The following is a 139,954-nucleotide window of genomic DNA, read 5'->3' as shown; positions in this document are numbered from 1 at the left end:
TCCTTAATTATTTTTTGCTCTTGCTCTTGCTCTTCTCTTTCTGGCACCCCTATGATTCGAATGTTGGTGTGTTTAAAGTTGTCCCAGATTTCCTAAGCCTCTCCTCATTTTTTTCAATTTTTGTTTTCTCATTCTTTAGTGGTTTACTGTTTTTTTCTTCCTTATGTTCCAAATCATTGATTTGAATCCTTGTTTCCTTCCCTTCACCATTGGTTTTGTGTGGATTTTCCTTCATTTCATTTAGCATAGTCTTCACTTCTTCTCTTATGTGTTTGCCATACTTAAGTATATCTGTCAAGCCTGTGAGCATCTTTATCACCAGTGTTTTGAACTCTACATCTTTTAGGTTGGCTATCTCTTCATCTGTTAGGTTGGCTATCTACTCGTTGCTTAGTTCTCCCTCTGGAACCTGTATCCATTCCTTCTTTTGGGCCATATCTCTCTCTTTCCTCATCTTGAAAGGCTCCTGTGCTTGTTTGCCTTTGTGTCTTAGGTAGAGCTGTCACACCTGTTATGTTGTAAGGGGCAGAGCCTAAGGTATTGGTGAGTACAGGGTGACCTGTTTCACCACGTTGTAGCGCTGTGGGTTGTGGGAGGGGTCTGAGGGGGAACAACGATGCTTGCCTAGCACTCGCCTTTTTTCCAGGTACTTCTCCTGCTTCCCATGTGGGACTGGTGCCTCTCTAGCTGTTACTCTGGTCGTCGTTCCCAGAATGGGTGGGTCTATGGATGTTGTAGGACCAGGGGGGCCCTTTGAACAAGTGGACTCTGCTGAGAGATCAACATTTTCTTCTTCTACTCCAACTCCCACTGTTTTGCACAGTCAGAAGCAATGAGGCTTGATTTTCCCCAGCGCTGGAAACATGAGCTGTGTGGTCTGAACTGGTGCTGGGAGTGCTCCCCAGGTGTCCCTCTCTACTTTTTAAAACATGTGACTGCGCTTTCCGCCGGCCTGCTGCCACCACTGCAGGCAGCACCACTGCCGCAACCATCACACCATGTCCTCTCTGCCCCAGCTCCACCCCTCCTACCTGTCCAGATGAGTATCTCTTCTTTATATCTTTGTTTGTTGGACTTCCATGCAGTTTGATTTTCTAGAACTTCTGGTTGTCTCTAGTTTTGAGGTAGTTGTATTCCTTTTTAGTTGTGGAGGGAGACACAGTGTGTTTGTCCCATTTTTTACTTCTTTATCAAAACTCCCATGTACCATAGCGGGGAGAATCTCAAAAGAATATCTTTGTGAAAATCTTAAAAAATAAATGAATAATCAGGACTGGAAAGTTTTCTGCTGGCTCCCCATACTGACATTTCAAACACCCCTAGCCATATTGGTCTTTTCTTTATTTGCTCTCCTGGATATTACATTTACACACCCCTAATATTGAGTTCCTCATTTATATATAATGTCAGGAGTCAATACATTCTGGTTACCATTCAATCACAGAGTTAAGTAGTTAACCAAGTAGACTTTATCTTTCCTTTTCTAACATACAGTATTTAAGTCTATAATTGATCCTAGATTTGCCATGTGGATGCCAGTAGATGAGGAGGACTTAGTTCAGTCTGAAAATATCCTTAATTTTAACCTGCCTAGAGAGCTTGGATCCATATGAGCACACTTCACTGCTAATGGATAGACACTTTATTCCAGGTGCAAGTAGCTCACGAAAGAAAAACAAAGTTCATACACAAATTCAACTATACATGTATATATAAAAACTGCCAAAGGCAAAGATCTCTAAATTGGGTGATACTCTCTGTACCTGTCTTGATATGTTTGTTACTTATTATGGAGGAGCAGTTGTGGATGGAAAGTTGAAAGGGCTAATAAAATTGTAGTGTTGCGAAGAAGGCTGATAACCTATAAAAACCATGGCATGTTACTTTCCTTAGAGCTCATCTTGAGAGCACACAATAATAAGAAAATGCTTCAAAGAATCTCTGAGTCATATGCTTTGCCCTCCGTATATTATTCCTAGGATCCCAGAGACTCAAACTCCTAAAGGAATATCAATCTACCATCAATAACATAAAGTGGTACTATTAAAAAATCCATATGCTCTAACGTTATTGGAATCTGAAAGTAGACAACAAGCCCTCCTCCATATGTTTTATCAGCTCTTCCTTCCTTTCCCCACAGCTGTTTCAAATTCCTCAGGACCTCTACTTACCATATCCCCTCTTAGTCTTTCACGTTCAAATGCACTGTTTTTCCATCTGTCTGTCACTAATGTTGACTCATTAGTCATGAAATCAGTTTAATGGTTACAAGCTGCAGTATTCTCTTTAAGAAAATTGAATAAAGTATCAGAGGGCATTTCTAGAAATTCCTTAGCAACTGTCACATATACGGTGCCAAAATGTGGGGAGTGTTTGTGTGTGTGTGTGTGTGTGTGTGTATGTGTGTGTGTAGCCACTGGGGCACAATATAAAATGGATTTCTTACTCTGGAACATAGTAAAAGAAATTTATATCTATAGTGAATCCAAATTCAAAGACAAAATGGCTTCTAGGATTATCACCAGTACAAACTAACCTGAATCCATGTAAATTTCTACTTCTCCTCTACCCGACTCCACATCCCAGTCTCACAGGAAAAGTGATCCTCCCACAGAGTCAGGTAGGAGCCCCTCATCTTCTGTTACAAGATAATATCTCCTACATACTTGAGGACTGATCCTGTCAATTTTCTCTATTTCAACTCTTTTTTTTTCTCCTATTTTACTTATTGTTAACTGGCAATTAGGGTAAGCAATTCATTCTCATTTGCCCTGGCCTCTCTTGGTTCCTGGTTTTTGAACTGTAAGTCCCATATCCCAGCAACCCCTTCAGTCCTACGTAAACTGGAAAGGTTAGTCACCCTACGCACAACGCCTTACCCCACCCATGCTTAAGGCTCTCCCATCTTTAAAAATAAAACAAAACAAAATTAAACTTCATATCTTCCAACATAATATTCTGGCTACCAGCTTGTACATAGAGTCAAACTTGATAAGTGACTTACTAACAGAGGAGCCAGTAGTTCTCATGGCCTTTTCTTTCTAGATGGTTTGTGCTACACTTATGAATGAACAAAGATCGGTAGTCGAGACCTCACATAAAAAAAGGGAACATATTCCATCCCTTTCGTTTCTCAGGGGACCAAGTTCTAGATTTAGCTGCTTAGCAACAAGGATCTGTTACACCCCCAGAAACAAAAACTGGCTCTCAAAGGTATCTTGCCCTGGCTCCACCATTTCTATGCAAATTTATATCTTAACTTCAACATAATTGAAATTGAGTAGCCTCCTCAACACCATTCTACATCCTCCTACTGTGTAGATACATTTCTTCTTCATAACTGTTATTCGCTTTGGACTGAGTTATAATAATTTCCCAGGTCAGCATCAGATTCTATATCCAGCATCAAATCTTTTCTAAATAATCAAGATAACATTGATATCTTCAATTCCCATTTTATTTAACATGTTCAACACATTTTTAATTGTACAATTTATAACCTTGTTTTTTATTTTATATACAAGTTTTTTAAGTTGCATCTCCTATTAAACTATGATGTTTTTGAGAAAAATATGCTCAAAATGGTTTGGGAGACAATTTATGGTATAGTACTTGGCAAAACATATCATTTATAAGATTTCAACCATATAAACATTGCATAGAATAAAAACTAATCCATAAAATATGAACTCTAACACTGGGGAGATTCTGTTTTAAAGGGACATAAAATCATGATTTTAGTTCAGTTCCTGGAACAAAGCCAATTTTCAGATACAGAGTCTGTTGACTAAAGAGATCAGTGGGTTCCTAGGAGGAAGGACACACCAACGTTAAGACAAATCTATAATGTAACAATCATCCCAGTCCTTTTTCTAAGAAGCCTATAGCCTTTTTCTTGGGAGTCTCTATGCCAGAGAGATAAATATTGAGAGTTAAGAGGATTATTGGATACAGTGTATGTACTGAAATGCATACCCAGAGCTCCAAACAGTGGCAGGTTTTGGACATCAATCAATAAGTGGAGTCCTAGTTGACTCAGAGATTACAGGGGTTCAGTGGTCTTCAGGCAACCCAGGTACATAATTGGGATTGACATCTTCAGCAGTTATAATAACATCCTCATAGGGTCCTTGGTGTCATCATTACACTACAGGTAGAAGCTCTTAAATGTCCCTTTACCCCTGGCCAGCACAGTAAATCAAAGGCAATATTGTGTTCTGGGTGGAAAGGTGCCACCATTAAAGACTAAAGAGGTAGCAGTGGTTGTTTCTATTAGATCCCACTCAAACCACCAATTTGGCCCCTACAGAAAATGTGTTGATCATGAAGAATGACTTTAGATTATATCACACCCTGTACAGTAGAATCTCTTACTGTAGGTGCTGGGTTGGCTGTGCTGTCATTGCTAGAGCAGATTAACATGGCCTCAGGTGCATTCAGCCATTAATTTAGTAAATATGTTCATTTCTATTCTGATCAGAAAACAGCATCATAAAGAACTAGGATGCATGTGACATGGACAAACATACTTATTTATAATTTTGTCCCCAAAGACATATTCACTCATCCCCCTTACCTTTGTCCTATAACTCTAGGCTGTAATGACTCTGCCTCAAATATCGGGCACCAATTAAAAACCACTTTTAAGGAATACACGTGTTAGGCCTTAACATGACACAGCCACCTTTTTAGAAGTTATGGCCTATAACCTGCATTATTAACACTAGGAACATAAAATGGACTGTCAGACCACACCCATCTTCAGGTTCAAACACTTATTTCACAACTGTGGAGAGAGCATGATAACCAAGGACAAAATCACACACACTCAAACTTATAATACTACAAATTAAACAGCTTGACGAAAACAAAAGTCCCCTCACAAACGTCAAGCAGATCAATTGCAGATATTGGAAAAATGGCGATACAGAGAGGCAACAGGTTACAGGGCCTACAGTTTTCAGGCTTTGGCAAATGGACTGCTCGAATCTAAACAAACAACTCCCCTTCTAGGAAGGAAGATTCTCTCTGCTTTCAGCAATCGCCTTTGAAGTAGAAAGAAATAACTGTTTAGCAACTGGCCATCCAACCTTGATTTTAGTAGATTGCGGTGCCAGGTGTAAATGCAATAACACGTTTGACAAGGGCAGAGTAAACAGGAACTCAGACCTGTCATTGATGACGATCCAGGTCACACAACCAGTTTCGCCAGCTGAACAAGAAGTGCTGGCCATGAGAACTCTATAAAAGATGGACAAATGACAATGTCACACACTGGTGATCCTTTTGATTCTCTACCGCTGCATCCTTCCTCCAACATTTGGTGGCTGCCCTCATCTGGACTCTCTATATTCAGAAAGAGATTTGATCTGAGGCCTGAGACATGTAAACAGCACAAATAAACACCACTTATTAGACTCTGTTCTAGTGTGCACTTTCTATTTCTGAAGTGATTACTTCCTGGTTTTTTTTTTTACCTAAATTTTTGTCTCTCTATATGTATCAGTCTGTTCCACCCTGCACTTTATAGACAAGCTGTACTTAGGCATTTCCTAAAATTTTAAGTATGAGAAAGATACTATGATATTAACGACTAGAGGGCTTAAGAAGCAGTAATATATCAATGATGACTCAATCCTTATGTGATGGTTTTACAATAAAGGTGCATTGTGAAAATCATAATATTTTGAATATTATGTTTAAAATGACCCAACAGAATAATGAGAATGATAAGGTCAACATGTATATGAGGGAGATCCAAAAAGAACCATAATTATCTTCTGCAGAACAGGTCCCTTTTAGTACAGGTTTCCCCTATTAGATAAGTGTTCTAGGAACCCATCTGTATCAGTGTACCACCTGGTGCTGTTGTAAGAGGCTGTGTTTGGCTTCAGTGAATTTTTAAATTTTTTTAAAAATGTTATTTATTTTTAGAGATAGAGAAAGAGATGGAGAAAAACAGATATCAGTTGCCTCTCGCACACACTCAAACAGGGATCTGCTTGCCACACTGGCATGTGCCACGATGGGGAATTGAACCAGTGAACTTTTGGTTCACCGGCCAATACTCAATTCACTGAGGCACACCAGCCAGGGCAAATTTTTATTGAAGACTATTTCAACACAGTTGCCTATTTCATGATGGGTGATTTACAAGCACACCTGCATACACCTTGCTTGAGTGTCCAGCAGTTTTTGACCAAAAATAGCATGACCCCAAATACCACCCTCCCTATTGACCATATCTCACCCCAGTAAACATTTTTTAGTTTCCCTGTATGAAAAAAATCCTCAAAGGGAAATGTTTTGCTGATGTGGAAGAGGTGAAACAAAAACAGCAGAAGCACTAAACAGCATCAAATGAACGAGCTGAAATACTGTTTTGAGCAGTGGGAAAAAATGTCTTAATAGATGTATTGCATCAAATGAAGAGTACTTTGAAGGTGACTGAGGTTTAAACATGTAAGAATACATTAATATTTTTTATACATAAATTCCTGGATTTTGGAGGTTCCCACTTGTAAAGTACCAAATGTGTGCCAGACACTTTTTAGGTGTTTTCTTTTGATCAGGACAAAAGGCTGGAAGAATACATTTCATCGCTCACTATGTTATGCAACCTGTAACCTTGAATCTCTGAAGACCTAAGACTTTGTCAAAGATCACATGCATAGCAGGTGGTCAAACTACTGTTGACATTCACATGCCTACGAACCAGAATGTTTGATCTTCATACTGTATCTCTCAAGGTTCTATTTTAATGCTTATTTAACACTGGAAAAGAAATAAACAAATAACAGAAACCTAGTACATAACTAGTTAATGGAAAGTCCATTAAATTGTTAAATTAGTGCATACCAGTGCAAACATAATTTGCAAAAGGCTCATGTATGAAACATGAGAATCCACACCTTAAATATGTACAGATCCTCTTGCTTGTGAATCTAAGGGTTCTCACTATCCTCCTTAGGAATGGTGAGAATATGAACAACACCCACACAGTGTTAAATGAATTTAAGCACATAGATCCTTTTTAAATTGCCAAGTCATTTTATTTCAAGATGACAACCTTAAAATTGCTGTAGAATGATGTTATTATCAGAGTGACTATTGACCATTTATTTCTCCCAGTAAGGGCTAGTGTGATTTTCTCCATTTTGTACATTCCAATTAGGATTTATTGGGTGTAGACTGATTTTTTGTTGCATAATTCTTTTCTTCTGTATTCTCTTTTGTAATTTTGTGCACTAATGTAAAGACACCAGCAACCAATGAAAGGAATAAAAGGATGGAACGTAGAAACAGTAGAGCTAGTGCCATGTTCATACTAAGTATTACTCTGGCACGAAAAGATGGAACTCTGTCAGGTGGAGGGCCACTATTTACACTTCCACCTACTCCTATCACATCACATGCTGGCGGTTTCCATCCTCGCTGACAGTGACATTCTCCCATATTGTTGCACACCCCTCTGAAATTGCATTTACTGATATTACAATCATAATTAAATTTTTCATAGAAAGTACAGTTCTGGTTATGACAGTATTTTCCTGGCCCACATGAAGCACCATCCACTACAAGCCCGAATTCTGGCACTTGTGACCCATAGTGTACTTCAAATCCAAAGCATTGTTCCTCTTGAACATCTTGTACTATTATATTACGAAATGTAGTGTGCTCACCTCCACCAGGAATTTGGTCAACACCACGGCAGTGCAGCAATCCACAAAAAACATTTTCTGGTTCACATTTATAAGGTTGTCCTCCTCCTCGATGCACCGTCACCCCACAGTTTCCAAATCGGTCACCAATTACATTCAATTTTGCATAGCATGCTGGGGAAGCATCTTTTGCTTGCTGGCCAAAAAGGGATTGACACTGCAGATCCCGGTCAGTACAGTTTCCTACCCTACAAACGGCTAATGTTGAACATGGGGTTCCATCCTGCATATAAAAATCATTTGGACAAATATGAGTTTTCCCATCACAGTATTCCGGTAGGTCACAAATACCTCTCTCTTTTCTGCAGTTCCATCCGGGCTGAGCATATTTACAGTTTCTGCAGCAAAGCCCGACGCTGCAATCACTGCCAATGGAGAGGGCACAATGGATCTCACAACATTTGTCTTTAGCACATTCTTTAAAGGAGCCACAGTCACATTCTTCATACTGATCTATGTTCTTGTCACCACAACGAGGAGCTATATAAGGATAATTAGTGTATGGTGAATATTTCAAGCTCAAACAAGGATCCCACGAATGAACCCGTCGATGCAGCATATCATAAGAACAATTGCTCATCATGTCCAGAAGACCAGGCACCGGTGCCATGACACAGTTTTCTCTTCGAAAACAGTAACAGCCAGGTTTATCATGTTCAACGCCTAAGTTATGACTTAGTGAGTGTGCTGAAATAGTGGCAGCTAGAAATATGTGATAATCTGCTACATATACATATGCTACTCCCCAATTGGGGTTGCATACTCCATTATAATTAGAATAATAGGTGGACCCAGCAATTTTATGTCCTGTAAGAAGCAATGAAGTATCATGAGGAAATTCACTATACCATCCCCAATATTTCCACAAACCAAATTCATTTATAGCTGCTGAAGCAGAGCTCCAGGTATCCAATCTAATCCTGTCAAAACCATCCCATATACACAGCATGCGTATAAAAACATCTATATGACTATGTTTAAAAATGGAATGCAGTATGTTGTTTATAATTACTACATTATCTACTATAATTGTCTCGTTAGTGTTTTTAACAACTAATGTGTTTGAAATTGTGTAGTGAAGTTTTAACTGTTTCGTATGTGGCCACCACAAATACACGGGTCCTGCTCTAGGAATTTCAGCAAGTATTGCTTCTTCATATGCTAGATTTGCATCTTCGCCTTCTATCTTACACCTCTCGGGCTCTGAGGATCGTTCTGACACAAGCAGAGAAACCACATGTTCAAATTTGGAAGAAGCCTTCAGGGGTTTGATTTCATAAGTGGAGTCATCCACCTGTAGCATGCCACGCAGACCCCCATAGCAAGTGTCCAGCGTGCCCATGGACCCGGGAACCCCTTCCAGGTAGCTGTAGTAGTAACAGTTTCGAGGCACATAGGGGTAGTCCTCCTGCATGGCGCCTTGGTCATTATCGGTGATGACAGGAAAATGCCTGGGCAGCAAGTTCTTCTTGACCTTCATGTGAACCACATGTCTGCGGCCCCTGAAGTGAATCTTGTAGGAGAGCTGGTCTTGTACCCCAGCTCCACTCACCTTGTGGGACACCTTCCTGGGGATCACAACTTCGGAGGAAGTGAAGCGCCATCCTGGTAGGGCATGGAAGCAGCAGATCTGGGACAGGAGCAGCCAGAGCAGAGGCAGCCAGAGGTCACCTGTCAGGGGAAGCCGGGCCCAGGCAGGCCCCATGAGTGAGGGAGCCTGTGGCCAAAGAAACTGCAGTCACGTGGGAGGAGGGCAAGGCTAATGTAGAAACAGCAACTTTTCCAGCAGTGTAGCCATGAGGAGAGCAGAGAGGGGCTGGTGGTTTGGCACCCCCAGAGAGGCTGAGGGAAGAGGGGGAAGCTATTACATAACAATAGTGCATTCATTAGGGGAGGCTGTGCTCAGTGTTCTGGGGATCCTGGGCTGAAAGGTCCCCAGTTCTCTTGGAAAAGATGCAGAGAAAGAATAAGTGGGTTTGGTGGCAAGTTTAAGACACTTGGTGGCTTTTCCCCTCCTGCCTAGAGGACATAATAGATCAACATGAAATTAAAATAGAGAATGGTGAGGAGAGTGGAACTTCTCCTAGTAAGAAATCTAAGGAAATAATTAGGTTCTCTCATACTTTATGAAAATTGAATTGGGGCTGAATGATGGAAAGAAAGTGTAAATAGATGTCTGTCATGAGTTAGAAAAATTAGGGTGTGTATTAATAATTTCTTGTAAAGTGAAACTAACACCTACCCTATGCTCCATATGATTCTAGTCCTAGGAAATTACCCACAAAGACTTGTACATGAATGTTCATGGCAGCACTATTCATGAATTTATCCCACCAACTAGAAACAAACAACCAGTACTTAATGGACAAATGGATAAACAAACTCGTGTATTTATCCAGTGGAATAATCCTCAGTAAATCAGGAGGAACTTCTGATACCTGTAAGAATATGGATGTGTCCCACAGACTTAATGATGATGATGATGATGATGATGATGATGAAAGAAATCAGACCAAAGGAACTTAATATATGATTTAATTTTTATGAAGTTGTAGAATAGCCCCAAATGAGTTGTGGGAATAGAATTTAAATCGATAGTTTTCTGATGTGGAAATGGAGGGACGGAGGGAACTCTCTCGGGTGATAGAAAACTTGGGTATCTTGACTGGGGTGTGTTATAGATTGACTGTGTCCTTCCCAAATTGGTCAATTGAAATCCTAACCCGTAGGGTATGGTATTAGGAGGTGAGTCCTTTGGGAAGTGATTAAATCAGGAGGACAGAGCCTTCATGAATGGGATCAGTGCCTTTAGAAAAGAGGCCTCAAAGGGATTTCTCACTCCTGCCATATACAGTTACAGGCAGAAGGTGCCATTTGTGAACCAGGAAGCAGTTTTCACCAGACCCTGCCTGAATCTGTGGACTTCCAGCCTTCAGAACTTTGAGAAATGACATTCTCTTGTTTAGAAGCCACCCTATCCATGGTATTTTTTATAGCAGGCCAAACAGACTAAGAGGTTGTGGTTACAAAACAAAACCCACCAATCTGTTACTGGAGCTTGGTTCTTTTCACCAATGCGGTAATGAGATACAAAACAGCAAGACAAAAGTGGATGAGTATAACTATTATTAGTACATCGTCAAAGGAGAGAACAGGCCTGTCAAGAGTGGCAAGAAAGGCTTAGCATAGAAGAAACAATAGGAGAGACGAGGTTGGGCTGCCTTAGCTTACTGGGAACTGAGAGAAAAGGGGTTTAGGGACCGGTTCAGGTGATAAGCCTGCAATAAACTGCCAGACGCCCATAGCCCTAGAGTTTTTTTTTTTCAGTATATTTTACTGATTATGCCATTGCAATTGTCCCAGTTTTTTACCCTTTTGCCCCCCTCCATCTGGTATCCTATTCCGTCTAGCAATGCCCCCCCCCCCATTTCATGTCCATGGGTCGCACATATACTCTTTGACTTCTCCGTAGCCTATGTTATTTTGAACTTCCCCCTGTCTATTTTACCTACCAACTGTGCTTCTTAATCCCTGTACTATTTCCCCATTCTCTGCCTTCCCCCTCCCAGCTGATAACCCTCTAAAATGATCTCAATATCTATGATTCTGTTCCTCTTCTAGGTGTTTGCTTAGTTTGTTTTTGATTTTTAGACTCAGTTGTTGATAGTTGTGAATTTGTTGTCTTTTTAATATTCATCGTTTTGATCTTCTTTTTCTTAAATAAGTCCCTTTAACATTTCATATAATAATGGGTTGGTGGTGATTAACTCCTTTAGTTTACCTTGACTGAGAAGCATTTTATCTGCCCTTCCATTCCAAATGATAGCTTTGCTGGATAGAGTAATCTAGTTTGTAGGTCCTTGCTTTTCATTACTTTGAATACTTCTTGCATCCAAAGTTTCTTTTGAGAAGTCTGCTGACTGTCATGGGATTTTCTCTGTAGGTAACTGTCTTCTCTTGCTGCTTTTAAGATTCTCACTTTAACCTTTGGTATTTTAATTATGTTTCTTGGTGTGGTCCTCTTTGGTTCCAACTTGTTTGGAACTGTCTATGCTTCCTGGGCTTGTATGTCTATTTCCTTCACCAAATTAAGGAAGTTTTCTTTCATTATTTTTTCAAGTAAGTTTTCATTTTCTTGTTCTTCCTCTTCTCCTTCTGGCACCCCTATAATTTGGATGTTGGCACTTTTGGAGACGTCCAAGAGTCTTCTTATTCTTTCCTCATTTTTATGGACTATTCTTTCTTCATTCTGTACTGGTTGACTGTTTATTTCTTCCTTATGTTTCAATTCACTGATCTGAACCCCAGCTTTCTTTCTTTACTATTGGTTTCCTGTGAATTTTTTTTTAAATTTTACTTAATGTAGCCTTTATTTCTTCCCTTATGCGTTTGCTGCACTCTGTGAGTTCTCTGAACATCCTTATCACCAGTGTTTTGAACTCTGTATCTTATAAGTTAGCTATCTCCATTTCACTCAGTTCTTTTTCTGGAGTTTTTCTCTGTTCTTTGATTTGGGCCATATATCTTTGTCTCCTCAACTTAGCAGCCTCCTTGTCTGTTTCTGTGGTAGATAGAGCTGCTTTTACTCCCTGTCTTAGTAGACGTTACCTCCAGGAAGAAAAGGCCATGGAAGGAGAGGGTAGGCTTGGGGTAAGGTTCTTGTTGTCCCAGTTTTGCCCCCTGCCAGGCACTGGGGACTTCTGCCCTGGTGATCATCTGCTCCTGGATCTAAACTGTGTTCTGCTATCTATCTTGTTTTTCATTCCACTTGTCAAGGAATTTTCCTGGGTTCTCACTATCCTGCCTCATTTCCCCCTCAGAGTTTACCATCTCTAAAATCTTTTAGGGGTATCGAGAGAGGAGGTTTTCTTTCTCTTTCTTGCTGACAAGGGTTGTGGTCCCTGCCTATGTTGATTATGGAAGTCTCTGCCTGTCTGATCTAAGGAGACAAGTGAATGAACTTGTGACTGAAACAGAGCCTGGTAGCTGATTCTTCCAAAGTAGTGATAGGCTGGTAATCCAAAGCATCATCATGTTGATATGAAAATGTTGTATCCAACTCAAACATCTAGTCCTGACAACAAGTCAACTCAGCCAAACTACCAAGTCTCATTTCAGGACGTGGCGATGCAAATGGGCTTCTAAAGTGTGGCCTATACTGTGTTAAAAGCAATCATGAAAACAAGGTCATAGTATATAATCTATGAAAACAGAAAGGCTACAAAGGTTAATAAACTCAACAAACCATAAACTAGCTTCTGTGTGTGCAAGACTATCAGTTGAGAAGATTTCCATATGCCAGTCATTTGCTGGAATTAAATCAAGTAGTGACATTGTGATACATCCTCCCTGTCTGCATTTTAAATAGCTCTGGTGATGTCACCAGGTGTTCAGGTAAATTCAGTATGGCTGATACTGCATCAGTAGTTTAATTCTCAATAATTTCAAGTCAAAGGATGAAAAAGAAAAATAAAACATTAGCTTTATGAAAACTACAAAAATTCAGGATCCAATTCAGTTAGTAGATGAAAAATAAAACTAACTAGAGTCCGTATATTTACAATTGGGCATTGTGATTTCCATTGAAACACAATTTCTCTCCCTACAATCATCCTCGTTTTATTGAAGAGATTGCATTAAGTCTAGTTTCAATTTGGTCTGATTATTTGCATAAACACAATGAGAATAGTAATTGATCCTACAGGCTTTTAAGTCTACTTCGCTGAAATTTCACAAGAAATCTTCATATTGAGCTTTAGGCAACCCTTCAGGACAAAGAAACCAAGCCACACAGTTGCCATGTGGCTTTGTCTATAATACCTATAGGTATGGGTGGGTTCCTCAAGTTCTTGAGGTCCCCAAAATGTCTTCAGGGTTCTTCCTTGCCATTTTCAGGAACATGACCTTTATTCCTTACCTGAAAAGAGTGCCGTGAACTACTTGACCAAGCAAGGTACCAGGTCATTTCTGCAGTGGGTTTTTATTTGTTTTGAAAGTCAATCTTAATTCCTTAAAGCTTTCTGGTAACATCCAGAGTTCAGGCATGACTCTTTTGATCATGACATTCTAGAAAAAGACTAGGTTAATAAAACCACACATGGGAACTGGTTCTATTACAAAGCAAACATATTCTTATTGATGTATGCAAATAAACATATTGCCATGAAAATAACACTCACTCATTAAGAGTTGTAAAATTCTGGAGGGATTAGGTAGGGAGAAAAATATAAATGCTTCAATATTGATTATGAGAGTATAATTTATCAAATGGCTTGAGGGGAAAGAAAAACAAGTTTCCTTATATCTGGGGGAAAATATTTAAAATAAACAATATTTTGAACAAAGTTATAAAAATAATTATCTTCAGTTCACCAAGTCCCATATAACAAATTTATGTTCATCTTGATTATTTGCCAGTCTTTCAATGAATCCAGTTATTCCTTAGGGTTCCATTAATCTTCATTTACTTCTAAGATGTGACATGCTTAGATACCTGTAATTTAGAGTAAGTCAGAATTCTTTTCATAAACTTATCCAAAGACATATTTGTAAATGTATTAGAGTACAACAATGACTGTTTATAAATGAGAAAGCTTAAAATGACATGGTTGTAAACATTATTATAATGCAATTGATAAAGAAGTTTACTACTTTGTCAGATACAACATTCTAAGATAACAATTTCTTGGTAAATAATAATTACTATGAAATGACATAAAAGAATAATACGAAGCCATATTTTAGATTTAACAGATAATTTCAATATGTAAGAAACTAATAATACATGAGATTTTAAAACACTGTACATGACTCATCAGAAGTGTATATTGAGCATTGGAAACAATTCATAAAGTCCCAATGGGTGGACTCCAAACACGGAGGTACCACTGTCAATGTCCCACAGAGAATCATCATTCTTGGCTTGTCTGGTGTCACTGACAGGACACCTGCTACCCCTGAGAGTTTCCTGTTTGATCTTGGCTTTATATTTTTGTAAATTACTCCCTGGGCAGACTGAAATTTCTAAAATATCTATTTTGATAAAAATATATGTATACAAATGGAACATAGTTATTATTATTCTGTTTGGCAAAGCTTCCCATGTAGTTTCAAACATATTAAATGTGCTTAATTAGGTCAAAAACTTCTCTTTTATAGGAAAAGAGGACAAATTCTTGAGGTAATCCAGAGGCCCATTGGGATAAAGTCATTTCTCAATCAAAAAGTCTCTTAAAACTTGAACTTTGGGTGGCTCAGTGGATTGAGCATGGGCCTGTGAACCAAGTGTCACTGGTTCGATTCCCAGTCAGGGCACATGACTAGGTTGCATGTCAGGTCCCCAGTCTGGGGTGCATGAGAGGCAACCGCACATTGATGTTTCGCTTCCTCTCTTTCTCCTTTCCCTTCTCTCTAAAAACAGATAAATAAAAATAAAATAAAGTAACCTTGTTAAAAAATAAATTTAAAAAAACAATAATGGGGAATGACAGAGAACTCAAGAGTTAAAGCATTTAGCCTTAGTTGATAGGCTTAAGTCACTAATGCATGTAGAAAGCTGTTACTCCAAAGTAGTTCTGCTTTTGAATAAAGACTCCTTTCCTTTTTCACCAAACCTCTGTCTCCATAATTTTGCCTAGAGGGTGGCAACTGGCAGCAGAAACTCATTTGCTGTTCAATAATAGTAATAACTCTTTAAAAAAATTAATCAAACTTAAAACTAGTTTTAATATCAAATAATTAGTCCAAACACAGGATCCTGCTTAATTTATATCACTATTTAATTTCTTTAGGCCAACAAAATATTAAACCCTAGTTATGCCACCTGGAGGTAGAAAATGTACCACATATAATACACAGACAAACATATATCACATAAAGACCTCGCCCAGCTCTGCAGACTCGTGAATAAAGGCCTCACTTTAGTGCTCAAAAAAAAAAAAAAGAAAGTCTTGGCTCCAAGGAACCTAGCAGTAGAAAAGAGCTTGGGCGAGGCTGCTTTGGCCCCCTGAAAGGGCAGAGACCTGGTGACAGAAGATAAATGCTCCACGTAGAGGACCAAGAGTTATAGTAATGAACACATCTCATGACCTTTAGAAACATAGGTTCCTCTACTGGCAAACACACTCTCACTTTCAAGAAACACACCTCTAACAAAGCACAAGACATTTATCAACAGCTCCAAATCCACTGTACAGCTGCAACAGAACCCCTGGGCTGCTCCGATTGAAACAGAACCCACAGGCCGTTTAGTTAGGGGCCCGAATGCCCACCACCAGTATTACAACTCTCAGTACCAGAGTTTAGTGAAAAGAAAAAGAAATGTTAATTTAACAGTTAAATAGATTTACATTATTTGTGGATTTCTGCTGTTGAGTCTTATGTTCTTTAAAACACCCACAAACACATAGTTCTGCCTCCCCCTACCAAACCAGGCCAGCCTTAGAAAAGTCGGAAACACCGTTTCCCTACTTCCTAGGCACAGTTCAGCTTTACCAGTAGCTGCCCATCACTCAAATCTGATTGGGGAGGTCCTTTCTGTGCCGTGGTGCCCTCCAGCTTTTAATGCAGTACTGCATGGATTCTCAGCCTCCTTGTAAACTGCCTTCTTCCTGCAAACCATGTGGATCTCCTCTCCTTCTCAAAACTGCATGGCGAGAGCCTCTTAAAGCAGCCTGGAGAGCCCTCTCAAAACCGCATGGAGAACTCAACTTCTTTAATCCCCATGGAGAAGACCCCTTCACCAAGCCCCATGGAGAGGGCGCGCAAGAGAGAGAGCGCGAGAGCGAGAGCGAGAGCAAAGGAGAGAGAGGGGGAGAGCGCGAGACCCCCAGAGAGGGAGAGAGCGTGAGACCCAGTGAGAGAGAGAAAGAGGGAGAGCGCAAGACTGAGAGAGCCAGAGAGAGCATGAGACCGAGAGCAAGCCAGAGAGAGAGGGGGAGAGCACGAGACCCAGCTAAAATGTCCACAGCTGCTTATATATCCCTGACTGCGTCCTCTGACACAGTGGGTGTTGCAACCAGTTCTGACCATTCACAGAACCCTACGCAGGCTCTGTAGGCTCCTTCCATACCATCCCACAGTTCAAGACTCCACCCATCTTCTTGGGCCTTGGAAGTATCAAAGCCATTTTGCATAACAAAGACACTAGCAACTAGCCCCAGGCATGCAAAGGTGTCTTAAAAGCTGCTTCCTTTTCCCATCCCCCAGCTGCAAACTCTGGGGTTTGTTTTTGGACACCTCTGTTTCTGTAACACAGCCTCTTTGTACTAAAAGGCCAAAAGCAGGTAAACCTAGACTTGTCCAGCAATCAATGTTTTAGTATTTCATGTTATTTAAAAATACCTATATATTCAATGACTTTCACCAGAACTTACTAATTAGGCAGGAATAGCTGAAATAAATTCAGTTGATTTGCTCAGACATAGCTAAGGTTTTTTCCCTTTTGATAAGATTTACCTTCCAAAATTTGTATTTCAAAAAATTGCCTAAATAAGATTTCTTGAAGACTAGGCATTTGCATTTCAAAATGTAGGCAAAGTGCCCTGGCTGGTGTGGCTCAGTGGATTGAGCACTGACCTGTGAACCAAACGATCACTGGTTTGATTCCCAGTCAGGGCATATGTCTGCGTTATTGTCCAGGTCCCCAGTTGAGGGCATGTGCAAGACGACCACACATTGATGTTTCTTTCCCTCTTTCTCCCCCCCTTTCCCTCTCTCTAAAAATAAATAAAATACAATCTTTTAAAAATGTAGGGGAAAAAAAGCAAGCTTTTCCTAGGACTTTTAATATGAACTGAGCAGGTTTTGGAAAGGTAAAAGTATTTGGTGGCCCCTGGCTGGTGTGGCTCAGTGGATTGAGCACAGGACTGCAAACCAAAAGGTCGCTGGTTCAATTCCCCTTTAGGGCACCTGCCTGGACTGTGAGCCAGGCTCGCTGTTGGGGGCGTGCAAGAAGCAACCACTCCACGCATCTCTCACACATGAGTGTTTCTCTCCCTCTTTCTCCCACCCTTCCCACCTCTCTAGAAATAAAGAAATAAAATATTTTTTAAAATTGTCCTAAGAAAAAAGCATTTGGTGGCTTTTAATGTTCTGGAGCCACACCTCTGGCCCTGTAAATGCTTCACTTGTAAAACAAAGACAGTTATTTTTAAGACCTGACTAAATGGGTCACCACTCAAATGTTTATAAAGGGCTTGGCCAGGAACCCCATTATCCCATACTGCTGGATCAAAGAGCCTAGCCAGTGGGGCGGGGAAGTCTGGCGTTAGAGGAAGGGGAAGCTGTTGGTTGGGCTGGGAGATGGTGGGGGACTGAGATGTTGGAAAATTTTAGTTTTGGGTAACAGCTAATAAGCTTAGTAATCAATGTATGTAAAAAGCTAGTGTTTCAGGAACTGGAGGTATGACCCACCTTGACTCCAGGAGATCATAAGCAGTGTAAGAAACAAGGACATAGTGACTCCCAAACCAGTAGAGAATCATTAGTAACAAAGGACAAATGTAATTAGAGGATCTAAAGGGACATTTTGAAGGGGGAAAGATAGTCATCACCAGACAAAGGGAAAATGGGAGGAGGGATTTGACAGTAGTAACATATTTACAAATCAAAATAGGGGCATTTAGATAATCGTGTTAGATTGTAACTCCAGAGTAACCAGTAATGGAGAAACGGGGGAGAAGGAGAGGGCAGGGGAAGCTAATCACATTACTATAAAACCAGTGTTCTTCATCTACTTTGCCCGCACATTCTCCTGGCTGAGGTTACGCCCGACTCTGCAGACTCGTGAATCGTCGTCGTCATCGGCAGCCGTCCGTCTCGAGAGACGATGGTGTAGCTTCTTAAGAGTCTATCTGCACCGCCGAGAATGGCTGTGCAGTCCGACTCGGGAGTGACACGGTATCTGTCTCCTCCCGTGTTGAATCGACATCTTGCGATGACGCTGGAGTGTCCTCTCCAGTGAAGCTGAAGCTACAGAGCCTGGGCAGGGTGATATGGAGGGTCTGCTGTTGCCCATGCAGCAGACCCCCCCTCTCTTCGCAGCTGAAGGGTCCAAGGGAAAGACGGAGTCAATACAGCTTGGCTTCAGGTGCGCCGCAGGAGTTGCCGGTGTTGACTACAACGTCAAACCGCCTTAGGGACTCCGGCTCCGGATTTTCTGTCGGGGTTTACTCCCTTAGCCTTTCCCCTGAAGAGGTATGCCGCAAGGCAGCGGAGGTTTTTTGGAGTCAGAGTTTTCCTTCTCTGATGTGCCCTGACTGGAAGATCGAACCAGCGACACTTAGCTCGCAGGCCGACGCTCAATCCACTGAGCCAAACCAGCCAGGGTTAGACTCGTGAATATACGCCTCGCTTTACTGCTCAAGTCCTGTGTCCCAGTTTTTATTGTGAGCGTTTCTCACAATTTGGGGGCTTGTCCGGGATCCTCCGCCTGTGTGTGGGAAGGGGCTCTGAGCTGAGGCGGAAAGACACGTCCTACCCACTTTTGGGTACCTTGTTTGACCCAGGGCTCACCCACCTCACAGTGTCTGGAAACGACCCGAGACTTCTTGTTGGGACAGCAGTGGATCAACGTGGAGGGGTGGGGGGTGGGGTGGGGGGGACAAAAGCAACCTCGTGCATGGGCCAAGGTAAGAAAATTGGACTTAAGTATTGCCTTGGTGGTTGGGCATTTTGGGGAAGCTGATTGTGTGTGTGGCTGGGACATGTCTCAAGACATGAAGCGAGTGCGGAGTCCCAATCCACTGGGTCCGTTCTCCCATGAGGGAAACAGCTGGAGACAAACCAAGCATCTAGGTCTGTGTGCAAAACCTCTGTAAGAGGATTGAGCACACAGGACTGTATACAAGAAACTTCCAGTAAGGAAAGTTGAGTATACAGTGCATGGGTAGAGATTCTCCAGTAGAGGGGGATTGAGCTCACGGTTTCTGTGTTCAATAAATCTCTGGTAAAAGAGGTTGAGAACACAACCAGATTCAGCCACAGGAATCATCTGAGGATGGGAAATAGAAATTCTAGGCCCAGGGAAATTAAAAGGGGTAGGGCCAAGGAAGCCCCACAGACATTCCACCCAACAGTCCATTAGGGAGAATGTTAGAGCACTGGGGAGAGGATTCCTGGACCAAAAGTAAAGAAAAACAGACAATGGTAAAATACTGTTGTCTCCTTTGGCCAAAGGAACCCAATAAGGGGCAATCTGTTTTCTGGCCCCACTTTGGGTCTGATGAAACTTGAGTTTGTCAAGCCCTGGTCTTAGATGTGAGTGACAGACATCACCTTATAAGGAAAAGACGGAATATGCTCTCTGCTGGTTGCAACCTACCAGTAGGTCTACAGGTCTCTTCCCTGTAAACGGAAAAAAAAAAAAAAGATAAAGCCTGGGACCCTCTGTCCTGTCTCCTGCCACCTTATGGCCCTGGTCAGCTGGTGGCCAACTGGGCAGAGGCACCGTGGATAGACAGTACAGGTGAAAGAGGCCAGGAACACGTAACTGATACCCCACCAGTATCTGCCCCTGTGACACCTATGGCGCTGGTGGGAACTTATTCTAGATTAAGAAAGGAATTAAAACAATGTAAGCAAAACCTAAATAACTTCCCCATTCTCTCAGAGCAGCTGATGTTTCCCTTCAGAGAGGTCCCCATAATGGGTCCAGGGCAAATTGGATATGTCAGTGCTCCTTTAACTAGCACTGAAGTTAGAAATTTCAAGTGTGAGATAAAGTGCTTGATAGAGGACCCCTTGGACTGGTGGAACAGCTAGACTAGTTCCTTGGACCCTGCACATACACGTGGACAGAATTAATGTCTATTCTAGATATCCTTTTTAGTGCAGAAGTGAAGGGAATGATCAGACAGGCTGCTATGAGGATATGGGAAAGAGAACATCCACCTGGTCAGGGAATTGTCCCAGCCTAACAAAAGTTTCCCAGTAGAGACCCTGAATGGGATAACAGGCCAGAGGATAGGGCTCAGATGAGAGACCTTAGGAGCCTCATCATCAGGGGAATCAAGGAGTCCATTCCCCAAACACAGGATGTCTCCAAGGCATTTGAGATACAGCTCCACCAGCATTCCTACAGAAGTTCAGGGACCAGATAAGAAAATATTCTGGTCTAAATCCAGAGAATGCTGTAGGACAAGGACTCTTAAAAGTCACCGTTGTAACAGAAACTGGCCAGATATTTGTAAGAAATTGCAGAAGGTAGATGAATGGGCCAGATAGGGCAATTAAAAAACTCCTCAGGAAATCTCAGAAAGTGTATGTTAGAAGAGAAAAGGAGAAGCAGGAACTTCAAAAAGCTGCAGGATATCTCTGCAAATCTACAAATTTTTAGCTCCCAAATACTGAGTTTGAGTATAGTCCTTCACCGTGTGAAAAAAAAACAAAAATTGAAATCATGTTATGGTTAAATCTAAAAGAAGTAAAAAGTATTTAGAAAGTTTGCATATGTTGCATAAGGTCTGAGAAAATTTGTAATGATAAAAAGGAAAGCTATGAAAGTTTTAAACCTGGGAAAAGGAAACCTCAGCGGCTTGTGTTCCACTTTTATAAAAGCGTACCTTCATCTGTTCTGCTGTGGAATTCTCTGTATCTGTTTTTGACCAGTGAGACCCAGGAAAGGTTGTCTGTAATCCAGTTGGCAAAAATTCCTTTTGCCACCCAGGACCCAGAAAGGCTCATTCAGAGCTGCTGAGTGCTCCAGCCTGGGCAAGTGAACATGTCTCTGCCAAGGGCATGTCTCTCTAGGAGGCCAGTGGACGTACTGGAGAGAAAGGGCCTAGCTATCTGTGTTTTGAATTATTGTTCTGTTTATGCTGTGAAAGAAAAAATTGAGGTTTCATAGGGAAATTTAAAACTTCACATGAACGGAAGGGAACCAGGGAAAGTGTAAGACATGTAAATGAAAAGGTTTGTTAGAAGTTTACGAAGGTTTTGAAAAGAAATTGTATGGTTTTAGTAATGGCAGGTATAATGCATAGAAATGCAGTTTTGAAGGACAAGGATTTTCCTTCACGCCTTTATAATTTTCTCCTTACCTGAACCCTCCAGTATTTGGCATTCTAAAGAAGTAAGAAGTGACATAAAGTTCCTTTGCATAAAACTAATAAGACCAGTTGCTAATGGTGGGTTTGTGAGCTGAGGCTTTGACTGGGATGTCATACCTGAAGAAGGCATGCTTAGGCTCTGGTTGTTACCAGAAAGCCCTGAGGAATGGAAGTTGACTTTCAAGGCTAATGAAAGCCCATGAGGGAAAAGCCTGGCACCTTGGTTGGTTGTGTGGTTCATAGCAATCTTTCTAGGGAAGGAATGAAGGTTGATTTGCTGATAGATGGCCAGAAGGAACCTTAAGGCACAGTGGAAAACTTGAAGGACTTGTAAAAAGCATGGGTTTTACAGGAAAGGCCAGATGTCAGGTGTGTGGCTCAGCTTCGGTACCCAGAGGGCAGACTGAAGGTCAACCTGAAGGTCCTTTGTGTAAGTTCCAGCAACGCAGACTTAAAAGATTTATGTGATCAATTGCTGCTCTTGTTGTGTTTATACAAATGAGCAGGCTAAATTAAAACTGGACTTAATGCAGTCCCTTTAATAACAAGGAGGGTAATCTTAAGGAGAAAAATCATGATTTGAGGAAAATCACAAAGCTCAGTGGCAGACTATAAACTAGTGCAGCTAACTGTGTCTATAAAGTTTATTTTCATTAAAAGTTTGTTTTCATTTGAAAGTGAAACCAGGTCTGTGACATTATCAAAGATGCTTAATTTACAGGCAAGAAGAATGTCAAATGCCTTCCAACTGGATGTCTTCCCAATAAGAAAGTCTTGCAAATTGAGAGACTGGTTTGTGAATTGTGTTGTGTGAATTAACATGTGTGTTCTTCCTGTTTTCATAGGGCATAAGCCTATGATCTCATTACCTGAGTGATTGTCTGTACATATAGGCCTCACTTAAGAAGCCCGTCTGCATTGCCACCTCCTGAAACTCAACAGTTTGGCTGAACTAAGTGGTTGGGTTGGTGAAGTATGGGTTGGTCTGTGGGCTCACTTTAAAATGGGTCTCTCTTTTGCCTAAAATAACTTTAAGCAAAGGAGCTCCTCCCCCAAACTGCCAGCCTCTCCAGTGCAACCCTCTTCTTCTAACACTTAACCAACCACAGGCCTTAAGTCAGGAACCCCATGTGGCTACCAGAGTTTATGGCCTAGGAGCTGATGTATCTGGCATAAATCCAGTAGGGTGGCTAGGTCTTCACTTAGTGACAACTCTTCCTTCCCTAGAAAATCTAACTTCTCCCAGCCAGACCTCAGAAACACCTCAGAAAAGACCCCAGAATGATCCAGCCAAGGTAAAAGTTTTTAAGGTATTAAATCTCAGACAAACCTTAGAGATAGAGACTGGGTATGAGGATGCAAATGCCTGGGTAGAATGGGTCAAATTTACTGTTAAATTCCTGAATAAAAGCAACCGCTATGCTTGTACCACAGGGAGACCCCAGGCACAGGTCGTACCATTTCCACAAGGCTGGGACTCTGGCCCCTCGGGAATGGCCTGTATGCTCGCTCTCTACCACGATGAGAATGCATGGGGAAATGACACTTGCAGAAGCTTGTCTCTCCTCTTTCCCTCTAAAAGGAGTATGGGACTCAATCCCTCCTTTCATACTGAGTGGGGCCCATGAATTACTCTTTTTGCCTCTCTAGGTGGGAAGCAAATTCCGGTACCCCTGTGGGAGAACTCCTAACATGCACTCATACCTGAAATGCGAGCCACCTTCACAGTGGGGCAGGCAACTATATTCCTCTCTGAATTCCCAAAGCAGATGTCTGGTGGTATTGTGGGCAGAGGAGTCTCTGGAAAATCCTACCTGACAGGTGGAGTGGAACCTGTGCCCTGGTTCAATTAGCTATCCCATTGACCCTAGCATTTCCAAAACCGGTCCAGACTGCCCCTGCCAGGAAAAAGAGGTTAATGGTGCCTGGTGGATCCTTCGATCCTCATATCTATATTGATGCCATTGTGGTCCCTAGAGGAGTTCCAGATGAGTTTAAAGCTAGAAATCAGATAGCAGCAGGGTTTGAGTCAGTGCTCTTCTGGTGGTTGACCATTAATTAAAATGTTGATTGGATAAATTATATTTATTATAACCAGCAGAAGTTTATCAATTATACTAGAGATGCTATAGAAGGAATTGCTCAACAATTAGATGCCACCAGTCAAGTGGCTTGGGAGAACAAGATGGCACTGGATAAGAGGTTGGCATTAAAGGGAGGTGTATGTGCAATGCTCAGGGGACAGTGTTGCACCTTTATTCCTAATAATACAGCCCCTGATGGATCTATCACTAAGGCTCTGCAGGGACTAACTACCTTAGCAAATGAACTAGCGGAAAACTCAGGTATTGACAATCCCATAACAGGATGGTTAGAAAATTGGTTTGTCAACTAGAAAGGAATGATCTCATCAGCTCTCATATCCCTCGTAGTGATAGCGGGTGTCCTCACCGCTTTAGATTGCTGTATTCCATGCATCAGAGGTTTAGTTCAGAGACTAATTGAGACTGCACTAACTAAACAAAGGCCAGCAGCTTTCCATAATCTCCTCCTCCCAGAGGCCAAAGGGAATCCTATGAGGAAGAAAGTCGAGGAATCCTCCTTAGATTTGAAGGGATAAATAGAATGGTTTGAGTAGTCAATTTCCCAAGTGAAGACAGGGAGAATTGTAAGAAACAAGGACATAGTGACTCCCAAACCAGTAGAGAATCATTAGTAACAAAGGGCAAATGTAATTCAAGGGCCTTAAGGGACATCCTGAAGGGGGAAAGATAGTCATCACCAGACAAAGGGAAAATGGGAGAAGGGATTTGACAGTAGTAACATACTCACAAATCGCAATAGGGGCATTTAGGTAATTGCATTAGATTGTAACTCCAGAGTAACCAGTAATAAAGAAACAGGGGAGAAGAAGAGGGGAGGGGTGTTACAGAAACAAGGGTGTCCAAAAACACACCCCATAGTTTGCGGCTGGGGGATGGGAAAAGAAAGCAGCTTTTAAGACACCTTTGCATGCCTGGGGCTAGTTGCTAGTGTCTTTGTTATGCAAAATGGCTTTGATACTTCCAAGGCCCAAGAAGATGGGTGGAGTCTTGAACTGTGGGATGGTATGGAAGGAGCCTACAGAGCCTGCATAGGGTTCTGTGAATGGTCAGAACTGGTTGCAACACCCACTGTGTCAGAGGACGCAGTCAGGGATATATAAGCAGCTGTGGACATTTTAGCTGGGTCTCTCTCTCTCTCTCTCTCTCTCTCTCTCTCTCTCTCTCTCTCTCTCGCTTGCTCGCTCGCTCTCACCTGCTCTCTCGCTCTCGTGCTCTCCCTCCATGTGGTTTGGAGGAGGGGGCTCTCCATGTTGCTCTCTCTCTCATGCTCCTTCCATGTGGCTTGGTGAAGGGGCCTTCTCCATGTGGTTTTGAGAAGCTAGGTTCTCCACGTGGATTAAAAAAGCTGAGTTCTCCATGCAGTTTTGAGAAGGAGAGGAGATCCACGCAGTTTGCAGGAAGAAGGCAGTTTACAAGGAGGCTGAGAATCCATGCAGTACTGCATTAAAAGCTGGAGGGCACCACAGCACAGAAAGGACCTCCCCAATCAGATCTGAGTGATGGGCAGCTACTGGTAAAGCTGAACTGTGCCTAGGAAGTAGGGAAACAGTGTTTCCAACATTTCTAAGGCTGGCCTAGTTTGGTAGGGGGAGGCAGAACTATGTGTTTGTGGGTATTTTAAAGAACATAAGACTCAACAGCAGAAATCCGCAAATAATCTAAATCTATTTAACTGTTAAATAAACATTTCTTTTTCTTTTCACTAAACTCTGGTACTGAGAGTTGTAATTCTGGTGGCGGGCATTCGGGCCCCTATCTAAACGGCCTGTGGGTTCTGTTTCAATTGGAGCAGCCCAGGGGTTCTGTTACAGGGGGAGCTAATCGCATTACTATAAAACCAGATTTCTTTGTCTACTTGGGGCACACATTCTTCTGGCTGAGGGTGCGCCTGACTCTGCAGACTCATGAATAAACACCTCGCTTTGCTGCTCAAGTCCTGTGTCCCAGTTTTTATTGTGAGCGTTTCTCACAACAGTCACACCTTTGTGCCTCAGGAGGACTGCAGGCAATCAAGGTGGTACCTGAGCCATTGTGCTCTGGGGTGACCACCGCCCAAGGCACAGGGACCACTGCCTAGGACACAGGGACCGCCACCCAGGACACAAAGACCACCGACCAAGGCACAGGGACCACCGCCCAGGATACAGATGAAAGGACACTGCAGCTTTTATCCAATTAACCTTTTCCCTGAATTCTAAACTCCTTACCTACTCTTCTTATAAAAAGTACTAGGGATAAAGAAGCAAGCCAGTGTCTCTCAAACCAGCAGGAGATAATTAACAGATGAATCATGGAAAAGTGGCGAGGAAATGATATTCTGCAGCTCCTCAAACATATCTCTGGGATCAAAAGGAGGGAGAGCAAACACAGAGAAATGGGAAAATGTAGCTAGATAATTTTGCAAATAAGTTGGAGATAGACCTATAACTAGATTACCCTTAGTTAACCACACCCTGAGTTAAGTACCCTGTTTCCCTGAAAATAAGACATCCCCTGAAAATAAGACCTAGTAAAATTTTTTTCAAGTTTAGAAATATGAGGCCTCCCCTGAAAATAAGACCTAGAGGCAGTCATTGCTGTATCTCCCCCCAAATTCTTGATGGAATTCAGAGTCTGGCTGGTTATGCTGATGTTTGTGATGACATGACTACAATATATTAATAAATGTTGATTTTTTTGTTGTTGTTGTTCAACAATAAATGTGAATTCTTGTTCATGGAAAAATAAGACATCCCCTGAAAATAAGACCCAGCGCGTCTTTAGGAGCAAAAATTTATATAATACACTGTCTTATTTTCGGGGAAACACAGTAGTTAATCACGTTAGATTGTGAACCTGAATTAACCAGTAATGGAGAAATGGGGGAGAAGGAGAGGGGAGGGAGAAGTAATCGTGTTAGGGAGGGGGAGCTAATCGCTTTAGTATAAAACCGGTTTTCTTTGCCTACTTCGTGTGCACACGCTTCTGGCTGGTGGTGCACCTGACTCTGCAGACTCGTGAATAAACATTACTCTGGACGGTGAGAAACGCTCACAATAAAAGACCAGGACACAGGACTTGAGCAGCAAAGTGTGCTTATTCAGGAGTCTGTAGAGTCGGGTGCACCACCAGCCAGGGGCATGCGCTCTCGAAGTAGACAAAGTAAACTGGTATTATACTAATCTTTTTTTCCAAGATCATATCTCCTACGTACTTGAGGACTAATCCTGTTAATTTTTCCTACGTTCAACTCTTTTTTCTCCCTATTTTACTTGTTTTTACTGGATGACTGACTTCCTAGCAGAAGAAACAGTAGTTCCTATGGCCTTTTCTTTCTTGATGGTGTGTGCTACACTTCTCAATGAACAAAGATTAGTAACTGAGACCTCACCTCACCCCTTTAATCTCTGAAGGGACGGAGTTCTATATTTAGTTACTTGGCAACAAGGATATGTCACATTCCCAGAAACAACAACTGGCTCTCAAAGATATCTTGCTATAGCTCCACCATTTCTGTACAAATTTATGTCTTGACTTCAACATAATTGGAATTGGGTAGCCTCCTCAACTCCATTCTGTCCCCCTACTGTGTATATGCATTTCTGCTTCATAACTGTTGATCACTTTGGACTAAATTATAACTTTCTAGGCCAAGATGAGATTCTACATCCAGCATCAAGTCTTCTCTAAATAATAAGATAAAGCTGATATCTTCAATTCCCTTTTTAATTTCTATATTCAATATATTTTTAATTGTACAATATATAACCTTGCTATTTTGTTTTATATACAAGTTTTTAAAATTGCATCTCCTAATAAACTATGATTTTTAGTAAAAAATATGCTCTAAATGGTTTGGGGGACAATTTATAGTATAGTATTTGACAAAATATATAATCTATACAATTTCAACCATATAAATACTTCATAGAATAAAAACTAATCCATAAAATATGAACTCTAACACTCGGGAGATTCTGTTTTAAAGGGAGATAAAATCATGATTTTAGTTCAGTTCCTGGAACAAAGCCAATTTTCAGATACAGAGTCTGTTGACTAAAGAGATCAGTGGGTTCCTAGGAGGAAGGACACACCAACGTTAAGACAAATCTATAATGTAACAATCATCCCAGTCCTTTCCCTAAGAAGACTATAGCCATTTTCTTGAGTATGTATGCCAGAGAGATAAATATTGAGAGTTGAGAGGATTATTGGATATAGTGCCTGTATTGACATGGATACCCAGAGCTCCAAAACATCATCATGGACACCGTTATGGTGGCTGGTTTTGGATATCAGTCAATAAGTGGAGTCTTAGCTGCCTCAGAGATTACAGGAGTTCAGGGGTCTTCAGCCAATCCAGGCATATAATTGGGATTGACATCTTCAGCAATTAGAATAACATCCTCGTAGGGTCCTTGGTGTCATCATTACACTACAGGTAGAAGCTTTTAAATGTCCCTTTACCCCTGGCCAGCACAGTAAATCAAAGGCAATATTGTGTTCTGGGTGGAAAGGTGCCACCATTAAAGACTAAAAGAGGTCGCAGTGGTTGTCTCTATTAGATCCCACTCAAACCACTAATTTGGCCCCTACAGAAAATGTGTTGATCATGAAGAATGACTTTAGATTATATCACACCCTGCACAGTAGAATCTCTTACTGTAGGTGCTGGGTTGGCTGTGCTGTCATTGCTAGAGCAAATTAACATGGCCTCAGGTGCATTCAGCCATTAATTTAGTAAATATGTTCATTTCTATTCTGATCAGAAAACAGCATCATAAAGAACTAGGATGCATGTGACATGGACAAACATACTTATTTATAATTTTGTCCCCAAGGACTATATTCACTCATCCCCCTTATCTTGTCCTGTAACTCTAGGTTGTAATGACTCTGCCTCAAATATCGGGCACCAATTAGAAACCACTTTTAAGGAATACACGTGTTAGGCCTTAATATGACACAGCCACCTTTTTAGAAGTTATGGCCTATAACCTGCATTATTAACACTATTTAGGAACATAAAATGGACTGTCAGACCACACCCATCTTCAGGTTCAAACACTTATTTCACAACTGTGGAGAGAGCATGATAACCAAGGACAAAATCACACACACTCAAACTTATAATACTACAAATTAAACAGCTTGACGAAAACAAAAGTCCCCTCACAAATGCCAAGCAGATCAATTGCAGATATTGGAAAAATGGCGATACAGAGAGGCAACAGGTTACAGGGCCTACAGTTTTCAGGCTTTGGCAAATGGACTGCTCGAATCTAAACAAACAACTCCCCTTCTAGGAAGGAAGATTCTCTCTGCTTTCAGCAGTCGCCTTTGAAGTAGAAAGAAATAACTGTTTAGCAACTGGCCATCCAACCTTGATTTTAGTAGATTGCGGTGCCAGGTGTAAATGCAATAACACGTTTGACAAGGCCAGAGTAAACAGGAACTCAGACCTGTCATTGATGACGATCCAGGTCACACAACCAGATTCGCCAGCTGAACAAGAAGTGCTGGCCATGAGAACTCTATAAATGGACAAATGACAATGTCACACACTGGCGATCCTTTTGATTCTCTACTGCTGCATCCTTCCTCCAACTTTTGGTGGCTGCCCTCATCTGAACTCTGTATGTTCAGAAAGAGATTTGATCTGAGGCCTGAGGCATGTAAACAGCACAAATAAACACCACTTATTAGGCTCTGTTCCAGTGAGCTCCTTCTATTTCTGAAGCGATTACTTCCTGTATCCTTTTACCTAAATTTTTGTCTCTACATATGTGAGTCTGTTTCACACTGCACTTTATAGACAAGCTGTGCTTAGGCATTTCCTAAAATTTTATGTATGAGAAAGATACTATGATATCATGAACCAGAGGGCTTAAGAAGTAGTAATATATCAATGATGACTCGCTCCTTATGTGATGATTTTACAATAAAGGTGCAATGTCAAAGTCATAATATTTGGAATACCCCATGTTTAAAGCAACCCAACAGAATAATGACAGTGATGGAGTTAACATGTATATGAGGGAGATCCAAAAAAGAACCATAATTATTTTCAGGAGAGCAGGTTCCTTTTAGTGCAGATCTGTATCAGTGTACCACTCGGTGTTGTTTTGAGAGAATGTGTTTGGTTTTGATGAATTAAAAAAATTTTTTTAAAAATATTATTTATTTTTAGAGAGAGGAGAAGGGAAGGAGAGAAACATATATCAGGTGCCTCTCGCCTGCCCTCAACTTGGGATATGCCTGTCACACAGGCATGTGCTGTGATGGGGAGTCGAACCAGTGAACTTTTGGTTCGCCAGCCAATACTCAACCCACCGAGCCATACCAGCCAGGGAAAATTTTTACTGAAGACTATTTCAACACAGTTGCCTATTTCATCATGGGTGATTTACGAGTGCACATGTACACACCTCACTGAGGGTTCAGCAGTTTTTGGCCCAAAATAGCATTACCCCAAACTCCACCCTCCCTATTGACCCGATCTCCCCTCAGGCAACATTTTTTAGTTTCCCTGGATGAAAAAAGTCCTCAAAGGGAAATGTTTTGCTGATGTGGAAGAGGTGAAACATGAAACGGCAGAAGCACTAAACAGCATCAAATGAACGAGTTCAAATACTGTTTTGAGCAGTGTAAAAAATGTCTCAATGGGTGTGTTGCATCAAATAGAGAGTTCTTTGAGGGTGACTGAAGTTTAAACATTGTAAGAATACATCAATATTTTTTACAAATCAATTCCTGGGTTTTGGGGGACCCTACTTGTAAATGCCAAATTTGTACGAGACTCATGTTAGGTGCTTTCTTTTGATCATCAAAAAAGCCTGGAAGGATACATTTCATCTCTCACTATGTTATATAACCTGTAACCTTGAATCTCTGAAGGCCTAAGACTTTGTCAAAGATCACATACATAGCAGGTGGTCAAACTACTATTGACGTCCACATGCCTATGAACCGGAATGTTTGATCTTCATACTGTATCTCTCAAGGTTCTATTTTAATGCTTATTTAACACCGGAAAAGAAATGAACAAAAAACAAAAACCTAGTACATAACCAGTTGAGGGAAAGTCCATTAAACTGTTAAACTAGTGCATACCGGTGCAAATATGATTTGCTAAAGGCCCATGTATAAAACATGAGAATCCACATCTTGAATACACTATCCTCCTTAGGAATGGTGAGAATATGAACAACACCTATACAATGTTACATGAATTTAAGCACATCCTTTTTAAATTGCCAGGTCATTTTATTTCAAGATGACAACCTTGGAATTGCTGTAGGTTGATGCTGTTATCATAGTGACTATTTGACCATTTATTTCTCCCAGTAAGTGCCAATGTAATTTTCTCCATTTTGTACATTCCAATTAGTATTTAGTTGAATTAAAATGATTCTTCTTTTCCTTCAACTTTGTTTTCCCTTGTACTGGGTAAGAAAAGAACACCAGCAACCAATGAAAGCACTAAAAGAAAGAACCGAAGAAGCACTAGAACTAGTGCCTTGTTTATAGTAACTATTATTTTGTTACGAATTTTTCGTTCTATGTCAGGTGGAGGACCACTATATACACTACCACCTGCTCCTGGCTCATTACATTCTGGTGGTTTCCATCCTCGCTGACAGTGACATTCTCCCATAAAGTTGCACACTCCTCTGAAATTGCATTTACTGACATTACACCGGTATGTAAACTTGTCGTAATTAAGGCACTTGTTGGCATAACAGTATTTTCCAGGCCCACAACGTGCACCATCTGCTACAAGCCCAATTAGTGGCATTTCTGTCCCAAAGTGCGCATCGTATCCAAAGCATATTTCCTTTTTAATATCTTGTGCCACCGTTATATGGCGAAATGTATGGTGCTCACCTCCCCCAGGAATTTGGTCAACACCACGACAGTGCAGCAATCCACAGAAAATATTTTCTGGATCACATTTATAAGGTCCTCCTCCATTTGGATGCACCATCACCCCACAGTTCCCAAATCGGTCACCTCTTACATTCAATATCTTATAGCATATCGGTGAACCTTCTTTTGCCCGGTGGCCAAAAAGGGCTTTACACTGCAGATCACGGTCAGTACAGTTTCCTCCGCTACAAATGGCTAATGCTGAACATGGAGATCCGTCCATCATATGAAAGTCATATGGACATTTGTGTGTTATTCCATTACAGTATTCTGGCAGATCACAAGGACCTCTCACATGTCTACAAATCATTCCAGGTGGAGCATATTTACAGCTTCTGCAGCAAAGTCCTTCACTGCATTGACTACCGAAGGAGAGGGCACAATGTGTCTCACAACACTCATCTTCAGCACATTCTTTAAAGGAGCCACAGTCACATTCTTCCATTTTACTTACGATCTTGTCACCACAACGATCAGTGGTATAAGGAAAATTTCTATATCTTCGATATGTCTTACCCAAACAAGCATCAATCCCAAGAACCCGTTGATGCAGCGTATCATAAGAACAATTGCTCAGCATGTCTAGAAGACCAGGCACAGGCGCCATGACACAGTTTTCTCTTCGAAAACAGTAACAGCCAGGTTTATCATGTTCAATGCCTAAGTTATGACCTAGGGTGTGTGCTGCAACAGTAGCAGCTAGAAATATGTGATAATCTGCTACAAATACGTACGCTACTCCCCAAATGGAGCTACACACTCCATTCTGGTTAGCAAAATAGGTGGACCCAGCGATTTTGTGTCCCGTAAGAACCATTGAAGTATCATGAGGAAATTCAGTATACAATTCCCAATATTTCCACAAACCAAATTCCCACAGAGCGGCTGAGGCCTTGGGCCAGCCATACAGTTGCACCCTATCAGAACCATCCCATATACACACCATACGTATCCAAATATCTACATGACTCAGTTTATAAATGGAATGTGCTATGCTGTTTAGAGTCACTACATTCTCTAGTATACGTGACTGATTAGTATTTTTAAGAAATAATGATTTAGTAACTGTGTAGTGAATTTTTAACCATCTCCAATGTGGCCACCACAAATACACAGGCCCTGCTCTAGGAATTTCAGCAAGTATTGCTTCTTCATATGCTAGATTTGCATCTTCGCCTTCTATCTTACACCTCTCGGGCTCTGAGGATTGTTCTTCTGACACAAGCAGAGAAACCACATGTTCAAATTTGGAAGAAGCCTTCAGCGGTTTGATTTCATAAGTGGAGTCATCCACCTGTAGCATGCCACACAGACCTCCATAGCAAGTGTCCAGCGTGCCCATGGACCTGGGAACCCGTTCCAGGTAGCTGTAGTAGTAACAGTTTTGAGGCACATAGGGGTAGTCCTCCTGCATGGCGCCTTGGTCATTATTGGTGATGACAGGAAAATGCCTGGGCAGCAAGTTCTTCTTGACCTTCATGTGAACCACATGTCTGCGGCCCCTGAAGTGAATCTTTTAGGAGAGCTGGTCTTGTACCCCAGCTCCACTCACCCTGTGGGACACCTTCCTGGGGATCACAACTTCGGAGGAAGTGAAGCGCCATCCTGGTAGGGCATGGAAGCAGCAGATCTGGGACAGGAGTAGCCAGAGCAGAGGCAGCCAGAGGTCACCTGTCAGGGGAAGCCGGGCCCAGGCAGGCCCCATGAGTGAGGGAGCCTGTGGCCAAAGAAACTGCAGTCACGTGGGAGGAGGGCAAGGCTAATGTAGAAACAGCAACTTTTCCAGCAGTGTAGCCATGAGGAGAGCAGAGAGGGGCTGGTGGCTTGGCACCCCCAGAGAGGCTGAGGGAAGAGGGGGAAGCTATTACATAACAATGGTGCATTCATTAGGGGAGGCTGTGCTCAGTGTTCTGGGGATCCTGGGCTGAAAGGTCCCCAGTTCTCTTGGAAAAGATGCAGAGAAAGAATAAGTGGGTTTGGTGACAAGTTTAAGACACTTGGTGGCTTTTCCCCTCCTGCCTAGAGGACATAATAGATCAACATGAAATTAAAATAGAGAATGGTGAGGAGAGTGGAACTTCTCCTAGTAAGAAATCTAAGGAAATAATTAGGTTCTCTCATACTTTATGAAAATTGAATTGGGGCTGAATGATGGAAAGAAAGTGTAAATAGAGGTCATGAGTACAAAAATTAGGGTGTGTATTAATAATTTCTTGTAAAGTGAAACTAACACCCTGTGTTCTCATGATTCTAGTCCTAGGAAATTACCCACAAAGACTTGTACATGAATGTTCATAGCAGCACTATTCATGAATTTATCCCACCAACTAGAAACAAACAACCAGTACTTAATGGATAAACAAATTCATGTATTTGTCCAGTGGAATAATCCTCAGTAAATCAGGAGACACTTCTGATACCTATAAGAATATGGATGTGTCCCACAGACTGAATGATAATGATGATGATGATGATGACGACGAAAGAAACCAGAGCAAAGGAACTTAATATATGATTTAATTTTTATGAAGTTGTAGAATAGCCCCAAATGAGTTGTGGGAATAGAATTTAAATCGGTAGTTTTCTGGCGTTGCCGCCGCCTCCGCTGCTGCAGGATCATCCACCCGTGGGTGCAGACAAAAGAGCAAGTAGCCGTTGGACAGGAAAAGAATGGCATTAAAACAGATTTCCAGCAACAAATGCTTTGGGGGACTCCAGAAAGTTTCTGAACATGACAGTGTGGAGCCGAGCTGCAAAATGAAATTTGCTATCTACTTGCCACCAAAGGCAGAGACTGGGAAATGCCCCGCGCTTTACTGACTGTCTGGTTTAACTTTCACAGAACAGAACTTTATATCCAAATCCGGCTACCACCAGGCTGCCGCCGAACACGGCCTGGTGGTCGTCACGCTGGACACCAGCCCTCGTGGTTGCAACATCCAGGGAGAGGACGAGAGCTGGGACTTCGGCACCGGGGCCGGGTTTTACGTGGACGCCACCGAAGGGCCCTGGAAAATGAACTACCGGATGAACTCTTACGTGACGGAGGAGCTTCCCCAGCTCATCAACGCCAATTTCCCAGTGGACCCCCAAAGGATGTCTGTGTTTGGCCATTCCATGGGAGGCCACGGAGCTCTGGTCTGTGCTTTAAAGAATCCCAGAAAATACAAATCTGTGTCGGCATTTGCTCCAATTTGCAATCCAGTGCTTTGTCCTTGGGACAAAAAAGCCTTTAGTGGGTATCTGGGCACAGACCAAAGTAAATGGAAGGCTTATGATGCTACCCATCTTGTGAAGTCCTACCCAGGGTCCCAGCTGGACATACTCACTGATCAAGGGAAAGATGACCAGTTTCTTTCAGATGGACAGTTACCTCCCGATAACTTCATAGCCGCCTGCACAGAAAAGAAAATCCCCGTTGTTTTTAGATTACAAGAGGGTTACGATCACAGCTACTACTTCATTGCGACCTTCATTACCGATCACATCAGACATCATGCAAAATACCTGAATGCCTGAAAGACTTCCGATGAGAGACTCTCTTCAGGATTATAAAAATTGTAATAAACTATTGCTGGGAAACAAAGATTTCAAAACATCGTATTTCATAATGCAAAAAATGCTTCGTTGTAAAATCACCTTCTGAATAAATATGTGAAACCTGAAAAATAAATAAATAAATCGGTAGTTTTCTGATGTGGAAATGGAAGAATGGAGAGAACTATCTCAAGTGACAGAAAACTTGGGTATGTTACTGGGGTGTGCTATTGATTGAACGTGTTCCTCCCAAATTGGTAAATTGAAATCCTAACCCCTTGGGTATGGTATTAGGAAGTGAGTCCTTTGGGAAGTGATTAGATCAGGAGGACAGAGCCCTCATGAATGGGATCAATGCCTTTAGAAAAGAGGCCTCAAGACTTCCGGCCAAGATGGAGGCTTAGACGGACACGCTCGGTCTCCCTCTACAACTAGAGAGGAATACAACTACTTCAAAACAAAAGATAACTAGAAATTCCAGAAAACAAAACTACACGGAAGCCCAACGTATGAAGTTATAAACCAGCGGCGCCCTTTGGGCAGGTAGGAAGAGCGAAAGGGGGCGGAGCTGTTTGCGGTCGCACCAGGGACAGCGGCAGGGAGAACAATCCCAGCAGCAGGGAGAACAATCCCAGCGGCAGTGAGAACAATCCCGGCTGCAGTCAAACCCCGGCGGCTCGCGACCCCAACGCTGGGAGAAGCAGCCACCACATCACCTTGAACAGTGAGGCCCAGGACGCGGGAGGACGGATCCCGGTCTCCTAGCGGAATAACTGTGTGAATCCATCTTGGACCCCCGCCCCCACACAAACCTCCACAGGGCTGTGAAATAGGTTGCGGATCATCACTGGTCGCTGGGTTGTGACGAGTACACAGGCACTGCCCCCTATAGCTGGCCCAAGAAAGCAAAACGCATCTGTCAAAATGAGGCAGACAACTATAGAAATCCCGGTGGCGCAGCTCACCAGACAACAGATGAGGAATCTGACAGATGAACAAATAAGAAACCTGTCAGAGACTCAGTTCAGGGCCATTGTTATCAGGTGGCTTACAGAATTAACAAAAGATCTGGAAAAAGATGAGAAAGAATCGAAAATCACTCATACTGAAAGGAACAAAACCACATACAAGACAGATGGTGAGGAAATAAAATCCAGAGTTAAAATCAACAAACCAGAACATAGAGAAGGAACAAACGGTCAACCAGTGCAGAGAGAGGAAACGGGAAGCAAGAATGAAAGGATCAGAAACCTCTGGGACAGCTATAAAAGGCCCAACATAAGAATCATTGGTTTGCCAGAGGGCGAAGAAGATGAACTAGAAATTGAAAAATTATGTGAAAATATAATAAAGCAGAACGTCCCAAACTTGGGGAAGGAAATAGACTTACAGGTCCAGAAAGCACAGAGAGTTCCAAAAATACTGGACCCAGGGAGAACCACTCCAAGACACATTATAATCAAAATGTCAAAAGTTAAAGATAAAGAGAGAATCTTAAAAGCAGCAAGAGAGAAGAAAAGAATCATGTACAAAGGGGTCCCAATTAGACTATCAGCTGATTTCTCAAAGGGGACCCTGCAGGCAAGAAGGGACTGGCAAGAAATATTCAAAGTAATGAAAAGCAAAAACCTACAACCACAAATACTCTATCCAGCGAAATTGTCATTCAGAATAGAAGGGCAGAGAAAGTGTTTCCAGGACAAAATAAAACTGAAAGAGTTCATTAGATCCAAACCACTGTTATATGAGATGTTAAAGGGATTGGTTTAGAAAAAAGGAAGATCAAAACTACGAACACTAAAATGAAAACTGTATCACAAGAACCAACAACAGAAGCTAGGGAACTGAAACAAAGGCAAACTAAACAGGCAACGAGAGTGGAAAAAGAACTATAGGTATGGAGAGCATATTGGGGGGAGGTCAGCAGGGAGGGGGAAGGGGGAGAGGGAGGGAGATGATATAGGAATTAAGGAGCATGGTAGGAGGGAATGGAATAGACAGAGAGAGGTTGAGAAGAACTATATGCACAACTAATGGACATGGTCTAAAAGGGGGGGACAACTGGAGGGAGGGGGGCCACCGGGTGGAGGGGAGAAGAGGGAAGGGAAATTGGGACAAATGTAACATTATAATCAATAAAACACATTAAAAAAAAAAAAAAGAAAAGAGGCCTCAGAGGACCACCTTCTTACACCACAAAAAAAATAAATTCAAAATGGATTATAGACTTAAACATTAGACTCCAAAACCCTAAAGTCCTAGAAGAAAACAAAAGTAGTAAATATCAAACATAGCTCATAGCAATATTTTTTTCCTGCTATATCTCTTCAGGCAAGGAAGACCAAAGAAAAAATAAGCAAATGTGGACTATATCAAACAAAAGTTTTTACAGAGCAAGGGAATGCATTCACAAAATGAAAAGATAACCACTGAATAGGAGAACATATTTCCCGATACATCTGATAAGGGGTTAATACCCAAAATTTGTAAAGAACTTATAAAACTCAACACCCCCCCCCAAAAAAAATTCAATTAAAAATAGGGCAAAGGATCTAAACAGACACCTCTCTGAAGAGGGTATACAGATGGCCAATAGACATATGAAAAGATGTTTGATGTCACTAATCAATGTCACTAATCGATGCTAATGTCTCATCAGAGAAATGCAAATTAAAACCACAATGGAATATCATGTCACACCTGTCAGAATTACTATCATCAATAAGTCAACAAACAAGTGCTGGCAAGGGTGTTAAGAAAAAAGGACTCTTTTGCATTGTTGCTGTTGCTGTACTCTGGAAACGGAGACTCAGAGATAATCTCAGCAAGCAGAATGATTGGCCATCAACGGATGGGCGGAGGGCTGAAGCTCGCTCAGGCTGGCAGCGAAGACTAGCAGCCCAACAGCTCCTTTTATTAGGTAAATGAAGTGATTAATAATAGAATCAAAGGATCTTCATGTATTCAGTATACATTTTCTCAAGGATGTAAGAACAAACATAAGAGTATTCAAAACACATCTGTTATTTCTATTATGGCTACAAAACAAGGCTATAAATCTAAAGGGTATGTTTCACAAAAGACGTTATTGCTATGGGAGAGGAGACACGGCTCTCCGACTTCTTTGTTTACCAGGACCTTGAGACTTCAGCTGCCATAAAAAAGTTCTGCCTTGCAGACCTCTGGGCTGAGTCAGGACACCTGGGCCAGAAGGCTTGTCTTGCAAGCCTTCAGGCAGAAGTCTTAGGAGTTAACCCTTCAGTTGGTAAAAATGCAGATTGGTGCAGCCACTGTGGAAAACAGTATGGAGTTCCCTCAAAAAATTAAAAATGGATCTGTCTCATGACTCAGTGACTCTACTTCTGGGAATTTATCCAAAGAAAACTAAAACACTAATTTGAAAGAACATCATCCCTATGTTCATTGCAGCATTATTTACAATTGCCAAGATACAGAAGCAGATCAAGTGTCCATTAGTAGATGAGGCGATAAAACAACTCTGGGACATTTACACAATGGAAACTACTCAGCTGTAAAAAAGAAGAAAATTTTATCCTTTGCGACAGCATGCATTGACATGGAGAACATTCTGCAAAGTGAAATAAGCCAGGCAGAGAAAGATAGATATCATATTATTTCACTCACATGCGGAATTTAAGGAACAAACTGAACTAACAAGCAGAATAGAGACAGGCTTATAGATGGAGAGCAGGATGACAGCTCTGGTGGGTGTAGTTAGGGGGTGGAGAGATCAAGCAAAAAGAAAAAGGACTCATGGACATGGACAACAGTGAGGTGACTGCTGGGGGGAGGGAGTGTAATGGAGATAAATGGTAATGGAAAAATACAATAAAAAACTAAAAATAAATATAATGGTAGAACTCAGAGAAAAAATAAAGAGGCCTCAGAGGGATCCCTCACTCCTTCTACCATGTGCAGTCATAGGAAGTAGGGGCCCTCTGTGAACCAGGAAGCAGGTTTCACCAGACACTGAATCTGTGGTACCTGGAACGTGGACTTCCAGCCTCCAGAACATTGAGAAAAAAAAAACATTCTCTTGTTTAGAAGCCACCCCATTCATGCTATTTTGTTATAGCAGCCCAAACAGATTAAGACAGGGTTGTGTTTACAAATCAAAACCCGTCAAGCGGCGCCCTGAAAATCTGTGTATGTTATTGCAATGCTAAGTATACCTTGGAAAGTTAATTTGATATAAATTTCCGACTTCAGTTTCTTTGACTCAGTCTGAAGAAGCACACCATTAACTTATCTCACACACCATCCACTTCACCTTTTCAAAAATAATTTCAACATTCAATTGAATGTGAATACACTCAATTCCATATAGGTAAGCTACCAAGAACAACTTCTCTCACCTGTTTTCTTATCTTATGGATCATATATTTTAGTTGGGAAGAGTAACACACATATTAACATTTAGAAAAGAAGTAAGACATACTGCTGTTTAGATGTGTTTTATATGTCCTGGCTGGTGTGGCTCAGTGGATTGAGTGCTAGTCTGAAAACCAAACATTTGCTGGGTTCATTCCAAGTCAGGTCACATACCTGGGTTGGATGCCAGGTCCCTGGTTAGGGGCACATCAGAGGCAACCACACATTGATGTTTCTCTCCCTCTCTTTCTTCCTTCCTTCCCCTCTCTCTAAAAATAAAGTAAGTAAAATATATTAAATATAAATGTGTTTTATACAACATTGGAGGATTTTGTCAACATCAGCGCAGTGTGGAATATTTGCAAAGTTATAAGCATGCCTTGACCTCAGCCTGAAATGAACTGGCCATGATGAAAAAAATATGATTTTAAGAAAAAGAAAGTAATTTATAAAATGAATAAAGATTAATAGAATTAATTGTAATGCTAAGGATTAGAAAATTGATGAATTCAAACATTACATGTGTATTAAGAATTTCTGAAAAATGGAACAGACAAAAAGGTTTGGCCATTTGGGAAAGAGTAATAATAAGCTAACCATTTATATTTTGTGTGACTAGAAAATATTAATTGTGAGGGTATCTGTGAGGACAGGGATGATACAAAGATAGTAATATTTGAAAGATGATTTAGCTCCTTTTAGCATTCAGGCCCTAAAAAATGTATAAACAGGAAAGCTGCTTTGTTAAATATTGCATAAATTCATAGGGTATCTGAATAGTCTGAAGAGGACTGGACACAGAGAGAATACAGAAGTGAGTTAGTTTTTTTTTTTTCTAATATTTTCATATATATTTTCTTTCTCTCTTTAAAATGTTTATTTATATATTTTTAGAGAGAGTGGAAGGGAGGGAGAAAGAGAGGGAGAGAAACATTGATGTGAGAAAGAAACATCAATTGGTTGCCTCTCTTATGCGCACTGACCGGGGACTGAACCTGCAACCCAGGCTTGTGCCTTTGCCCTGACTGGAAATTGAATTGATGACCTTTCACTTTGCTGGAGGATGCCCAATAAAATGAGTGACACCATTCAGGGCAGAAATGAGTTACTTCTGAGTAATCATCTTTTTATGTTTACCCTTTCAAAATTCTTCTTGAATTTTTTAAAAAAGCCAAAGTCAGAAAAAATATATATTCTTCTTGAAAATTTTTTTGTGTGTGTGCATGTGTGTCTCATGTGTCAAAACTTGTGCCAACTTATATTATCTCCTGCTTAAGGGATGGTGCTGGGGTTATTTTGGGAGGAGGAAGGAGGTTGGTAAGTGTAGGGGTGTTTAATATGAGGGTAGAATGTGAAGTGAAGACAGTTAGAGGCTGATTCATGAATTTTTCTAATTGAAAAACTTCATGTGATTTTAAACTAATCACAATTTTAAGTCAGTAAGATTCTTAAGAATATCATAGACCAGGGAAAGCCTATACAAAGAGACAAAGTAGAACGTTATGTACTTATATGAGAGTAAATTCACCAGGAATAAATAATAATTATAATCATATATGTAACAAGCACAAGAGTTCCAGAATATATGAAGTAAACATTGAGAGCACTGAAGAGAGAAATATAATTTTATAAAAATAGTTGAATACTTCAACATACCAATATAGATATTTGACATGAGACAGACGATTGATAAGGACTTAAATTTATTGAACCTAACAGAGATACACAGAACTCTACCCAACAAGAGAAGAATACACCTATAACTGAAAAATACATAAAACTTAAAAATACACATTCTTTTTAGTTTTAGTTTTGTGTGTATGTGTGTGTGTGTGTTTACTTTTACTTTTTCTGTCTTTTCTTTATGTATATCTGAGTTTGTAACCTGTATTATTTTCCTTCCTTCTGAGTACTTCTTGCAAGACAGGTCGACTGGCAAAAATTTTTCTCAATTTTTGTTTGTCTGAGAAAAGTACTTATTTCTCCTTCACTTCTGAAGGATAATTTTATGGAACACAGGATTCCAAGTTATCAGTATTTTTGTTTTCTATCAACACTTTAAATATATATTTCACTTCACTCTCTTATTTCTGAGGAGAATTCAAACATAAATCTTATCCTTGTTCTCTATAGAGAAGGTGTTATATCTTCTTGAATCCTTTCAGAATTTTTTCTTGATCTTTTATTTGGTGCTTAACATTAATTTTTCTTGATCATTATTGTTTCAAACATATTTTCTATTCCTCTCTTTCTCTCTTTCTTCTCTTTCTGGTATTACCATTACATGTTTGTTCTGATATTACCATTACATGTTTTGTTGGAGTCCCACAGTCCTTGGATATTCTGTACTAAATCTTTGTTCTCTCTGCTTTTTAGTTTTGGAGAATTCTATTGATATATCTCCCAGCTCAGAGACTCTTTCCTCAGTCTACTAATAAGCCCGTCAATGGTGTTATTTATTTGTGTTACAGTGTTTTTACCTCTAGCATTCTTTTTTTAATTCTTTGTTAGGCTTTCCTTCTCGCTGCTTACACTGCCATCTGTTCTTATAGGCTGACTACTTGTCCATTAGAGCCCTTAGCATATTAATCATAGTTGCTTTCAATTCCCAGTCTGATCACTCCAACATCCCTCCCTGGTTTTGATGCTCGGTCTCTTCAAAGTTGTTTTTTTCCCCCCTTTTGGTATGCCTTGTAATTTTTTCTTAATTCCTGGACATAAAGTGTGGGAAGGTGTGGGTAACCATTATATAGTCCTATGATTAGGTTTCAGTCTTTTAGTGAGCCTATACCTCTGGAGTGTGAAATTCACTGTGTTTCTCATGTTTTCCCCCCACTCCTTAAGTTAGAGGTGGCTATAGTGGACTGAAATAGGATATTTTCCTTCTCCTATGTGGAACATGAGAGCTGACTGTATTGGGTATCCCACCCCCTCCCCCGCCCCAGTCGTTTAGGCTTTGCAAGTACCCAAATATGTTAGGCTCTTGTTAAGTAGTTAGTTCTGAGGGTAGGTCTTGTGAAGAAGAACAGAATTCTCTGGCATATTTCTAAATTATTCCCCATACTGCCTGACCCATGAGGGTTTTTTCTCTAATATTTACTGTGAAATCCTCTACAAGTTCTTGTAGATAAAACTCACAAAAGTGTATTTCTCCTTTAACTGCATCCCCTGAATTTTTTAAACTCTGAGAGTTGTCCACACTGAGCCACCAGCAATCATTTAATTATAGTTCAAGTTTTCTTTCTTAGAACGCGTTTCTGCTTTGGGGTTTCCACTCATGAGTCTTTGTTCTGGTGAGCTACAACTCTCTATAATCACCTGTCTGTCTCTCCAGTCTTGGAGGTTGGGGTTTGCTCTGTGTTCTCACCTCTTTTTCAGATATTGATGTGTTTTTGATTTTTTTTTTTTTAATTCCCATGAGCTTTACTTTATTTGTTTGTTTATTTATTTTTAGAGAGATGGGAAAGGAGAAAGAGAGGGAGAGAAACATCACTGTGTGGTTGCCTCTCACTCACGCCAACTGGGGACCTGACATGCAACCTAGACATGTGCCCTGACTGGGAATCGAACCAGCGACACTTGGCTTGCAGGCCGACGCTCAATCCACTGAGCCACAGCAGCCAGGGCTGTTTTTGATTTTTCAATCTGTTTATCACTTTACTTGTTAGGATTAAGAGAGGGACTTCCACATTCCTTACATGTGAAACCAGAAATCAGAAGTCCTAATAGACATCCTTTAATGGTACTCATGGAGCCCTGACTGGGTAGCTCAATTGGTTAGAGCATTGTCCTGATACACCAAGGTTGTAGGTTCAATCCCCAGTCAATACAAGGATCAACCAATGAGCACATAAAAAAGTGGAACAACAAGTTCTCTCTCTCCCCCCTCCCCCCAAAATAAATAAATGAATTAAAAAATAGTGCTCATGGAACATTCCCTAAGTTAGAATACATGTTAGACCACAAAACAATTCTTAATAAGTTTTAAAGTACTGAAGTAATACAAAATATCTTTGCCAATCATAATGAAGCAAGAAATGAATAGAATGAAATACAAAAATCTACAGATATACAAAAATTATACCACAATCTTGAACAACCAGTGATACAAAGAAAAAAAATTACATGGAAAATTCAGAAGTCCCTTGAGATGATTGAAAACAAAAACACAGAGAAGAAGATGGCAGAGGAGTGAGGGGAGGCTGCGCTTTCTAGCTCCCGAGACCCGTCTGTAGTTTGGACTAATTGCAGACAGAACATCTCAATTAACATCTGGACACTGGCAGAAGTTGAGCCTTGGCACTGCTGGATCAGAGAAGACCATCTGGGAGTTACCTGTTGGTGAGGATAGCGGAGGAGAGAGGGATGAGACAGGATTTCTGACTGGGTTGGCTTCCTGAGCTGCAGCTGGAAATACACAAAGACTTTTTAGTGACCCAAGGTTTCCCAAGCTGTATCTGGAAATACACAAAGACTTTTTAGTGACCCCAGGCTTCCCCAGAGAGGAATCAAGAGGAGAGCGGGGCTCTGTCTGCTGGCAGAGCCAGAAGTGGGCCAGGTGGCATCCGGCGCTGAGAGGCAAGAAACAGGCCACAAACAGTGTACTGTTGTGTATGTAAGAAAGTGCTTTTCCTTTATATTTTTCTCTTGTGTTCTGCGGAGAGGGGAAGAGAGATTGGGGGTGATGGGAGATTCTTGAGGAGCGCAGGTGCAGAAGTGCACTCACCCACTCCCCAACCCTCCCCTTGGGTCGTGCGAGCGTGCACAGGGAGGTACCCTTGTTCACTGGCCCAGGCACGCAACCAAGTCGCCAGCCGTGCATCCAGGTGCCCCTCAAACCCACCGCAATAGGCACCCACCTTAAAAAACTAAAAATGGAACTGCCTTTTGAACCAGCGATTCCACTGCTAGGATTATACCCGAAAAATCCTAAAACCCTAATTCAAAAGAACTTATGCACCCCTATGTTCATAGCAGCACTGTTTACAATAGCTAAGTGCTGGAAACAGTCTAAGTGCCCATCTGTAGATGAGTGAATCAAAAAACTGTGGTACATTTACACAATGGAATACTATGCAGCAGAGAGAAAGAAGGAACTCCTGCCATTTGCGACAACATGGATGGAACTAGAGAGAATTATGCTTAGTGAAATAAGCCAGCAAAGAAAGAAAAATACCATATGATATCACCCAATACAGGGAACTAAAGAACAACATAAACAAATGAACTAAATAGAACAAGGAGCAGAATAACAGTTAATAGGGGGGAGGGGGGAGAGAGAGAAGGGGGATAAGTAAGGGAAGGGTTTAGTAAAGGAATGTGTATAAATGACTCATGGACATGAACCATGGGGAGGGATATGATTGTGGGACAAGGGGTGGGCTGGGTCGGGGGGAGCAATGGGGGAAAAAATGGGACAACTGTAATTGAAAATCCAAAAAAACAAACAAACAAGAAAAGTTAGAAAACAAAAACACAATATACCAAAAATTTTAGAATGCAGCAAAAACAGTGTAAGAGGTTTATTTGTAGATGCAACTGCTTACATTTAAAGATCTCAAATTAATAACTTAATTTTACACTCTAAGAAACTAGAAAAAGTAGAGCAAACTAAATCCAAAGCTATCAGAGGGAAGAAAAAAAATAAAGATCAGAGTGATTAATAAAATATAGAATAGAAAAACAATAAAGAAAATAAACAAATAGTTCTTTAAAAGTCAATAAAAAGAGCTCACTTCGGCAGTACATTTACTAAAAGTCAACAAAATTAACAAGTTTTAGTTAGATTGACTACCAAAAAATGAGAAAAGGATTAAACTATCAGTATTAAAAATAGAATGGGGCTGACTTCCGGCTAAGATGGAGGCATAGAAAGATACACTGTGTCTCTCTCCACAACTAAGCAGGAATACAACTACCTCAAAACTAGAAACACACAGATGTTCCAGAATATCAAACTGCATGGAATTCCAACAAACAAATATATAAAGAAAAAATATTCATCCAGACAGGTAGGAGGGGCAGAGCCAGGGTGGAGAGGTGGCGGTGTGGTGGTGGAAGCAACAGCTGCAGCGGCAGGCTGGCAGAAAGCACAGTTACAGGTTTTAAAAAGTCAGGAGGGACACCTGGGGAGCATTCCCAGCTCCTCACCAGACCATGCAGCTCACAGTCCCAGTACCGGGGAAAATCAAGCCTCATTGCTTCTGACTATGCAAACCAGTGGGGGTTGGGGCAGAGGCAGAAACTGCTGGTCTCTCAGCAGAATCCACTTGTTTAAAGGGCTCCCACGGTCCTAGAATGTCCGCAGACCCACCCACTCTGAGGATGACAGCCACGGCAACAGCTAGAGGGGTGCCAGCCCCATATGGAAGTGGGAGAAGTGCCTGGAAAACGAGTGAGTGCTGGGCAAGAAACATTGTTTCCTCTCAGAACCCTCCCCAACATACAGTGCCACAACGTGGTGAAACAGGTCACCCTGTACTAACAAATACCTAAGGCTCTGCCCCTTACAACGTAACAGGAGCGACAGCTCTAGCTAAGACACAAAGGCAAACAAACACAGGAGCCTGTCAGAATGAGGAGACAGAGAAGTATGGCCCAAAAGAGGAAACGGATCAAGGTTCCAGGGGGAGAACTAAGTGACAAGGAGATACCCAACCTAACTGACGCAGAATTCCAAACACTGGTGATAAAAATGCTCACAGGCTTGACAGATATGCTTGAGTACGACAAAGACATAAGGGAAAAAGTGAATGCTATGCTAAATGAAACGAAGGAAAATTCACACAAAACCAATGGTGAAGGGAAGGAAACTGGGGTTCAAATCAATGATTTGGAATGTAATGAAGAAAAAAGCAGTCAACCATTACAGAATGAGGAAACAAGAATTGAAAAAAATGAGGAGAAGCTTAGGAATCTCCTAAGGGAGAGAAATGGGGAAAGTATATTTTATTGATTACATTGTTACAATAGTTTCAATATTTTCCCCTTTTGCTCCCCTCTTCCCAGTGCCCTTCTCTCCAGCAATCCCACCCCCCTTAGTTCATGTCCGTGGGTCATGCATATAAATTCTTTGGCTTCACCCTTTCCTATATTATTCTTAACTTACCCCTGTCTATTTTATACCAACCGATTATGCTTCTTAATCCCTGCACCATATCCCTACTTCTCCCCCACCCCACTCCCAGCTGATGACCCTCCAAATGATCCCTATCCCTATGATTCTGTTTCTATTGTGGTTTGCTTAGTTGGATTTTGCTTTCATTTTTTAGATTTAGTTGTTGATAGTTGTGAGTTTGTTGTCATTTTAGTGCTCATAGTTTTTATCTTTTTTTTAAGTAAGTCCTTTTCACGTTTCATATAATAATGGCTTGGTAATGATGAACTCCTTTAGCTTCACCTTGTCTGGGAAGCACTTCATCTGCCCTTCCATTCTAAATGATAGCCTTGCTAGATAGAGTAATCCTGGTTGCATGTTGCCTTTCATCACTTTGAATACTGCTTGCCAGTCCCTTCCTGCCTGCAAAGTGTCCTCTGAGAAATCAGCTGATAGTCCTAGAGACACCCCCCTATAGGCAACTCTCCGCCTCTCTCTTGCTGCCCCCAGGACTCTCTATCTTTCACCTTTGGCATCTCAATCATGATGCGTCCTGGTGTGGTCCCCTCTGGGTCCAGCTCGCCTGGGACCCTCCGTGCTTCCCAAACCTGTATGTCTATCTACTTCACAAAATTTGGAGTTTTCCTCATTTTTTTCAATTCTTGCCTCCACATTCTGCACTAACTGACTTTTTTCTTCCTTATGTTCCAAATTATTGATTTGAACCTCAGTTTCCTTCCCTTCACCATTGGTTTTGTGTGGATTTTCCTTCGTTTCACTTAGCCTAGCCTTCACTTCTCTTATGCGTTTGCCATACTCAAGCATATCTGTCAAGCCTGTGAGCATCTTTATCACCAATGTTTTGAGTTCTGCATCTGTTAGGTTGTCTATCTCCTCATCTGTTAGGTTGGCTATCTCCTTGTCGCTTAGTTCTCCTACTGGAACCTTGATCCATTCCCCCTTTTGTGCCATACTTCTCTGTCTCTTCATTCTGACAGGCTCCTGTGTTTGTTTGCCTCCACGTCCGACGTTGAGCTGCCACTGCTCTTATGTTGTAAGGGGCAAAGCCTTAGGGATTCATCAGTACAGGGCGACCTGTTTCATCACATTGTGGCGCTATATGTGAGGGAGGGGTCTGAGAGGGAACAATGCCACCTGCCCAGCACTCGCCACTTTTCCAGGCATCTCTCCCACTTCTGCACCAGACTGGGGCCCCTCTATCTGCTGCCCTGGCCGTCATTCCCAGAGTCGGTAGGTCTTTGGACATTCTAGGACTGTGGGGGCTTTTAAAACAAGCAGACTCTGCTGAGAGACTGGCAATTTCTGTCTCCACCCCAACCCCCACTGGTCTACACAGTCAGAAGCAATGAGACTTGATTTTACCCGGTGCTGGGACTGTGAGCTGCGAGGTTCAGCGAGGAGCTAGGAATGCTCCCCAGGTGTCCCTCCTGACTTTTTAAAATGTGTGATTGCACTTTCAGCTGGCCTGCTGCTGCTGCCACCGCTGCTGCTGCCACACTGTGTCCTCTTCACCCCTCCTACCTGTCTGGATGAGTATTTGTTCTTTATATGTTGGACTTCCATGCCATTTGATTTTCAGGAACTTCTGGTTGTTTCTAGTTTTGAGGTAGTTGTATTCCTTCTTAGTTGTGGAGAGAGACGCAGTGCGTCTGTCTTCGCCTCTTGACTGGAAGTTATATCCTTTGTTTTTTAAAATTTTATTTATTTATTTATTTATTTTATTGTTGGGGGTAGGAATTCCTCCTTTCTATTTTTTTAAGTATATTTTATTGATTATGTTGTTACAGTATCGCAATTTTTTTCTCCTTTGCTCCCCTCTGCCCAGTATCCACCTTTCCTCCAGCAATCCCACACCCCCTTAGTTTATGTCCATGGGTTGTGCATATAAGTTCTTTGGCTTCACCCTTTCCTATATTACTCTTAACTTCCCCCTGTCTGTTTTGTACCAACCAATTATGCTTCCTAATCCCTACACCATTTCTCCATTTCTCCCCCTTATTCCTCCCAGATGATAACCCTCCAAATGATCCCCACATCTATGATTCTGTTCCTATTGTGGTTTGCTTAGTTGAATTTTGTTTTTATTTTTTAGATTCAGTTATTGATAGTTGTGAGTTTGTTGTCATTTTAATGTTTATAATTTTGATCTTTATTAAGTTTTTTTGACATTTCATATAATAATAGTTTGGTGATGATGAGTCCCTTAACCTTTACTTTGTCTGGGAAGCATTTTATCTGCCCTTCCATTCTAAATGATAGCTTTGCTGGATAGTGTAATCTTGGTTGTAGGTCCTTGATTTTCATCATGTTGAATACTTCTTGCCATTCCCTTTTTGCCTGCAAAGTTTCTTTTGAGAAGTCAGCTGAAAGTCTTATAGGCACCCCTTTGTTGGCAGCTCTCTGCTTTTCTCTTGCTGCTTTTAAGATTCTCTCTTTATCTTTTTTTATATGTTTTATTGATTATGCTGTTACAGCTGTCCAATTTCTTTTCCCTCTGCTCCCCTCCACCCAGTGACACCCCTCCTTGCAGTCCCCACCCCTGCCCGTAGTTCATGCCCATTGGTTGTGCATATAGCTCAACATCTTCCTATCTACTCCACTCCCTCCTACTGTGCTTCTTAATTGCTGCACCATCTCCCTTCCTTTCTCCACTTCCCCCTCCCCACTGACCTCCCCTCAATATGTTCCCCATACCTATAGTTCTTTTTCCACTCTCATTGCCTACATAGTCTGCCTTTGTTTCAATTCCCTAGCTTCTGTTGTTGGTTTTTGGTTGTGATACAGATTTCACTTTAATGTTCATAGTTTTCACCCTCCTTCTCCTAAACAAGTCCCTTTAACCTCTCTTATAACAGTGGTTTGGATCTAATGAACTCCTTCAGTTTTACTTTGTCCTGGAAGCACTTTCTCTGCCCTTCTATTGTGAATGACAGCTTCGCTGGATAGAGTAATCATGGCTGTAGGTTTTTGCTTTTCATTACTTCGAATATTTCTTGCCAGTCCCTTCTTGCCTGTAAAGTCTCCTTTGAGAAATCAGCTGATAGTCTAGTTGGGACCCCTTTGTACGTGATTCTCTTCTCTCTTGCTGCTTTTAAGATTCTCTCTTTATCTTTAATTTTTGACATGTTGATTATAATGTGTCTTGCTGTGGTTCTCCCTGGGTCCAGTTTATTTGGAATTCTCTGGGTTTCCTGGACCTGTAAGTCTATTTCCTTCCCCGAGTTAGGGAAGTTCTGCTTCATTATTTTTTCACATAATTTTTCAATTTCTAGTTCTTTTTTTTCACCTTCTGGCAACCCTATAATTCGAATGTTGGCTCGCTTATAGCTGTCCCAGAGGTTTCTGAGCCTCTCCTTATTTTCCTCACTTTTTGTTTCCTCTTTCTGCACTGGTTGATTGTTCCTTCCCTATGTTCTGATATGTTGATTTGATCCCTGTTTTTCCTTCCCTCACCACTTGTTTCATATGTGTTTTCATTCATTTCAGCAGAACTAGCCTCATTCCTTCCCCGTCTTGATTAAGATCCGCTGTTAGTTCTGTAAAATGTCTTATAACTATAGCTCTGAACTGAGCCTCAGAAAGATTATCTGCTGGTAGATAAATAAATCATATATTTGCTGTTTGGTCACCTGTGTGATTGGGATCTCTATCATGATCCCTGCCATCCTGGCAGTTTTTTGATTCCTGGGCAGGGCAGTCACACCTCCTATGCTATAGGGGACAGAGCCCCACGCACTCATCACTACCGGGCGACCCTTCTCACCGCACTGTGGCGCTTTGTGTGGGGGTGGGGTCCAAGATGGATTCCTGCTGTTCTCTCTCCGGTGAGAGACTGGGATCCTCCTCCTCTGTCCTCATGCCCTCTGGGCCCCACAGTCCGAAGCCATGGCAGTCTGCCTTCCCCGGAGTTGGAATCGCAAGTTGACAGGTTTGGTCTGCAGCTAGGGGTGCTCCCTGGCGCTTCTTGCCTCCCCTTAAATATGGGTGTCTGTGCTTACGGCTGTCCCACCGCCGTCGCTGCTACTGCTGCTGCCAGCACAGTTTGACTCTCCACCCTGGTTCAACCCTCCTACCTGTCCGGACAAGCACCACTTGCTTATAACTTCATACGTTTGGCTTCCGTGTAGCTTTATTTTCTGGAACTTATGGTTATTTCTGGTTTTGCGGTAGTTGTAGTCCTTCTTAGTTGTGGAGGGAGACAGTGTGTCAGTCTAGGCCTCCATCTTGGCCAGAAGTCTCTCTCTCTTTATCTTTAACCTTTTGCATTTAATTATGATGTGGCTTGGTGTAGTCCTTTTGGGTCTCTTATGGACCAAGTGCAAGAACCAAACAGTTGAGACAACCAAATTAGAATTTAAAGAACCTTTATTGGCTAGCCAGCGACTACCCACTCTTACTCCACACAGGGATTCAAGTGAGTAACCCCGAGCCTCAGTACAAAGCTGCTTATATAGTATAAACCTATATCCTGGGTTGCTAGCTAGGGTAGTAGCACAACACAACCATCATAACCATGGGCAACTTAAATAACAAAACTATAGAATATAATATCTGTTGTGAAGCCAGGTGAGGTGATATTGTTCTAAGGGTATCTATGCTTGGCTAATGTGTGTAACTGCAAAGCTAACATCCTAACTTGTTTAGGGGCAACCGTTACAATAGGGGCTTTGCAAAAAAATTTCCACCCTAGTTCAAGCTCCAGCACATTCCTCACTGGTTTTATTTGGGAATTCAATTCCTTGAGTCCTGGGTGTTTAAAGGGTGATATTGTGAACTTAGGACTAAAACTTTTTCAGGCCCTTATGGAATGAAGCCCCTGTACAATTCCCCTTCATAGACTTGAGACCCTTTATTTTATAGAGGAGAATGGGCGAAGGTCTCGTGCTTTTCTAGCTGCTTTAAGCTGAACATGGTCGTCGTCCTACCTACCCTTGCATTTAGGAATCTCTAATAAGAGTTGGGGTGGAAGGGAGGGTGGCCTTCCCACATGGGGAAGGATCTTGCAGAGTCCAGGTCAGTTAGCTGTCCTGGGTAGTAGCATGCTCGGTTTCCGAGGGCTGGTACTGTCAGGCAAGCTGACATCTTTGTCGTATTCTGGAGGCAACAGATTTGGCAATAGGGTTAAAAGGCATAATTTAACCCACAACCACTATATGACAAAAGGCAGGGATTAATTTTTCAATGTCCCACATTAGGAAAAGAAATGGCTTTTTTTTTGGAGGAAGGTGTTCAGGGCATGTCACAGCTGTCTAAAACCCTTTTACCTACTATACTTAGCTAGGGCTGAGGGGAATATTTTAGGATTTCACCCCTCTCAGACCTTTGGGCCCTTTTTGTCCAAGCTATTAGGATAGAAAAGAGAGAAACCAGTTTCAAAGTGAAGCCTATAGACTACCCCATACTTTATCAACCCAACCACTTAGTTCAGCCAAACCATTGAGTATTAGGATGTGGCAATGCAGATGGGCTTCTTAAGTGAGGCCTATATGTACAGACAATGACTCAGGTAATGAGATTATAGGCTTATGCCCTATGAAAACAGAAAGAACACACATGTTAATTTACAGAACACAATTCACAAACCTGTCTCTAAATCTAAGAGACTGTCTTATTGGGAAGACATTTAGTGGCAAGGCATTTGACATTCTTTTTGCCTGTAAATTAAGCATTTTTGATAATGTTACAGACCTGGTTTAATTTTTAAATGAAAACAAACTTTATATGAAAATAAACTTTATAGACAGCTACACTAGTTTATAATTTACTACTGAGTATTGTGATTTTCCTTGAGTCATGATTTTTCTCCTTAAGATTACCCTCCTTGTTATTAAAGGGACTGCATTAAGTCCAATCTTAATTTAGCCTATTTAATTGCATAAACACAACAAGAGCAGTGATGGATTGCATATGATTTTTAAGTTTACTTTGCTGGAACTTACTTAAGGAACTTTTATGTTGACCTTTAGTTTGCCTGTCAGGGACAGAAGTTGAGCCACACACTTGCCATTCAGCCTTGCCTGTAAATACCTGCTTTTCCAATTTCTTTGGATTTTTCATTGTGCCTTAAGGTTACTTCTAGGCATTTTTCAGGAAAGCAACCTTCGTTCATTCCCTAGAAAGATTGCCATGAACCACACAACCAACCAAGGTGCCAGGCTTTTCCCTCATGGGTTTTCATTAGCCTTGAAAGTCAACTTCCATTCCTCAGGGCTTTCTGGTAACAACTAGAGCCTAAGCATGCCTCCTTCAGGCATGTCATTCTAGTTAAAGTCTTGGTTAACAATACCTTTATTTACAACTGGTCTTTTAGTTTTATGGAAAGAAACCTAATATCATTACTTACTTTTTTTAAATTGCCAAATTCTGGAGGAATCAGGTAGGGAGAAAAATATAAAGGCTGGAAGGAAAATTTTTGTTTTTTTAAAAGTGTATTTTTATGCATTATACCTTCTGTTACTAAAATTATACAATTTCTTTTTAAAATATTTATAAACTTTTAACAAACCTTTTCATTTACATGCCTTACATTTTCCCTGTTTTTTTTTTTTTTTTTCTTTTATGTGAAGTTTTAGATTTCCCTGGGAAACCTCAATTTTTCCTTTCACAGCATAAACAGAGCAATAATTTAAAACACTGATAGCTAGGCCCTCTCTCTCCAGTATGTCCAATGGCCTCCTAGAGAGACATGCCCTTGGCAGAACATGTTCACTTGCCCAGGCTGGAGCACTCAGCAGCCCTGAATGAGCCTTCCTGGGTCCTGGGTGGCAAAAGGAATTTTTGCCAACTGGTTTACAGACAACCTTTCCTGGGTCTCACTGGTCAAAAACAGATACAGAGAATTCCACAGCAGAACTGATTAAGGTACGCTTTTATAAAAGTGGAACACAAGCCACTGAGGTTTCCTTTTCCCAGGTTTAAAATTTCCATAACATTTTTTTTATTATTACAACTTTTTTAGACCTTCTGCAACATTCACAAACTTTCTAAATACCTTCTTTAGATTTAACCATAACATGCTTTCAATTTTTGTTTTTTTTTTTTTCACACGGTAAAGGACTATACTTAAACTTAGTATTTGGCAGCTAAAAATTCCTAGATTTGCAGAGATATTCTGCAGCTTTTTGAAGTTCCTGCTTCTTTTTTAACATACACTTTCTGAGTTTTCCTGAGGAGTATTTTTTAATTGTTTTATTTCGCCCATTTATTTACCTTTCAATTTTTTACAAATATTTGGCCAGTTCTGTTACAATGATGACTTTTTAAGAGTCCTTGTTCTACAGCATTCTTTGGATTTAGATCAGAATACTTCCTTATCTGGTCCCTGAACTTCTGTAGGAATGCTGGTGGAGCTATATCTCGAATGCCTTGGAGACATTCTGTGTTTGGGGAATGGACTCCTTGATTCCCCTGATGATGAGGCTCCTAAGGTCTCTTATCTAAGCCCTATTCTCTGGCTTGTTATTCCATTCAGGGTCTATACTGGGAAACTTGTTAGGCTGAGACAATTCCCTGACTGGGAGGATGTTTGCTTTTTACTTGTTCTTATAGAAGCCTACCTAATTATTTCTTTTCCTTTCTTATTGAAGAGGATGTCTAGAATGGACATTAGTTTTATTTACGTGTAACAACACTTTTCCTTAAGACATAGGCATGTCCCCCCTGCTGAAGCAGCGAGGAGATTGAGGGCCCTTTAGTTATAGCTTTAGAGGTACTATTGATTGGTAGCCAAGCTGCTGCCACTGCCGCTTGCACCATAGTTTGAAGAAAAGTGGCCTGAGTTTTATAAGTGTCACTTTTTTTTTCCTGTCTTCATGTTGGAGAGACAGACATCCTGCTGTTTCTGTAACCTGTAGAAAGGGGATTAGATGGCCGCCTGGCTAGCAAATTTAACACTGCCCCTCCTTGCAGCTTCAGCAAAGAGTATTTAGATGCAAATTGAATTGCTAGAAGTTACCCAGGGTGGAAAGCAATGCTGCAAGCAATTTCTCTGGGGAAATTTTTAAGGGGCCTGATCCCTCTGTACTGTCTGTCCCTGGTGCCTCTGCCTATATTGACAGCCTTGGTTTTCATGTTCCCCCAGCCCCCTCCCCGCGCTTGCAGTTGCTTGGGAGATAGTGATATTTTCAGCCGGGAGCCAGAAGCCTCCCATGATTACAGAATACATTAAACCAAACCACTTTTGTTTGGTCTTGACCATCCATCTGCAAGATAATACCCTTTAAAAATAAAACAACACTTTTCCCTTAGAAGTGCGGATATGGAGCCACTTTCTCATGGCACAGCTCCCTCCGGCCTTGCTACTCCCCTTAATAAACTTACCCTTCCCGCTCGCTGCACCTTGGCTCCCCGAGTGATACCGTTTTTATGCTTATAATTTTAGATTTAAAGTACCCCCAGGGGACGCTACCTTACCCCAAAAGCAGGGCACTCTGACCTACAGCATGTTTCCAGGGTGTCAGAGTTTTTGGAGGGGTTTTGTCCCCAGGACTTGGGGAAATTCCGGAGCACACAGTCAAGAACTGTGGGTGCAGGCTTGGAGTGGCGTCCCCTTATGTTGGATAAGGTGATTGCTACAAACATGCACTTAATTTGGATTACAATCAGGGGTGGGAACACAAGGCACGGGAGCAATGCCCCCCTCACGGTGCAGACAAACACGGGCTGGGAGCTCCCAATGGTGGCCAAACAAATGCCCACTCGGCCTCTCCTCTTGCAAGGCTAGGGTCTACTCAGACTCCGTAGACCGAAGTCCGTGGAATCACACAAAAGGAGGAAATAATTTTTTCTTTATTTAACCTTAACATTTCTTTACACATTCACTCAGAGGTTAAACAATCCTACCCAAACCCCGCCCAGGTGGATCCAAGATGGCAGAGGATTAAGTGCAGGTTACACTAACCTTCTCCTTGGGCCAATCTGGAATTACAACTTAATTGTGGAGAAATCACCTGGAGTAACTAACTGGAAACTGGCTGGTTGGAAGCCTTGTAACTACAGACATACGGAAGAGGCCACTTCATCACGACATGACTGGTAGGGAGTGCGGAGAAGACATGAGAGGGATGGCTGGGCTCTCATGGACAGCAGCTGAAGGTACAGAGAGATATCAGTGCCCTGAGGGTTTCCTTGGAGAAGTGCAGGGTCTAGACCCCAAGCTGTGCTCCCCAGTCTACAAGCATCAGAGCTAAGAGTAAACCAGATAGCATCCAGCTGTGAAAAATGAAGAGGTGGTTTTTTCTTTTTCCCTTCCTTCCTTCCTTCTTTCATCCCTTCCTTCCTTCCTTCCTCTCTCTCTTTCTCTTCCTTCCTTTCTTCCTTTCTTTCTTCCTCTCCTTCTTTCTTTTCTTTCTTTCTTTTCTTCCTTTCCTTTCTGTTTTCTTTTATCTTCTTTCCTTTCCTTTCCTTTCCTTTCCTTTTCTTTCCTTCCTTCCTCCCTCCCTCCCTCCCTCCCTCCTTCCTTATTTCCTTCCTTCTGTGGTGAAAAACACAGTCATACAGTTTAAACCTGAGAAGTGATCCAAGCCCCAAACTGGACAGATCCTAGCCCCAGACCAGACCACGTAGCTTGTGGTTCCAGTGCCAGACAAAATAGAGCCACATTGCTTCTGACTGTGAAAGCCAGTGGGGGTAGGGGTGGGGGAAGAAGTTACTGGTCTCAAAAAGGAGGCAATTTGCTTAGTATGGGAAGGGGAAGAAGTGCCTGGAAAAGTGGTGGCAACCGGAGTTGTTCCCTCTCAGGCCCCTCTCCCACATACAGTGCCAAAACGTGGTGAAACGGGTCATCAGCACTAATGAATACCTAAGGCTCTGCCCCCTATAATGTAACAGGTGCAACAGTCCTACCCAAATCACAGAGGCAAACACAGAAATCTGTCAAGATGAGGAGACAGAGAAGTACGGCCCAGAAGAGGGGGCAGATCAAGATGCCAGTGACAGAACTAAGCAATGAGGAGAGAGAGAACCTAACAGATGCAGAATTCAAAGGTCTGGTGATAAAGATGCTCACAGACTTGACAGAAAAGGTTAAACAGGATGGGGAAAGAATGAAGGCTATCCTTGGTGAAATGAAGGAAAATCCACAAAAAACAAGTAGTGAAGGAAAGGAAACCAGGATTCAAATCAATAAATTGGAACATAAGAAAGAAATAAACAGTCAACCAATACAGAAGGAGAAAACAAGAATTGAAAAAAACAAGGAGAGGCTTAGAAAGTTCTGGGATAGTTTTAAACATGCCAATATCTGAATCACAGGGTTGCCAGAAGGTGAGAAGGAGAGAAAGAAATTGAAAAATTATGTGAAAAAGTAATGAAGAAAAACTTCCCTAATTTGGTGAAGGAAATGGACATATGGGTCCAAGAAGCACAGGGAGTCCCAAACAAACTAGACCCAGGGAGCACCACACTAAGAAACGTCATAATCAAAATGCCAAAGGTTGAGGATAAAGACAGAATCTTGAAAGCAGCAAGAGAGAAGAGGAGAATTACCTACAAAAGGATACCTAAAAGACTGTCAACTAATTTTTCAAAAGAAACTTTGCAGTCAAGAAGGGACTGGCAGGAAATATTCAAAGTGATGAAGAGCAAGGACCTACAACAAGTTACTCTATCCAGCAAAGCTATCATTCAGAATGGAAGGGCAGAGAAAGTGATTCCCAGACAAGGTAAAGCTGAAGGAATTCATCATCACCAAGCCGTTATTATATGAAATGTTAAAGGGACTTATTTAAGAAAAGAAAGATCAAAACTATGAACATTAAAATGAAAACAGTATCACAACTATCAACAACAGAAGCTAGGGAATGGAAACAAAGAGAAACTAAGCAGACAACCAGAGTGGGAACAGAATCATAGGTATGGAGAGCATGTCAGGGGAGGTCAGCTTGGAGGCAGGATGGGGGAGAGAGAAGGAAATGCTGCAGGAATTAAGAAGCAGAGTAGGAGGGTGCAGAACAGACAGGGGGATGTTGAGAAGAGCTTATATGCACAACCCATGGACATGGACTAAGTTGTGGGGGGATGCTGGAGGGCGTGGGGTTGCTAGGTGGAGGGGAGCAAAGGAAAAAGAAATAGGGATAACTGTAACAGCATAGTCCATAAAACATACAAAAAAATTTCAACCAATGAAAAGCAAAGGTCTAAAGCCAAGACTACTCTACCCAGCAAGGCTATCATTCAAAATGAAAGGTGAAATAAGGAGTTTCTCAGACAAAATAAGGCTAAAATAATAAATCTCCACCAAACCAGCATTGCAAGAGATTCTAAAGGGACTGCTTTAAGAAGATGAAGAAAAAGAGAGTAAGAGAGAGGAACACAGGTACAAAGGGGAAAAAATGACTATGAATAAGTACCTATCAATAATAACCTTAAATGTAAATGGATTAAATGCTCCAATAAGAAGACACAGGGTAGCTGAATGGATAAGAAAACATGACCCACTGTAGGGGCCCCAAATTGGGGCCAGAAGACAGATTTCCCCTTAATGGGTTCCTTTGGCCAAAGGAGACAACAATATTTTACCATTGTCTGTTTTTCCTTACTTTTGGTCCGGGGATCCTCTCCCCAGTGCTCTAACATTCTCCCTAATGGACTGTTGGCTGGAATTTCTGTGCAGCTGAGGAATCAGCTGAGGATGGGAAATAGAAATTCTAGGTCCAGGGAAATTAAAAGGGGTGGGGCCAAGGAAGCCCCACAGACATTCCACCCAACAGTCCATTAGGGAGAATGTTAGAGCACTGGGGAGAGGACCCCCGGACCCATTAAGGGGAAATCTGTCTTCTGTCCCCAATTTGGGTCTGATGAATGTTGGGTTTGTCAAGCCCTGGTCTTATATGTGAGTGATCAGGCATCAGTTTTTTTTTTTTTTTTTTAAATTATTTATTTGTTTATTTTTAGAGAGAGGGGAAAGAAAAAAGAGAGGGAGAGAAACATCACTGTGTGGTTGCCTCTCACTTGTGCCCCCAGTTGGGGACCTGACATGCAGCCTGGTCATGTACCCTGACTGGGAATTGAGCCAGTGACACTTGGCTCACAGGCCGACGCTCAATCCACTGAGCCACAGCAGCCAGGGCCAGGCTTCAGCTTTTAAGGAAGAGAGGGAATATGCTCTCTGCTGATCACCACCTACCAGCAGATCTGCAGGTCTCTTCCCTGTAAAAGAGAAAGAAGATAAAGCCTGGGAACCTCTGTCCTGTCTCCCACTGCCTTATATCCTTGGCCAGCCAGTGGCCAACTGGGCAGAGGCACCAGGACAGACAGTACAGATGGATCAGGCTGGGGACCCCTAAGAGGTGCTCAATCAGCAGAACACAGGCAGAAATTTACTCTAAATTAAGAAAGGAATTAAAGCAATACAAACAAGACCTTGAGAATTTCCTCAAAGAAATTGCTTGCAGCATTTCTTTCCACCCCAGGTAACTTCTAGCAATTCAATTTGCATCTGAATACTCCCTGCTAGAGCTGCAAGAAGGGGCAATGTTAGGTTTTTTAGCCAAGCAGCCATATAATTCCCTAAAAAGCTAACTAGGTCCTGAGAACAATAGGATAAATAACTTGCTACAGGTTACAGAAACAGCAGGATGTCAGCCTCTCCAACACAGAGAGGAGAAGAAAAAAAAGTGACACTCTTAAAACTCAAGCCGCTTTTCTTAAAACTGTGGTACAAGCGGCGGTGGCAGTGGCTTGGCTGCCAATCGACACCACCTCTAGGGCTGTAACTGGAGGGCCCTCAATCTCCTCACTGCTTCAGCAGGGGGATCATGCCTATATCTTTAAAAAGAGTGTTTTTACACATGGACGGAACTAATATCCATTCTAGACATCCTCTTCAGTGGGAAAGAAAGAGGAATAATCAGATAGGCTGCTATAAGAATATGGAAAAGCAAGCATCCTCCTGGTCAGGGAATTGTCCCAGCCTAACAAAAGTTTCCCAGTAGAGACCCTTAATGGGATAACAGGCCAGAGGATAGGGCTCAGACAAGAGACCTTAGGAGCCTCATCATCAGGGGAATCAAGGAGTCCATTCCCCAAGCACAGGATGTCTCCAAGGCATTCGAGATACAGCTCCATCAGCATTCCTACAGAAGTTCAGGGACCAGATAAGGAAGTATTCTGATCTAAATCCAAAGAATGCTGTAGAACAAGGACTCTTAAAAAGTCACCGTAGTAACAGAACTGGCCAAATATTTGTAAAAAATTGAAAGGTAAATAAATGGGTGAAATAAAACAATTTAAAAATAAACTCAGGAAAGCTCAGAAAGTGTATGTTAGAAGAGAGGAGGAGAAGCAGGAACTTCAAAAAGCTGCAGGATATCTCTGCAAATCTAGAAATTTTTAGCTGCCAAATACTGAGTTTGAGTACAGGCCTTCACCGTGTGGAAAAGAACAAGGATTAGAAGCCGGTTATGGTTAAATCTAAAGAAGTAAAGGGTATTTAGAAAGTTTGTGAATGTTGCAGAAGGTCTGTGGAAAGTCGTAATGATAAAAAGGAAAGTTATGAAAGTTTTAAACCTGGGAAAAGGAAACCTCAGCTGCTTGAGTTCTGATTTTATAAAAGCATACCTTCATCTGTTCTGCTGTGGAATTCTCTGTATCTGTTTTTGACCAGTGAGACCCAGGAAAGGTTGTCTGTAAACCAGTTGGCAAAAATTCCTTTTGTCACCCAGGACCCAGGAAGGCTCATTCAGGGCTGCTGAGTGCTCCAGCCTGGGCAAGTGAACATGTCTCTGCCAAGGGCATGTCTCTCTAGGAGGCCATTGGACATACTGGAGAGAGAAGGCCTAGCTATCTGTGTTTTGAATCATTGCTCTGTTTATGCTGTGAAAGGAAAAACTGAGGTTTCCCAGGGAAATTTAAAACTTCACATGAAAGAAAGGGAATCAGGGAAAGTGTAAGACATGTAAATGAAAAGGTTTGTTAGAAATTTATAAAAGTTTTGAAAAGAAATTGTATGGTTTTAGTAATGGCAGGTATAATGCATGGAAAAGCAGTTTTGAAGGACAAGGATTTCCTTTCACGCCTTTATATTTTTCTCCCTACCTGAACCCTCCAGTATTTGGCATTCTAAAGAAGTAAGAAGTGACATAAAGTTCCTTTGCATAAAACTAATAAGACCAGTTGCTAATGGTGGGTTTGTGAGCTGAGGCTTTGACTGGGATGTCATACCTGAAGAAGGCATGCTTAGGCTCTGGTTGTTACCAGAAAGCCCTGAGGAATGGAAGTTGACTTTCAAGGCTAATGAAAGCCCATGAGGGAAAAGCCTGGCACCTTGGTTGGTTGTGTGGTTCATGGCAATCTTTTTAGGGAAGGAACGAAGGTTGTATCCCTGATAGATGGCTAGAAGGAAACTTAAGCGACAATGGAATACTTGAAGGACTTGTAAAAAGCATGGGTTTTACAGGAAAGGCCAGATGTCAGGTGTGTGGCTCAGCTTCTGTGCCCAGAGGGCAGACTGAAGGTCAACCTGAAGGTCCTTTGTGTGAATTCCAGCAAAGCAGACTTAAACGATTTATGTGATCAATTGCTGCTCTTGTTGTGTTTATGCAAATGAACAGGCTAAATTAAATCTGGACTTAATGCAGTCCCTTTAATAACAAGGAGGGTAATCTTAAGGAGAAAAATCATGATTTGAGGAAAATCACAATGCTCAGTGGTAGACTATAAACTAGTTCAGCTAACTGTGTCTATGAAATTTATTTTCATTAAAAGTTTGTTTTCATTTGAAAGTGAAACCAGGTCTGTGACATTATCAAAGATGCTTAATTTACAGGCAAGAAGAATGTCAAATGCCTTGCAACTGGATGTCTTCCCAAAAAGAAAGTCTTGCAAATTGAGAGACTGGTTTGTGAATTGTGTTGTATGAATTAACATGTGTGTTCTTCCTGTTTTCATAGGGCATAAGCCTATGATCTCATTACCTGAGTGATTGTCTGTACATATAGGCCTCACTTAAGAAGCCCGTCTGCATTGCCACCTCCTGAGACCCAACAGTTTGGCTGAACTAAGTGGTTGGGTTGGTGAAGTATGGGTTGGTCTGTGGGCTCACTTTAAAATGGGTCTCTCTTTTGCCTAAAATAACTTTAAGCAAAGGAGCTCCTCCCTCAAACTGACAGCCTCTCCAGTGTAACCCTCTTCTTCTAACACTAACCAGACACGGGCCTTAAGTCAGGAATTCCATGTGGCTACCAGAGTAAATGGCCTAGGAGCTGATGTATCTGGCATAAATCCATTAGGTTGGCTAGGTCTTCACTTAGTGACAACTCTTCCTTCCCTAGAAAATCTAACTTCTCCCAGCCAGACTTCAGAAACATCTCAGAAAAGACCCCAGAATGATCCAGCCAACGTAAAAGTTTTTAAGGTATTAAATCTCAGACAGACCTTAGAGATAGAGACTGGGTATGAGGATGCAAATGCCTGGGTAGAATGGGTCAAATTTACCATTAAATTCCTGAATAAAAGCAACCGCTATGCTTGTACCACAGGGAGACCCCAGGCACAGGTCGTACCATTTCCACAAGGCTGGGACTCTGGCCCCTCGGGAATGGCATGTATGCTCGCTCTCTACCACGATGAGAATGCATGGGGAAATGACACTTGCAGAAGCTTGTCTCTCCTCTTTCCCTCTAAAAGGAGTATGGGACTCAATCCCTCCTTTCATACTGAGTGTGGCCCATGAATTACTCTTTTTGCCTCTCTAGGTGGTAAGCAAATTCCGGTACCCCTGTGGGAGAACTCCTAACATGCACTCATACCAGAAATGCAAGCCACCTTCACAGTGGGGCAGGCAACTCTATTCCCCTCCAAATCCCCAGAGCAGATGTCTGGTGGTATTGTGGGCAGAGGAGTTTCTGGAAAATCCTACCTGACAGGTGTAGTGGAACCTGTGCCCTGGTTCAATTAGCTATCCCATTGACCCTAGCATTTCCAAAACCGGTCCAGACTGCCCCTGCTAGGAAAAAGAGGTTAATGGTGCTTGGTGGATCCTTCGATCCTCATATCTATATTGATGCCATTGTGGTCCCTAGAGGAGTTTCAGATGAGTTTAAAGCTAGAAATCAGATAGCAGCAGGGTTTGAGTCAGTGCTCTTCTGGTGGTCAACCATTAATTAAAATGTTGATTGGATAAATTATATTTATTATAATCAGCAGATGTTTATAGAAATGCTATAGAAGGAATTGCTCAACAATTAGATGCCACCAGCCGAGTGGCTTGGGAGAACAGAATGGCATTGGATGAGGTTGGCAGAAAAGAGAGGTTTATGTGTAATGCTCAGGGGACAGTGTTGCACCTTTATCCCTAATAATACAGTCCCTGATGGATCTATCACTAAGGCTCTGCAGGGACTATCTTAGCAAATGAACTAGCGGAAAACTCAGATATTGACAATCCCATAACAGGATGATTAGAAAATTGATTTGGCAACTGGAAAGGAATGATCTCATCAGCTCTGTATCTTTCATAGTGATAGCGGGTGTCCTCACAGCTTTAGGCTGCTGTATTATTCCATGTGTCAGAGGTTTAGTTCAGAAACTAATTGAGACTGCACTAAACAAATGCCAGCAACTTTTCATAATCTCCTCCTCCTAGAGGAAAAGGGAATCCTAACTATGAGGAAGAAAGTCAAGAAATCCTCCTTAGATTTGAAGGGATAAATAGAATGGTTTGAGTAGTCAATTTTCCAAAAGAGACAGGGGGGAATTGTAGGAAACAAGGAAATAGTGACTCCCAAACCAGTAGAAAATCAGTAGTAACAAAGGGCAAATGTAATTAAAGGGTCTTAAGGGCAAATGTAATTAGAGGATCTCTGAGAAGGGAGTTGACAGTCGGCAGCCGTCCGTCTCGAGAGACGATGGTGTAGCTTCTTAAGAGTCTATCTGCACCGCCGAGAATGGCTGTGCAGTCCGACTCGGGAGTGACACGGTATCTGTCTCCTCCCGTGTTGAATCGACATCTTGTGATGACGCTGAAGCTACAGAGCCTGGGCAGGGTAATATGGAGAGTCTGCTGTTGTCCATGCAGCAGACCCCCCCTCTCTTCGCAGCTGAAGGGTCCAAGGGAAAGACGGAGTCGATACAGCTTGGGTTCAGGTGCGCCGCAGGAGTTGCCGGTGTTGACTACAACGTCAAACCGCCTTAGGGACTCCGGCTCCGGATTTTCTGTCGGGGTTTACTCCCTTAGCCTTTCCCCTGAAGAGGTATGCCGCAAGGCAGCGGAGGTTTTTTGGAGTCAGAGTTTTCCTTCTCTGATGTGCCCTGACTGGAAGATCGAACCAGCGACACTTAGCTCGCAGGCCGACGCTCAATCCACTGAGCCAAACCAGCCAGGGCCTAGGGAGTTGACAGCATTAGCATATTTACAAATCACAATAGGGGCATTTAGATAATCGCATTAGATTGTCACTCCGGAGTAACCAATAATGGAGAAAAGGGTGAGAAGGAGAGGGGAGGGGGAGCTAATCACATTAGGGATGGGGAGTTAATCACATTACTATAAAACCAGTTTTCTTCATCTACTTGGGGCGCACATTCTCCTGGCTGTGAGGGTGCGCCCAATTCTGCAGACTTGTGAGTAAATGCCTTGCTTTGCTGCTCAAGTCCTATGTCCCTGTTTTTATTGTGAGCATCTTACAAGAGCTCAATCCACTTAGCTACACTATCCAGGGCTGAAATGAGGTCTTTAAGACGAGTCCTAAATCAATATGACTGGTGTTTTTATAAGAGGAAATTTCGACATAGATTTTGCATGCAGAGAAGAAAGATCATGTATTACACAGCAGAAGAAGATAGATGTCTACAAGCCAAGGAGAGAGGCCTAAGAAGAAGCTAATACTGCCAACACCTTGATCTTGGACTTCTAGTCTCCAGAACTGTGAGAAAATAAATTATTGTGGTTTAAGTCACTCACTCTGCGGTTTTATTATGGTAGCCCTAACAAACGAATACAATTTGATCAAATGTAGTAACACAGCAAGTAAAAAAAAAAAGTCAGTCAGAAAGAGGTTTAATCACTTAAGGAAGTATACAAAAAGTAAAATATGCAAGTCTGAAACCAAAGAGGTCAGTTATAGGGCAGCAAGATGGAACAAATGCCATATCAAAGAAGTGGTCGTTAAGTCCCAAATGCAAACACACCCATGAGTTAGTAATCAGAGAGGCTGATAGAATGAAATATTAAAGTAAGAAGAGGTAGGAGCAAACAGGAGATTGGGAAGGCAAAGGGAATATATGACATAAAATGTATAAAAACAGAGCAAGTTGTGAGTAAAAACCTCAAGGTGAGAGACAAAGTTTCCACTAATCTTATAAATAGTAGGCTGAAGTAACCATACTTTTTACATACCTCAACGTCATAAGGCCTTGAACAGAAAGGCTTGTTCAGACAGAAAGTGTTACTTTGTGTGTCAGACTATCAGTGGCCTCCCGATATCCATTCTCACTTTTTAATTTACAATAGTAATCCTGATTTTTGTTTTAGCTGGCACATCTCCATACCACTAAAATATAACATATCCTAGGCCTTCTTTATAGGTAAGTAAGCATTCCGCAGCTTCTCACACATATCTCTGGGATCAAAAGGAGGAAGATTGTTGTCACCAAACACAGATGATTGGGAAAATGTAGCTAGATAACTATGCAAATAAGTTGGAGATAGACCTATAACTAGATTACCCTTAGTTAATCACACCCTGAGTTAAGTAGTTAATCACGTTAGATTGTGAACCTGGATTAACCAGTAATGAAGAAATGGGGGAAAAGGAGAGGGGAAGGGGAGCTAATTGCATTAGGGAGGGGGAGCTAATCACATTAGTATAAAATCAGTTTACTTTGTCTACTTCAGGAGTGCATGTCCCTGGCCGGCTGTGCAACCAACTCCACAGACTTGTGAATAAACGCCTGGCTTTGCTGCTGAAGTCCTATGTCCTGGTCTTTTATTGTGAGCATTTATCACAACACTAATGAGAAATAAGAAGTGTGTGAAATTTCCAAGAGGTCTTCCTAAAGGTATGGAGTGAAACTTTCTTTGCCTTTTCCTCACTGCTTTCCATCTTAACCATTTTGGACCATGAAGCAAAGGGAATACTCTGGTTCGGGGGCTGGAGAGAGGACAGAAAGCTGGAAGGAACCTGGGACCCAGTGACTGAGGAGCCTTGATATCAGGCCTGAACTATTGATTACCAGAATCCTTTAATATGAGAGAAATAAACTTCCATCTCAGCCTGTTGCATATAGAATTAAGTGTGCCTCTCTGCACTGGTGCTCCTCCATGATCTGTTTCTAGCCTACTTTTTCAGTACCACTCATTCTGCTTTTTTCACTCATAGACTCGGTTGTGTTAGTTATTCCCTGAATATCCCATCACTATTCTGATTCCATAATTTTTCTCAGTTGTTTTCTCTGAGTGGCAATCCCTATATCCTCTGTTTTCTTCCTTCCTACATATTAAAGTTTCCTCATTGTTAAATAAATTTACCTACATTAAGATACAAAGATAATTTATATGCCTAATCTGTCACTCCACTTATTGCCAGTATTTCTTGAACTTATTTGCTGACTTTTCCTTTTACTGACCTATGTGTTTCCCTTAAAGCTGTGTGCTCCTGTGAAAAGGGCCACCTTCCAAGGTACAGAGTAGTGATTTCCCCATCAATGATCCACAAGATACTTTTTTCTCCAAATTTCTTCATTGATAACTTTATTGATTTTCTTTTCCTATTTCTATTTGATCTTTTCTCTCTTGATATTCGAATGTCTCTTACTTATACTTCAGTTTTTCCACTGAACATCCTATGCTTTGATGATCATTTTATTCACTCATTCAGCTAACATATGTTGAGGAAGGTTGGATGTGAGAGGTGGTGGGAATCTGAGTTTGACATCCTTTCAACAACCTTTTAAAGACCTATTATTATGCCCTTTTTCAGATGGAGGAAACCCAGGAGATAATTATGTTACCTGCTCAAAGCTAGACAACTGGAAGAAGATAAAATTTAACTTGAGATCAAGCCTTCTAAGGTTATCCTCTGTGTTCTTTTCCACTATTCCATATTAACTTCTCTCAGGATTAGCAAATAAAAGACTTTCCTGAGGAAGCTACCTCTTTCTTGTTTTGTTTGGTAAACACGGTAGGTAGCTTCTGTTTTAATTACTTAATCTGAATTTGAATGCCTTATTTGGAACTGCTCTTTTCAGTCCTTTAGAGCTCCCCCCACCCACCCCCCAACTCCTGTAGTCTAATTCCAGGTCATTTTCCACATTTAAGTCACCTTCTTGGTTCTTAAGGCTTGTGAGTTTTTGACCCTTGAAGGCTCCTTCAAGCCGTGTTTTGGAATTCTACCTCAAGTCAGGAAGGCTGGGCTGAAGTCACAGCTAGTTCACTCACTAACTAGTCTTACCGTAGGGACTTTTTGTTTTAAAGATGGAATTTTCCCTTTTACTAAAAGGAAGAGACCTTTATTCCTCTTCCCTTTTATTTATTTTTTAAACTTCAAAATTGGTGACACTTTATTTTTTAAATTTAAAAAGTTTCTTTCCATCACCATTTATCATACCTCCCTTCCTAAAGGATTTTCTTGAACAAACCTGTAATCATAAATCCTTCCACTGCCCCTTTTGTATGTATACAGGCGCCTTGCTCCAAACTGTAAGTACCTGCTTATCATAGAGACAGAAATTTTATTTTTTGCTTTGTATAATGGCAAGTAACAAACACAAATGGCAACGCAAAGGGTGACTTACCGAAGGATGCACAGCTAACGCTGTTAACTTCTCTTACATGAAAACATGCATGTCATGGATTGTATTTGCTTGGCTACATAAAAGGGTGAGGTTTCTGTCTTTGCAATCGCTTTAACAGATTGCCTGAGACGCCCAGCCTAGTATGGTTTAATGCTTACTGAACAATAGAGCTCTCCTAGCTCTCCTTTTTTTCATTTCTACATTTGTGGAGACTTTCTGAAGTGGTGGCAAATTTTATTTTTAATTTTTTCTCGACACTATGAATTTACTTATTTCTCTCACTTTTACTATCCCTTCATCCCCCAACCCCCAACAGGAGTTTGCTCCTTGCTCACCTAACGCTTTGCCCGGAGAACCGGACGAGATAACGCAATGAGTCCGAGGCCAGAACTACGATTACCAGAATTCCTGGCGCTCCCAGCGCTCTTGGCTTCCGTTTCCGGTCCAGGAGCTGCTAAAACCGCGAGTCCCGTGTTTCGGTCGCTCCGCTGCGATTGATTCACCTTCACCTGTGGAAGCCGTAGTCGACCAGGTGGAAAACCAGACAGGCAGTAAAACATGAACGGAAGAGTGGATTATGGGATCACTGAGGAAGAGATCAATCTTACCAGGGGACCCTCAGGTATGTGTGGAACAGGTCATCTCCGGGAATAGGATACTTGAGGTGTAATTGCGGAGCAGACACCTCTTCTGCTGAGCCAGAATCTTTTGGTCTCTGAGGAGCAGGCCCCAAACCTAGAGGTTTCCTATAACGCTTTTGAGCACGTAGAATATATTAGCCAGACATGGACCTGAGGAATCCAATCTCGTTTTTTTGAGTTGGATTACCGCATGCATTATAGTCAAGACGGGTTTCTTTCTGATAATGGTACCGGAAAATCCCGGGGTTGAAAGCCTGCTTTTAACCTGCTCGCCGCGAACAACACACCCCTCCTTCCACTGCCTGGTCTATACCTGTTCCTATGAGAGACTATTCAGTAAAAATGGGAGTGTAAATGGTGTATACTATAAATGAACAGCCGTTTTCTTGGTGCTAGTATCCCTTCCTTCCCTCCTTCCTTTCTTTTCTGGAATTTTATTTAGTGTCAGCTAGAATTTAAAAGCAGAAAGAAACCTTAGAGAACTATTACAGAAGTTCCCAAATCTGATTCTACCTCAAAATTACCCGGGGTTTTGCTTAAAAACAACAACAGCAAAAGTTAATTCTTAGGTCCCATCTCTAGGAATTTGGATTCAATGCAGGTGTTTTATTATTTGGATGGGTTTTTTTCCTCTCTCTCTTTTTTTTTTTTAATACAAGCACATCATGCTTCTGGATTGCCCACACTTTTCTGTTTCTTGATATGAATAGTGGTTCCCTGATTCTTATACTGCCAAATCCTCACTTGCCCCTACTGTCCTCTCCCTGCTGCCTCCCCCTCCCCCGTGGTCTTTACTCACTGGGCTGTTACCATTACTATGTGCCACCAGCCTTGAATTTTGTTGCCTTTCTTTTATACCTGTCTAGTGTATCGATTCAGAGCTTCAGCTTTGGGGTTATGTAGGTCCAAATCTGGTATCTAATTTCCTACTAGTTCTTTGATATATATTCTTTGACCAACTTTGCTGATGAAAGCCTTAGTTTCTGGTCCATAAAATATGCATGATAATAGAATACACTCGATAGGGTTATGAGAATGAAGTGAGTCAACTATGTAAAACATGTAGAACATTTCCTGACACATGGTACGAACTATGTAGGTATTTACGATTTCTGTTATTGTTAATAGACAGATGGTTAGATTAGCACAGTAAATCCCACTAAATACTGTTATTCCAAGAGTCTCCAATAAGTCATCCAGTACCATGAGCTCTATCTCTGAAATGTTTCTGTGAGCCTTCCAATCCTTTCTGTCCCCATCGCTACTACCTAGAACAGTCCATCGTCTTTTCTAACTTGGAATTTTGCAGTAGCTTGACCACCACTTGTAGATTATTCTCCATAAAATATGGCTTTCAGAATCATTCATACTTTGCCTTCTTTCTTGTTATAAAAATTGGAAGTTGATGTTATTGATTTTTGAAGCTAACATGGAAAATTATTAAACCAAAATTTGTTTTTCTGTTTTTCATTTATTGATGCTTGTTCTTCTCTTAGGGCCCATTAAAACAATCGTAATTCCTTTTCTGAATGTCCTGCAAATATTTAAAGGCAGGCATCTAGTTGTTCTGCTTCTATTTTGTTTCTTCCTCCTATAACCTAAGTACCCCTAGCTATTACATTTGCTCTTGTGTGATGTGATTTAAGGTTTGATTCTTGTCTCTTAGGAATTTAACATACTTTGACATAGGCCTTTGGCTTTGGTATCCAACAGTATTTCCAGGATTCCTGACTAGAGCAAACCAGAACTCTGATATAATTTTGCATGTTCTAGTCACTAAATATTTTTAAAGTTCAGTATAGTATCTCTTCACCTTTTTTGGTATTTCCCTAACAGTGTTGCTTAATGTTTAGCTCACCATTCACTAAAATTTTGTGCTCATCTTTCAGACACCTAAAGTTCATTATCTTTGAATTATTGGGTTAGGACAAGCTTCAAGGGACTAATTAAGAAGAATAATTCTATCTAGCTAATAACATTTCACCCAAAAGTAGTTTAATTTCTGTATTGTATGTTTATTTATTCAAAATGAATGGATTTATTCACTGGGTGACTTCTTTAATTTTCCTAAGTATGTTCATGTCTTACTCATATAAGTTGATAAACTTAGGAAAGTAGAGCCACAAATTTTGGATTAAATTTAGATTAAAACAGTTATCTTAAGTTTGGGTGGTTCAGTTAACAGGAAAGCGTATCAAGTTTCTGTTCATCACCTCCCAGAGTCTGGTAGTGGTACTCCCAAGAAGTATTACAATCTAATTCACCTTTTCTTCACTGTGTCATCATGAAGACACACAGGGAAGAAGTCAGTTATCACCACTAGAAACTTCCAGTGATTTTGGTAGTCCCATAGAGATCTTCCTTTCTGTAGAAGAACTATGAAAATCCTCTAGTTCTCAGTGTGCATTTCTCTTTGTAGGCGGTATTGCTACTCTTTGTCTGTGTACAACTTCCTATGCAGGGACTTGATAGTTCAATCAAGTAACTGCAAGAGTGTATATACCTTTGCTTTTTTGTGTCAGTGTTCTGTCAGGGGCAAGAGTCTTGGATATTTCCAGTGTTTGGGTCCATTTTGCAAGGCATATGAACTGTTCTGTCTAATCTTGCTTACTGCAAAGGAAATAAATCTTAGGACAATTAGAACAAAGAAGCTCAGCATGCATTTTGGCTTCTCCTGTACCAGCTTCCTCAACTGTGTAAGAAGAGGCTTAGGCCAGATGACTTTGGAGGTTTCTTCCACGTCTAAGAGTATTCTCTGGCCCATTTCACGTTTTATTTTATGATGCCTGCCATTTTAGACTGACAGTGTGTGCTGGAAGAATTGTCAGAGGCAGTGGTCACAATCTCATATACCTTCAGTGTTGTGAAGAGTTTACATTGTTATGCTTTATGGAACATTCTCTCTTTTCTGTCTATGGGAGTTCAACTTGATTATAGTCTCTAAGCCTCTCACTTTTCCCTTTATCAAAAATTGAGAGTTCTGAATGTTGGAGGGACTCGGTTACTCTAAGAAGTATGACAAGAATCCAATCTAGCTTTTTCTTTTTCACTGTAACAGGTAGAGATTAGCCATAAAGAAACCCTACTGTACATTGGGTATTAGAGTTAGGACTCCTGTTCAGGCCTGTGGCCTCAATGGGTTTCAGCAAATTGATCCTGATATATTTTTAAGAGGAAAGAAAATCACTCTTTTTCTAATTTCTTTGAAAGAGTTGCAGAGGATAAATGGGTGAATATAATGTGCTAATGAATAATTAGGCAAGTATTATCTTTCTGGCACTGTGCTAGTTACTTTATATGTGTATTAACTCATTAAATTTTCACAGCAACTGAGGAGTAAGTGATTAATCCACATTATTAGATGAGAGATTAAGGATTTGCCCAAATTCTAAGAGCCAGGAATTTAACCCAGATCTGTTGATTCTACTATTTCATATGCTACTACCTCCTAGTATAGTAGCCATGTCTAGAGAGTTGTCTGCCAGTCTTTCTTCTGATCTTTATTTTGTTATATCATGCCTTATTCCCAGAAGGATTTGAGGCATCTTAAATGACTTACACAATCCATAGTGGAAAATTTTTATAGTTTGCTGTTGATAGAGCTGAGGGCATGTCAAGACAAGAACCTAAAAACAAGAAACCTCATTAAGTTGAAGCATGTAAGCTGCCACTGACTTGTCATGTGCTTCGTGTTTAATCCTTACACTGTTGCTAACAGTTTTCTGATCTATTCCTTCATGTACCAAATAGATCTGAGACTAAACTACTATATCCTTGCCCTATTTTCTCTGGATTACATGAAACCTAGCCCTCATGGAAATTACATTTCAGTAGAGACATGGCATTCTCATGTAAAAAGTTAAATCTCAGTGCAAATGTATATATAATGGGAGGGCAAAGGAAGTATATAGGGGAGTGTGTTCATCTGACCCTGTGATGGAAAAGTTCAAGGAATGGAGCCATTGATAAGAGCCAGATTAATCAATTACAGGAAGGTAGAACTTATGTTGGCTTTATAGACACTCTTTAGATTAGTGTGAGGAACAGGGATGGGTATAACTTAAGCAGTAATAGAGAAAAGAAAGTAAATTTAAGCATATTCTGAACTCAGCGAGTAAACCAGCCTGGAAGAAGGAGATTGAAAGGAGACGCGAGGTTGCTTGAGTTAGGTAGAGACTGGATTATGAAAAGTTCTCAATGTTACTGTGGAAACTTAATCTTTCTTTAAGGTTTCATCTTGATTCTTTCCCCTTCCTATTCAGTGGTTAAGACTGAATTCAAGAGTCATCACCTCCAAGAACCCCTCCAGACCCAGACTAGATATCCTCTTATTATGAATATCATACACATCTTTTTGAGTGCTTATCATGTATTACCACACTAAGCACTTTGTCTCATCTACTCCCAAAAAGGAAGTAATGGTTATTATTCCATTTTACAAATGAGAAAACTTAGACTCTCACATCACACAACTCATTTTTTTATATTTCATTTAAATTATATTTTATTGTTTATGCTATTACAGTTCTAATTTTTCCCCCTCTGTCTTCCTCCACCCAGACCACCCCACTCTCTCAGGCAATCCCCACAACATTGTCCATGTCCATTGGCCATGCATATATATTCCTTGGCTACTGTATTCCCTATGCTGTCCTTTATATCCCCATGAGTATTCTCTAACAACCAATTTGTCCCTGTTAATCCCTTCACCTTTTTCACCCATCCCCCTGAGCCCCCATCCCATCTGGCAACCATCAAAACATTCTTTGTATCTAGGATTCTGTTTCTGTTCTGCTTGTTCATTTGTTTTGTTTTTTAGATTCAATTATTGGTAGATATGTATTTATTGCCACTTTATTGTTCATATTTTTATCTTCTTAAGACCTTTTAACATTTCATGTAATACTGGTTTGGTGGTGATGAATTCCTTTAGCTTTTTCTTGTCTGGGAAGCTTTTTATCTGTCTTTTGATTTTAAATGTTATCTTTGCTGGGTAGAGTAATCTTGGTTGTAGTTCCTTGCTTTTCATCACTTTGAATATTCCTTGCCAATCCCTATGAGCCTGCAAAGTTTCTTTTGAGAAATCAGCTGGCAGTCTTATGGGAGCTCCCTTGTAGCTCACTAACTGCTTTTCTCTTGCTACTTTTAAGATTCTTTCGTTGTCTTTATCCTTTGGCATTTTAATTATGATATGTCTTGGTGTGGGCCTCTTTGGGTTCATCTTGTTTGGGACTTGTATGTCTATTTCCTTCACTAAGTTAGGGAAGTTTTTTCATTATTTTTTCAAATAGGTTTTCAATTTTTTGCTCTCTCTCTTCTGGCACCCCCATGATGTGAATGTTGGTATGCTTGAAGTTGTCCCAGAAGTTCCTCATACTATCCTCATTTTTCTGGATTCTTTTTTCTTCTTGCTGTTCTGATTGGATATCTTTTGCTTTTCTATATTCCAAATCGCTGATTTGATTCTCAGCTTTATCCACTCTACTGTGGATTTCCTGTAAATTGTTCTTCATTTCAGTTAATGTATTCTTCATTACTGACTGGTTCTTTTTTAAGGTTTCCATGTCCTTTTACATGCTATTGAAGTTCTCTCTGAGTTAATCTGCTCTTCCCCTAAATTCATTAAGCTTCCTTGTAACAAATGTTTTGAACTCTGTGAGTAGATTATTTACCTCCATTTTGTATAGTTCTTTTTCTGGAGTTTTGTTCTATTCTTTCATTTGGGCCATGTTTCTTTGTCTCTCCCTGTGTTTGTTTCTATGTATTAGGTAGAGCTGCTATGACTCCCTGGCTTGGTATTGTGGCCTAATGTAGTAGGTGTCCTGTAGGTTTCAGTGGCATAGCCTTCCCTATCAGCTAACATGGGTTCTTGAGATATGCCCACCGTGTGGGCTGTGTACAGCCTTCTCTTGTAGTTGAGCTTTAATTACTGTTGGCAGGTCAATAGGAGGAATTTATCCAGGCTGATCAGCTGCAAGGGCTGGCTATGACCACTGACCACCAATCTCCAATCACTGTGGAGCATCACCTGTGCAGGGCCCACCCAAAAGAACAGAACTTATTTCAGCAGGGCTGTGGTGCCTGTTGAGTCTACCTCTTCAGTTTGTTGCTTGTGGAGGTAGTTGGGTGATGGTACTCCGATGTGGTCTCTCCACTGGGTGCACAGGTTCTGGCGCCTCCCAGGAGGTATAGGCCAAAATCAGCCATCAGCTGTGTTTTGTCTAGGGCCACCTGGCATGAGCTACAAAGTGATACAGACAGCTGCTACTTTTGTTGTGTGTGGAGGTACCCAAGGAAGGCCAAGCTGTGAACCAAGATCAGCTGCTGCTAGTGCTGGGCCTGGGGCCACTTAGCAAGAAGTACAGGGCTTGCTGAGGCCAGATGGTGCTTGTTTGAGAGAATTTAGGAAAATCTGAAGTATGAGCCAAGACCAACCACTGGAAACAGCTCAGGTGGGCCCAAAATTGGGTGGGGATGGAACCTCAGGGAATCACCAGGGTGGGGCCAACATTGTGAACCAGGTTGATGGCGTCTCAGATATGGTACCCACCTGTCAGTGCTGTGGAGGAAGGGCTCAGAAAAGCAACAAATGGCCTCTGCCAACACTTCTATTTGGGAGAAAGCTTCCCCCCAGCACTTGCGCTGATGCCAGACACTTCAGTTTCTCCCCTGACACCTCTGATGCCTTTCAAGCTGTTGCCCCTCACTGGAGCTGAGAGGGAGTGAGTCCAGATAAGTTGTACATAGGTCCTTTAAAAGGAACTGCCTGGGATTCCAGCAGTTTCTGTCCTTCACAACTTCAGTTTCCACTGGTTTTTATAGCCAGAAGTTATGGGAACTTCTCTTCCTGGCACTGGAACCCTGGGCTGGGAGGCCTGATGTGGGGCTGGAACCTCTCACGCCCGAGATAATCCCTCCTGGTTTTTATTCACCACCCATGTGTGGGACCAGCCTGTTCTATGATTCTGCCCCTCCTACCAATCTTGATGTGGTTTCTTCTTTAATTCCACAGTTGTAAGACTTCTATTCAGCTTGATTTTCAGTGGTTCCAAATAATGGTTATTCTGTAGTTTAGTTGTAATTTTGATGTGGTTGTGCAAGGAGGTGAGCCTTGTTTACCTATGCCTCCATCTTGACTGAAGTTGTCCCACAACTCTTTAGGTGGCAGAGTTAAGAATTGGATTCCAGGTCTTCGTGACTTAAAAATTGAGGCTCTGAACCATCACAGAAAGTTTTATTTTTATCCTTTTGCTACTACAGGACTCTGTGCATATCCCTATCTGAGTGTTTATTTTTATATTTACCTCCTTACTTGTGTCTCCTCCTCCCTCTACTTCACTCTGAGCTCTTCTGATTCAAAGGATATATATTTCATCCCTTGTTTTCCTAACACCTTGCCCAGTATTTGACAAAAGGTGGTCAGCAAATGTTTATGAAATGACTAGGCATGTTGTTAAGAAAACTGAACCAGTAACATGGTCTGTTTCAGCTTTCAAAAAAGTCATAAATGAGGTTCTCCATAAATACAATTTAAGACTGAAAGAATTAGTTTGGACATAATGTCATAATGGATAGGAAACTAATACCAGAAACAAGGAGCTGGATGGAATAGATGGCAAACCAAATAGAGAGAAAATTGCTTCAAGGATCAGTCTTATTAAGATTTTTTTTTTTTCAAGGACATCCTTAAAAATAACTATAAAGTGTTAAATATCTAGGGATTACTTTGAAGTAGTAGAAAGGCAAGCTGATAGGTGCTCGATTGTAAAATCATTTTGTAAAGCCATGTGACTAGGCAGCAAAGTAGCTATACCTGAATAAAAGCAACATTATTGCCCTTACTGGTGTGCATCAGTGGGATGGATGTCATCCTGCAAACTGAAAGGTTGCTGGTTCGATTCCCTTTCCAGGCACATGCCTGGGTTGTGGGTTCTGTCCTGATCAGGGTACATGCAAGAGGTAACCAATTAATGTTTCTCGCACATGGATATTTCTCTTCCTCTCTTTCTTCCTCCCTTCCCCTCTATCTAAAAATAAATAAATAAAATCTTGAAAAAAACAATAAAAGAAACATTATTGAGGAGGAAATTTATACTTAGATTATGAGTCAGAACAAACGTGGTCTTGGGAGTCTCAAATGAAGGAAAGCTGTTTTTAAAAATATTCATTTAGTGTTTATTATGATTAGAAATCACAATAAATTAGAATAAAAATTTTAAATGGTCCCTATTTTTAATAATATTTCAGTTCAATAGGAGGGTTATTATGATAGACATCTGTTAAGTAACTTCAAGAGGTAGAATAATGAAAGAGCTATGAATCTTCATCAGGTATATTGTGTTCCTTGATGAGTCAGAGTCAATGAACCATGTCAGGCAAAAGTCCCAAGAAAATATTAAGTGCCTTAGGAAGTCTTTTGGAAAGAAATTAGATAATGTCATTTTCTCCTTGTACAAAACTAATGAATATACATTCTGCAGTTTACCATATGTTGGGCAAGAAGAGGTAGAGTAAGAGAAAGTTGAAAAGGGCATTGGGGAGGGTACAGGTTGTAATAGGCAAAAATGAAGAGACTGAAACATTTCAAAAGAAGGGGAGCCAAAAGAGACATGATGCACAGTAGTAGAGGCCAGGCATTTACATTCAGGCTTGAACAAGGGCTTATTCTGGAATGAGAGAATAAGAAAGCCTAAGTTGATATTTGAAAGAGAAGTTCGGGAGCAAATAAAAAGAGACCCCAGTGCACATCCTGGCAGGTACTGCCTGAAACATCTTTGGTAGGCCATATTTTTTGTTGCCCCCATCAAATGAAGCACTGGAATGGGGAGAGATTGACCATGGACATAATATATTTTTATTGTTTCACCATCTTTCTGTTACTTTGAGGTGAAAAATTTTCCCTTTCTGTGTTTGTCAGTGCATTTTTGCTACTGTCTTTTGGGAGAGGTAAAAAAATAACGAAGTGACGGCCTGCGAGCCAAGTGTCGCTGGTTTGATTCCCAGTCAGGGCACATGTCTGGGTTGCGTGCCAGGTCCCCAGTTCGGGGCGTGTGAGAGGCAACCACACATTGATGTTTCCCTCTCTTTCTCCCTCCCTTCCCCTCACTCTGAAAGTAAATAAATAAAATCTAAAAAATAATAATAATAAAAGCTAACAATAGAAAATATATTTAAAAAAAAATGACAAGTGACGTATTTCATCTTTGGATCATAGAGTTTCTCCAAGGAATATATAATAGTTTGGGGCCAAAAGATGCCTATTCATTTAACCTCTGGACTCATTCATTTGACTTACTGCAATCCAGAGTCAGACCTCGGTTCTCGAACATTTCTCATCTCCAACCAATTTGGTTTTTGACAAAGTCTTTCACAGAAAAATGTCTTCGTTGTGGAACAAAACGTTGGTTCTTGACCTGACAACCCTTTCATGCTGATACCTGTACTATCAGTCATGTGCCTTTCAGTTTTTGAACAAACTGCTTCTCAAACAGCCTTCCCTAATGAATTAGGCTTGAGAACCGAGATTCCATTGTATTGACCAATGACTGTAGGGCAAGTTTCTGTGCTAGACACTGTGGATGCAAAAGAGAATTGAATTTTAATACAATAGCAGTGAGCAGCAGAACATAGTAATTAAGAGCCACAATGCCTGAGTTACTAGCTTTGTGATGTTGGGGAAGTTACCTCACTCAATTAAAAAAAAAAAAGAATAAATTTGGGGGGGTGGGTTGGGTGGGGGAGAGAAATTAGGGGAAAAGGGGACAACTAATTGAAAAACCAAAATAAAAAAAAAATTTTTGTTATTTTATTTTTATTTATTTATTTTTAAGTATATTTTATTGATTATGTTGTTATAGTAGTTTCAATGTTTTTCCCCTTTGCTCTCCTCCACCCAGTACCCCCCTTCCCTCCAGCAATCCCACCCTCCTTAGTTCCTGTCCATGGGTTGTGCATATATGTTCTTTGGCTTCATCCTTTCCTATATTATTATTAACATCCCCCTGTCTATTTTGTACCAACTGATTATGCTTCTTAATCCCTGCATGATATCCCCATTTCTCCCCCTCCACCCTCCCAGCTGTTAACCCTAAATGATCCCCAGACCTATGATTCTGTTCCTATTGTGGTTTGATTAGTTGGATTTTGTTTTTATTTTTTAGATTCAGTTTTTGATAGTTGTGAGTTTGTTGTCATTTTAATGTTCATAGTTTTTATCTTATTTTTCTTAAGTAAGTCCCTTTACATTTCATATAATAATAGCTTGGTGATAATGAACTCCTTTAGCGTTACCTTGTCTGGGAAGCACTTCCTCTGCCCTTCCATTCCAAATGATAGCTTTGCTGGATAGAGTAATCTTGGTTGCAGGTTGCCTTTCATTGCATTGAATACTGCTTGCCAGTCTCTTCTTGCCTGCAGTGTCCTCTGAGAAATAAGCTGAGAGTCCTATTGGCATCCCTCTGTAGGCAACTCTCCGCCTCTCTCTTGCTGCCCCCAGGGCTCTTTATCTTTCACCTTTGGCATCTCAATCATGATGCGTCCTGGTGTGGTCCCCTCTGGGTCCAGCTCGCCTGGGACCCTTCGTGCTTCCCGGACCTGTACGTCCATCTCCTTCACAAAATTTGGAGTTTTCCTCATTTTTTTCAATTCTTGCTTCCTCATTCTGCACTGATTGACTGTTTTTTTCTTATGTTCCAAATCATTGATCTGAACCCCGGTTTCCTTCCCTTCATCATTGGTTTTGTGTGGATTTTCCTTCATTTCACTTAGCATAGCCTTCACTTCTTCCCTTATGCATTTGCCATACTCAAGCATATCTGTCAAGCCTGTGAGCATCTTTATCACCAGTGTTTTGAATTATGCGTCTGTTAGGTTGTCTGTCTTCTCATCTGTTAGGTTGTCTGTCTCCTCGTTGCTTAGTTCTCCTACTGGAACCTTGATCCGTTTCCCCTTTTGGGCCATAATTCTCTGTCTCCTTATTCTAACAGGCTCCTGTGTTTGTTTGCCTCTGCGTCTCAGATAGAGCTGTGGCTCCTGTTATGTTGTAAGGGGCAGAGCCTTGGGGATTCCTCAGTACAGGATAACCTGTTTCACCATGTTGTGGTGCTGTGTGTGGGGGAGGGGTCCGAGAGGGAACAATGCCACCCACCCAGCACTTGCCCCCTCCTCCCCCAGGCACTTCTCCCATCTCTGCACTGGACCACTGCCCCTCCAGCTGCCGCCCTGGCCGTCGCCCTCAGAGTGGGTGGGTCTGCGGACGCTCCAGGACCGCTGGGGCCTTCCAAACAAGCGGACTCCATTGAGACCGGCAGTCTCTGCCTCCACCCCAAACCCCACCGGTCCGCACTGTCAGAAGCAATGAGGCTTGACCTTCTACGGTGCTGGGACCACGAGCCTCGAGATCTGGTGAGGAGCTGGGAAAGCTCCCCAGGTGTCCCTCCTGACTTTTTAAAACGTGTGACTATGCTTTTCCAGTGTCCTGCTGCTGCCGCCACTGTTGCTGCCACCACACCGCGTCCTCTCCACCCCAGCTCCACCCTTCCTACCTGTCTGGATGAGTATTTCTTCCTTATATCTTTGTTTGCTGGACTTCCATGTAGTTTGATTTTCTGGAACTTCTTGTTGTTTCTAGCTTTGAGGTAGTTGTATTCCTTCTTAGTTGTGGAGGGAGACGCAGCGTGTCCGTTTACGCCTCCATCTTGGCTGAAAGTCTCTTAAAAATTTTTTTTTAGCTAAAAAACATGAGAGGATTAATAAAACCTACTCATGGAGTTGGAAAAGTTAAATGTTTTTTGTTTTGTTTTGCAAATACTTTTATAGTGTTGACTCTGTACGGGCATTGTTCTAAGCATTTTACCAAAAGGTAATGAATTTAATTAATTTTACAGAGCTTAAATGGTGCCTATTGCTGTTGTTGTGTAGAGAATAGACTTAAGTAGGGCAGGAGCTGATATTTTTAGGAAAGGTAGAGTAACTTTGTCATAGGAATTTTAAGGACATTGGGCTTCCTCTTCTATATCCCCCCTCCTTTTATGGCCTCTTTTTCAGATTATGAAAAAGCCTGCTGGAGGCTCACAGAGACTTTTTTAACCTTGCTAGATTTCCGCAGATATAGACATTTTAGGAATTCCTGGCATAGGTGTTCTTTTAATACCGTTAACAGTCATTTCACACCAAGTGAGGTTTGTATATATACTGGGTATGAGGGGCGACCCCCCAAAACACCAAAATTTATTTATTTAAAATTGTGTATTTTTTCTTACACTTTTAAACTTCCATCACCTTCAGAGTACTCTCCATTTGACGTGCTACACCCATCAAGACATTTTTTCCACTGCTTGAAACAGTATTTGAACTTCCTGATTTTGATGCCTTTTAGTGCTTTTTCCGTTTTTTGTTTCACCTCTTTGACACCGGCAAAATGTTTCCCTTTGTGGACTTTTTCCATCCAGGGAAACAACCAAAAAAGTTGCTTTGGGCAAGAATAGGTGAATAGGGAGGGTGGGGTATGGGAGTCATGCTGGTTTTGGTCAAAAACTGCTGAGCCCTCAGCATGGTGTGGGCAGGTGCGTTTGTAAATCACCCATCAGGAAATGGGCAACTGAGTTGAAAGAGTCTTCAGAAAAAATACACTGAGTTGAATGCAGCCTCTTACAACAACACCAGCTGGTACACTGATACAGATGGGTTCCTAGAACACTCACTTAGTCGGGGAAGCCTGTACTACAAGGGGCCTGCCCTCCAGAAGATAATTGCTGTTTTTTGGGTGTCCCTCCCAACCCATACTGTATGGGCACAGGAGTACAAAAACTTAAAAATGAACAAACATCTACTTATACATGGCTGTTTATAGGAACTTTATCTATAATTGGGACTAATTTTAATGAAGTATGTTTATTTTAGCCATAGAGTAAAAAAGCATTTTGTATTCCTGGTATTGGTGATTTATAAATTCTATTTTTCTGAATTAATTCTTTCAAAGAACCATCTTTTGGCTTCGTTAAATTTTTTTCTATTTATTGATTCCATACTGATTTTTGCTATTTTCTGCCTTTCATTCCCCTTGGGTCTAATGTACTCTTCTAGCTTCTTAAGATAGAAATTTAGATATTATACCTTTTTGTTTCCTTTCTGTAGTGAGAATAAAGCTGTAAATGTTTTTGTTGACTGCATCCCACAGTTTTTAATATATCATGATATCATTGTCATTTAACTAAAATCTTTTCTCTTTTCAATTTTATCTTTAACTAATAGGTTATTTGTTTTCCAAACATTTAGGGATTTTAAATTGTGTCTTCTGAAAATTCATATGTTGAAGCCCTAACCGCTATTGTGTATTTGGAGATAGGACTCTTACAAAAGTAATTAAAGTTCACTGAAGTTATATAAGGTTGAGTATCTGACTCTATAGAGTCACTGACCTTATAGAAAGAGGCCCACATGCACAAAGAAATTATAAGAGCACACAGGAAGGTGGTGGCCTCCTACAAGTCAAGAGAAGAGGGCTCAGAATGATTACTTTGCTGGTACCTTGATCTTGGCTTCCCAGTCCTCCAGAACAGAAGTTCTGTTTTTTACACCCCCCAGTCTGTGATAATTTGTTATGGCAGCCCAAGAAGACTAATACAGTCATTTTCACTGGTTTCTCTTCAATTCTTTTTTTTTTTTTAATTTATGGAGACTTACTGTATGGACCAGCCTGCAGTCGGTCTTTGTGAACCTTACCTGTGCACTAGAAAAGAATGTTTATTCTTAGTTGTTGACTGTGTTGTTCTGTAAAAGGTAAATTAAGTCAAGTTGGTTCTTGGTGTTCAAGCATTCTATGTTTTTACTGATTTTTCTGTTTATTCTATCAATTACTGAGAAAGAAGTGTTGAAATCTACAACTATCATTTTTTATTTGCTCTTTTCTCATTTTAGTTTGCTTCATTGATATTCAGTTTCTGTTATTGAATGCGTTCATACTTAGTTTTTTAATTCCTTCTTGATGAATTACATCCTTTTTTATTAGCAGATGTCTCTTTTTATCCCTTGCAAGATTCCTTATTCTGAAGTCTACTTTCTGTGATGTTAATAGGTCCAATTAGCTGCTTAATATATCTGTGTCCATCCTTTTATTTTTAATTTGTATTTACCCATTGATTTATGATTTCTGGGATTATTCATTTCTTCATATAGTTACAGGTTCCTGTTCAATTTTTTTTTCTTTTGCCTGAAGAATTTTATTTAACATTTATTATAGCGTAGATCTGCTTTCAACAAATTCTTCCAGCTTTTATTTTTCTGAAAAGGTGTTTATTATGCCCTACTTTTTGAAAGCTCTATTCACTGGATATAGAAATCTAAGTAAACTTTTATTTTTATTTTAGCATTTGAAAGATGATGTTTGACTTATGGCTTGCATAGTTTTTGAGAAGTCTATTGTCATTCTTATCTTTATTCCTTGTTTGTAATTCCTTCTTTTTCTTCTACTTTTAAGATTTCCTGTTTATACCTGGTTTTGACAATGTGATTATGATATGCCTTGCTGTTGTTTTCTTTTGTGTTTATCCTGATTGGAGTTTGTTGAGCTTCTGGGATCTACTTGTTTATGTTTTTCATCAAATTTGAGCCAATTGTTTCTTCAAATATTTTAATGTTTTCCTTTTTCTTTTTCTGGAACTCAAGTAACATATATATTAAACCACTTGCTATTATTGCATATGTTTTTCTTCTTCACTTACCTCGGGTCCACCATCTCGAGCTCTCTGTCAGTTGACTTGGAGGTCAACCGGAGAATCGCCAGGGCAGCCACAGTTATGGCCAAACTGAACCGGCGAGTGTTGAACAATTCCAGCCTCTCTGAGAAAACCAGACTGCGCATCTACCAAGCCTGCGTACTCAGCACTCTCCTCTATGGCAGCGAGACGTGGACCACCTACGCAAGGCACGAAAGGAAACTCAACAGCTTCCACATGAGGTGCCTGCTACGCGTCCTGCATGTCGCCTGGCAGGATAAGGTTCCCAACACCGAGGTGCTGAAGCGAGCCAACATGAGCAGTTTGCATGCAGTTCTTAGTGAGAGACGCCTCAGGTGGCTCGGCCATGTCAGAAGAATGGATGCAGGCCGTATTCCCAAAGACCTCCTCTACGGCGAGCTAGCAGAAGGCCAGAGGATGACAGGGTGCCCAAAACTGCGGTTCAAAGACATCTGCAAAAAGGACATGACACAATGCTCCATCAATCTCAACACATGGGAAGTTCAAGCAGACGACCGCCTAGCCTGGAGGCTCGCGGTCAGGCAAGGTACATCACGCGCAGAGGCTGCGCGCAACGAGGAGGCGGTCCAGAAAAGATCGAGGCGGAAGCAGCGTCAACAGCAGCAACAACAGCCATCTGCCTTCACCTGTAACAAGTGCGGCAGGGATTGTCACTCCCGAGTCAGACTGCACAGCCATTCTCGGCGGTGCAGATAGACTCTCAGGAAGCTACGCCATTGTCTCTCGAGACGGACGGCTGCCGATGACTTTTCTGTTTTTTTAAACTTTCATTGAATTTATTAAGGTGATGTTTAATAAAGTTATATAGGTTTCAAGTGTACAATTCTATAATGCATCATCTGTATATTGTATTGTGTGTTCACCACCCCAAGTCAAGTCTCCTTCTGTTTATTCCCCATTATACCCTCTTCTATCTTTCCCTATCCCGCTTTCCCTCTGGTAATCACCATACTGTTGTCTGTGTCGTCTGTTCTTTATCTATGAGTCTATTTCTATTTTGTCAGTTTATTCTGTTCGTTAGAGTCCACATATGGGTGAAATCATATGGTACTTGTCTTTCTCTGACTAGCTAATTTCATTTAGTATAATACTCTTCAGGTCTGTCCATGCTGTTGCAAAGGATAAGAATTTCTTCTTTTTTACTACTTAGTAGAGTAATTTATTGTGCAAATGTACCTCAGCTTTTTTATCCACTCTTCTCCTTGTGGGCACTTGGGCTGCTTCCAAACCTTGGCTATTGTAAATAACACTACAGTGAATATGGGTGTGCTTATATTCTTTCAAATTATTGTTTTGGACTTCTTTGGATATTGTCCCAGAAGTGGAATTGCTCGGTCATAAGGCAGTTCCATTTTTAATTTATTTAAAATACCCATCCATAGATATGTTTATTGATTTTCAGAGAGAAAGTAAGGAGGTGGGGAGAGCGAGAGAGAGATAAACGTTAATCAGTTGTCTCCCATACACACCCCGACCAGGGATCAGACCACAGCTTAGGAATGTGCCCTAACTGGAAACTGAACCTGCAACATTTTAGTGTAGGGATGATGTTCCAAAGAGCTGAGCCATGTGGCCAGGGTCATATTTTAATTTTTGGCAGTAACTCCATACTGCTTTCCACAGTAGCTGCACCAGTCTGCATTCCCACAACAGTGCATGAGGGTTCCCTTTTCTCCACATCTTTGTCATCACTTGTTTTTGATATATTGATGATAGCCATTCTGATAAGATGAGGTGATAATATCTCATTGTGGCTTTAATTTGCATTTCTCTGATGATTAGTGACATTGTGCATCTTTTCATATGTCTGTTGGCTATCTGATCTATAAGTCTTCTGTTCAGGTCTTGTGCTCATTTTTTAATTGGATTTTTTTTTTTTGGTGTTGACTTCCTTAAGTTCTTTATAAATTTTGGGTATTAACCCCCGCCCCTTTAAAGTGTATTTTATTGATTATGCAATTACAGTTGTCCCAATTTTTCCCCTTTGATCCTTTCAGCTGGTACCCCCTTTCAATCAGCAATCCCTGCCTTATTTCATGTACATGGGTTGTGCATGTAAGTTCTTTGGCTTCACCCTTTCCTATATTATTCTTAACACCCCCCTGTATTTTGTACCAACCGATTATGCTTCTTAGTCCCTGCACCATTTCCCCGTTTCTCTCCCTACCCCCTCCCAGCTGATAACCCTCCAGGTGATCCCCATACCTATGATTCTGTTTCTGTTCTGGCTGTTTGCTTAGTTTGTTTTTGTTTTTTAGATTCAGTTGATAGTTTTGAGTTTGTTGTCATTTTAATGTTCATAGTTTTGATGTTCTTTTTCTTAAATAAGTCCCTTTAACATTTCATATAATAAGGGCTTGGTGATAATGAACTCCTTTAGCTTTACCTTGTCTGTGAAGCACTTTATCTGCCCTTCCTTTCCAAATGATAGCTTTGCTGGATAGAGTAGTCTTGGTTGTAGGTTCTTGCTTTTCATCACTTTGAATACTTCTTGCCAGTCCCTTCTTGTCTGCAAAGTTTCTTTGGAGAAATCAGCTGATAGTTTTATGGAAACTCCTTTGTAGGTAACTCTGCTTTTCTCTTGCTGCTTTTAAGATTCTCTCTTTATCTTTAACGGTTGACATTTTAATTATGATGTGTCTCGGTGTGGTCCTCTTTGGGTCCAACTTGTTTGTGACTCACTGTACTTCTTGGACTTGTGTGTCTATTTCCTTTGCCAAATTAGGGACATTTTCTTTCATTGTTTTTTTCAAATAAGTTTTTGATTTCTTGCTCTTCCTCTTCTCCTTTTGGCATCCCTATGATTTGGATGGTGGCAGTTTTGGAGATGTCCCAGAGTCTTCTTATACTCTCCTTTTTTAAAAAAATTCTTATTGCTTCGTTTTGCTCTGGTTGACCTTTTATTTCTTTCTTATGTTTCAACTCATTGATTTGAATCCCAGCTTCCTTCCCTTCACGGGTGGTTCCCTATGAATTTTTCTTTATTTCACTAGTGTAGCCTTCATTTCTTCCCTTAGGCATTTGCTGTACTCATTGAGTTCTCTGAGCATCCTTATTACTGGTGTTTTGAGCTCTGCATTTGATAGGTTGGCTATCTCCATTTTGCTTAGTTCTTTTTCTGGAATTTTAATCTGTTTTTTTATTTGGGCCATATTTCTTTGTCTCCTCAATTTGGCAGCCTCTGTATTTAGGTAAAGCAACTGCACCTGTTATATCATAATGGGCAGAGCCTTAGCTATTTATCAGTGCAAGGCGACCCATTTCACCTCTTTGTGGCTCTGTATGTGGGGTAGGGGTCAGAAAGGCAGCAATGCTGCTTGCTCAGCACTTGCCCTGTTTCTGTCACTTCACCCACTTCTCGTATGCTACTGGTACCCCTCTAAGCTGTTGCCCTGGTGGTAGTTCCCAGAGTGGATGGATTTGCGTACATTCTAGGACCATGGGGGCCCTCTAAACCATCTCCTGAGAGACTGGCAGTTTCTTCCACTAACCCCAACCTGCACTGGTATTCACAGCCAGAAGTTATGAGTCTTTATTTTCCCGGTGCTGGAACCCTGGGCTATGCAGTCTGGCCTGAGGTTGGCATCGCTCCCCAGGTGTCCCTCCCAGCTTTTATCCACCACACATGAATGTGGATCCACCCATTCCATCAGCTGCCTTGCCACTGCCTCCCTGCTGCTGCTACACCGAATCCTCTCCGCCCCTGCTCCCCATCTCTGCCCTTCCTACCCGTGTGGATAAATATTTCTTCTTTAAATCCTTTGTTGTTGAACTTTTATACAGTTTGATTTTCTGGCAGTTCTGATGTTTTGAGGTTGTGATCCTCCTTATGGTTGTGAGAAGCGGTGAAGCATGTCTGTCTACTCCATCTTGGGCAGAAGTTAATCCCTTATTAGATATATAATTGGTGAATATGTTCTCCCCTTCAGTGGGTTGTATTTTCATTTTGTTAATGGTTTTCTTTGCTATGCAAAAGCTTTTTAGTTTGATGTAGTCACCTTTGTTTATTTTTTTCTTTTGTTTCCCTTGCCTGAGGAGATATCAGAAAAAATATTGCTATGAGAAATGTCTGAGACTTTACTGCATATGTTTTCTTATAGAATTCTTAAGGTTTCAAGTCTAACATTTAAGTCTTTAATCTGTTTTGACATTATTCTTCTGTATGATATAAGAAGGTAGTCTAGTTTCTTTTCTTTTTTCTTTTTTTGCACTTATAGGTTCATTTTCCCAACACCACTTATTGAATAGACTACCTTTACCTCACTTTGTTTTTGCCTCCTTTGTCAAATATTAATTGACTATACAGGCGTTGGCTTATATCTGGTCTCTCTAATTTACTCCATTGATCTATATGTCTGTTTTTATCCTAGTACCATGCTGTTTTTATTATTGTGGTCTTATAGTATAGTGTGATATCAGGTTGTATGATTCCCTCCAATTTTGTTCTTTCAATATTGCTGTGGCTGTTCAGGTCTTTTGTGATTCCATATAAGTTTTTAAAAACTTGTTTTAGTTCTTTGAAATATGCCATTGGTATCTTCATAGGAATTGTGTTGAGTATAGACTGTTTTTGGTAGTATAGACATTTTAATGATGTTAATTCTTTCTACCTGGTATATGTTTCCACTTATTTGTATCTTCTTCATTGTCATAATTTTCCAAGTACAGGTCTTTTATTTACATCCTTGGTGAAATTTATTCCTAGGTATTTTTTAATGCTATTGTGAATGGGCTTAGTTTCCCTTTCTGATAGTTCATTATGGGTGTGTAAAAATGCAACTGATTTCTGGATATTTATTTTGTATCCTGATATTTTACTGAATTCATTTTTGTTATGGTTTCTTAAAAGTTCATTGATCTTTTCTCCTATAGTATTAAATCCGATGTTAATTACGTTTAGTGTATTTTTCTTTCAGATGTAATTTTAAAATGTATGTTTTATTTTTTAAAAATCTTCCATTTTCATACATAGATCAATACAGCAGATTACAGAGTCCAGAAATAAGCTCATGCATACATGGACAATTTATGACAGAGGAGTTAAGAATATACAATGGGGAAGAATATAATCTCTTCAATAAATGATGTTGGAAAAACTGGACAGTCAAATGCAAAAGGATGAAGCTGAACTGCTCTCTTACATCATACAGAAAGTCAGCTCAAAATGGATTAGGGCTTGAAAAAAATCTTCCATTTTCTTATTATACTTGACTTCAATTATATTCATCTAGCTATAATAGCCTTTTAAGCATCCTCATCTTCTAGTTTCATCCTCTATGATTTCTGTTTCGGTTTCTATTGAGTAGTTTTTCTCTTGATTATGGGTCATGTTTTCTTGCTTCTTAGCATATTAACAATTTTTAAAATCCTTTAATGTATATATTTATTGATTCTAGAGATAAAGAGAAAGGGAGAGAGAGAAACATTGATGTGAGAGAAACATCGCCCGGTTGTCTTCCGCACACTCCCCAACCAGGGACCAAACCCTCAACCTGGGTATGTGTCTTGACCTAGAATCAAACCCATGATTTTTCAGAACACAGGATGGTGCTGCAAACAACTGAGCCAACTTTGACTGGGCAGCATGTTAATGCTTTTTAATTAGATTGTAGTTGTGAATATTACATTGTTGGGTATCTGCATTTTGTTTTCATACATTAACATTAATGTTACATTGTTGAACTTTGTTTTGGCAAGCAGCTAAGTAACTTGCCTGAGTTTGATCTCTTTAAGGCTCCTTTGTAAGCTTTTCTAGGGTGGTTCTTAAAGTCACATTCACTTCAGGGATAGTTCAACCCTATACATGAGGTATGTTCTAAATGGATCTCTACTGAATTTCCAAGTGAAATCATTGAGGATTTTCATTCTGGCTGGTCAGAACTTGAAAGTCTCCTGCTTTGTGTGAGCTCTAAGACTTATTCATCATACAACTTCTAGTTTTTGTTTGTCCAACCTTGTTGAGTTTCACTCAACATATACATGGCCTAGTACTTGATAAAGACACATGGAGGTGCCTAAAGTTCTTTTTTTCTGTATAACTAGCTCCTTTTCAGAACTTTACCATATAATTTCTTGCTGCCTCCTCAAACTTAAAATTTTTTTTTAAATTTATTGAGTGATTTTAGAGAGAGAGGAAGGAAGGGAAGGAAGGAGCAACATAGGGAAAGAAAAAGAGGGAGAGAGGGAGGGAGGGTGGGAGAGAGAGAGGGAGAGAGAGAGAGACAGACAGACATTGATTTGTTGTTCCACTTTATTAGTGCATTCATTGGTTGCTTCTTGTATGTTCCCTCACTGGAGATAAAACCTGCAACCTTGGTGTATCAGGACAGTCCTCTAACCAACTGAGCTACCCAGCCAAGGCTCAATCTTCCTGAACCTTGATCTTTATCACATCAGCTCAGTGAAGCCTACTAGGTTCTATTGAATACAGGCCCTGCTTCCTGTGATTGTGATCCAGAAATTGCTTCCATATAGAAAGCTAGCTGATCATAGAGCTACATTGTTTTAATTTAGCATATTAAGAGGATTATATACCATGACAAAGTGGGATTTGTTCCAAGAATGCAAATAAATTTGAGGAAGTCAGTTGATGTAATACAACGTACCATGTTTCCCCGAATGTAAGACAGTGTCTTTTATTAATTTTTGCTCCTAAAGACATGCTAGGTCTTATTTTCAGGGGATGTCTTATTTTTCCATGAACAAGAATTCACATTTATTGCTGAACAAAAAAATCAACATTTATTAATATATTGTAGTCATGTCATCACAAACATCAGCATAACCAGCCAAACTCTGAATTCCATCAAGAATTTGGGGGGAGCTGTAGCAATGACTGTCGGTAGGTCTTATTTTCAGGGGAGGCCTTATATTTCTAAGCTTGAAAAAAATTGCACTAGGTCTTATTTTCGGGGAAACAGTATTAATAGAATGAGGGGAAAAAACACATGATTATCTCAACAGATACAGAATAAGTATTTGAGGAAACTTAACACCATTCCATGTTAAAAACACTCAACAAACTAGGAATATAAGGAAACTTCCTCAACTTAATAAAGGCCATATATGAAGAACGCACAGCTAACATACTTGATATAAGAACGAAAGCTTTTCTTTTAAGATCAGGAACAAACAACAATGCCCGTTCTACCACTTCTGTTTAACATGGTATTGGAAGGTCTAATCAGAACATTTCGTTAAGAAAAAGAAATAAAAGGCATACAAATTGGAAAAGAAGTCATAAAATTGTATCTACTTAAAAAAGACATGATCTTCTTACATGGAGAAAACTTCTACACCCCCTGCCCCCACCCCCCAAATAATAACCTGTTAAAATTAATAACAAATTTAGAAAAGTTGTAGGTTACAAAATCAAAACACAAATTCAGTTGTTTCTACACATTAACAGTAAACAATCTGAAAAGGAAATTAAGATAGTAATTTTAATTAACAATAACATTAAGAAGAATAAAATACTTCTAAGTAAATTAACCAAAGTGCAATAACTTGTACTTTGAAAACTATAAAATTTGGCCAAAAGAAATTAAAAGCATAAATAAGTAGAAATACATACTATATTCATGGATTGTAAGGCTTAATAATGTTAAGGAAGCAATACTGTCCAAAGCAATCTGCAGACTCAGTGCAATCTCTTATCAGCCTTTCTGCAGAAACAGAAAACTCCATCCTAAAATTCATATGAAATCTCAAAGGGCTTCCTATTAGCCAGAGTAATCTTGAAAAGTAAGAACAAAGTTGGAGGACTCACAACTTCCTGGTTTCAAAACATACTTTATAGCTACAGTATTCAAAACTGTGTTACTGACATAAGGACAGATATATAGAGCAATAGAATAGAATAAACCCCAGAAATAAACCCTCTCATAGAAGGTCAGGTGATTTTTGAAAAGGGGAGGGGAAAGGACAATGTTTTGAACAAATAATGTTGGGAAAACTGGATATTCACTTGGAAAAGAATGGGGTTGGATCCTTGCCCTACATCACATACAGAAATTAACTAAAAGTGCACCAAACACCTACATTTTAATAGCTAAAACTATAAAACTCCCAGAAGAAAAGGTAGGGGAAACATTTTTATGACAATGTATTTCATGATTTTTGGATATGATACCAAATGCACAGGCAACAAAATAAATTGGGGTTTAACAAAATTAAAAATTTTGTGCATCAAAAGTACATAAAGAAAGTTATCGATAACCCACAGAATGGGAGAAGATATTTGTAAATCATGTATCTTATAATAGATTAATATGCAGAATATATAAAGAACTCTTATAACTCAACAACTACAAACCCGCTTCAAAATAAGCTAGGAGTTGAATAGAAATTTCTTCAAATAAGGTATACAAATGGCTGATAAGCTCATTAAAAGATGAGTTCAACATCACTAGCCTTAGGGAAATGTAAATCAAAACAACAGTGAGATACCAATTCACATCTATTAGAATAACTATTATCCAAAAAAAACCCAAAACAAAACAAAACAATGAAAATAAATGGCAAGGATATGGAGAAAGTAGAACCCTAGACTTTGCTTCTTGGAATGTAAATTGGTGCAGCTGCTGTGGAAAACAATTCCTCATCAGTGCCGGCAGTTCATGAAATTGTTAAATGTAGGATTTCCTTGTGATCCAGCTATTCACTTCTGAGATATTATCCAAAAGAATTGAAAGCAGAGACTTAAGCAGATACTTACTTGTCCACCGATGTTACTGCAGCATTATTCACAAAAGCTAAAATATGGAAACAATCAATGTACATTGACAGATGACTAGATAAACAAAATGTGGTATATACATACAGTGGATTATTAGCCTTTAAAAGGAGTGAAATAATTCTGATACATGTTAAAGCAAGGTGAACCTGGAAGACATTGTGCAAAGGGAAATAAGCAGGACACAAAAGAACAAATATTTTATGATTCCACGTATATGAGATTTATAGAATAGGCAAAGTCATAGAAATAGAAAATTTAATAGAGGTTCTCAGGGGCTAGAGGAAGGAGGAATAAGGAGATATTCTTTAACGGGTACAGAATTTTTGTTATAACTAAAAAAAGGTTCTGGATATGTATAGTGGCGGTGGTTGCACAACATTATGAATGTACTTGATGCCACTGAATTAATGTCACACACTTAAACATGCTTAAAATATTAAATTTTATGTTGCATGTATTTTACTACTAAACAAACAGCGAGTTGTGTGTCTAATAGCTTGATTTTATATTATGTTTATTTTATCACGAAATAAGTAAATAGTGGATTGTGTGTTCAGTAGAGTTGGGTTGATGTCTAGGGGAAATTATAAGATTATCCTGGAATAGAAAAAGCAGGTAAATAGGGGGGAAATAGATTGGTTGTCAATCTGGTGTTTATAACTCAACAAGTAGCTATTATCATTGGTGTTAATGGACTATTTTATTTCATTTTAATTATGTTCAGAATTGTTATTTCTAGAATAACATTCTTAAACACTAGTCTTTTACTTTATAACTTTTGGATTTAATGGACAAGAAAGAATCTGAATGAAATAAAGGGTTTTTCCTTCTCTGGCTGAAAGTAGGCAATAGGGACCCTGACTAAGGTGACAGAACTCCAGAGTGACAAATTCTCCTTCTGGAATATATTAATTACCCTTGGGGACTGTTAACAGTTATCCCAGCATTTCTTATTCAGAACCAGCCCCAATACTTTCTTCCTAAAGCTGTTCATATTTTCAACAAAGGTAACAGTTTAGCAAAATGGTTTAAAGTTCACACTTTGGAATCAATCATCATGACTTAGTGTCTTGGCTTTGGGAAGAGCTGACTGACCTTTTGAAAAGTTACCTAATCTCTTTATGCCTCACATTTTAAATTCATCTGTAAAATGTAATAATCACTTCATGTGTTTGTTGAGAAGATTAAATAAGATAATATATGTAAAGGGCACAGCATAGTACCTGGTACATATTAAATAAATATTAGGTGTTGCTACTGTCATTACTGCTCTTATTCATAAACAAGCACAAGGTCCAGACCTGGAAACAGGAGGAACCCACAAGAAGGCATTTCTTGTTTAACTTTCCGAAGCTCTTACACTAGGCATACTCTTTCTGTCCCAGTCCTGTGGAGAAGGAGGTGCCATTCTTAGGCCATCTTTACTTTTTTAGCTTTAGAGACTCCAAATTTGAGACTAAGCACCCCATTTTAATCTTGCCTCTGTTAAACCAAAATTAATTTGAGAGAGTAGTAAAGAGCATTTATATGAGCAAAAGGAGCTGCAGTCCAGGATACACAGATTCAGGTAGCAACCTAAATTGTGCCCCCCACCCCGGGGGGTGAGGGGCGCAAAGAAAGAGTTCATAAAGGCAAAAATCACAAAATGTAATTCTTTCATGCAAACGAAGGATCACCGGCTAGGTTAACAAGGCTTGGTTAGTTCCACTATGCAAACAAGGGAGCCAAAGACTGCAAGAAAGAGGTAAAGTCCATGTGTTCTTGCAGTGGTTGTTGTTCCAGGATGTTTTTGACTCAGCTTTTAGCTGAGTTTAGCAACAGATTTAGCAACGTAATAGCACAGCAGCTCAGAGAACTGAGGCACAAATGCGCATAGGCTGCATAGGCTCCACTTTCCTAACAGCCTCCTGACTCCCATTTTAGCCTCCCTCCCAGCACATTAGTGACTTAGTTTGGTTTGCACCACATTTAAAAAAAAAATTTTTTTTTTGGAAAGTCTATTGAATCTAAGTCTTTTTCTTTGCTCTCTCCCCTTAACCCCTTTTGGATTGTCGGTGCTGAGAACTGAATTAATTGTATCCTTTAGCTCCATATCACATTATCATCATCAATACATGCAAGACCCTTTTTAGTTTTATTTTTACCCTTCATTTCCAACCTCATCCTATATCTATTGCGGGAGAAACTTGGTTCTTCTTGCTGATGCAGTAAAGAATTACAGATCAGCAAGTCTATTAGTATATAAGCAGGGTTTATTAGTGCTGTGTTCTCATGGAAGAGAATGGGCCTTGCAAGGTCGGGGAGAAAGGCAAGAGCTTGAGTGGCAAAAAGCAAGGGCATCGGGTCCTTTGCTACCGAGCAAAGCAGGGCTCATTCGTGTGGAACCTTGGTGAATGACCCGACAATTAGTGTTGAGAAAAATGGGTCTTTATTTACAATATTTCAGCCTTGGGGGGTTGGGAGCACTCCTGTTCAGAGCCCTGTTATCCCATGACACCCAGTACTTCCCTTGCTCCCCAAAAAGCTATAAGCCAAAACCAAGCCCAATAGTCTCCCATGCCTTATCTGTCAGCTCTTTCCTTCAGGAACTGGGGTACATTGTCCTCAGCCTCTATATAATAGTCCAGGAAAGCATGTGTAACATTACACTGGATCATGGTGAAGTCCAGGAAAGGCACAAGTCCTAAGAGTGTCCTTTCTGTATGTCTTGAGTTTCAAGTGTCCAGATAGAGTCTGGGTTTGCAAGGCAGAGTCTTTGTGGGCTTTGGAGTCAGCTGGAGCGGGCACGATCAAAGCAACAGAAGGCCTGCCGCATGGCAGAATCCTGTCTACAAACTGCATAGCTACTTCTTTTCCCATGGCTGCTACAACATGCTCCGCTATCATGCTTCTCTTCTCTAGGCTGCCTGCCCTTCCTTTTAAATCCTGAAAGTCACTATACCTTTTGCCCTGGGGCAGTAGCACAGCTATTACCTAGCTGTTAGCTTGCCATAGATATGCAAAGTAACTTAAAAGCTGTATTGTCTCCTTCCTCCATTCCCCAAACCTTGGGCTGTGTGGACTTTGGGGATCCCTCCCTGGCTGTTTCACTTCCATAAGGTAGACTTCACCTACCTTTCCACCTTACTTCAGATAACTACCCACCATCCCCTTTCCAATACCTGTCATCCACTATAATACAAATTAAAAAGTGTTCTAAGAGAAACCATTTAGTAACTTAATTTTTTTATACCCTATACTCCCAGGTAGTTGAAATAGTCATCTTCTGGAAGTAGTTCTTTCTGTCACGTATCTTAAATCCTTCTTTTCATCCCCTAGCTGCAGATATTCTGTGCACAGCTTATGCTGTTCAAGTTAAATATTTTCTGCTGCTTCTCTCTTCAGCTATGTATTTCCTTAAATCACAGGTTAATTTTCTAGTGCTTATGTTAAAACTATGAGCTTTACATGTAAGCACTCATCCCACCAGTGAGGAGAAGGTTTAGAAAGTCCACACATGTCTCTTTAAGTATCTACTTTCTGTTGAAACCAGTAGTAGGCTAATAATTATGGCTGTTCCTTCCAATTGTGCTACCACATTTTTATTTTTTAATTGTTTCCAAACTATCTCCTTTCTTGCACTGTGGCTTTGAATTCTGTAGTATACCTGACATAAAGAAAACCCTAGGCAAGTTCTTTTATTTTCTTTTTAATGTGTAGGTAAAATCCCTTTATAACAATGGGTTTAATAAACTGAAATCCTTCCCACAACTCAGTGGTTGGTCCGTGGAAATAGTACTTTGGTATTCAGTATTTTTTTTAAATTTTATTTTATTGTGTTGACACTTAAAGGATATCTACTCTCTTAACAGATTTTTAAGGGTACAATACACTATTGTTATCTATAGGTGCAAAGTTGTAAATCAGATTTCTAGAACTTAACTGATGTTGTGTAACTGAAATGTTATGCCTATTTAAAATAGTCACTTCTAGAAGCAACGAATAGATGTTGGTTGCCAGGGTGGGAGGAGAAATGGGGAGCTGCTGATCATTGAGTAGTGAGTTTTTTACTGCAGATAAAACTTAACAATCACTCTACCCAAGTATGTGATTGTTTGCACTTGAGGTAGAAAAGGAAAGATGGGTGTATTGGGCAATTTACTTCTATCATGAAGCATCAGTTACCTTTCTGTTTCCCAGGTTTCCTGCCAACACTTACACTACTGCCCCCTAACTCAAAATAGAAAAACATAAATGAGACTCCCAAGACCATTTCTTTCAAAACATCACCATACACAAACTCTCCCAAAGGTTTGGAGAAGTATGGAAGGGAAAGTTTGGTTAAGATTCTCTTTCCCGCTAAATTAGGAATGGTCTACTTGCTAATTAGTTAAAAGCATAGCTTCTTCTCATGAACACAGCTAACCGTGTTACATTAATAATAGGAAAGTCAAGAATTGGGTCCACTAAATGCCATCAGCAGAATCAGAATCAAATGTGAATGAGAATCACCATTATTTCACTAAGCATAGATCTTTTTAAAAAAATATATATTCAAACCATGTTGATCACTGTGTTTGTATTTTTAGTTCTACCTGATCTGAGTGGGCAGCTCAGGATCCTCTTGACTTCTGTTGGTGATACTATTCACTGACCTTGCCCATGAGTATTCACAAGCTGCATCAGAGTCTGACTCATCAACCTCCCCTCTCCACTAGGCCTTTTCTCTTTTCTTTTCTTTCTCTTCTTTTTCATCTTCTTCTTTAATCCATTTCTTTTTATTCACCCCTATTTTCTTCACAACTCCTCCATGATTTTCTCAGGGCTGGGCTTCAACATCGTCGGTGGGACAGATCAGCAGTATGTCTCCAACGACAGTGGCATCTACGTCAGCCGCATCAAAGAGAATGGGTCTGCAGCCCTGGATGGGCGGCTCCAGGAGGGTGATAAGATCCTCTCGGTGAGAACTGGCTTCGGCCTCCTTCATTGTCCCTTGCTCCCTAGACCCTGCTTCCTACTCCTCGGGACTTGCTTGGCAGACAAAGCAAAAGAAAGTCCAGAATGTGAAGTTACTTATGTAAGTTCAAAAACATGCAACAGATAGGGTTGATGGTCTGGTGGGTGGGGGAGGCACTTAAACACCACAATTTTTGTTGTTCTTCTATTATACTTTATCATTTCCCTTTTTGTAGATTAAGACATTAATATCTTCCTTTATACCAAAAGCATCCAGAAAGGCAGTAGAAATTAAGTGTTCTTTTTAGACTCAGAGCCCTTTTTCACCCATTATTAAGATAAAAAATTGGAATGCAATCTGATTTGGATATCTGTCCACTGTCCTCCCATTTCACTCTGCTAATGTTTCTAGTAGGACCTTTACTATAGGGTAACCATTAATTTTATTATTTTCTGGAAGCGTCTCAAGTCAGGGACCAGATATCTCTTTAACCTTTTACATTCTAGCACAATGTTTAATATATGTTTAACAAATGAAACAAGTTAGTAAATTCAGGCAAACCCAGCAAGGCTGGCTGATCAGAATATAAATAAAGTATCATGGATGGTAATATGCCTTTTTAGTCCTTCTCACTGATTATTTTGCCTCTCTCAGTCCATTAAGCTATTATACCCTATTTATTAATATGTTGGGATAGAGACAGTGATAATCTACCTTTTTTTCTCATGAACATTAAAAAAAAAAAAAAAAGCCTTGCCCAGGCCCTGGCCAGTGTGGCTCAATTGGTTAGGTCTTGTCCTGCAAACTGGAAAGTTGCTGGTTTCATCCCCAGTCAGGGCACATGCCTGGGTTGCAGGTTTCGTTCCCAGGCGGGGCACATGCAAGAGGCAACCGGTGGATGTTTCTCTCTCACATCAATGTTTTTTTTTTTTGTTTTCTTTTTTTTTACTCTCTCTCACTCTCCCCCTTCCTCTCTCTAAAATCAATAAACATATCCTCTGGCGAGGATTAAAAATTATTTTTTTCTTTTATTGATTATAGAGAGGGGGAAGGGAAGGAGAAAGAAGAAAGAAAGGGAAACATCAATCTGTTGCCTCCTTTGTGCATCCCTACTGGAGATCAAACCCACAACCTAGGTATGTGCCTGACTGGGGATCCAGCCTGCAACATTTTGGTTTATGGGACGATGGCCCAACTAACTGGGCCAGCCAGCCAGGGACTGATAATCAATCTTTTATCTCAAAGGATATTGAGAAGTTAAGAAGTAGATTATTTTCTATAGCTTCAGGAGAAAGTCTAAAAACATGAAATCAATTTAAGTGGTACATTAAGGAAAACTTAAGAGTGAGTTAAAATAAAGGAATTGCCTGTAGATAGAAACTATGCAATCCAATATTTTGACACAAGAGGGACTTTAATAAAAGTATAGGGGTTAAGAAGAGAGCCATCTTATTCTAAAAGCTTTGTTAAAGGTAGATTTTTTAATGATGAGGATGATTAGAAGTTTTTGAGGACTGTATGCTAAGCAATATGCTGAGAACTTTAAACTTATTTAATATTGTAGTAACCTTGTTGTTGGGGTCCCCCTGGGAAAGTATTGAGACTTGAGGCCCTGTGCAAGCCAGGCGAAGGAAACGAAGCCTGTAAGACCTGACCGTAAAACCAGGAAAGCTGGGTGCATACATGCCTCAATGCTATAGCCAGTGGGCCTTGGTGGGAATCGGGCCATGAGAAAATGCTGTATGTCCTTTGAAGCTTGCCCTGTTCTTTTACCTCGCTTGATTGCTTTGTCATACCAGCAGCAGAGGTTTTAACTTTAACTCAAAATGAACTCACCCTCCCTATTTTATGTCCACCTGAAGTCTTTGTGTCCAACACACTCTGACCTGAGTGTTCCTTCAATTGTTATCCCTGAATAATATCTGTTTTCTGTAATCAGCACTGTTTAACATTGATTGATGAGCTTTGCATGCATGCTAGATGCCCTTCAGCTTACTGTGCTCAATAAAAGACCTTGGAGGAAGGCAGTTGAGGCATTTGTCTCTCAGACATTTGCCAGCCTTCCATCCCCTAGCACAGGCTGCCTGGGAAGTCTTCATTTCATCTGTGACACCAGCGGATCTCTGTGGGTCAGGGGTCCCCAACACCCTATAAGGTGGGTACAATTATTATGCCTATTTTGTAGCTAAGAAAGCTGAGGCTCGGTAAGGCCAAGCAGCTTGCCCAGGGTCACACAAGTAGTAAGTGACAGAGGACTAAAACTTTGGTCTGTCTGAATTTGGAGCCTGTACTCTTAACCAGTATTTATACTGCCTCCTAAAAGGTAAACAAAGAGTTAGGATTGGTAATCCTAAACAGAAAGTTACATGGTAAATTAATAGTAGACTTTATGTATGGTTTTATATAAAAACTGAAATTATACTTCTGATAAAGGGTAGAATTAGACAAGGGAAAAAAGTACATAAACCTCAATGTGAGGAAACTTATTAGACATAAGCTGAGATAAAGAGCCTTTTTTATATGGGCCACTGATTGCCTCATAGAGAAAGAAATGATTGGAAGGCCACTCAAGTTTTTATTATAAAAAGAGTAGGAGGGACTTCCGGCCAAGATGGAGGCTTAGACGGACACGCTAAGTCTCCCTCTACAACTAGAGAGGAATACAACTACTTCAAAACAAAGGATAACTAGAAATTCCAGAAAATAAAACTACACGGAAGCCCAACATATGAAGTTATAAACCAGCGGTGCCATTCGGGCAGGTAAGAGTTAAAGAGGGCAAAGCCGTTTGCGGAGCGGCGGGGGGCGAAAAATCCCAGCGGCAGTCAAGCCCCTGGCAGTGCGCGACCCCAGCGCTGGGGAGAGCGGCCACCACATCGCCTTGAACAGTGAGGCCCAGGGGGGCGGGAGGACGGATCCCGGTCTCCTAGCTGAATAACTGTGTGAATCCATTTTGGACCCCCGCCCCCAAAGAAAGAAAGCACCACAGGGCTGCGAAATAGGTCGCAGACAGGCGCCGGTCGCTGACTTGTGACGCCAAACGGCGCCGGTCGCTGGGTCATTACAAGTACACAGGCACTGCCCCCGACAGCCGGCCCAAGAAAACAAAACGCATCTGTCAAAATGTGGCAGACAACTATAGAAATCCCGGTGACACAGCTCACCAGACAGCAGATAGAGAACCTGACAGATGAACAGATAAGAAACCTGTCAGAGGCTCAGTTCTGGGCCATTGTTATCAGGTGGCTTACAGAATTCACTTTTAAAAGAGCAGGAAAAAGATATGAAAGAAGCGAAAAACTTTCGTAACGAAAGGAACAAAACCGCATACGAGACAGATGGTGAGGAAAAATCCAGAGTTCATTTCAACAAACTGGAATATGGAGAAGGAACAAGCAGTCAACCAATGCAGCGAGAGGAAATGGGAAGCAACAATGAGAGGATCAGAAACCTCTGGGACAGCTATAAAAGGCCCAACATAAGAATCATTGGTTTGCCAGAGAATGAGGAAGATGAACTAGAACTTGAAAAATTGAGTGAAAATATAATAAAGGAGAACTTCCCAGACTTGGGGAAGGAAATAGACTTACAGGTCCAGGAAGCAAGGAGAGTTCCCAAGAGACTGGACCCAGGGAGAACCACTCCCAAGACACATTATAATCAAAATGTCAAAAATTAAAGATAAAGAGAGAATCTTAAAAGCAGCAAGAGAGAAGAAAAGAATTATGTACAAAGGGGTCCCAATTAGACTATCAGCTGACTTCTCAAGGGAAACCCTACAGGCAAGAAGGGACTGGCAAGAAATATTCAAAGTAATGAAAATCCAAAACCTACAACCACGAATACTCTATCCAGCGAAATTGTCATTCAGAATAGAAGGACAGAGAAAGTGTTTCCAGGACAAAATAAAACTGAAAGAGTTCATTAGATCCAAACCACTGTTATATGAGATGTTAAAGGGACTGGTTTAAAAAACAGAAGCTAGGGGGATGAAACAAAGGCAAACTAAACAGGCAACGAGAGTGGAAGAGGAACTGTGGGTACGGGAAGCATATTGGGGGGAGGTCAACAGGGAGGGGGAGTGGGGAGAGGGAGGGAGATGATATAGGAATTGGGGATCATGGTAGGAGGGAATGGAATAGACGGAGAGAGGTTGGGAGGAACTGTATGCACAACTAATGGACATAATCTAAAAGGGGGGGACAACTGGAGGGAGGGGGGCCACCGGGTGGAGGGGAGCAGAGGGAAGGGAAATTGGCACAAATGTAATATTTTAATCAATAAAACACATTAAATCTGAAAAAAAAAAAAAAGAGTAGGAGAAGGAACTAATATAAATGACCCATGGACATGGACAACAGTGTGGGGGTTGACTGTGGGAGGGGGGATGTGGGCAGGGCAGGGGAGAGCAATGGGGGAAAAACGGGACAACCGTAGTAGAACAACAATAAAAAAAAAAGGGTAGGAGATAAATGTCAGTAGGAAAAAAATAGATGTCTAAATAACTCAGATCATTTAAAAATTTGTAGCAAAGAGGATCTCACTATCAAAATACAAGAAATATTTTGAAGATCTATATAAGATATTAACTATGACAAATATATATAAAACACATTACAAAGAATTATTCAAGTTTATGTTCTGTTCAGTTAAGGAAAATACATGAAAGGAGAAGGGGAAATGCAAGTCAGATTTGGAGAGAGATAAAGAAGGAAGAAAGAGAAAAAGATGGAGCATATATAGGGGTGAAAGGACAGCATATCGTCTTCATTCTATCTAGGTTTATATTCTTTGACTCCAATATCTCTTCCAAGAGTTTGCTCCAAAATTCTTCTTTCTAGATTCCATTCTTTAAGAAGCAGTGGTTCTGTTTTCTCACCGTCCTGTTCCCTCGCTATCCTTAAGCGAATTGTTAGCTGTTAACCGTTAAACAGTTACATCTATCCTTGAGCTCACTTTATCCCTTTGATGTACATAAGTACTCATTTATGATTGGCTTTGGGGCCTCTCTAGAATGATGCTAAATTATTTATTAGCCTATAATCCCATTTATTCTTTATGGGCTTTCCTGTTCTCGCACAGGTCCATGTTGTAAAATATGCCCCACCTCTTTCTTTTAACTTTTGCTAGGTAATCAGACTAAGGTTATGCCCCTTCCTTACCACATATCCATTTTGGATAATGAATAGAAGTATCATGAATTGCTCTAGATTTCTTATCAGCTGTCAACTATTAATGTAATCTTTGCATTTCTCCCTAAATACCTGTGTTTTATCTTAATTTCAAGTTCTAAAAGTAAAAAACTGCAAATTTATTATGCAGTTTTCCATTTCTCATCAAAAGTGAAATTTAATTTTTTTTTGTGATCACTGTGGATGGTTTAAGCTAAAAAGAAAATTTTTTTTAATGAATGTAAATGATTATTTAAAGCCCTATTACATCTGACAACCATGAAACAGAAACAGATATTATTTTACCAATAGCAGAATAGTCCTGAAGTTGAGATGGGGGCTGGAGATTTCTCACCCAAAGTTCATTTATTGTGTGTGATGGTAAGGATGGCTTAATATTTGTATAGGTTACTAGGGAACCTGGGGAAATTTTATTTTTGTGGAAAAAAAAATAGTAAACCGTCTAGGTTTCTCATTTCCTCTGTGTGTTTGTCTATATGAAGGGCTGTGGGCAGTCAAGAATAGTCCTTGGTGAACTACATTTTTATGAGGCTCTGGGCAATACAGTCGGTTATTTATGCTACACACATGAATGTTTCATTTTGACTAAACCCCTTATACAACAAAAAGGGCATAGATTGGGCCATTAGTCAGCTGCATTTCATATTCTTTTTAAATCCAGTTATTAATTTGCTCAATGAAAGAGTTGAGTAGTCATCACCATTTATCAGCTATTATACTTGATGGCCTGCAGAGCACTGTTCCAGGTTCTATGGAAAATTAAATGAAAATAAAAGATTTGTTTCTGCTCTTAGCTTAGAAATCAATAGGAAAGACCCACCAGAAATCCTCCTCATCTAATCAGCTGCTGAGACATTGGTATTTACAGAATTCTTTAGACAGAAGCACCTCTAGGGAAGAGTCTTTGTCTTTTCATCTCTGTATCCCTTGCATGTAGGTCTGTAGCTGGCACAAAGTAAGCATCTAGTAAGTTAGTTGCTCTGATTTAATTATAGCATAATTGACATTTTTGGTTGGCCTGATTAATTGGAACTGGATTTTTTTTCCCTTCCTTCAACTTTGATGAAAAAAGAGATAGCCCCTCCCCAAAATTGCAGTTCACTTCAGAATCTTGGTAAAAAATTAAAATATCTAGAGTATAATCTAGGTCAGTGTTTATTAAATTGAGCCCATTTTTTCCTCTACATTTTTTTAAAGATTTTTTTATTTTTAGAGAGGTAAGAAGGGAGGGAGAAAGAGAGGGAGAGAAACATCAGTGTGTAAGACATATATTGACTGGTTGCCTCTTGTGTGCCCCTAACCTGGGGACCTGGCCTGCAACCCAGGCATGTGCCCTGAAACCTAGGCATGTGCCCTGACTGGGAATCGAACCGGCAACCCTTTGGTTCGCAGGTCAGTGCTCAGTCCACTGAGCCACACCACACAGGGCTCTACATTTTGTACATCTACATTTATATTATCCTATAGTGTTTCTGAAACTAACATAATCCTGAGACAATTCAAAATTATTAATCATCAAGAAAAACTAATTTTAACTAAGGTTACTCATTTCCTAAGATTGCTAATAACCATAAAGCAAAAAATTGTCTGTTTTCCTATCAGAACACCTAGAACACCACAACCCAATTCTCTGAACATTAAGGCAGCAAAATTTTCTAGCATATTTCAAATATGCCATATCTCAGGTTTAATAAAACTTACTATGCCATGAGTTATGGAAGCTGAAGTCAAGTTTAGTAGTGTTCTAAGATTTCTCAGTTGAGTACCAAGAGCTACTCAACTGACTACCAAGACCATCTGGCCATCACCTGGAAGCCTGTGAGAAATGCAGTCTCAGGATCTTCCCAGACCTGCGTCATAACAAGATTCCTGGGTGAGTGTGAATTAAGTGTGAGAAGCTCTGCTGGAGGCAGATGTCTTTCAAATCTTTTGAATTATGACCTGTAATAGGAAATACACACGTTGTGTGTATGTGCACACAAACACACACACACAGTTGAAGCAAAATTTAACAAAATACTTTTCCATGTGATGCTTTCTGATATGTTGTATTTTCTTCTAATTTCACTTTTTAAAAATTAAATACATGTCTTGACTCACTGGATTGCCTTCACTATTTTCTGTAGTGGGTCAAGAGACACATATTTATAAAAAAAATCACTCCTTCAGTAAAAGGAAAAATCACTGATGAAATCTGTGGATTCATAGAATATATATTAAATATATATAGTTAGAAGACTATTTTAGGTGGTTTAGGTTAGAGCCAACTCAAACTTCAGAATCATCTCAAGGGCTTGTTAAAGCATGGAATACTAGGATAGGGCCTAATAATTTTCACTTAACAAGTTCCCAAGTTAATGGTAATGCTGCTGTGCTGATTCTGAACCACACTGAGATCCTCTGGTCCATATTAGTAAAGATGATGATAAAGAAAGTGGATATCACATATATTTAGGGGTAAAGCCTACATACATAACTTGGTAGTTAATATGAACTGGAATCTAAAAATGCTGAGAGGAGGTAAATATTAGAAAGCAAATTTGTCTTTGGAGTAGAGATAACATTGTCAAGAGAGAAGGAATCAATTTGTTTTATGGGGCTGGTTTATCTTGGGCAGAGAATGAGAAATGGTTCTTCAAAAAAGAAATTTCCTTTGCATTTCTAAAAGACCTCTTATTTGGAGTTGTATTTATTTGTTTTTTTTAAAGCAATTAGCATAAAAGTTCTTCTATATTAGAATGCCTATAGGCTTAACTAGGACGGTCAAGGGGCATAATTAGCCTGTGCCCTGTAGAGCACCTTCTTTTGCCTGATGTCATCAATATCTTTCTTCCCTATTAGCAGAAGGAGGCTCAGGAGAGGACCAAGATTACATACCCACTGAGTCACTGGTGGGTAAAGCTGCTACTAGAGTACAGGCCTTTCAGCTTCATGGAACATTGAAAATATGTCAGTTGAGGCTTTGTGTAGTTATGGCTTTTGCAAGGTGTACTCTGCAACCAAACCTCAGGAAATCGTTTATTATACTCAAGGGTTATTCAATGCACTATTCAGGTATTATAGGGGTTATAATGATGAATTGAGATACAACCTCTCCAAGTTATTTACGGTAGAATGTAAAGTGATATGATATAAGGCAGATTTTAGTTTGCGCTTTAAAATGGTTGCATAGTATATACAATCAAAGGAGCAAATCAGTCACATCTAGAAAGGCCTTGTCAATGAAGTGGCAGTTAACTAAATTGCTTTTAAAGTTTAATGCTGCTTCAATATATACAAATGAATAAAAATAATATATAAACATATATTTTTATGCAACTCTAAACATTTTCAGTGTGTTGTATATTAGATACAAAGGAAACTGCAAAATCAATAAAAATTCAACTTATGACTTTAATGTGATAGTGATATGTTACTGAAATAAAATCCTTGCTTACAGTATAAATTGCTATCATTTAGTGTTTTATTTTTTTAACTTAATCTTTGCTTTTCTTCCATTACCTTTAGTCCCTTTATACCCCCCCACCTCCCCAGCAATCACCACACTGTTGTTCATGTCCATGAGTCCATTCTCCTTTTTGCTCATTCCCTCCACCCCCTAACTGCCCCCCTGCACCCCTCCGCCCAGCTGTCATTTGCTCTCCAAGTTCAGTGTTTAAAGTGAAGGTTTTGGGACCAGGCAGCTTGATTTTGCATCCCGGCTTTGCTGCTTCCATTATATATGCCCAGGCACAAAGGGCATAGCCTCTCTAGATTTATCAATAAAATGGGGGCTCATAACTTACAGGACTGTTGTGATGACTGAATAAGTTAGTGCATGCAAAATCACTAGACAGCTCCAAAGATGATAATAAAATTGCAGTGATTCGCAGCAATTGTTATTGACTACTATGGCAAAGATTATTTGAAACTCAGTATTCTTGCCACTGAATGTCATATAGTTCTCCCACTTGCATTCATATTACTATGAAACTTGGCTCTGATACTGAGCTTTGATGCCTTTGGAAATTGTCAACATGGTTCCATCATTGACTTATTTGTCTCTGAGAGAAAATATATACCTATTTCTGTAAATGAGAAATACAGTTCTCATGGGCTAAATTGGTTAAGTGAGTATTCTCACTACAATCAGAATTCTCACACCTGTTCTGTCTCCCAGGAATTAACTAAAAAAGATCAGAACATGGCTTGGTAGCATGAACGCAAAGTTCATCAATTAGAAAACCCTGTATTCATTTCTACACTATAGGCACCAGCACTGATCCTGTTTAAGATCAATCTTGGAAGATAAATAGAATTTTTTTAAAGGAAAGGGTATTCAGATGGTGGATATAGCTTAAGCACAGTTATGATAGTAAGAATACATGTTTTTTTGTCTCAGGGTCAATGAGTTACATGATTTTGCTAGAGCATAGGATATATGAAAGGGAGTAATGAGAGATTAAATGGGGAAGATATTGTAGGTTCCAGCCATTTCCTGGAGGACTTTGCATCTCAGAAAGAGAAATCAGGCATGCATTCTTTCCTCCTCTGCTCCTACTTCCGTTTTTGTTTTTGAGCCGTAATGTGAGATAAACAATTGTACTTTAGAAAGATTGATCTGGAGACATAATGTTTGAATCAGGTAGAATGAAGGAGGACATAGAGGAAGGTCAATCAGAGAGAGGGTGATTGTAGTAGTTCCACTAAAATCATCCACAGCCTCAAGAGAGAGGTAATAGAAGAAAATAATAGCATATGAGGAACGTCATTATGTTAGACTACAGGATTTGACAGCATTTTATGTGAAGATTGACAGAGTGGAAAGAGTTTAAAACTACTATCAAAATTTTAGTCTGAAGGGATGGTAGTGCCAGTTAGAAGGAAGTTGGAATAGTGTGGTTTTATGGGAAGTAATAAAGAGGATTTGAAAGTGTTGAATTGGGATCCAGCCAGAGTATCCAAATATAGGCATCCAGCAGGAATTAGGCCAATCCAGAAGTAGAAGAAGGGATCCATGTTTGGGAGTTTTGTAGATTATAGTTGAAATTGTGAAAGATCACATAGGAGAAAAGGTGAAAGGACAGAAGACAACTGACATTGGGAAATATTTACCTTAAGGAGGAAGGAAGATAAAAGAAATTAGGGAAGGAGTAGTTCAGGAACTAAGAGAGCTAACTATTCATAACTAAGACGGGAGAGAACTGCAAAACGGGAGAGGTGGTCTAAAGGCTGAAAAGGGGCTATTGGATTTGGTAATTGGAATTCACTGCCTAATGTTGAAGTCCAAGGCTTATGCCAATTGTTGACTAACGTGGCATAGTGCTAGAAACCTTAATTTGGGAAGGCCGAATTGTTGGTAGATGAATTCACCAAAGATTCTGCCTGAAGATAGAGTGGAAGGACTATTATGAACCTGTAGGAGGAGCACAGTGCCCAGGAAGATGAGGGGTTTAATAAGTCAATGCTTGAGCTTCAGCTGAGCAGAGAATAGTTGGTGAGTCAAAGCAGATGAATAGTGCAGAAGGAACAGTAAAATGCAGGGCACTTTGATCTTCTTTCTGGTATTTAAAAACCTTGACTTAGTATGCCTTTGGGTAAATGACCTAATCTTGCTAAGCTTCTGTTTCTTCATTTGTGAAAACAAGATAAAAAAGAGTGTCTGCCTTATAGGATTATTGTGAGAATTAAATTAGATAATTCTTAATGTGAAGCATACAGCGCAGAGTCTACCAAGTAGATATATTAGGTGTTTTTTGCTGCTGTTACTGTTAATGTCATTGACATGTGTAAAGACATGCAGATCTTGCATGAAGTGGGCTATGCTGTGTCCCTGAGTGCAACAAAGGAGAGATACCACTTGTTGCCAGGGTCAGTCTGGACACCAAAAAACATTAATACCAGTAGTCCGTCACATCTCTCACCCCTGAGTGGTAGGGCTGACCTACATCGAAACATTTTTTAGGAGTGTGAGTTTGTATCATCACATAAACGTGCTTTTTAGTAAACTTGAGGAGGATAGGAGCATCAGTGGAGTCGAGAGGAATGGTTCGCTAGAACAAGACCAGTAGAACAGGCTAGCAGATGTGTACCACATCAAAATAAATTGTGGGAGATTTTCATATAATTCTATTTCTAGAGTTGAAGCTGGCAATGCCAGGGATTAGAAAGAAACCTGGAAGATCATGTCAGCTGTAGGAAGCCAGGCTGGTGCTCATGGAAGACATACAAATACAGTAAAGAATCCCAAGTGAGACAGGCTAAGGTGAAAGGGAGACTACCCTTTCATTTTATTTTATTTTAGTTAGGTGATCTTCAAATGGCCCATGGAACCTCAGTTCTAGGGAAACAATCATAGCTTTGAAAATGACAAAAGTTACAGTGAGTTCTAAGTGACTTGACCCATTCTCCTGACCCTTGGAATTTGCTCTCTGGGAGTTCGTTTTTTAAATGTTTGGTCACATGAAAGTAAGTCTTTGACTTCAGGGAGTTTACAGTCTACCTCTTACTACTTTTCCATGCTGTTTGTGACAGGTAAATGGTCAAGACCTGAAGAACCTGCTGCACCAGGATGCTGTCAATCTCTTCCGTAACGCAGGCTGCGCCGTGTCCCTGAGGGTACAGCACAGGGTAAGTGCCGTGTCGTTCGCCGCCTGCGGCCTGGCGCCAGGCTTTTGTGCCGTTCTTGTGGCGAAGCCCTGTGGTGTGATCTTCAGTGGTGTGTTTGGCTTTTTCCCCTTTCACTCCCACTCTTTTGAGAGCTCATCTAGCAGGGGTCTTCTGGAGCTCAGCTTATCATGAAAAGAAATTCATAATGGTATTCTTTCAACCCAGGTCCTAGCTTCAAGGAATTGTGCCCTACAGATCAAGTTTGACAACCAAATTAAAATAAACGGGGGAAAAATATAACCACAATCATGTTCTTTTTAGTAGGGAAGGGAAACGTATGTCTGCCATCGAACATTCTTGTTTAGAAAACTCTTAAGTACAAAGATGGTGGTGGGGATTCTCATACCCACTCACTGTGCTTTTCCCTGTCACCCCCATGAACCCTTTACTTATCAGCTTGGTGGCTCTCCTGACTGAATCTCTGATGCTCAGAAGCAAGCTCCAGGAAAACGGAAATGGAATTCAGAATTCAGTGAAGGCAGTACCAATCCCTGTATCCACTTGTTTGTTTCTAGTGTTTTATAATTTGAATGATGGGAAGAGAAGCCTGTAGACAGAAGTCCTCCCATAGCAAGGACTTTGGAAGGCGTTTGCAACAGAGATTCAGTGTATATTTAAAGTTATTCTCTCTTAAATCAATGCTTGGTGTGATTTCTTTTTTACTTATTACTTCTGATTTTGTTTACCTCCATTCCATACAGGTTTCACCTTTATCTGTGTCCACCAGTACACAATAAGGGATGAAGGACATGACCCCATCTTAGGAGGGAGTGGGTGCCTTTTGAGAATCAGAAAGGATTTCTAAATAATGTTGTTACACCTGTGTGCAGTGTATGCTTAGGTAACAGATAATTTGAATAACATTGCTCAGATCTGCTCTTACTATACTCTAATGGCTGATAATCTAAGTAAACATTCTAGGAAGATGGATGTCCCCCTGCCCTGCCCAGTAATTTTCCTCTTATAGACTTCATCTTATATCTTCATTTTCCTAATATGATCCACATATAGCTTGGTGGAGGCAGTACAAAAGCCGAAAGAGGTTCTCTGACTTAACCTCAGGGTTACCTGTAGGTCAGTAGCACAGAGAGTTAAATGCTTTCCTATCAGGCTTGTTCTGTTGCCAAAGAATCGGTGACATTGGTGTATCAAATAAGGACAAACAGAGAGGACCCCCCCACCCCACACACACATATCTGATAGATAGTGTTTGGGTTTGCAGCTTTGGGTAGTCTAGAGACTTTTAGACTCAGGTAATGTGTGAATGTGGACATTTTAGTTGGGGCAAACACACATTGGTCACGGAAGTTAACATTTTTCTTTCCCTTCTAGTTGCAGGTGCCAAATGGGCCAGTAGGACATCGAGGCGAAGGGGAGCCGAGCGGTGTTCCTGTAGCTGCGGTGCTGGTGCCACTCTTTGCCCTCACCATGGTAGCGGCCTGGGCCTTCGTGAGATTCCGGCAACGACTTTGAAAACCTTGCTTCCTTCCGTGCTCCTGATGAAGAGAACACCTCTTCCTTTCTCTCATCCTCCTCCCCTGCCGTTCTCCCGTATCTTTCCCTCTCTCTGCGTAGCTCACACGTGATTTAAAGAGACTGCTTCCCAACCAGAACCTTGCTGTTCAGAATCTCCAAGTCCTTGTATTTTAATGGGAGAGTCAAGGCGTTGTTTGAAGGAAAGCTGAAGGAAAGACTTGCTTAGAACAAATGAGGAGTTCTGCTTTTTACCAGGACCGCCAGTAGAAGTTCAGCTACAACCCAAAGAGAAAAGGTCTAGTCTTCCCGTCACCATGAGTGATACCTATTTTCTTAGCTGGCATGCCTTAAAGGCCAGCTATATGATAGAAGAGGAAGAGAGGGTTTTTTCTTTTTAATGATCTTCCTTAGGAAGTTTTTGTGGCCTTTATTTACTAACTACATACTTGGGTGCCTATATCAAACAAAATATAATGAGAGCATTTTTACTTTTTAAAAAATATACATACATATATACACACACATAAATAATATAGTATAGTAGTACATGCATAAATTATAGTATAATAGTGATGCCTTATGGAGAGTTAAAGAGGTAGGAAGTTACTACTCTGGTTTCTAGGTTTGTGATGTAAGGATGATCTTAATTGAGGGAGTGAGAGAGTGAACATTATGGGATGCCCAACCTGAGTCATGAGAGAAAGGAAAGAAAACTGAAACAACTAATTTAAAATCTTAGAATTCTTATTTCCTCTCCTAATAGCTAAGGTGAAGCTGAGGTAACATGCCATAATCCAGCTTTGCGCAAGTCAATCTGTTCAACAAACTTTGAGGTTTAAAGATAAATTTTACCAATACTCTGGTCTACCCTAGTGACTTTTTTGATACCTCACGATCCTATTAAAGGATCAGCTGGAGTGATTTGGTCAGAGCTGTAGTGATGGGGCCAAACCAATCCAGTGGGAAAACTCTATAATGAAAAAAGATAGTGCCTCCAAGATGGCACCCAAACCCTCTCAGGCCATTGACCAATTTTTTGGTTTCTAGGAACATGCCATATCAGAGAAGGAACCACTCCCTGGCAGGATGGGCATGAAATCAGCTTTGCCTCTGATTCAGTTGTTTAGAAGGTTTGGATTTATTTATTTATTTTTAAAGGGCTATAAACACTAGTTATGGTTTTTAATGAATGAACTGTTTTGCAGGGAAGGGGAAGAATGTTGTTTGTTTTAGTGGGTAGGGAAGTTTTCATAGGGAAATGCTGAGGGAAAGATACAGCTGATTGGATGGGTGCTGGGAAATACTAAGATTAATAATGAGGTGGGAACTACACTGTTTATGGGGTATTGAAGGTTGGTTTTAAAGTACTAAGGAAAGCTGAACCAAGGCTAATTTTCTGCCTTTAAGAAAATCATTTCCATCTTCCAAATGTACCGGCTAGGCTATAGGCCTTAACCATCTTGACAACAAGAGTATGAGGACTTTCCGTCAGGCAATCAGTTGCATCTAATTTTTAGCACGGATGATCTGGTAAGTGTTTTACAAATGTTGATTGGACATCAGCTTTGTTAAGACACTCTTACAAAGAAGTAAATACATACAGCTTCCATCCTAAAGGGTTTTTTGGTTCCAGTTGGGAAGAGAACACCTATACACATAAGAATGGAATTAGCTGCATAGGCAGGGCAGTGTAAGTAGATGTCAAATTCATATTGCAGATAACTAAAGGGAACAGTTACTGAGAATTGAGACACTTGAGAAAGTTCCCTGGAGGAAGGGGACAACTAAAGGACCCTTGAGTAGCTCACGATATAGTTATTAGAATTTGTAAGTAGATGAGAACTTAAAAGTAGTATCATCAGGTTAAGTATCAGTTGAAAACAGTAATAAAAGAATTGGTAATACACACAACACAATGCAGCCAAAATGTGCAGCCAGCCATCACTACTTTTTTTTTTTTTTTTTAAGATATTCAGAGAAAGAAAGCTGTCACCTAATGACATGGGGTCAAAGTGGACCAGGAAGGCTTTTTAAAATAAAAATCCTAGTGAAATCTTGCCTCTGGGTCAAATATCCCTATAGGGAAAAACTTGCTTGGAACAATCCTGATGTAACTATGCCTTTAAACCTGCCCGAACTGTTCATTACCTTGAGACTCAGACCATTGCACAGTTGTCACCTCAACCCGCCCCACTCTTGAGGCACAGCCTCTGGGGCCCTTCCTGTATCTGGAGGTGTGTGTAGCCACTGCACAGGGCCTGCTCCCCTCCCAGGATTCACCTCAGGGTCTGCACATTAACTCTCAGGAGGACCTGTGACATACATACAAAATGGAGCAAAATGGCAAGCAGGAAGGAAAGCTATTTTTAGTTTTTTATTTGTTGGTATTTGTAAATAAAGAACACCTATCTCACCTTTGGTAGAAGTTTTGTTTTGGTTGCTAATAGGGATTCTGATGCACTTTAATAATTTAGGGTTTCTCTGGATTTAAATAGCACTTAAAGATCAGTATATTAATGTTTAAGGCAGGTATGCTATTATATTTTTATTTCTGATTCTTACCATAGATTTGATTAGAGTCCATTGTAGGTCATTAAAAAAACCTATGCTCTTTATAAATTGAATCTAATATTCCTGCCACTTTATAGATTGTATCTAATCATTTCTACCACCTAAATTACTGTGTTCAAAGTTTTAAAAAATGAATGTAAGTATTTTTAAACATGTACTTAAAATACTTTTCTATATTTATCCTATATTATACATATACGCCTACTAAGACATTGTTAGCTTTGGTTACCTATTTCCTTTTCCTGCCAGGTTTTCATCTGTGCTATTGATGTAATTAATCACACTATCTAGCCATGTATAATGGAAAAGGGAAATTAATATTTGTTACTGTATTCTGTGCCTGGTACTGTGCTAGGCCCTGATTGATAACACCATTTGTTCATGCCTCACAACTCAGATCTAAGTACTGTTATAAAGATACTAAAGAGAACAAAATTACTTTCCTAAGATTACATAGGTGGTAATAACAGAATCAGGATTTAAACTGAGGACTTCAGGTGCCGCCATCATTGGAACTTCCTCACTGGCAGAGGTTCTCAAAGTGAGACCTCTGGTTAAAAGCATCAGCATCATTTGGAAACTTGCTAGAAAAGCAGATTCTTGAGCTTTTTCCCAGATCTACTGAATCGGAAACTGAACAGGTCGCCCAGCAATCTGTTTTAATAATCCCTCCAGGTGACTGACTTAGCTCAAGTTTGAGAATCGCTTCTCTATGCCAATAATCGTCCCCATTTTTCTCAAGTTAGAATTACCTGGAGAGCTTATAAAAGTTCTGATGCCTGGGTTGCACGAAGGCCAATTTAATAGATTCTCTGGGTGTGGGGTCAGGCCCCATAAAATAAAGTTTATCAGGTGACTAGTGTGCAGTGTCAGCAAAAAACACTCTGGCATTTAAACCTAGACACCATTTAAGTTACATACAGGCATTGCTCCAGACAAAAATGAGGACTTCACTTGGGTCTTTTTAGGCCAACTCTGTGAGCCTTTGCCAAAAGTATGACTGGAATAAGAAGTGGAACATTCTTTGGCTTCTGATTTGCTAAGGACTGACCAACCTCCAGCAAAATGTATCAGTATATCAGGTTGTGCATTTGTTCATTTAGAACCAAAGTAGAATGTTGGAGCATTTGGAACCAGAAAGATACTAGGATGAATCAGTCTTAGAGGTGAGAAAATCAAGGCTCAGAGAGGGGAGCTAACTTAACTCAGGTCACAGATTTAGTTTGTTGCAGGGGTGCTCTTTTTGTCTCATTTTTATGTCTTGAATGTATCCACTACATGAACATGAACTATCCTTTTTATCTCAGTCCACTTTCATCTTCTCCTTGGGTCTTCAATAAAGACCAGAGGAACTGGCTGCTGAAGGGTATTGCAAGCACCATGCATCATTGGGCGATGCCACATAATCTGAGAGATCTAATATCAAATTCAGTTAAATGAGCTCTTCTGAGACTTAATTCCAATTGTTCTAAACTGGAGAAATATGTTTTTGACATTGGACAATTGTTTTTATTGTATAAGCAGTTTAAGATATTTAAAGAAATAACATAAGGAACATTAATTTTTCAAGTATGTGGAGGAGTGGAGTTTATGTAATTTCATGTGGAGCCAATAAAGATTTTATTCTAGTCAACTTTAGTTGATGTATTTATCTTTGGACAGATGAGGGTTTTCCCTTTATTCAGCAAATGAATGTGTGCTAGATGGTGAAGATACAAAGATAAATCAGATATAGTCATTCTAAGCTGGAATTTCACTATTGGAAAGTGGTGAAGTATTTGTTGGTGATCTTGATGTGAAAGTATATTTCCAACATCACCTAGAAGCAGAAGATTGAGCTACGAAGCTGTCTACCTCTCAGCTGCTATAGGTTTAGACCTGGTTTTGATCTTGGGGTAAGCCCTTTTGTTTTCTCTTTTACCTACAGATCTTTGAGACCAGCACTTAATTCAAGAAGGCAATTATGATCAAAAGGGAGAGAGTATTTTCAGGAATTCTGTTCTAATCTGAACTAGGTTCTTAACTGCCATAGACTCTTGCCTGATATTGATATTTATATATGAATAACAACCTGATCTGCTTACCTGATGCACTTGATGATAATAACAACATTCTAAGAAAGCATTGCTGTGTCTAACCAATCAAGTTATAGCAAACACTAGGTTTTGTTTCTACGTTGTCCTTACTGTTCATACTCTTTTGCAGAGTGAAAAGGGAAAGGGAAAGGAAGAGCACTGGAGTATGTTTGCAAATGCAGGTTGATCATTAACAGAGTCATTTACAAAAGAACTTTGTAGTCACTGTAATCATTAAATTTATTGACCAAATCCCAGGAAAATGAGATGGTCTTCTTAGTGTGCAGATTGGTAAATGGAATCACAAAATTGAATTCTCTTTTCTGTACCTACAATGCTGATTTGAATATGAATTTCTTATTGCTGGATATATGTGCATTTTACCCTCAGGCCATATTATTTCTTATATGATTAATTTCCTTAGGGACCTTATTTTATTTTGCTTCCTTTCTACTTTGATTTTAATGTTACATTGCACTCCTGGACCTAAATAGCAAATAGATGCCCTATAGCAACTTGGAAGACACATCGGCATAAAACTGTATTTTCTAGGGAATATCATAACAGATTCAATGTGTTAGTGAGGCCATCAAAATAGATAATTTCCTAAGTCAACATGAGAAACATTCAAACCAGTAGAGAATTTTTGGTGAGTTTATTTGAGCCAAACTGACTGTAGTTGCGAGGAAGCAAAACCTCAATGAGTTGAGATAATGCTTGGGAGAATGTGAGATTAACACCTTATTTTACACATTACAATCAAAGGAGGAGCCATAAGGGGGTTACTTGAAATTCACTGGTGACAGGTTCAGATGGCAGGAGAAAGCAAAGTGGAAGAATCTCTGGAATTGGATTAAAAGTAAAGTGGACAGACACACACTTCTTTTATACTGGTGGGTGCACTGTAGTAACTGAACATTTACAGCACGTAGAGGTGGTATGCGGGAGAACTGGATAACAAAGGCACTCCAAGGTCTCTGCTCTGGTGGGAGATTGTTCCCTGAGGCATCCAGATAAAGGAATTACCTTGACATTCCTAAGGTGTGTTAAATGCAAAAAGACAACAGACCGGTCCCTTAAGGTAAAGACTGACCTTTGTCAGGGAAAGATACCGGCCTAGGACATGAATACCCTGCTGTGAACTGCTTTTAGTAAATTTTAATTTCAGACCATCCTTTGTGGTTACTTTAGGTCTGAGTTTGTAAGACTACCACGCAGAAGTCCCCTGAGTTTGTCAGGTTAATATGTGGCCCCTTTTCTTCCACAACTAATTGGTACTAGATACAGCAAATGATACTATAATAGTGTACCTAACTGCCCAGCTTAGTGTTGGCATTCAATCAACTTGTTGCTTTTGTCAGTGAATCTTTATAACATTTTCCACCTTAGTTTGGAGATTATTGAATAATTTTTGTTGTTGTTGCCAACTTTTTATAGTAGCACCTCTGACAGAACAATGGAAAGAAGAAAGAAGAATTCCCAATTTGAGGCTTAACTTTGACTAAGGAGATAAGGATAAGCGTACTGCTATGTACTACTAATAAATGGCTAACAATTATTCAGCTCTTTCCAGTATTTCTGCTTCTATTCTAAGCACGTGCTCATTTAAGCCTCACAACAACTGCTGTTGTTATCCCTATTTTACAGAGGAGATAACCAAGGCCTAGAGAGGTTAAGTAATTTGCCCAAGTTATACAGCTAAAATCTGCATATGTAACCATAGCACTATACTGTTCCTATTTTCCATGGTGCCAGGCACTACATGAGGGTGTCCTTTTGCATAAATTAATGCCAAAAAATTCTCAAAACTATCCAACGTAATATCAGTAACCCCATTTTTGTTAAAGATTTTATTTATTTATTTTTAGGGGAAGAGAGGAGGGAAAGATCAACGTGTGGGTTGCCTCTTCCATGCCCCCAACTTAGGATCTGGCCTGCAACACAGGCATGTGCCCTGACTGGGAATCAAACTGACGACCTCTTGGTTCTCAGCCCAGCTCTCAATCCACTGAGCCACACCAGCCAGGGCAGTAATCCCATTTTTATAGATAAGCTAACTCAAGTTTAAAGAGATTAATAACTTGTTCAAGATGCATAGCTAGTTAGTTCCAAACCTGGGAATTTACGTCAAGCCAATGGAGAGTTCACTACTCACCATCCCAGAGAATTGAAGTTTATGATTCTGAATTTGGTTCAACCTTGCTAGCCCAGCCTTCTTCCATTATGGATAATAGGGAATTGACCACACTAGGTACAAAATAGCAGTAGCAGTACCATTCTGTATTTATATACAAAGTTTGAAGCCAATTGCCAACCTTTAGTATTTGTACCCCCTTCATCTCCCAAAGCCTTACAAGATACATAGAAGGCAGAAATGGATTTCTGCCATAGGATGGGAAGGGACTTGTCAGAACTGAATATTGACCTTTTGTCGAAGTTACTATGCATATAGCTGACTTTGAAGTGAACAGAAAAGGCAATTTACACTGGTCAACATTGCTCTGTCCCATAGCTTAAGCATAGTTCGGACTTGGAGTCAAAGTGCCAGTCTATACCTGTAGTGCGTACAGAATGACCATCTCCCTTTGATGGGCAAAGGAAGTATGTCAGTTATCAAATACATAACAAGCCATTGCAAGATTTAGTGACAACCATATTTGAATAATTTTTTAAAAAAAGAGTCTATGGGTTGCCTGAGTGTTTCTCCTCCTGATGTCACCTGGGGTCACATGCAGTTGAATTCATCTGATGGCAGAACAGGGGAGGTAGTCCTAGTTGTACTCTCTTCCTTGTCTGTAAGTTAGTGCTGGCTATTGGCTGGCATGTCTAGGTTCTCCACATTGCCTTTCATCTTCCAATAGATTAGATTGGGCTCTTCATAGAATGGGCAGAGGATAGGGGTATCTTAGGGAAGTGTTTGGAGAAGGCAAGCCTCAATGTGGAAAGCACTAATCAAGCCTTTGCATTTTTCACATTTTCGGCTGTTGTATTGATCATACCAAGCCATGGCCAAGTCCAGAGTCATTGTGAGAGGGCACTTAAACTCCACCCTTAATGGGAGTCAGTGCAAATAATTCGCGATCCTTTCTAATCCACCACAGAAAAAAACCAGAATTTGAACAGCAAAGACCAGGGATCAGCAAACTTTTTCATAAAGGAGTAGATAGTAAATATTTTAGACTTATGGGCCTTGGTACTTTGCAGTTTTAATGTGATAGCAACCATAGACTGTGTATAAGCAAAAGTGTGGCTGTGTTCCAGTAAAACGTTACAGTATTTACAAAAACAGTGGGCCAAGCCAGAACACAGTTTGAGGACGGCTAACAAAGGTGAATGCAGGTTGAGATGGACTTTTAGGAGCAAAATTGAGAGGAGAAAGCTCCCCAATGTCACTCCCTTTGAGTTCTGGATTGAAGAGCACTAACATATTTCCTAGGAGTGTGTGTGTGTGTACGTAAATTCCTTATCCTCCAAGAAAGAGAAGCCAGGGAAAGTTCAACAAGAATTTCCCCTTCTGTAATTTTGGGAACGAGTGGAAGAAGGACCGTTGTCACACTTGGCTGAGCACCCATCATGGCCAGGACACCATAAAAAATTCAAGGATTCACATAAGAATACTAGTGATATTAAGTACTCACCAGGCGCTTTGTAGTAGAAGTCACTTAGTGCTTACATAACCTTATTAGACTGAAATCATTCCTCCATTTAAAAAATGGAAGAATAGAACCTTAGAGAGGTGCAACTACTGTCCCTAGTAAATAGCATTGGGTTTTAACACTCAAGATTTGAAGCCAGAACTAGAACTTTTTCTGTGCTCCTTATACTCCATCACATTGCCCTTGCCTTTTGAGTTTAAGAAGAAAATAATGCATGTAGAAGAAAACTTATTCATGGAAAAATTATTTGCTACTAGTTACAAAAAAAGTGCCTCTTCAGGTGCAGATAGAAGATAGGGCATAAGAAAGGATTGGTAGTTTTATCCTACCTATTTTAAATATTGTGTATTTAATAGAATAGTTGAGGTATATAAGAAGGCCAAAAGATCAGGAGACAACGGACACAAATAGCCATAGAAACCATCTCCAAATTTTATTTTTTTTCCTTAGCTGATTTTATCGAGCGGCTAGGTCCCAGGGGGTGTCCTAAGAAGACGTTGGTCCAGACCCAGAACATGGGAGGTACCGGTTACCATATCACTTGACGAGAACAAACACCATGTAAATCCCTAAGTCCCTAGAGCAAGCCAGCGTGCCGGAACCAAAGCTCCGACGCTGGGATTTCCGGGCGGACGCCCCAGTACGATACAATGAGTCGATTGCTTTTGCCTGGCGGAGGCCTGACAGCGGAGGACCGCGCGCCGGGAGGCTACGGCAGGACGGGAGCCGAGTCTAGGACGTCCTGGTCTGGGAGCGAGCTCCCGGTGCTGAGATTCGGGTGGCCGCTCTGGGCCTGCTTGGCCGGGTGTCCAAGCGGGTCTGAGAGTTAAGTCATGTTGACACACGCAGTAACGCGCGCCCTGCGCAAGAACAAGACCCTCCGCTACGGGGTCCCGATGTTGGTGAGTTCCTTGAGGAAAAAGCGGGGGGGCGGGGGGGGGGGCGGGCCGGATTGCGGGAGGGGTGGGACCTCAAGTTCGGCAGCATCCAGACCTGCGGGAATCTGTAGGACGAGGGGCGGAGAACAGTAACGAGGGCTAGGAAAGGGCTGGCTTTAGGTTGAGAGCTTTTAGTCCTATTCTGGTCTTATTCCGGTTGGTAGTGGGATCACTAGTCCTCTTCTTACTTTCCCTAGTGGTCCAGGGAGCGATGCAAGAACTAGATTTTAATCCAAATTTGAATGATTGCTGGACAGCCCCCCCCCGCCAACCTCTACAGCTTGACGATACTCCGGATCATTGGAACTAGACGTAGTTACTTAATTTAACTGTACAGTTTCGGGCATCTCCATTTTTCAGTTTCCTGGTTTTTGCACTGACTTATTTCTTCCAGGGTTGTTGAGTTAAATAAAACCTTTTGAATTGAGTATGTACCCTGCGTCTGCCACATCGTAGCAGCCCTCGAACGGTCACTGTTTATATTTTTTAAAGCATTCAGGAAATTCTAAGTTAACAGTTCCCTCCCAGGAACCTGAACAAAGACCAGACTTTTTTTTTTTTTTTTTTTGCTAGTGTAACATGTGGGTACTGTGATCTCAGTAGTCCAGGAAAGAGATGATAGTGGCCTGAACTATATAGTATCAGAAGAGAATATAGTCAGAAATGGTCAGATTCAAGAAATATTTTGAAAGTCGAGCTGACAGAACTCAGGGATTGATTGGTAGTGAGACAGGAATGAGAGGAGCTAAATAAAGGTGACTCCAAAGAAATTGGCTTGAGTAATTGGATGAAAGTAATTGACATCTCGTAAGTGAAACATTGCTTAGGGGCAGATTGGGGCAGAAAGAGTGTTGGGGTACAAGAGGCTTTTTAAAAAATGTTAATTTGTATGAAACTTAAGACTTTCAGTGGAGATGACCAATAGGAAGGGAGGTCAGTTCAGTGGGTTATTTCCCATTGAAAATGTGCTTTTGGCCCTGGCTGCTCTGGCTCAGTGGATTGAGTGTCAGCTTGCGAGTCAAGTGTTGCTGGTTCGATTCCCAGTCAGGGCACATGACTAGGTTGCACATCAGGTCCCGAGTTGGGGGCGTGAGTGAGAGACAACCACACAGTGATGTTTCTCTCCCTCTCTTTCTCCTCTAAAAAATAAATTAATTAATTAAATAAATAAAAAAGAAAGAAAGAAAATGTGCTTTTGGAGGTTGTTAGGTTACAGAGGCCAAATTTAAATCCATGAAACTGGAAGACATCACTTAGGGACTCTGTTGGTTGAGGATAGGTAGAATAAAGGTGAAGGTTGGGAACGTGAGAAATGAGTAGAGGGAAACTGAGAAGAAGTTAGGAAAACCAAAGGTGTGTCTTTTCGTTGAAACTGAGACAAAAATTATTTCACTTTACAAAGAATCCTTATACATTGACATTGTAAGTATTAGATGCTTATATATAGCAGATAACTGATCTGTTGTCTTTTGATTTTATATTGTTTTAATTTCATGTGTTGAGATAGATGTTTTTATTTTTTATGTGGTCTGATTTATTGGGTTTTGAAATTAATAATCGCAAGGTTTTGTTGGTATTCTAATTTTTTACATTCATGATGTTTCATATCTTTTTGTATTTCTTTAATTGGTAATATTAATACATTGATATAAAAAAGTACGGACGAAACTTAATGCTTTTCCAAATTGCTAGGCTTTTGCAGCTTTAGGATGAGGAATTAAAGCCAATTATATTACTGGAGGAGATGATAAAGCAGCAATGACAATTCAAGGGCTCTTTTAAGATTGAGATTCTTTTATCACTTGGTAAAGAAATGGAGAAAGATGCTCTCCAATTGGCTTATTTTGTAATATCATAAAATTAACAGAATTCTGGTGTTGAAGAAACAAGGCCAGAATTGTATTCCTGGAGTCATCCATTGTGTTCACGGACAAGTCATTTAGTTGGCTGTGCTTTTACTTCCTCTTCTCTTAAATAGATTATTTTCTTTATTTCGTAGGTCTTTTGTAAGGATCAACTAATATAATGCTTGTGATGATAATATTTAAACCATAAGGTCAAGTACAGGAATGACAGGTATGGGGTACTGATTTTGGTATTTGGTAATGTGCTAAAATGTTTTTCAGTGGCAGATGGCAGTATATACAGCATCTACTCTGAAAGATGAATGATAATTAACCAAGAAAAATAATCTACAGGGTTTTGTGTAATCTGTGACTGTTGGCATTTAGATAAGTAATATATAGGTAGACTGAATTCTGCCTTCTATGTTGTTAATTGTTCCCTTTCTTTAAAAAATTATTTATTTATTTATTTATGTTTAGAGAGAGAGAAAGGGAGGGAGAAAGAGAGGGAGAGAAACATCAGTGTGTGGTTGCCTCTCGCGGTCCCCCAACTGGGGGCCTGGCCTGCAACCCAGGCATGTGCCCTGACTGGGAATCAAACCACTAACCCTTTGTTTTACAGGCTGGTGCTCAATTCACTGAGCCACACCAGCCAGGGCTAATTGTTTCCTTTCTTTGTTTCAGTTGTTAATTGTTGGAGGTTCTTTTGGTCTTCGTGAGTTTTCACAAATCCGTTATGATGCTGTGAAGATTAAAGTAAGAACTATAATTGGAGTTTGAAATGTGTCTGTGTATGTGTATGTCCTGGTTTAGGGGGTGTGTGTACTCAGTATACTAAGCAGTCTGAGTTTTGTCTAGCTGTTCAAGACTGCTATATGATGATTAGGCTCTTTCTTATTCTTTAACATTAACAGTTGAATGGAAATGAATCATGAAATGTAAAGTATTTAGTAATCAGACTTCCGGTCAAGATGGAGATGTAGGTAGACACACTTCACCTCCTTGCACAATCATAAGAAGGATCACAACTAACCTCAAAACAAAAAACACCCAGAACTGCCTGAAAACTGAACTGTATAGAAGTCTGACAACTAAGGATTTAAAGAAGCCACCATCATCTAGATGGGTAGGAAGGGCGGAGACAGGGCGCCCAGGTGGAGAGGACGCAGTATGGTGGTGGCAAGGTGGTTGGTCCCACATTCACATATGGTGGATAAAAATCTGGGGTGGGGGAGATACCTTGTGAGTGAGCAATCCCAGCCTCAGGCCAGGCCACACAGCCCAGGGTTCCAGCACCAGGAAAAATAAAGCCTCATAACTTCTGGCTATAAAAACCAATGGGGGTTGGCAGAGTGGGTTGCTCAGGAGACTCCATTTAAAGGGACCTCACAGGTATGGAACTTAACGCAAAACCACCCACTCTGGAAATACCACCAAAGTAGCAGCTGGTGGGGTGCCAGTTGCATATGGGAAGTGGGTGAAGTGACTGGAATGAGACGAGTGCCAGGCAGCAGCGGCATTCTTCCCTCTTCTGACTCCCCCCACACACACAGAGCCACAAAGTGGTGAAGTCAGTTGCCCCCCGCTGGTGAGTACCCAAGGCTTTACTCCATACAACTTAACAGGTGTGCTAGGACAGGGAGTCAAAGCAGCTCTACCTAATACACAGAAACAAACACAGGGAGGCTGCCAAATTGAGGAGACAAAGAAATATGGCCCAACTGAAGGAACAGAACCCCAGAAGAATATCTAAGAGAAGCAAAGATAGCCAGCCTATCATGCAGAGTTCAAAACACTGGTGATCAGGATGCTCAGAGAACTCATTGAGTACAGCAAATGCAAAAGGGAAGAAATGAAGGCTACACTAAGTGAAATAAAGAAAAACCCACAGGAAACCAACAGTGAAGGGAAGGAAGCCAGGATTCAGATCAACAATTTGGAACATAAGAAAGAAATAAGCATTCAACCAGAACAAAATGAAGAAATAAGTTGAGGATAGTATAAGAAGATTCTGGGACATCTCCAAAAGTGCAAACATCGAATCATAGGGATGCCAGAAGGAGAAGAGGAAGAGCAAGAAATTGAAAACTTAGTTGAAAAAATAATGAAGGAAAACTTCCTTAATTTGGCAAAAGAAAGAGACACACAAGTCCAGGAAGCACAGAGAGTCCCAAACAAGTTGGACCCAAAGAGGACCACACCTAGACACATCATAATTAAAATGCCAAAGGTTAAAGATAAAGAGAGAGAAAAGCAGAGAGTTACCTACAAAGGAGTTCCCATAAGACTCTCAGCTGATTTCTCAAAAGAGACTTTGAAGGCAAGAAGGGACTGGCAAGAAGTATTCAAAGTGATGAAAGGTAAGTACCTACAACCAAGATTATCCAGCAAAGCTATCAATTAGAATGGAAGGGCAGATAAAGTGCTTCTGAGACAAGGTAAAGCTAAAGGAGTTCATTACCACCAAGCCCTTATTATATGAAATATTAAAAGGGCTTATTTTTTAAAAAGATCAAAACGATGAACAATAAAATGATGACAAACACAATTATCAACAACTGAATCTAAAAAACAGAAAGTAAGCAGACAACTAGAACAGAAATAGAATTATAGATATGGATATCATATGGAGGGTTATCAGCTGGGAGAGGGAAGGGGGAGAATGAGAGAAAAGGCACAGGGATTAAGAAGCATAATTGGTAGGCACAAAATACAGGGGGATGTTAAGAATAGTAAAGGAAATGTAGAAGCCAAAGAACTCAAAAGCATGACCCATGGACATGCACTAAGGGGGAATTGCTGGAGGGAAGGGGAGTACCCAGTAGAGGGGGGCAATGGTGGGGAAATTGGGACAACTGTAATTGCATAATCAATAAAATATACTTAAGAAAAGAATTGAGTAATTGTTGTCTTCATTCACTAGAAAATTTGCAATATTCTTAACATTCTGCCACAATATGTGCTCTGGTGCAGTTCTTTTAGGATATAGAATGGCCTAAAGAACATGGGAGAACAATTTCACTCCATTTTATCACTTCCGTTATAAATTAGCTATTTTATATAAATACCAATAATTTTATAAATTATATTGCTATAAATCTTTATTAACTAACACTAAAAGAGGAAACGGGAATATAGTAAAAGTAAAATTGAAGTTCGAAGTATCCTCTCTCCATAATCAACATTGAAGAATTCTTTCATTTTGTATTAGCATTTCACGTGACTGATGAAAAGTCTTTTTTTTCTAATTCTCATCCCTTTGTAGGTAAGCTGTCTTTTCACTCTTGTTTTTTTCTTTTGAGATTTTCTTTTTATCATAATATATTCTAAGGCTTTACTATTACTTGATTAAGAATGGACTTTTTTTGTTCTGTTCTGTTTTTTTATTTATTGTGTTCTTTCAGTCTGAGGACTCATTTCTATATGGCATACATTTAATTACTGATTAATTATTTAATTATTGCCCTTATTTCATTCTCTTTACTCTCTAATTCTGAAACCCTACTAGAGGTATTTTGGAACTTTTGGATCTAGCTTTCATAATATATATACCTTTTCTTTCATCCCTTCTCTGTGCACCATTCTAGTGGAATCCTCAGGTTGTATTTCTAGTGTGCTAATTTGGTCTTAAGCTGTGTTTGGTCACTATTCAGCTATCCCATTTAATTTAATTTGGATTTTGTTATTGTTTGTTTATTGATTTCAGCAATCACATTCTTCTTTCCTAAAAACTTTGCTACACAAAGGTAATATGTCATCAGCTTCTACTTACCACCATTGAATCCTGTCTAATTTTCATAGATATTTCTTTGTTTCCAGTGGAGGGAAGATATTCTTTTTGGTTTTCAAGAGCAGCATTCTATTTATTGGTATTTTCACAATGTTTCTATGTAATAACATAGTTTAGGGTGGTGGTTAATAGCATGGACCTCTGGAGGCAGAGAGCCAAGGTCTGCCTCTTTGACAAATTCTTCAAACTCCCTGTGGCCCATTATCCTTAGTTGTGATCATAATAATAATACTTATCTCATAGGTTTTTTTGAGTATTAAAAGAGGTCACATATGTCAAAATACCTGGCATATAACAAGTACTCAGTAAATATTAGCTGCTGTTAGTAGTAGTGGTGGTGGTAGTACTACATCAGTTATCATTATGCGATTGGATGGATGAATGGTGGAGATATTGCCATGTTTTGTTATATCATCCTAGCCATCCCTTCTATAACTTTAAATTGAAAATCAACTCTAACACACTTAAATAATGTATGGTTCCCCTTTATTTTTTTTACAGATTGATCCTGAATTAGAAAAAAAACTGAAAATGAATAAAGTGTCACTGGAATCAGAGTATGAGGTACACAGTACATTAATGTAATCTCTCTTTTGTAACAATGTTTTTTGTCAGTGATTTGGTCTGTCTGCCTTAAGGTAAGTAAACTTAAATCATTAACAATGCAGAAAAGAAAATTACCTTATAAAAGGATTAGTCAAAGAACATATATGAAGGATCCATGGACATGGATAGTGGTGTGAGGACTGACTTTGAAACTGGGGATGGGCTAGGGGGCGGGGGTGAAGGGGAGAAAGTGTGACAACTGTAATAGCACAAACAATAAAATACTAAAAAAGAAAAAGAAAAATATTTACCTTAAACATATGGTATTGGGACAATTATGTAGTCATTTGAAAAGAAAATAAAGATGGATCTATATTTCATATACTATAAATTAATAAATTCTAGATGGGTCAAGAACTTAAAAATCAGTCCTGACTGGTGTGGTTCAGTGGATTGGGTGTCGTCCTGCAAACCAAAAGGTGGCTGGTTTGAGTTACAGTCAGGGCACACGCCTGGGGTGTCGGCCAGGTCCCTGGATGGGGACATGAGTGAGGCAGCCGATGATCCATATTTCTTTTGCACATTGATGTTTCTCTCCCTTTCTCCCTCCCTTCTCCATTTTCTAAAAATAAATAAATAAATAATTCTTTTAAAAAAATTTAAAAAACAAAATGCTAAAAGTGCCAGGGGAAAAGCATTTTTTTTTTTTTTTGGTGGTGGTCTTGAGTCAGAAAAGCCTACTTAAAATAATGTGCTATCAAACCCAGAAGCTTTTTTTTTTTTTTTTTTAAATCCTCACCTGAGGATATGTTTATTGATTTTGGAGAGAAAGAAACATCAGTGTGAGAGAGAAACATTGATTAGTTGCCTCTTGTATGCATCCCAAACGAGGATCAAACCCATAACCTTTTGGTGTACAGGACGATGCTCCAACTGAGCAATCTGGCCCAGTCAACCCAGAAGCTTTAAAAGTACAGATTGAGGAATTCATACATAAAAATTCAAAAGTTCAGCCTCAAAAAAAATGTATATAGTTAAATGAGAAATCCTAAAAATATTTTTTATCTTATTATGATGAGTTAATTTATTTAAATATGAAGAGCCTCTGCAAATCAATATGGAAAAGTTCAGCAATTTAGTTGGTCAGTAGGAACATGCGCAAAGCATATAAAGAGTTCAGAGGAAGGGAAATAAACATCTCTCCTAAGCACATAAAGAGATAGTCAACTTATAATAGGAATGTTAGCAAAAAAAATCAAAGAATTTAATAAGTAGCACATTGTATTTATAAGGTTGGTGCAAAAATAATGTCTGATTTCAAGATCTATTTTAAAAATGAAAAAGCCCATAATTATGAAAACATTTATTCATTAACATAACCTCCTTTGCTTTCTAGAACCTCATTCCATCTGTCAACTAGCTTATAAATGCCATGCTTGTAAAATTCTTCAGGTTTTGAAGCAAAATATGAATCCAACTCCTTTTCAACCTCTTTTCTTGATGTCACCCTAGGACCATCAAAATGGTTCTGTAGTCCCTGAAACAAGTGATAATCAGAAGGAGCAAGGTCAGCGGAATATGGAGGATGGAGCAATATTTCCCAACCAAGCTCTTTCAGGAAATTTTTGTTGAGTCAAGCTGTGTGGGGACAAGCATTATCGCGATGGAAGATGACACCCTTTCTGTTGACTAAGGAGGGTCGCTTTTGGTTCAAAGCTGCTTTCAAACGACAAAGTTGTTCAAGTAAAGATTAGCAGTAATTGTTTGATGTTGTCTAACAGTTCGTAATGGACAGGTTCTTCCAATCCCACCATACTCTCAACATGATCTTCTTTGGATGAAGTCCTCTTCTTGGTTGTTGAACTCCCCTTCCTCCTTGACTGATCCACTATTGGCGGCATTTAACGTTATAGTAAAGGTTCCACTTCTCAGCACCTGTAACAGGCCTACCTAAAAATGGTGCCTGAAGGTGTCGTGAAAGCAATGATTCAGAACAAGCAACATGCTGTTGCAGATTCTCTGGAGACAGTTCGTGTGCGATCCATTTTCCAACTACTGAAAGCTTTCCGATCCTTTTCAGTTTGCGTAGCACGGTTGTATGGGCTACATTAAATTGTTCTGCAAGTTCCCTTGAGGTAATGGTGGGGTTTTCTGTGACAACAGCTTCCAATACTTTGGAATCAAATTTTTTTGGACAACCCTCTCTTGGCTCGTTTTTCAAACTGAAATCCCCACTTCGGAAACGGGAAAACCACCTCCTGCAACTTCTTTCAGTCACTGCATCATCCCCATAAGCGCTCTGAATAGACTTTGCTGCTGTACTTATTGGCACCTTTATGAAACTCATAGAGTAAAACATTTCTAATGTCTTTAGATGGAATGAACATGGGTGCAAATATTGCGGGCGATTATAAACAATACTTCGATGATCTGAAAAAATAAGGTATACATTAGTCACTGTGACACCAAAAAATTACAAGAGGCACACATTTAATAAATACTATCTAAAACTTTCTTTTAAAAAAGTTGGACATTACTTTTGCACCAACCTGAATGTGATGAAGGAGAATGTTCTCTGTTTCTTTTAGTTTAATCATTTTTGGTTGCAGATTATACCAGGGTAGGCAAAAGTAGGGTTACAGTTGTGAGTATATGAAACACAGTTTCTTCTTTATTATTTATTTATTGTTGTATTAATTGTTTGTATTATGTAAACCTACATTTTACCATCCCTGTGTTTTTCCATTTCTGTGTGTGTTTGGTCATTTTTTAAAGAAGATTTTATTTATTATTTTTAGAGAGAGGGGAAAGGAAGGAGAAAGAGAGGGAGAGAAACATCGATGTGAGAAACATTGATCAGTTGCCTCTCATGTGCCCCCAACTGGGGACCAAACCCACAACCCAGGCATGTGCCCTGACTGGGAATGGTATCGGTGTCCCTTTGCCTTGTCAGATGATGTCCCGCCAACTGAGCCACACTGATTAGGGCTGTGTTTGGTCATTTTGAATGAAAGATGGACATTGTGGATAATACATTGAAGAGATTTGAACTTTTAGCAGGTAGTTCCATTATTGGCTGTGCATTTTGAACTTGGTTTTGTGCTTTATGATGGAGGAACTTTGGAAAGATTTTGGTGTTTCCTAAACCTCTTTTTGTGGGTCTCATTCTCCTATTTGTCTCCCCAAAGAACCTTGTCAGAGCTTAGTTTTAAGCTCTGTTGGTTGAGTCTAAGGTAGGTCTTCCTCATGGCATAATTCTTCCTCCTAACGAGCAGCCTTTTTGGTGTCTCAGCTGGATGTCAAGGTAGCAACTACATGTTAAGTCCACTCTGACAAGGGCTGAAAACCCAATATTGACACAGCTTTCCCTATACACTTCTTGACTGTTCTACACTCAATTCTGTAGCAGTTGCCTGTTAACCAGTGAGTCTTCTGTGGTCTTGCCCAGTACACGTATAGCCTAGTGAGTCTTCAGCGATCCTGTATGTTTTGCAGAATTCTACAGGGAATCTTTTATTCACCAAAGGTCTCTGAAGACTGGAACACTTTTATGTGAAGTTGTTCTGCCAGCTTTGCATCCCATCTAAGAATCATTCTTAAATTCTCTTGAGCATGTGTCCTAGATTATCTGGGTGAAGGCCATTATTGTTTCTTAAAACTGTTTTATAACTTTTGATCATTTCATACCTATACTTGAAAATAATTTACTTTCTTCTTGCACATTACATTAATAGAATTTTGTTCACCCATATACATTTAATACAAATGCCTGGTAGAAGTATAAGTGAAATTTAGAGAATGGTTTCATTCACTGCCTCCCCATTATTTTATTAAAACCTGTAACTTGCTACTTCTCAATATATATGCACTGTGTCAGTAGTGATGCTCTGGAGGGTTTGTCTTAGAGTAGATTTTAGTTCTCTGAGAAACCATAGGATCTGATAACTGAAGAAAACATGTAGACCATTTGGTCCCACTTTTTATTATTACTTATGAGGGAATTAGTGCCCAGATGGCTTCAATGTTATACTGCTTGTTCATAAAAGAGTCATGCTTAGTATCCAAATATCAAGGTAAACTTAATTATTCCCTGTCTTATGTTCTCTGAGCCTCTTTTACTATCTTATTCACTCAGTATTCCAGAACAATTAAAGCAGGTAAATGAAAGTTACTGTCAGAAGTGTGAAGAAACACATTTGTTCTTCCCTTTTATCCTACTTTTCTTCCAGTGCTTGGTAGACAGTCAGACTAACTGAAGGTACAGTGATCCAGCTGCAGTTGAGCTACCATTTATTACCTGAAAGGGCTTTGCTCCTGGCAGCTATGGGGAATGTTTTTTCATTCCTAAGCCCAGGCTCATTTCTCAGGTGCAGGACAAATCATCTTGATTTGTTTTTTTCCTTCTAGCAGATTTTAAGGTGTTCTTTTCCTCTTTACCATTCTCAGCGGTGCAGATAGACTCTTAAGAAGCTACACCATCGTCTCTCGAGACGGACGGCTGCCGATACGATACGATACTACTATCACCCAAGCTAAGCCATGCTAGTCATTATTATGTTTAATCACGCTTCAGAGTTGGACATTTGTTTTCCTAGCTTCTTTCCTTCCTTTGTGCTCTCAAAAACAAAGCATCTAGACTCTTTTTAAAATTTTTAATGGTTTTATTCTGATGGGGAAAAAGATAGGCATTTACATCAGGAGGAAGCAAGAAAAAAATCCATATCCTAAGAAATATGTCATTTCTTCAATTATGCTTGATATGCAGTTGATTTACTTGTTAAAATTATAATTGAGGGCCTGTTGGATTCTTTCCACTTCCTTATTCATTCATTCATTCATTCAATGATATCCTAATCAAAGCCACAGGACTCCTGCACTAATACATACTTTAATTTTTGTGGCTCTATAGAAAATAAAGGATTCCACCTTTGATGACTGGAAGAATATTCGAGGACCCAGGCCTTGGGAAGACCCTGATCTCCTCCAAGGACGAAATCCAGAAGTCCTGAAGACTAAGAGGGCTTGACTATGCTGATTCTCTTTCTCTCTTTTAATTTAAATAAAATATTATCAACTGAATTCCCACTACATTTTTCTTTCTACCTCCTATCTGGTAGAAAGAAAAATTTAGACCTGCAGAAGCCTGGATGTGAGTAATTTGATGACAGATAATCTTGATAAAAATCAGGAACAGGGTTTTTGCTCCCCAGCTCTGCCATTTGCAAATGAAGGTAACAGTGTCGATCACATATATTTTATACCACCAATAAAAATGTGAACACTGCTACTTACAGACTGTCATTTTTTACACTCCCACATATGCACCCATTATTGCTTTTCCACCAGCCACTGGGGCAACATTTTGATACTTAAGTCTAATTCCTAATTGAAAATAGTAGGTCTGGATCCAAATTTTCCTACTAACACCAAGCAGTGATTTTATGTCAAACCTACCTAGGAAAGTAATATTGATCACAGTGTGATAAGAATCTTGTTTTTATTTATAATACCTCAGTCCAAAGTATCATGTAATGATTCTATTGATATTATTAAAATGTGTTAAGAAAATTATATTGTTCCTGGTTTAAATAAAAGTCACAAAGTATTACATATTATATGCAGGTATGGAAATTTGTTTAGGTAATCCACAGATGAGTACATTTTGGGAAACACCGATTTAAGGTATGCTTTATGCCTTACATGCAAACGCTATAGTTTTGTTTTTGTTTTTTAATTTTGTGTTTGCTACAATATAAATGCTGTGCAAAAGGATTGAATTGAGGAAAATTAGTATTTTTGTATTGGTTGGCCAAAAATTTCATTTGGTTTTTTCCATAAGATGACTCTGGTAGTGCTTAGTTGTCCTTAACTTCATTTGAAACAATTTTATTAGATTGTATTCGACAGCTGTCATATCAGCGTGCTTTAAAAAAAAAAAAAAGCCTGAATTTTTGTGTAGTCATTTTCATATTGAAGATGAAAGAAAATATGCAACATTCTCAGCATATTATGTTTCATTGTTTCAAGAAAGTAAAAACGCAGCTGAAACACAGAAAAAGATTTGTGCAGTATATTGGGGAAGTGCTACGACTGACTGTCAGAAGTGGTTTGTGAAGTTTCGTGCTGGAGATTTCCTGTGGGATGGTGCTCCACGGTTGGGTAGACCAGTTGAAGTTGATAGCGATCAAATCGAGGCATTAATTCAGAAAAGTTAACGTTATTACCATGCAGGAGATAGCTGACAAAGTATCCAAATCAATAAGGTTCCCAGTGGAAATGAAAAATGTGTCTTATTTTACAAAAAATACTAAATGGACTTTTTTGGTCAACCCAATATGACCAGTCTAAAAAATGTTTTGGCAGTTTCTTAAAAAACAAAATAGGAGATTTCTTGTTCCCAGTTCAACATGTAGGAACCTTGGAAGTCATAACTTACATCCTAACATGGATAAAAAAGCTGAAAAACTGAAAATCCATGACTATTCTTTGATCCATGAAAGAACTGAGGTTACAAGACAAAACCACCACCCTGAACACTTGAGGCAAATACAGAAAATCACACTTGATCTGGAGGGGAAATCACCACTGGAGCCATCATCAGGTAGGAATAATTTAAAGGGTAATTGATAAATTAATAGTCTAAGCATGAACTAACTTGAAAGTTAAAAACAAGAGACCAGGCTTGGGGCACACTTGTGACTTGTACTTCCTGGAGCCCACCAGGTCCTCACAGTGACTGTCAGAGGAAAATCGTCCTTGTGTTTCCATCAGGGAAGCGGGTAGTCATCATTCAGAAATAATGCACCTCCAAAATCTGTTCTTAACAAAAGCCTGGCCTCGAAGGAAGCTGTTTTGCCAGAGCCAAATCACGTTGGGTTTTACCAGAGACTAACCAATGGGGTAAGGGAAAAAACCCAGCTCCAGCCCTCTCTAGTCTTCCTGTCTTAACCTAAATGGGGGTGGGGGGAGGAAGACTGAGAAGCAGTTGGGAAGGTCCCATCCCAGGGGCCCATGATCACTAAAAGACTGAGACCTGATCCTAAGATTATATGATAGAATGTTCCCCTCTCCATCCACGTTACTGCCATGTCATTAAAGGCCTATTCACTGGAGTTTCTTTTACCCAGTCCAGCTGGGTATCACGTCCAGCTCAACAGCAACAAGAACTACAAGGCACACTAAAAGAGTGTACAGTTTGGAAGACAAAACAAGCATTAGAATCAGATTCATATATGGCAGGGATGTTGGAATTAGACTGAGAATTTAAAATAAATAATAAACTAATTACAGTTCTAATGGAAAAAGTACATGTGCAAGAACAGATGGGTTATGTAAGCAGAGAGGTAGAAGTTTTAAGAATCAGGAAATTCTAGAAATTAAAAGCATCTAGACTGGAAATAAGTAAAATATTTGTAGATTACATGGTCATGGGTATAGAACATTAAGAAATCCACTGAAAACTATTATAACTAATAACTAAGTTCAGCACTCATAGGTGTAGTAACTTGTAAGGGTGGATTAGGATTTGGCAGGACTGTAAACCTCAAGGGCAGAGAATGTTTCTTTTAATTATCCTGCCCACTCTCCTCCTCTCTGCACTACAACACCAGAGATGATGCTTTCTGAGCTGACCGGATGTGGAAGGTCTTTCTCCTGGTCTTTCAAGCTCCTGGTAAGAAATTAATACATTGATTTAAGACATCAATATTTTTTGCTTTTGAGAATCCATGCGAGCATTTCAAATTATAATGCAGTTGATTGACAATGTTTCTATCATTGTATTTGGGTGCCCCACCCTAAAGAAAATCCGACTTTCTGACGCAAAGTATTAGTAATCAATGTAAAATTTACCGCGGGTTTCATAGAGAAGAGAAGGTTTGCACTGCCCACCGTACAATGAGTAAATAACTTCAGAAATCCACTCAGTACGTTTCTCCTTCCCACAAAGTCCAGCACAGGCACCCTGTCCCCTTCTCACCTGGCCATTTCCCTATGTCGGGTCCAGCCTCGATGGTCCTGGTTTTTCTGCTTCTGAATCTTCTCTTGCTCAACCAATACCCTCCCAACACATGCTCTTCTCCCCTCTTTCTTTCAAACTCATTACTTTCATATGCACAGCAAGTCAGCTTCCCCTAGCTCCTGCAACGCACTGCAGATCCTCTGCAAAGAAGCTCGTTTCTGTCCCAGGGAACTATTGAGCAACCATCCCGAGGGGCATTATATCCTATAAGTTTAGTATGTACATACATGCACTATCTTGGGGAAATGTGCTACTTCGTGCCTCAGCTTCCTCATGTGGAACATGGGAATGATAAAATAGTAGGATTAATGTGATTTAATTATGTAAAGCTCTTAGAACAATCACTGGCATAGAGAAAGCACTCAACAGATGTTAGGTATTATTGTTAAATAAGAAAGAATTATTAGTGATGACACAAGTTCTTACCAAAATGTCACATCTAAAATAGCACTTTAATAACATTGCTCTGCCATCTGTTAAAAGCAGTTAATCCTGTGTGGGAACATGTATCTAAGTGATCTTATATGTCTCTTTTGCAAACAGTGAGGTGCAGTGGGAAACCATGCAAAATGATGGACCTGAACTGGAACCATGGCTCTGTCAGCTTGTTAGATTGCAAACTGTGTCGTCTTATACACATTACATAACCCACTTGAGCCTCATTTGTGAAATGGAGTTTTGTAGTTGTCTGTGTCAATTAGGCAAAGAAAACACAGGTGGTAAAGTGGTGGCTATTATTATTACTGACTAGTAGATGGAAGATAATCTGTTTACAGATGAAAAACATTCTGTCTTAAGTCATTGCTTCAAATAATTCAGTGAAAAAATTTTCTCCGGTTTGTTTTCTGCCTTTTGACCCTTAAATAATGTCTAACCTACTGGAAGCATCACCAAATGATCAAATGAAAGTGGACGAAGGCTTCTGAAACAGGGCTTTCAATTTCCTCTAGATCATGAGTGGAGACGACTTTGAGGACAAAAATGTTAGGAGGCATAACTTGGGTCTGTGTAGCTCCCAACAGGAATCATCCGAGGTCAGAAAGCCTTGCGGTCACCACCTAACACCAGCAGAGGGCGAGCAAAGACCATACAACACCGAGTTTGGGGGCTTGACCTCACCCACGAAGTCCAGCTCTGGTGCAGGGCTGCGCTCCCTACAGGGGCCCCATAATCGAGAATCCCGACTTGTTCTCTCTCTGCATTCTCCCTTTAGATACCGTGGGGCCAGGTGACTCCAGGCTGGGTGAATCCCGTCGGCTACCGAGCCACTGCATCCTCTTTGTGCCGGGCCGCCTCCCCAGGGAGAGGCTGATGTCTGCTGCCCCGCAGAACCGCATCAGTCCTGGACTCCACCAAGAGGAGGCCCAGGAGACTACCGATGGGGAAGTCTTCCACGTGTGGTGTTTTTGAGGGGCTGCCAACCACCTGCATGTGAGTTCAGCTCTGCTTTCTTTCTTCTTTCTGCCTTTATGCTTCTTGGTCAGCTCTCTCCATTTCCTTCTCGGCTCCCTTCTCTTTGCCCAGATATATTAACCTCAAGAGACTGGAGCTACTGTGCCTAAGATGGTACTAGGAAGTCACCATTAAATCCTCTCGCTGGTCCTTTGAACCTGCTGCCCCACCAACACATTGACTCAGGTGCATACACACATAGGCGCCCCAGCCAGTGCCCCCGTGAGGTCCTGAGTGGGAAGGGGAGCAGCCTGGGAGGGAGCGGAGGCCTGCGCGCAGCATAGATTGCCAGTCTGTATCTTATCCCCAGGGAGTGCCTTTCCTCCTGTGCCCTGAAGGGACAATGTCTAGGAGTCTTGGGATTTGGGAGTGGATTTGACCAGGAGCCTATTGGGCAAATCAAGGTTTTCTGCAGGCACTGGGAAAACAAGATAAGAAACTCCAAGCCCTGCACTGGACACTGTGAGAAGATGCCTGACTTTCAGAAATCCCAGTACTTCACCGGCAAAGGCCCAACCGTGAGGTTCTTCAAGCCTAGTCTGGTGAGTTTTAGGACTGATTATATTGGAGTGTGACCCTTTTTAAACACACAGGAAAAAAGTCTTGACAAAGCTTTTGTAAAGATGCATACTCCTAACCAGTTCCTTGCACTGCACGATATTGTGACGGTCCCCCTACCTGCTGGCTCCCCCACCCCTCCCCATTAAGGAAGGGCAAGAAGCCACCACAGTTGTCCCCTCCCTCTCCTGCATCCTCTGCTATGCTGTGTGAATGGCTTTTACCATGCACTTTCTCTGCAGTTCTGGAGTGTGAAGACCAAAGAGGCCTAATCTGATAGCCAAGTGCTGTACCATTCCAGAGGCTCAGGCCAGTTCCTGAGGTGGCCCCAGAAATACAGCACACCGGGCCTACAGTCATTAAAGTGTCAGAGAGCTAGAGAATGTGAAATCGAGAAATAAACTTAAAGATCACTTACCTTCAACTAAGACCCTCATTTTACACAAAGGGAAGGTGAGGCCAGAGGAGAAAGGCGACTTGCCTGAGGTCACACAGCTGTTGTGGAAAATTGGACTGTAATCCAGTTACCTTAATTACCAGTTGAAGACAGTCCTTCTGTTCACCCTCAGTTTAAAGGATTGGGTGGGAGCCATTATTTTTTTCTCCAAAGGTAATAAATTCTGCTTGTCTCTATTTGTGAATGTGGGTGAGAATACAAGCCCCTAAGAGCAGGTGCAATGTAACAATGCTAAGTGAATACATGCTAAAAGAAATGCTTGTTGAATGAATGGATGGATGTGTGTGAACAGGGGATAAGGAAAATAACTATCGCCAAAAGCAGATAAGTCAGAGAGACACACAGGTGTTTGGGAGCGTGTTTGTTCCCTGCATATGAAATCCGGGTGAGGGAGAGCATATTATAAGAGATGTCTGTAAGCACTTGGTGTGCTGAGAATCCAGTCTGTGACCCCAGGATTAGACTTAACCTCTTTGGGCTCTATTTCTTTACCTTCCTTAACATTAAGTAACTAGAGTAGATCTTAGGGATTATCCCAGATCTATTTCAGACCACAGGCCCTAGGAGGAAATGGATTTCATAGGAAGGTCATCTTGTTTTGTGCTATTGTGCTCTGTGTGTGTGTGTGGTGGGGGGAAGGGAGGGGGTCTTCCTGGAACATGTAATGGGTAGAAAACCAGCATTCCCACCTTTTACCCTCCAATAATTTTGGCTCCACTCCAAAATCCCAAGCCCCATTTATTATTCTCTGTTCATGAGGAACAAGAACTTGGAAAAGAGAAGGGTTCAGCTTTGAACTGCTTGTTGCTGGTGAAACAGTCTTAAAATAATTCATTTAAATTTTGAGTACCTAGCTGACCATTCATTTCATTTCATATCTCAGTCTATATCCAGTGAAATCAAAGTCCTGTAACCATTTATTCTTATGTGTCCCCCCCCCAAAAAAAAAACCCAAAGGAATTCCTTGGTTTCTTAAATTACATTTCACATTGCCATCCCCAGACCACCCACCACCTCTATGAATGTCTCCCAAAGCCCAGAGCTGCTGCCTCACTTAGATAACGAGGCAGGGGAGAGGGGACTGGAAGAAGAGTACCAGCGTAGGAGGACTCTTCTCTTTTGGTGACTGGGTTCCTGGCACTTAAAAGTCAGTTAAAGGAGAGTAAGTCTCTGAAGGTTCACAGGAAGGATTCTGCTGCCTGGCTCCATATCTGGGAGCAGGACAGGCTTGGCTGCTCCAGCTTGATCTGTGATCCCTAGCAGGAGGAGTTATATTACCATGGCTGAGCCAAATGATAATGTTTCTCTGGAAATGAGAATTAACCCAAGCTTAATTCCTATCTCTGTAAAATAAAAACCAGATGAATTAAAAGGTTAGATACCCTGACTCACCATGATTTGCACTGACTTTTGTGCAGGAAATGGGCTCATTTAAGTTCTCTTTGATCTCATTAACTAATGGATATCAGATTTAAATTCAGGTTCCAGACTCTTTGCTCAAATCAGTTTTATGGTATGTTGCAATGCACAAAAATACGCCTGGGTGCTAAGAATTAGGTTCCTGATAGGCACAGGGATTACAGGAAAATAAGTTCTTTGAAGAAAAAAAATACTAAGAATCGGAACATTTATACTCTGAGGCTACTCAGAATAAGGATGACTTATGTCTGGCCCCTAAATGTGGGAATTTTGCAAAGCAACTACTGATCAGTTTTTTTTTTTGTATCACCTTATAAGTCTAAGGTTCTTATTTGCACCAAGAACATCACAGATCCTGGGCTGAATAAAATGTTAAGAAGCCACCAGTCAGGAAGATAAGGAGGTTTCCACTGTGGACAATTTCTAGCAGAGAAAAGATGACAAGATTAATTATCATGACAACTATTTACTGAGTGACTTCTATAAGCCAGGCAATGGTCTCTCATTTGGAATACAGCAATGTTAACAAAAAAAAAAAATCCCTACCCGTACGGATCTAATATTCTAGTAGCTAGACATAGATATTACATAATAAACATGTAAGTAAGTAAATTCTGTGGTATGTTAGAAATTGATGATTGGTATAGGGATAAAAGTAAAGAAAGATGACAGAATTTAAGAGTCTGTAGGAGAAAGGACAGCAGGTTATAATTTTAAATAGGGTGCCTATGGTAGGCCCCACTTGATATAGTTCAGGCTCTTCTATAGTGAGCAATACAGAGCCAGAAGCCTTAAAACATTGGTTTACGTTTTTAGGTGTCTTTTTTTCTAAAGCAGGAAAGAAATTGCCTGTGAACAAAGCATGCCTCAGAACTCCTTCACAGCACTCACTTGATCAAAGCAATAATTTTATTAAAATCATCCACATGATCATTCATTCAGTGAACATTAAGCACTTGTTACCAGGACTTTTCTAGATGCTGAGGATTCAAACAGTAAGACTCTCCTCTTTTCATGTTGCTTATATTCTTATATATAGTCACAGGCACTAACTTTATAAATTAAAAATAATAGATTACAATAAGTGCTTTGTTATACATATGACTTAAAAGGCTCCGAGGAGGGTTAACTTACATTGCCTGGAGAGTAGGGGAGGTTTCATGAACCCGGTTTCCCTGGAGCTGCATTTTGAAGTTGTGGGAGTTCATGGAATGCTCAGGGAATGGTGCCTTCTCTAGGATGGAGTTTGGAATGAAAGGGGACAGTAGTAGGAACGAGGTCAAAGTTATAGTATAAAAGGCCTGAAATTCCATGCTAAGGAAATCAGAATGAAGACTGCAGGTAAAAGCAGGGGAATCTCATCGTCATTTACATCTTTTAGATAACTTTCAGCAGTGTCAAATATAAAACTTGAACATTACAATGAAGTTTCTTTCCTTTTTTTTTTTCTTTTTCTTTCTTTCCATAGTTGACCCCATAGTCATGTAGACGTGGGTGTTATTGGAGATTAGGAATTTCTCCTGTGGAGACCACTTAGGGGTTACTTTCATCAATGGAAGAGAATAAGAAATTAAACCAGATATGTTTCAGTAGCAATAGAGAGGCAAGGGCACATGGAGACTTCAGGGATACCATTGGACATGTTATTCTATGTCACCTGCACTCTGCACTATTATGTCATCTCAAATAATACTTGATAGGTGAGGCTTTCTCTGACTACCCTGGAGAACCGCCAATGTACGGGCTATTTCCTAAGCTACTGATGTACCCATTACATTGCCAGCATCTTTAGGGTAGGAATCATAGAAGTATCTTTTCATCTCTGTCTTCCTCGAGCCTTCTAATGACGTGCAAAAAGGTGTGCTGGATGGCTGTTAAATGAATGAAAAAGGCATTCATGGATTATTGAAGATTAAAGGCTAATTGGCAGTAAAAACACTAGCATTAAAGGTTCAATGATAGCAAGAGAGTACGTTGTTTGCTACCAATCAACCTAACATTTCGTAGCACTTTTATTAAAGAGAATTAAAAAAAAAAATTATGCTGATAAACTCCCCATTACACAAACAGCCAGAGGCTAGATACTAGCTTTAGAATAATTTTCCTGCCCTGGCTGGTGCAGCGCAGTAGACTGAGCCCCGCAGGCAGCCGATTCCCAGTCAGAGCACAGGCCTGGGTTGCAGCCGGCCCCGCTTGGGGACCTGCGAGGGGCAACTGATGGACTTACCCTCGCACACTGATGTTTCTCTACCTCTCTTTCTCCTTCCCTTCCCCTCTCCAAAAAGTAAATAAATACAATCTTTAAAAAAGTTTTTTTTTTTTTTTTTGCTTGGTTTATTTTATCGAGCAGCTGTGTGCCGGGGAGTGTCCTAACAAGACTTTAATCAAGAAATGGAACATGAGAAGAGTTTATTGTTCAAATCTCTAAATCCCAATTACGCGCTGGCGTGCGGGAACCAAACAGTTCGCGCTGCAATTTCCGGGCGGGTGCCTGAGTCTTACGATGAATCGATTGCTCCTGCCTGAGGGGGTCTCTGGGGGGGCACTGCGACCTCGGAGGCTGCGAAGGAGCACGCTCTTGTCCAGGGGTAGTCTGAGGGGGTGGCGCGCTGGGCCTGCTTGGCAGGGCGTCCAAGTGGATTGGCGGGTTCGGTCGTGTTTGTACACGCAGTGACGTGGGCTTT

The 139,954-nt window shown here is 40.4% G+C and overlaps 2 protein-coding genes, 1 long non-coding RNA gene and 1 pseudogene across 5 annotated transcripts; all 4 read left to right on the top strand.

Annotated features, from left to right (window-relative positions):
- Positions 1-34,381: 34,381 nt before the first annotated feature.
- On the top strand, positions 34,382-35,314 carry LOC150016987 (S-formylglutathione hydrolase pseudogene; annotated as a pseudogene).
- Positions 35,315-68,004: 32,690 nt separating this feature from the next.
- SYNJ2BP (synaptojanin 2 binding protein) lies at positions 68,005-111,916 on the top strand. Its single transcript, XM_090271068.1, has 4 exons — positions 68,005-68,180; positions 96,495-96,631; positions 108,334-108,429; positions 109,801-111,916. Exons 1-4 carry the CDS (start codon positions 68,117-68,119, stop codon positions 109,939-109,941), a joined length of 438 nt encoding a protein of 145 aa, XP_090127194.1. The 5' UTR covers positions 68,005-68,116; the 3' UTR covers positions 109,942-111,916.
- Positions 111,917-118,885: 6,969 nt separating this feature from the next.
- On the top strand, positions 118,886-130,651 carry COX16 (cytochrome c oxidase assembly factor COX16). 2 transcript variants are annotated; one of them, XM_090271069.1, is made up of 4 exons: positions 118,886-119,148; positions 121,713-121,784; positions 125,320-125,382; positions 126,877-127,035. In XM_090271069.1, the coding sequence occupies exons 1-4, from the start codon at positions 119,080-119,082 to the stop codon at positions 126,994-126,996; spliced, it is 324 nt and encodes a 107-aa protein (XP_090127195.1). In that variant the 5' UTR covers positions 118,886-119,079; the 3' UTR covers positions 126,997-127,035. The 2 variants fall into 2 exon arrangements, with proteins under 2 accessions (XP_090127195.1, XP_090127196.1); XM_090271070.1 differs by lacking the exon at positions 126,877-127,035 and adding an exon at positions 130,274-130,651 and having other exon boundaries at positions 118,905-119,148.
- Positions 130,652-131,300: 649 nt separating this feature from the next.
- Positions 131,301-135,818, top strand: LOC150016984 (uncharacterized). 2 transcript variants are annotated; one of them, XR_016509853.1, is made up of 5 exons: positions 131,301-131,965; positions 132,975-133,036; positions 134,598-134,815; positions 135,252-135,378; positions 135,637-135,818. It is a non-coding gene; the product is annotated as an uncharacterized LOC150016984 (long non-coding RNA). The 2 variants fall into 2 exon arrangements; XR_016509852.1 differs by having other exon boundaries at positions 135,252-135,818.
- Positions 135,819-139,954: the final 4,136 nt, after the last annotated feature.

The sequence above is a fragment of the Furipterus horrens genome, unplaced genomic scaffold, assembly GCF_987537825.1.
Source record: "Furipterus horrens unplaced genomic scaffold, mFurHor1.1.pri manual_scaffold_3, whole genome shotgun sequence".
NCBI classification, from domain to species: Eukaryota; Metazoa; Chordata; class Mammalia; order Chiroptera; family Furipteridae; genus Furipterus; species Furipterus horrens.
This window is presented reverse-complemented; position numbering and strand designations above follow the sequence as displayed.

Excerpts from the sequence above, each read along its gene's own strand:
- COX16 (XM_090271069.1), top strand. The coding sequence starts at position 119,080 with ATGTTGACACACGCAGTAACGCGCGCCCTGCGCAAGAACAAGACCCTC. Across the intron at positions 119,149-121,712 it reads GCTACGGGGTCCCGATGTTG|TTGTTAATTGTTGGAGGTTC; the intron begins GTGAGTTCCTTG and ends TCTTTGTTTCAG. Across the intron at positions 121,785-125,319 it reads ATGATGCTGTGAAGATTAAA|ATTGATCCTGAATTAGAAAA; the intron begins GTAAGAACTATA and ends TTTTTTTTACAG.
- SYNJ2BP (XM_090271068.1), top strand. The coding sequence starts at position 68,117 with ATGAACGGAAGAGTGGATTATGGGATCACTGAGGAAGAGATCAATCTT. Across the intron at positions 68,181-96,494 it reads TCTTACCAGGGGACCCTCAG|GGCTGGGCTTCAACATCGTC; the intron begins GTATGTGTGGAA and ends TGATTTTCTCAG. Across the intron at positions 96,632-108,333 it reads AGGGTGATAAGATCCTCTCG|GTAAATGGTCAAGACCTGAA; the intron begins GTGAGAACTGGC and ends TGTTTGTGACAG.